The 144,179-nt window shown below is 45.3% G+C and overlaps 4 protein-coding genes and 2 pseudogenes across 4 annotated transcripts; 2 read left to right on the top strand and 4 right to left on the bottom strand.

Moving 5' to 3' along the window:
- Nucleotides 1–13,274: 13,274 nt before the first annotated feature.
- Nucleotides 13,275–14,213, top strand: LOC132245558 (olfactory receptor 5A2-like). Its single transcript, XM_059718147.1, has one exon. The coding sequence runs from the start codon at nucleotides 13,275–13,277 to the stop codon at nucleotides 14,211–14,213; it is 939 nt and encodes a 312-aa protein (XP_059574130.1).
- Nucleotides 14,214–33,665: 19,452 nt separating this feature from the next.
- LOC132245557 (olfactory receptor 4D9-like) lies at nucleotides 33,666–36,072 on the bottom strand (annotated as a pseudogene).
- A 7,207-nt stretch (nucleotides 36,073–43,279) lies between these two features.
- LOC132245556 (olfactory receptor 14A16-like) lies at nucleotides 43,280–76,353 on the bottom strand. The gene is made up of 3 exons (XM_059718146.1): nucleotides 75,440–76,353; nucleotides 45,004–45,188; nucleotides 43,280–43,488 (listed from the first exon to the last, which is right to left on the bottom strand). Exons 1-3 carry the CDS (start codon nucleotides 76,351–76,353, stop codon nucleotides 43,280–43,282), a joined length of 1,308 nt encoding a protein of 435 aa, XP_059574129.1.
- An 18,197-nt stretch (nucleotides 76,354–94,550) lies between these two features.
- On the bottom strand, nucleotides 94,551–95,507 carry LOC106740364 (olfactory receptor 14A16-like). The gene has a single exon (XM_019492733.2). It carries the CDS (start codon nucleotides 95,505–95,507, stop codon nucleotides 94,551–94,553), a length of 957 nt encoding a protein of 318 aa, XP_019348278.2.
- A 30,011-nt stretch (nucleotides 95,508–125,518) lies between these two features.
- LOC132245635 (leucine-rich repeat transmembrane neuronal protein 4-like) lies at nucleotides 125,519–132,832 on the top strand (annotated as a pseudogene).
- Nucleotides 132,833–139,086: 6,254 nt separating this feature from the next.
- LOC132245555 (olfactory receptor 14A16-like) lies at nucleotides 139,087–143,388 on the bottom strand. Its single transcript, XM_059718145.1, has 2 exons — nucleotides 142,479–143,388; nucleotides 139,087–139,319 (listed from the first exon to the last, which is right to left on the bottom strand). The coding sequence occupies exons 1-2, from the start codon at nucleotides 143,386–143,388 to the stop codon at nucleotides 139,087–139,089; spliced, it is 1,143 nt and encodes a 380-aa protein (XP_059574128.1).
- Between the last annotated feature and the right edge of the window lie 791 nt (nucleotides 143,389–144,179).

Here is a 144,179-nt window from a genome sequence, read left to right as displayed (position 1 = left end):
CTCTTGTTGATCCCTGCCAATCCTAACCCAGAGACTTTCAACAGGCCTGGTCTCCAGTTTCATACGGGAGTTGTGACCAATCATATGGCTCTTTACCATACAGCAAAACACCTCTTCCTTTTCTCCCCTGCCTCCCCTTCCTGAACAGTTTGTACCCATCCATGACAGTGCTCCAGTCATGTGAGCTCCCACCAAGTCTGTGTTATTCCAATCAAGTCACGGTGCCATGACTGAGTGAAGACTTCCAGTTGTTCCTGCTTCTTTCCCAGCCTCCATGCATTCATGTAAGGACACCTGAAATATCTATCCAGTTATCCTACTTTCTCAAGAAGAACTACAAGGCTTCCCCTATTGTCCCCTCCTGCTTGTGCTTCCTCCAGTTCACCCTCTTCTACATTTACATCATAGCTTTGGTTCCCAACCCTGGGAATACCTAATTTAAAGCCATCCTGACTAGGTTAGGTAACCTGTCTGCAATCATGCTCTTCCCATGGAGGAAGACTACCATGAGTTGGGGAAGGCAGGTGAAAACTGCTTTATGCCATCCCTGCTCAGAGGGGATTTTCAATACAGTAATGAATATCTGAATATAAGACACAAATATAAACACAATGCAACCAGAACTTAAACATGCACCAAAGATAAAGACCTGAATTTCACTAGTCAACACCTCCGAGCCAGAGATCCTAAGGAGCTGGGGGACTTCACAGAAGAACTGGTTGATGTTGTTGGAGTGGCAGAAGGGCAGCCTAAAGGTGTTCCCCATGTGCAGGGCAGAGTACAGAAGAGCAGTGCTCCAAGCCGTGGTTGCCATTTGCAGACAAGGTCTCCTGTTCATCACTGTCTCATATTGCAGTGGTTTGCAGATGGGCACTGCATGTTGGCTGCATCCTAGGCTAAAGGGTTTTCCCTGTCCACTCAGGGTCATCATGGCACTCACCACATTTGAGAACAGAAGGTATTTTATGGCATAGTTGGATTTGTAGAGACTTGGAGGGACAGAGTGGGACTCTTTCCTCTGGAATAGGGGGCATGGCTACCTTTGCATCTCCTGAATGTGTTCAAAAAAACTTGCAGCAGCAGAACAATGACAGTCTTCAACTCCCTGCTTTTCCTGTGAAAGATTATGGTGGTTTTACTGTCTGTGGGCAATATGCATTGTAGTGGTGGGGTAGGGCGACTGCACAGTTTTAGACACAGGTTCAACAAGGTGTCGTATGAGATAGTTTGGATAGGGATGATCCTGCCTTGAGCAGAGGGCAGTCCAGAAGCAGCTTCCAGTCCTACTTTTCTGTTATTCTGTGATTTATCACACTTGTCTTGTATATGGGACCATCCCCTGGTCATATACCAGGTTTGGACTCCAACCCCACCTTGCTCCCAGGGGAAGTCTTAGTTGATCTTTACAGCTCACTTTGCTCTTTATTCTTAAGTACTGCAATGGAGGAACGCATACAAGCCCAGGTGGATGCATGCATGGAAAGAGAGGGACCAATGACATGGTAGTAAGTGGTAGATGAGCAGATGAGTGTGATACATACTGACCTTAGCTTGGGGGAAAGGTGGTATGATTCCACATACATGTTAACATTGGAGATCTGAAGGAATGGGGGCAAGGGCTGGGGGAAGCAGGACAAGGGGCAGTAGAGAAGGGGAAATGAGAGTGAATCCAAAACACCAGTAAATTAGGTTTAGATTGGGTATCAGGAGAACTTTCTCACTGATGGACCAATGAGGCAGTGGATTAGACTGCTTAGGGAAGTTTTGAAATCTCCATCATTGGAGGTGTTCAGGAAGACTATGGGTAAGCACTGGTAAGGGAAGATCTAGGAATAGCCGTGTCTATGCTCTACTCTGCGTTTTTCCTGTTCCTCTGGTCTTTGCTGTTTGCTGCATGGGATGAGGAAAGATTTTCTTTCCCTTCCTTCTGCTACATGTGTCAGGAGGTTTTCTCTGCCACATTTCGAAGTCCTAAGTGTCAGCTGTAGCCAAGGTGGTGGATTTGGGGTGTGCCAAAGCTCCTGCTCTGACTAAAACCCCCAGATTGCTAGCTAGAGGGTGTCCCCTCCACTCAGGGTCAGAATGATCTGTATATTTGGGAAAGGGAGGAATTTCAACTTCAGGTCAAAAGGGAAGGAGTGTAGTTGGTTTTGCCATCCTCCACAGAAGGGGCGTTGCCTGTGCACTTTTAGTGAAAGGTTAGACAGAGATTTACTTTGGATAATGATACTCCTGCTTCAAGGAGAGGGTTGGAGTAGATGACATCCGGGGGTCCCTTCCAGCTCTATTTTCCTATGATTCTAGGAGAACTCAGGAGGGCTGTCTCCTTCCCCAGCTTCCAACACCTGCGGTTTGGGTGCTTTCTACAACTACTCATTTGGGGCTGCCACCTCTCCATTGAAATACCTGAGGATCCTGTTTCTTTGCACAGCTCTGCACATCAGCCAACTCCGTCAGCACCCTCAGGTGCATTGTTTCTGGCCCCATGGTCCTGTAACAGGTGCAACTTTTCTAAATTGTTTCTAAACTCTTCTTTTTGCCACTATTGCTGCTACTCTTCTCTCCATGTTTTGCAGCCAGTTGCCGTAATGTGGTTTCTGACCTTGCCTGTGAAGACTAAGGTGAAAAAGGCATTGAGTACTTCAGCCATTTCTACATCACTGGTCACTAGGTTGCTTCCACTACTCAGCAAGACACCAATTCTTCTCCTCCTGTTGCTGACATACTTGTAAAAACCCTTTTTGTTAACTTTCTCATCCCTGGCTACCTGCAACTCCAACAGCGCTTTGCCCTTGTTATTTCATCCCTGATGGCCTGAGTAATACTTTTATCCTCATCCCTTGCCATTTGTCCACATTTCCACTTCTTGTAAGCTTCTTTTTGGGTTTCTGTTGACTGGAAAGTTCCCTGCTAAAGCCAGCTGGTTTTCTGTCATACTTGCTATATTCTCCTTCTGCATCAGGAGCAGTTGTTTCTGCACCCCCAGGAAAGTTTCTTTGAAACACAATAGCTCTCCTGGACTCCTTTCCCCCTCTGGCCTTGAGGAATCCTGCTCCTCAGGTTCCTGAGCGAGTCAAAGTTTGTGTTTCTTAAGTCCAGGGTCCTTACTCTGCTGCTCCCCTCCTTCCTTTCTTCAGGATCCTGAACTCAATCATCTTGTGGTCACAGCTGCCCAAGTTGCCAGCCACTACTACATCCCCCACCAATTCTTCCCTCTTTGTGAGCAGCAGATAAAGAAGAGCAGGGCCCCTAGTTGGCTTCTCCAGCACTTGCAGCAGGAAGCTGTCCCCAACACTCTCCAGAAACCTCCTGCATTGCCTGGGCACTGCTATATTGCCCTCCCAGTACATGCCAGGGTGATTGAAGTCCCCCATGAGAACCAGGGCCTGTGATTGGGTAAACTGGCCCAAGGTGTTGGAAGAAAGTCTCATCCAACACTTCCTCCTGGTCTTGTGGTCAATGGGACACACCACCACAACTTCAACCTTGCTAATCCCCACTCTAACCCCAATTCAAATATTGTCAATAGGCCTGTCTGCAGTGTCATACTGGAGCTGTGAGCAATCATACAGCTTTGACATAAAGCACACTTCCTCCTCTACTCCCTTGCCTTTCCTTCCTGAACAGACAGTGCTCCAGTCATGCGAGCTCCCAGCGAGTCTGTGTTATTCTAATCATATCATACTTTTGTGGCTGCAGGAATATTTCTACTTCCTGTTTGTTTCCCAAGCTTGGTGCATTTATTTACAGACACCTGAGATAATGATTCAATTGCCCCACTTTCTCAAGAAGGATAATAAGGCCTCCTCTCTTGCCCCCTGTCCCACTTATGCTTCATGCAGGTCATCCACTTCCCCACTTACTTCAGGGCTTTGCTCTCCATCCCATACAAACCCTAGCTTCAAGCCACCCCCTCTCTAGGTTACTGAGCCTGTCTTTGTTGATGCTCTTCTCCCTCTTTGTCAGGTGGATCCCATCTCTTACTAGCAACCCTTTTTCTTGGAACAACATCCCAGACTTGAAAAGCCAAAGCCCTTTTGGCAACACGATCTGTGCCATCATGCAACAATCTGCAGGATGTAACCAATCCTGCCTGGGACTGGGCCCATCACTTTGACTGCAAGGATTGACAAGAACATCACCTGCGCCCACTTCCCTTTCAACTTTGCACCCAGAGGGCTGTAGTTACCTTTGACTTTGGCAAAACTTTTCATACAGTCCCTGACACTATTTTCACATGCGAGCTCAGGAAGTATAGGTTGGATGAAAGGACTGTGAGGTGGATTGAAAACTGACTGGATGGTTTGGCTCAAAGTAATCAATGGCTCAATGCCTAGCGGGCAGCTGGTGTCAAGAGGAGTGCCCCAGGGTTTGGGCCTGGGAGCAGTTTTCTTCAATGTTTTCATCAACAACCAGGAAGATGGGATGGACTGCACCCTCAGCAAGTTTGCAGATGACACCAAGCTGCATGGACAGGGAGATAGATGCACTGGAGGGTAGGGCTAGGTTTCAGAGAGACCTCAACAAATTGGAGGACTGGACTAAAGGAACATCTCATGAGGTTCAATAGGACACGTGCAAACTCCTGCATGTAGGAAGGAACAATCCTATGCACCCATACAGACTGGGGACTGACTGGCTAAGCAACAGCAGCTCTGCAGAAAAGGACCCAGGGTTACAGTTGATGGGGAGATGAATATGAGCCAACAGCGTGCCCTTGTTGACAAGACAACAAATAGCATAGTATGCTGCATTAGTAGGAACGTAGCCAGCAGGCTGAGGGAAGTGATTACTCCCCTCTGTTCAGAACTGGCAAGGCCACATCTAGAGTACTGTGACCAGTTTTGGGCCTCCCATTACAGACAGGTGAAATACAAGGACAAACCAAAATCTGGCATCACTGCTGTCATGACGTGTACAGGAGCACAAGTGTGTAGACACTGAAATGAAATCATTCCCTTCCCTTCAGCATTGTATGAAGGAAAACGCTCAGCTCTCCTGGAAAACCCATAGGAGGAAAGCATGACTGCAAGAAGCACACAAGTAATCACTGACACCTCCTATCTCAAACCCATAATCACTCCGCTTTCAAACAGTCTCATACACTTGTTCCACATCCCAAATAATCAAACTTCAAGAACACCTTCTATCCCAGAACGGAGAAAGATCCAATAATTTTCTTCAATGGGGATTGTTAGAGATATTGAAGTTATGTACAAGCTGTGGCAACAGTGAAGTAACAAATGACAACATCAGCATCAAAGATAAAATTTAACAGCTACAAAAACATTAGCTAGGACAGAGCGGTATCAGAGACTAACTAATTCAGGGAGATACAAGCTTAAAATTAGAGAAAGAAATAATTTGAAATGGTGTAAACCTAAAGAAACAGAACAGACATTGGTTCTATTAATCTGTTTTCATAACACAAATGATTGTTTCAAAAAAAAGGTTAACTGAAACCACAGTCATTGGAGAATAACCAACATCTTCATCACAATAAACCACTTCCATCTAATCAGTTTCCACAGTACTGCTTTGATGTCCTTGTTTCTCATGCTGTAGATGACTGGATTCATCATTGGTGAATGAATAAAGAACAGACAGCATGAGGTCCAGAGTTGATGGGGACCCAGATGTGGGCTTCACATAGGCAATCACACCAGTGCTACCCAGCAAGGTGACAACAATGAGATGGGGAAGACAGGAGGAAACTGCTTTATGCTGGCCCTGCTCAGAGGGGATTCTCAGTACAGTAGTGAATATCTGAATATAAGACACAAATATAAACACAATGCAACCAGCACTTAAAACATGCACTAAAGATAAGAACCTGAATTTCACTAGTAAACACATCCAAGCCAGAGATCCTAAGGAGCTGGGGGATTTCACAGAAGAACAGCCTAAAGGTGTTCCCCGTGTGAAGGGCAGAGTACAGAAGAGCTGTGCTCCAGCCCGTGACTGCTATTTGCAGACAAGCTCTCCTGTTTATCACTGTCGCATAGTGCAGTGGTTTGAAGATGGCGATGTACCGGTCGTAAGCCATAACGGTGAGGATGAAGAGGTCTGCTGTAATGAAGAAGAAGAAGAAAAAAACTTGGGTGACACATCCAGAATAGGAAATCAGCCTGGTGTTCAGAATGGAATTAGCCATGGATTTGGGGACAATGACAGAGATGGATCCGACGTTGAGGATGGACAGATTGAGGAGGAAGAAGTACATCGGGGTGTGGAGGTGGCTGTCAAAGGCTATGAGCATGATAACAAGGAGATTGCCAATCAGGGCTGCCAGGTATATTATTAGAAAACTGGCCAAGTGCAAGATCTGCAATTCCAGGGCATCAGAGAACCCCAGTAGTAGGAACTCAGTCACAGTGGTGCAATTGGACATCATCATCCACAGTGCCTTTTGGGATGCCTGCGGAGGGAAAGGGAATGGCTGTGTCAGGAGAAGAGGAAGCAAGAGAAAAAGCACCATCTTCCTGGCCACAATTCTCCATGACTTGACTGTTTTAGAGGTCCACCCGATTTTCAGTTGAAAAGTATTTTTCTGATAGAAATCAGGGTTCCCAAAGTGACAATATTTTTAATGATACATTAAAAAAAATTGTATAATTGTGGCATTTCATCAAAGAAGTGGGCAGGAAAAGTATTTTATTAGAGCTTTTGCTGACACCTTGTCACTACCACTCACTAGTGCTCATACATTTCCCACGTCTGTGAAAGTGGAGAAGTTGTCAGTGCACTATCACACTGGCATAAACTGCTCTAGCTCCTTTCTAGTCCAAGGGGCCATGTCAGTTCACATCCAGTGCAGGTCCATTGCAAGTCCTTGTGACGTGGGAAAAGGGAATTCATACAACCTCAGATCCTATCAATTCATGAATGCTGGTTCCCGAATCTTACCCATGGGCAGCTGAGCATGAAATTATGAAGTCAAAAAAGTCATCCCATAGTATTTCCATTTTTCTAGGGACATAGAGCTTAAGATGCTGGCTGTGTCTGGGATCTAATTCATATGGGAAGATTGCAGTCAAATGGCTGGCAGGATGTGCACAAAGCTGTGTGTTCAAACTGGCTCCAAGTCTCAGAATTATATATAAGCATGGGCTCTCATCGTTCCTTAACGCTCCCTACATTCTGAAATTCATCTACTTCAAAGATATTTTACCTTTTCTTTATTTGTTTAGTCTGAAAATCTTCAGTGGCCAGCAAACTAGATAACTTTTGGCACTTGGCACTCTTGGTTATTGATAAAGGAGGAGACATGCTAGCAGGGCAGCTCCAAGCCCAGGGCATGTTGTGATGCACAGGGCAGCTCTGCCTGCCATGCTGCTGACCTGTGGTCATGGCTATTTCCCCCCTCCACAAAGGCAGTGCCTTGGGTTGCCTCCCTGCTTCCCCACTCACTTACATTACTGTAGAAAAGGTAAAAATTTCAGGACAGAAATATGCCATTTTTCATATGAATACCTATATGCATACTTTTTATGACAACTGTCAAAATTGTATTAAATGGAAAATAGAGTTCGGAAATAATTTTAAATTTAATTCATTATAATTTTTATAAAAGATCCTCTCTATTAAAACCCAAACATTATTGAATTGAATATATAACTTATTGTGCTCATTTTAATGGTTTGTCTTCATTTTCCTGTGTTAAATCCTAGGGCAGCTTGATTACTGATCATCTACTCCTGCCTCCAATCTCTTGTCCCCCCCATCACTGTGCTATCTAGATGCCAGGGGTACAGGTTTCTCGGGGGTGTGCACTCCTCACTCTGCAGAAGAACTGAGAGGAGGAGATCCAAAACGATGAGTCCCTGAAGAAGAGCTGGGCGTGCAGCTGACTTGGAGCTTTACCGCAATGAAGGGACTGAAGTCTCAGTCAATGAGTTGTCTATGTATATGGTGGGAGGTCTTGTGGGACTGTTTCCCTAGAGCCCTGCACATCTCAGAAGCAGAGTCCATGGGCAAGCACAGTGGATACACAGATATTGAAGCCAGAAGGACTGTCCAGAATCTCTCATTGGACCTACTGCTGACCACAAGGCAGAGGATCTTGCTGTGGCTTGTAACAGGCTGCATCTATCAGTGGGCCAGTGTGTCTAGGCTTTGCTAGTTGCAACATGGGGATGGGAGGAATTTTTTCCCCTCCTGTTGCTAATGGTGTCAGGGCGCCCCTCTCCCGGCAACCCTGCCTTCCTCAGATGCACGGAGGTCGGCTGCAGCCGAGGCTAAGGGGTTTTCCCTGTCCCCACAGGGACCTGCCAATCACCACATTTGGGAACAGGAAGGAAGTTTACTGTGCAGACACATGGGTAGAGACTTGTGGGGGATGAGGGTCCTTTCTTTGTAATGGGGTGGGGGTGCTGCCTTCTTTGTATATCCTGTGTTGTAGCGGTGTGACAGGGTGACTGCATACTTTTAGAAACAGTTTAAAAAAAGGTTTTGTATGGGGTAGTTTGGATGGGGATAATCATGCCTTGTACAGACCTCCAGACGCTGCTTCCAGCCTAATTTTCTATTACTCTACAATTTATCACATTTTTCTTGTACATGGGGCCATCCCCTGGTCCGTTACCGGGTTTCAATTGCCAAGCCTATCCTGTAGGGGCCCCACGTTACCCGGTGCTGCCTTCTCACTCCCTATGTCCTTGAAAAGGAACGTTTTGTTATCCTTAATTCTGGTCTCCAGCCCTAGCTCCATCTCTGCCTTGGCCTTCCTAGCCACCTCCCTGCAGTCCTGAGCAACGGAGGTGTCATCTTCCTTGATGACAGCCCCTTGTTTTCACTGATTCAGTGCCATCTTTTCTGCCCTTAGGCCTGGAGTAGATGACATCCCGGTGTCCCTGCCAGGTCTACTTCCCCTGATTCTGTGAGAAGTGAGGAGGGCTATCGTCTTCTCCAGCTTCTAACATTTGTGGTCTGGGTGCTTTCTACACCTACAAGTTTGGGACTTCTCCCCCTTGTTCAAATACCTGAGCAAGCCTGTTCTTTTCTGCAACCTCTGGATATCAGCCAGCTCCCCTCCGCACTTCAGGTGCCTTGTGTCCAGCCCCTTGGACTTGTACACATGCAGCTTTTCTAAGTAGCTCTTAAACTGATGTCTTGCCAGTGTTCGCTGCTCACTTGCTCTCCGAACTGTGCTGCCCAGTGCAGTAGTCTGGGAGCTGACCTTCCCTGTGAAGACTGAGGTAAAAAAGGCATTGCGTACTTCAGCCATTTCCACATCATCGGTCACTAGGTTGCCTCCCCGATTCAGCTAGGAACCCATGCTTTCCTTCATCTCCCTCTTGTTGCTGACATACTTGTACAAATCCTTCTTGCTCCCCTCATGTCCATCTGGCCTTGATCTTGAAAAACTTGTGGTGACTGGGGGAGGTCTGAGATGTTTGGAAAAGGGAAAAGATATTGCCCATCTTTAACAAAGGAAAGAAGGGGAAAAGGATGATCTGGGAAATTACAGACTAGTCAGCCTCACCCCAGTCTATGAAAAATCTTGGTGCAGGTCCTCAAGGAATCAATTTCTAAGCACTTGGAGGAGACAAATGTGATTATGAACAGTAAGCATGGGTTGACCAAGGACAAGTCATGCATGACCAAAATGATGAGTGCCTCTCTGCATGGAGGGAGAGCACTGGACATGATATATCATTTCCTTCACAAGGCCTTTGATACAGTCTATGACAGTACTGTATACTACAATATTCTCACAAGCAAGCCAAGGAAGTACGGGTGGGATGAATGGACAATGAGATAGAAGAAAAAAAAAAAAAGGCTTGATAATTCAAGTGAAGAGACGGTAATCAATGGCTCAATGTCTATCTGGCAGCCAGTATCAAATGGAGTGCTGCAGACGTTGGATCCGGAAGAAGTTTTGTTCAGTAATGTTGACTGCTGGGAAGATGGCAAGTCTGCAGATGACACCAAGCTGTGAGAAGTAATAGATATGATTGAGGGCAGGGCTATGATTCAGAGAGACCTGGACAAATTGGAGGATTGGACCAAATAAATCTCATGAGGTTCAGTAATGACAAGGGCAAAATCCTGCAGGTATGATGGAACAATCCTATGCACTGGTACAGACTGGGGACTGACCAGCTAAGCAGCTGGACCTAGGTGTTACAGTGGACAAGAAGGTGAATATGAGTGAAAATGGTGCTCCTGAAGAGCCACAGGGACTAGCTAACAGGAACTATTTTTGACAACACCCACTACCTCTTTCAGTTCTTGGCCTGGGCAAGTCTCTCCTTTTGTTTGGACAGATCATCCTCCAACAAAGCACAGCCCGCTTGTGTCACATTGGGCCATCGAGAAGTGATTTTGTATGATGGAAAGTGGTTGGCTCAACCTAAAAATTATGATCTCATGAACGGCATTGTGGGCAGGAGGAAGGAAGTTTCAATCTCTGGTTATGATGCAAGTTTGAATGAGAAATGATTCTGTGCCTGGCCTCTTGTGGGGTTACACACTTTAACCATCTCTTTTCAGTGTTCTTTGTAACAGTAGCCTAAAAAGTCAAACAAACACGTATGAGGATGTAAGGTATACTCACCATTTAAATGTCTGGTATCCCTGACTTAAGCTACCAAGACACAGAGCCAGGGGAGCAGCCAGCCCAGGGCTGCCTGCTTCCCCATCTCCAGGCAGTGTGCACCAGCTCGTGGGGAGTGGCTGGCTAGGGCACAGGGTGCCTCAGTATGGGTGTGCCACAGCATGCGGAGATGGGAGCAAGCAGCCCAGGGCTCCCTGGTTCCCTGTCTCCATGTTTTGGCATTCTTTGTGCTACTGTTTTCTTTCTGGGTTTGCTTGGTTTTTTTTGTGCTATCCTGGTAGCAAATTTTGCTCCAGCACTGCAAATTAGCAATGCCATGCATGGTTTAACAGCAGCACCACAAACTGCATGTGCTGCCTAAGAGGTCTGCGACACCACAAATGAAACGTGCCTTCACGTCTGGATCTGGCCACATTGTGTTTGTCCCAGACAAACCTGGAAAGGTTCATGGGATAAGAAGTGCCAAAAGTTTGGGACATTGTGAAGTGCATCCAAATGGTTGTCCCAGGATTCAAATCAGTGGCAGAAAAGTAGCAATCCATTCAGCCACTCTCTGAGTGCTGATGTGTGTACATGTTAATCATGGGACACTTTTGTTCCGAGACAAATACAGGCACAGCTGTGCTGGGACAAATGTGATGTCTGTTCCTTGCATTGTTGTCAGAAAGAAATGCTGAAGTTAATTTTCATTAGCCTCCTGCTTGATACAGGCCATGGTATTACACCCAATGATCCCTGCACCAAACTTAATATCTTGTAGGTGATATAAAGACCCACTTAACACAATCTATTTAGTTTCCAAAAGAGACGGTTACTTCATTTCACCTCATCCCATAAGGCGTGTTTTCTAGGCAGCTTCCATATTTTCTACTTATTATCTTACAAAGTTGATTGGCACCAAATGTCCCTTACCATAGACAAACCTTACACTGACTCACTTGTTAAATTGGATAAGCATCAGGGATCATGTCCCAAGTGGGATCAAGGGTTGCATCTATGTTCTCCTCGTGTAGGCGAGTCAACCTTTTAAAAAATAACCTAAGGTACTTTCTTGATCTCATTATTTACCAGGTCTGTCTGCTAGACCCACCTAAACTGATACCCCTTTCTATTTACTGTGATTTGCCTCTTTGGAGTTGGCTTCACTTACTGTCCTTTCCTAACAGTGGCAGGTAGATGTACGTGTACGTGTCCAAAACCCTTCAGGATGTGTTGAAAACCTTGTACAAGATTCTGGTGAGTTTGAGCAATTTGTTGATAATCATTTCTTTCTTATTTTACTGCATCTCCCATTTTCCTACTTTGTACTTTGCTTGTGTCACTTATGCTTGTGCAAAAGGAATGCAGATGGTGAGTAAAGCATTTCCATTCAGTTTTGGCAGGGCTTTATGCACATGTTGTACTCACTTTTGGTTTTATTTTACCAGTGAGAATGATTAACCATATACACAAATGCAATAGAGAAGGGGTTAATTCATCCCATCTGGCTGCCTTGTATAAAGTGATGGTTCATGCCAACAGAAGTCACTGGCTTCACTCTAGATGTTAAAGGGTGAAGTTATCTGGCCAGTGCAATAAAGGAGATTGGTTTTAAGGTCAGAGAGGATGATGAGATTATCTAGTCCAATGAGTGAAATCCATGTGCCAGATTTCCCACTAGTATAAATCAATGCTGTCATTGGAGCTATGCTGAAAAAGTATGGTTTACGAAAAAAAACAACACACCCCTTACTTTGTCAAATCTCTGGATTGTTTGATCTTTCACCAAATATTTTCTCTAACCTTATGATGAAAAACAATAATCTACTCTATGAATAAATGCATTATTTCATACAGGTAGCTTAAAAAAAGAAAAAAAATATGCATCATTCAGATAAAGTATTCAGTGGGCTTTGATAGAAAGCATGCCGGTCTCTGCTGAGATTTGTTTGCTGCATGGGAAGGTGAAGCAGTTTTTTGGGCGTTTTTTATGTTTCATAAAGTAGTAAAATCATATACAGGAGTGGCTCTTGGTCTTTTCCTGTTCCCAGGTGAATTTTCTTTCCTATGACTGACCTAGTGGTAGTGTGTTACAGCTGCAAAGATAAATAAGGACAATCTAGAAGATGGTATTTCGGTACCCTTTGGTCATCTAACTTTTTCTTTTTTTTCATTTGAGTGCATTTCTGGCTCTTACAGCTTGAGATTACATCCCTGAACATAAAATCCTAAATCCTTGACAACTACATATATGCATACCCAAGTCAAGTCCCAAAGACAAAATGTGGAGGGAGGAGGGCTATCCTGTGTTTTAGCTCCAATAGCCGAGTAGTTAGAGCACCTGCCTGGGAAGGTGAAGACAGCCTTTAGGTTTCCCTTCACCCAGAAAGAACTTGAAACCGCAGCACTATGGCTTTCTAGCACAGCACGCAGATCAGGAATTACTCATTAGCCTTTTGAGCACTCCTTCTGAAGCAGAGGTACCGTCCTTTGTGTTTAATTGGCACTGAAGGGAAAAAAGGATGGAAGGCAGCACAGATGGAAAGCTTCAGATTCACTGAGAGGAAGGCATCGAGACTAGAGCCAAGACCTCCAATTTTTGTAGATCAGCATCTAATACACTGAGTCGCACCCTCTCAATATGCATACATGAAAATTCAATTTAGGGTTTTGTTTTGGTTTTTTTTAATTTTACCTTTTATTTTCTCACAGGTCAATGCCAATTGAATGAATTTCAATGAAGAACAAAACCACTGTCAACTACTTTGTTCTCTTGGGGATTTCCAATAATCCATACGCCCAGGTTTTCCTCTTCCTGGTCTTCTTAGTTATCTATCTGCAAACCCTGCTAGGGAATGTGGTGATCATGCTGGCAATAAGGAATGATTCTCACCTTCAAACCCCCATGTACTTTTTCCTGTTCCACTTGTCCTTCCTGGACCTCTGTTATTCCTCAGTCACCGTCCCAAACATGCTGCAAAACATCCTAACAGGAAAGAAAACAATTTCCCTCCCTGGCTGCATTACACAGATGAGCTTCATTCTTCTGATGGGCTGCACCGAAGCTTTCATACTCTCGGCAATGGCTTATGACCGATACGTTGCCGTATGTGCCCCGCTGCATTATGTGAGGATCATGGATAAGCGATTGTGTGGACAATTGGTGGGTGGCGCATGGTTAATTAGTGCATTCTTTTCCCTGGTAAACACCACTCCTGTGTTATTTCTACACTTCTGTGGGACCAACAAAATCAATGGTTTAAGCTGTGAGCTCCCATCCCTTTTAGCACTGTCCTGCACGGAGACCATGGTCAGCCAAATGGTGTTTCTCGTATCAGTTCTACTTCTAGCTTTTCTCTCATTCTCCATCACCTTGGTCTCCTATATCTACATTATCTTCACTATCCTGAAGATACAGTCCACAGCTGGTAGACATAAAGCTTTCTCCACCTGCAGCTCGCACATAACAGTGATGGTTTTGTATTATGGAGCTGTGTTGTTCCGTTATTTGAGGTCCAGCTCAGTTCCTTCGGTGTCTCTAGACAGACTGTTCTCCATCCAGTACAGCGTCTTAACCCCCATGTTAAATCCTATCATCTACAGCCTGAATAACAGAGAAGTGAAAAGAGCTCTGAGGAAAATACTGGGGAAAATGCAAGGCAAGCACATTTCATAAGATTGATTTTAGGACAAGGTTTTAGATTAACCTGGCATAGGCATGTAAGAGTGGCACCTTGATTTCAGTTAATAAGTGATCATGTACTTGGGCTCTAATACAATTTTGGGGGGCTGTGGCTCCCAATGCAACCTTTTTAGAGGGAATGGATGCAAAAAGATGCATGGGCAGACAGTAAAGGAACTCCAAGTATCACTCAATTCATCCGTCAACAGCAGTTGCATAAAATAGGTACCAGTCAAATTGGAAAAAGCCTTAGAGCACTGTACAGGTTCAACAGAAGAGAGGGAGAGCATGTCTACACTGTTTCGTCAGGGCTTCCCAGGGTGTAGCTCTTGAGCACTGTGTGCAAACTTACCCCCGCCCTGCATGCACCAGTTCTGGAAGTGGGATGGTGGAACCTTTCCAGGGCTATTCTCACAACCCTGAGAGAGGATTCACTGTCTTTTTCACGTTTGGTGCATCTAAACTGGAAGAAGGTAGGGAGGCAAGCTTGACTGTAGCCATTCCTGTCATCAAGGGTGCAGACAGACATCTCTTACTCTGACCATGCAAAACAAACATCCTCTTTGTGCCACCATAAAAATGCCTATGCCAGCACAAGCTGCAGATGAACAGGTGTCCTTGCCCTGCTTGCGAACCATTTGTTTGTGTCACCAAACTAGTCACAATTTGCAATGCCTTATGAGGAAGAATGTCTGTTTGCTATTGTGTGCTCTGGGAATCCCCCTGCAAAGGGTTTGTGGGGTACACATTTCACATTGCTGTACTCTGACCTAGGGCACATGTCTGCAGGTCAGGGAACCAACATGGGCATTGCCTCACAGCTAACTCAGGATGCCTCTATGCAACAAAACCAATGTCTATTTGTAGAACAATCATTAGAAAAGTAGTTTGAAAGGTTAGAGATGTAAGTTCAAGTCCCTGCTTCAAAGCAGGCAGTGGAGAAAATGAGTGTTACAATTACCCAGTAGGGGTGTGCGAAGCTGGCCTGTATCTGAATGGAATACGCCCAATTCAAGGGACAGTGGTTCGATTAATTGATTCAGAGCACTGTCCTAATTCAATTTGGCTGAATCTGAAGATTTGATTCTGATTTGGAGAATCATCAATTCCACTGTAGACACAGCTTTAAATCTTTTTTCTACATACCTCGAGGTACCAGGCATGGCTCATGGATGCCGAGATCGTGGGGCGGATGGAGCGTTCCACAGGAGCGTGTGGGGGGCCCACGCATGCTTGGTGGCAGACCCAGAAGTGGACCAGAAACACTTCTGGTCCACTTCTTGGTCTGCTGCTGAGCATGTGGGGGACAGCCCCCACACCCTCCTGGCTTGGCAGTTGGACACAGAGAGACCCCAGGTGCCCCCCCAGACCCAGGAGACACCAGTTGCCAAGCCAGGAGGCAGGGAGAGGTCCCCCATGTGCTCCACAGAGGACCCAGAACTGGACCAGAAGTGCTTCTGGTCCCCACCGCACTCCCATGGGACGCTCCATCTACCCAGCCATTTCCATCTGCCCAGCCAAATCAACTTGGAGGGATTTGATGATCCCTCCATAGACACAATCGAATCCCTCCAAATCATTTTGAAGGGTTCCAATTCAATTCAGAGAGACTAGAGGGGTTCCCGATTCAATTTGGATTCAGAGATTCAGTGACCAAATTGGGCTGAATCTCCGCTGAATCAAATCAACAGCAAAAGATTTCCAAAGCCCGACTACCCAACCTTTTTCTCCAATAGTGTTTAATGATGGCACAACCACAACCATGAGTGGGCTCTTCTCAGTTCTTTGAAAGGACGATTGCAGGTGTCTAACCACAAGAAACATTTCTCGTTCCAGAATGAATAAAAAGGTCCCTTCTTCCAGAATTGTTGTATTATGCAGGAATTATTACTGCAACTTAGTCTTGATGAATAACTTATTGTGAGAGCATTGTGCATTGTGATCCAAACCCTTGGCACAAGCATTCAAGGTGGAGATTCAGAAGTAGGGACTAGAAAGTAGCAACAGGCTATGGGATTGTGTGCAATAGTTCTGGGTTAAGAACATTTGTGCCACAATAACCTTGCATATATAATTGTCCTTGACTATCTTGCTGTAGCAAGATGTGGCCTCTATGGCCAACCATAGCACCCTCTAGTTACTCCACTGGTCTTCCCCCATTGGGAGCTGCAGAGGGGATTGGAGCCCCACTCTCTCAGGTTGGGTCTGCAAATCTAAAACAGACTGTACCAGTCTATTGACCTCAGTCATGGCCCTCCAGGACTTAATTGGCTTAAGGGCTTTCATCATGGTCTCCAGGTGCACACGCACAGTCCAATCCATAAGGCACGGGGCATTCCCATGTTCTTCCCCAGGCTTTCCAGCCCTATCCTGGTCTCAACCCTCCAAGTCCCTGACTGTCTAGGCTGTTACACTCATCTTATGGAGCGCTCAACTCTGGTCCCCACAGCCCACTTGATCCCAGACCCTTGTAGGACTCACAACCTTACATATTCACATACCAGGCCCCTGGACCTGTCACAGCTTAACAGCTTTACCAGGCCTATATGACAGTGGTTATTATGAAAACATAAACTTAGCAGAATTGCTTTTTAAAAATACCAACAGCCAGGCTGTGTATGTGGACTGCGGTACATGAATCAGAGTTGGAAAAAGTCTAAGGGGTCATCAAGGCCAGCCTCCCACACAAACACAGGAATGCTATGCCTAAAGCATCCCAGGCAACTTCTTATCCAACCGCTTAAAGTCAGATTCACAGAGGAGTAGGGCTGAAAGGGACTTTCAGAGGTCATTGTTCAGCACCCTGCCTGAGGTTGGATCATCCCTATCCCAACCACCCCATACAAATCCAGTGTCTAACCTCTTAGCAAAACTACACACCCAGCCCTGACAACTCAGCCCAAGACACAACACCCCAATCTGCCACAGGGAAAGCAGGGGGAACATGGTGGTCAGTGCCCTGGGGCTGCAAATGTTGTTAAAATATGCTCAAAAGATTTCATGAAGAGAGCCATGCACCCCACCACCTTGCTATATAGGAAGGCAACCTCTGCTCCCCCAGAGGCCTCCAATGAAGGAAACTAAACAACTTCCCTGTGCTGTCTACTCCAGTACTTTACTGCTCTAATATTAAGGAACATTTTTTTTTTTTCCTGAGACCTCATCTAAAATCAACTTTTCTGCAATTTAGGACATTGTTGTCATGTCCTGTTTCTTCTGCTATAGCTGCTTTCAGCTTCAACCATCCCCTTCAAACCATAATAGATTTTTTTTTTCTAAATCAGCAGAAGACAAAAGGACACTTGAAAGGACAGTGAATGCTACCATTAGCTAATGAACTACATCCCTTTTTCTCACAGTTCACTAAAACAGAAAGAGCGTGGCACTCCATTAGGAGACCCAGGTTCTAGTCCCTGCTCCAACGAGCATTAAACATTCCACACAAACTGTTTCAACCAGAGAGAAAACTCTACCCCAACCTATGCTACTGTCTGGTAGCAATGCCCCTCCTTTCAACAGCCTGAGTTGCTAATTACCTCCCTATAGCTAAACCAGTAGTGTTTGCCATAGTCTGACTGTGCCATGGTGGCATTAGGCCCCAGCCAGGATGTTCCAGAGCATGCACTGCTCAGCTGCCCCATTTGCACACTCCAAACCCTCAGCAGCCCCTCTTCAAAATCCTGTGTCCCCTGTGCTTGAAAGAATGATCTCAGAGCAGTCTCAAGAGTATGTCTTTAGGTTTGAAGAAGTGTAAATGCAGGTGGGCAGCTCATGCTCAGGAGCATCTCATTTGGGAATGCTGCTGCAGCAGCGCAGATATGCCCAGAGAGTCCTGGGAACTCTGCCAGATGTTGAAGCTGCATCCAGGGGTTCCTAAATGTTGTTCATCACAAAAATCTTCAATATCAAGACAACACATAGTAGCATTTTTTTTTCTTTCACTTGGGGGATAGCATTGAAATAAAAAAAAAAAGGATCTTGATCATTTGGGAAACCCAGATAAATGATTTTTTTTTTAAATAGCAAAGAAAAATGTGAAGTGCTACATGCAGTAAAGAAAAAAAATGCAAATACAAAAGTACAGAATGAGCAATAAGTGCCTTGCTAATGTTAATGGTAGAAAAAGTATTGGGGTTTGGTGGATCACAAACTCAGCATGACTCCGAAAATTATGCTGGAGCCACAATGGGCAACTATTGTGTGGGTTTTAATTAACAGAGGTATGGATAGATGTTCATGTAGAGCTACAAATCCCACTCCAATGTGAAATACTTTAAATGTGAGTGCTTCACTGCTGCCCAGTTGTGCAGGTTCCTCGCAGCTGAAGTGCTGCAAAAGGCACTGGAGCAGGTGCCATAGTGGAGCTGTGTGGCTTAATCAACAAATGGTCTGTGGGTTTTATAGCCAGATCAGGCATCAGGAGGACTTCTCACTACACACTGCCTATTTGCATATCAGAAAAGATTTGGCATGTTAGATTCGGAAGAGGTGAGACTGTATTTATGGAGCACAGAGGGTATAGGAAAGAGTGGCCAAATGCCTTTCAGCGGGGAAAAGCATTAGGTGCATCTCCTAATGGGGACAGCTGTGCTCAGCAGGTCCCAGCTGAGGAGAGAGTTGCATGCAGACTAATGCCTCTGTCCTTTTTGAGTATAATACTAATGGGAAAGACAAGTAATCTGTCATATAGATGTCTTTCTGGGGGGGAAGCAAAACATCTACCAAGATAAATACGTTTTTTGAGAACCTGGATAGAGAACAAACACAGGACTTAAAAGAAGACTTTTGGAGAGAAATTTGAGTAGGAACCCTGGTGTCTAGCACACAATTTTAGTCCATAGCAAGTGAAGCTGGTACTGATTTGGGAAGAGCTGACAGGATTGCTAGCACCTGCAAACACAGACACAGTCACTGTTCAGGGCAAGCTATTTCTGTTTGTTTGGTTTTTTTGCCTTACAGATGGGGACTTTATCATGCATATGAGGCATTAACTGGCATTAGATGGCATTGCTGAGAGGCATTTGAAGCTGCACTTGGCATACGATGGCAGCACCTGCACATGTCAAGCTGTACCTTACATATTATGACTATACCTTATGGGTGGGGGTCCATATTGATACCACAGTATTATTACATAGTAATAAAATGGTGATTTTGAACTGGTGAGTTGTTTTTAACTTCACCTGGCTCTGCCAAACTAGTTTTCCTATGACTAAAATTAATTTGGGCTCTATTGGCCACAGGGCCTACCCTACGCTCAAAAGATGGCGAATCAGCGGAAACGAAACATTGATGCTGAATGTCGAGTTTTCAAAGATAGTTGGACCACTGATTTTTTTGCTCTTGAACAAAACGGGAACATCCTGTGTCTGATTTGCCATGAGAAAGTGGCTGTCTGCAAGGAGTACAACGTGAAGCGACACTGTTCTACAAAACAAGCAAAGACATATGACAGCCTGGTGGGTGAGGTTAGAAGTGACCAGGCGAACTCTCTAACACAGAGCGTGAACGGGCAGCCGTCTTTCTTCAAAGCTGCAAGTCTGAGGCAGCGACCAAAATCAGCTTCTTGATATCCGAGGCAATAGCTAGGAGGGGGAAATCATTGTCTGGTGGAGAATGTGTGAAAGATTGCTTGGGCACATTTACATCTGTGGTGTTCCCTGACAAACAGTCAATGGTGGAGAAAACCAGCCTTTCATATCAGACGGTTGCTAGAAGAGTAGATGACATGGCATCAAACACTGCCAATTCACTGATGAAAAGTCTCAGTGCCCGGCAGTTTTACAGCTCGGGGGTTGATGAAAGCACAGATGGGAGCGATACAGCTCAACTGGCAATCTTTGTGCGAGGAGGAACCAAACAATCCCATGTTGCTGGGGAACTGCTCGACTTGTGTTCAGTGAAAGGTGAAACGAAGGAACAGGACACTTTCAATGAAGTGAGATGTGTCTTGTTGGAATTCAGTCATCCAGAGGACAAGTTCTGTGGTCTAACAATGGATGGCACCCCTGTGAGGACAGGCAAGCGCAACGGATCTGTCCGTTTACTGGTCAAGTCCGTGCCTTGGGATGTCATCACACATCCCTGCATCACTCATCAGGAACAACTGTGTGCAAAGGCCCTGGGGATGAAACGTGTGATGGAAAAGGTTGTTTCTACAGTCACTTTCATAAAGTCAAAGGGGCTTAATCATAGACAGTCCCAAGCAATTCTTGCTGAGATAGGATGAGAGTATGATGACATTATTTACTTCTGCCAAATTCGTTGGCTCAGCAGGACAGCCGCACTAGCCAGACGCTGGTCACTGCTCGACGAAATTAAAACCTTCATGACAAACAAAGGAAATTCGTCAGCTTCATGAATGATGAAGCATGGCTGAATGACTCGGCATTCCTAGTTGACGTCTCCAAGTATCTTACAGATTTGAATATAAAACTACAAGGGAAGGATCAATTTGTCAATAGACTGTATGAACACATCCAATCCTTCATTCATAAGCTGGAATTGTTTCAGAAACAGTTGAATAAAAAGGAAGTCACCCATTTCCCAATACTATTAACAAGTTGTGCTGAGACTGTGAACCATGACAGGTATTCTGCACTGATGGGCTGCCTGCTGGATGAACTAAAACGAAGATTTGCAGATTTGAGGGAACACAGTGATTAGTTGGAGCTGTTTGCAGATCCATTTGTAACGGATGCCACCGATGCTCCTGACATGTTCCAAATGGCACTAAATTGAGATCCAAAATAATGGTGCCTTGAAGGGAGCTTTTGCAGAACAGGACCTACTGACGTTTTAGAGTCAATATGTTACATGGCACTCTTTCCCAAATCTATCGAATCATGCACTTCGGTTCATTGCACTGTTTGGCAGCACGTATTGCTGTGAACAGCTTCTCTCAAGAATTAAGAACATAAAAACAAAATCAAGGTCACTTCTGACTGATGGACATTTATCTGGAATACTCCGTATTGCCACATCAAGTGTACCGGCAGACACAAATAACTTGTGCAAGCAAAATCAATGCCAGGTATCACACTAAAGAAATCAGTGTTCATTGTAGTTTTCAGAAAGTTAATAAGAGTAGATTTGTACACATGGTTGTTTTTACACTGTTTTTGTACACTAACAGTGTGGACTGGAGCATGCTTGTTTTCTTGAGACCTGACAACAGTTGTATTGCCACCTGTCTCTTTTTTTGCCTGGATAGTTCCTGTTGTAACAGAATGTCTTCAGTTACAACATCACTGGATAGCTGTGCTGTATGCTTGCTTAAGACTGAACAATATGCTCAAGAATAGAGCATGAATGATCTGGGCTCCAACGTGTATTTGGAGCAGGTAAAAATATTGTAAAAATACCGTCCAGTGTTTGGATTGTGTTTGCTTCTGTTTCTCTTTGTGGGGGATTGCGGGTTCAACTTGTTAAAGATGTGTTACTAACAAGTTATTAATGCAATAAAAGTAAATCTTCTTAAAGATTATTCTCAAAAATGCCCATATTTGTTGCTTTGATTCATTTCCACTCTGGCTATCTTTGCCACATTTGATCTGTCGACTTGCATTGTGCTTCTTTCATTCACTGAGAAGTGAGTAGAAGCGAAAGTGTTTATTTTAGTCAAGTGTTTGGTATAATTTCGTTGTTTCTTTTACATTGTTTTTATTTTGGATTTTCAAGCACATTTCCAGACCCATTTCATTGTCACTTCCTGCAACTTCATTGGAGTCAAAAGTCACGTGACATCACCTCCTGATGTGATACTGCTTTCTGTGAGGTCTTTGAATATGGCTTGCCGGCCCACTCAGTGATAAAAAGTTCATGATCCGGCCCCACATTCAAAAAGGTTGGACACCCCTGGGCTAGGGAATGTCCAATGGAAAAAATATTTATATTTTCTTGCATAAGTCCATAAAAACAATCATTGGCTGATGAAGGATAAGACAACTAATAAGTAATGTAAAAAATCATGATCTCATTCCCACGCAGGAAACGGTTCGTTAAAAAAGGGAATAAAACCAGGTTGCTGTGGAATCTGACATTGCTGGAGGCTTTTAAGATCAAGTTAGCCAAATGTTTTTTGTGTGGTTGACATATATTTAATTCTCTCGTAAGCCATGGGGATGGAATATATGCTTACTTCAGGTTTCTACTGGTTCTGTCTCCTGTGACTCTAGGGCTGTGTTAGAGCAATGCTGTAGCTGTGATGGTCCAGGAATTATGCAAGAGGCAAGGGTTTCACCCAAAGAATATCACCCTAAGACATTTTCAGGATATCACCCCAAGAAATCCTTGCCCTGCAATTCTATGGAGTTACAACCCCCGGTCCCAACTAAACAGAAAACAGATTTGAACTCGTCTCCCTTTTCTACGTGAGTTGCCAACCAGAAGCCTATCAAGGAAAATGTAATTGTGTTTGTGTGGAGTCCAGCACAGTTGACATACTTGGAGGAAGTTTCTTTTATTGGATTCTCACTGACAAGAGCTGGGAAAATGCCTACTTTGAACATTTCAATGGGGCTAGGATGGGGTTATTTATGCATATGTCCGGAGTCGGGGTTTAAATATCAAGGAGCCTTTTCCTGTAGGGACTTTGGTTGTTGTTACAAGTACTTTAAAACTGTCATAAAGACATTTAAAATGGGAACCTTCCTCAATTAATGGGTGTTAATCCATCCTCAATACCTGTCAGATGTTTTCAAGTTATGCCAGATCAAGTGAGGGTTATCTTTGATTCATTTTGCCCAGGTCATTCCAGGGTATTCTTAGTCTGCTCTGGGGAGAGACAATGCACTCCCTTTGCTCTGCTGCAATGGGGGCAAACTTTCAACCCCCCTGAACTCTACTGCCCAGGATGTGATCCTGGCCGCAAGTCACAATCCCTTTCTGCCCCCAACGGTGCAACCCCTGTGTATCCTGACCACTCTAAGCACCCAAGTGCAGGTCACCAGTTTGCTTCTTGCTCTAGTACCCCTATGCACTTGGTTGACTGGCCATTACAATGGGAGTGGGTTAGGTAACCTCACCATCATCACTATAGTCATTTGCACCTGCCACCTCCATATGCCCATGTACTTTGTGCTCACCAGCTTGTCCTTCCTGGACCTCTTCAAGTCCTCAGCAACTATCCCCATGATGCTGAGGGACCTCCTGTCCCCACACAAAACCATCTCGTTTCACAGGGGCTTGATACAGATATTTTTCTTCCACTTCTCAGAAGGCAACTCAGTCTTCCTCCTCATAGTAATGGCAGATGACTTGTATGTGGCCATCTATAAACCATTACAGTAGTTGACCATCATGAACCGGGGGGGGGGGGGGGGTTGCATAGGGCTAGTGACTGGGGCATGTGGTTGGATGGCTTTGTCCATTCCAGTGTCCAAATTGCACTGATCTTTCAGTCGCCCTTTTCTGGACCAACTCTACTGGATAATTTCTACTGTGATGTCCCACAGGTCATGAAACTTGCTTGCACAGAAACCCATGTGATAGACTTGCCAATCATCTCCAACAATGGGTTTGTAATCTCTGGGGCCTTCTTTGCATTATTAATTTCCTATACTATCATCTTGGGCAAGATAAGAAAGCATGTTATGGAAGGGAAGCACAAAGCCCTTTCCACTTGTACTGCACAGATTACATTGGTGTGCTTGCATTTTGGACCTGGCATGTTCATTTTATGACCAATCCTTCCAGAAATTCACAGAGGGTAAGGCAATCTCCGTGCTCTACATGGTGGCCATCCCCACAGTGAACCCAGTGATCTACACACTGAGGAGTGCCAAAATAAAAAATGCCAGTCAGAGGTTACTGTGGACAGTCCTGTTCTCAGGAAGGAAATCAGAGCCTTCATTTGTTGAATAGTCCCTGTGTTTCCCACTTTGTAAAAACCTTTCAGGTTAAGATATAATAACAATCACAATGATAACATTAATATTGCTAACAGTAATGATAGGAATAACCGTAATACATGAGGTCAGCATCTCAAAGCCTTCTTACATGGTTTGTATACATCTAATATAACGTTTTATTTTTTTTTTCCAGTCATCCAAGTGACTATTTCTTCATCCACTCAGTCACATGCCCTCCACCTTTCTCCTGGCCCCACATATTTCTTACAAACCTTTCACTATTATCTGGAGACCAGCCTCACGAAAGTGCTAGAGAAGCCCCTGGGTGGTTACTGACCTGCGATGTGGTGGGTCAAGTACTTTGCTGGGCCGTCAATGAGACCTAGGTTCAACCAACTCTGGGCAAGGGGGCCTAAAACTTGGATCTTTCTACTTTGCTGGTGACTACTTACTGACTGACGGCAAAACATGGGAGGCTTTCCTCTCCCATTCATCATCCCTTTGTTTCTGTGTACAGGTCCCAATAGTTGTGGTTTCTGGTTGATGTTTTCTGACTTCTAAGGGTACTGTGGATCTATCAGGGGTTCAAGTGCCTGCCCCGGCTTTTTACCCAGCTAATGAATACCCTTTCTGTCTGTGCCGTGTATGCAAATGTAGGCAGTTGGCGATGCAGGTAGGAATGACATTCCTTGCCTACACGTAATTGCAGAAGGTAAAAGTCTCCATTGGCTTCACTAGAGGGAAACGTCCCTCCTAGAGAACTGAAGATCTGCCTCTGAAAGTAATTGAGAGTTGTCCTTTGAAATGAGTGGGGGATCTGGGTGCCCCTATAAGCAGAAGTAGTATGCAAGTCCTTCCTGAAATACTCAATATAATATCTATAACCTGATCTCTCTTTCCTTGCAGCCAGGTCTCTGAAAATCTGTCTCCTTCTCAATATACTAGCATAGCCTCAAGATCGCATTGAATGATTAATGCATCGGTCGTCCCGGCCTTTCCAAGTCTGCTATGTCTGTAATTGTAGAACCAGGTGCCTCCAAAAGTGTTAAAAATATTACAACAAGGTCAAATCTCAGCACTATTTGTTTCCTACCTGACAGGAAAATTAGATCCAGTTCTCAGATTCAGATAGACCCCCAAACTTTCCACTTGTCTATTTTCTAACTCCAGAAGTAGCATAGGTACTAAGATTAAAGTTTCTCTAAAATCCCTTTGAGGTTTTCTTGGCTGGATCAAAAATGTTGCCACTTCAGAGGTTTGAAATTCTGTCTGATGCAACTAAATTAGAAAATTGAAGAACATCTTCCTCCTCCAATCCAAAGAGAACGGGTTTGCCAAATGGGTTTTGGTGAAGAGCTGCCTGACATTACAAGATGGAATATATGAAGCACGGGGAAATAGTCCCCATTTTAATGGTCCCTCTAGAAGACGCACAGAACTCGGGTTGCTACAGACACTGGAGAACAAATCTGTCTGTGGGATAACAGCAGGAGAGAAAAGCAATTAGGATGTTGGGGTTTTGTATGGCAGTTGCTGATGTGGACTAGCATGCCTTGGCTTGGCATGGGGGCAAATGTTAAAACAATTGACCACACACATAGCCAGTCAATTTTTCAACTGTTTAACATTGAAAACGAATAGAAAATGAAACTATATTACATCAGAGTGAGATGTGGGGCACACACCTGATTTGGAGCACATCTCTTCCTAAGGGGGTTGGACTCGATGATCTATTGAGGTCCCTTCCAACCCTAACATCTAACATCTATGAATAAGCTTACCAAAAAGCCCAGAAATAACAGAGTTGGGACCGTACTTAGTGCTTTGAAAGAAATAATGTCCAAGCTTTAATTAATATGGCACTTGTCGGGGGAAAATCTACTTGTACTGTAAAACTAGGTTACATTTGGGTAGAAAAAATGTATAGCTGTCGACTTAGTATGGCTGGTTTCATGCCAATTTATCTACATGGTCTTTGTGTCGGTCTGTCTCTCCATCCCATATCCAAACCTCTTACCAATATAGTTATCTGATCTGGCTGGTCACCAGTAATATAGAAGACGATGGTAGGATTTTTGAAACGGTGTGGATGCTAGGTAATCAAGTCTCACTGACAGCTGAAAGAACCCGTCTTTCTAATTCTCTTAGACACTTCTGACATTTCCATTTGGAGCGACTGCTTTAAAGGTTGTTTGAAAGGCAAGGATTTCTTAGGCTGGTATATTTTATTGGATCAACTATGCAATTGGCATAAAGCTTTCAAATGCAAGGCTTTCAATACTTGGTTGACTAGATGACCTATCACTTAACTCTGAGGCTGTTTTTGAAACCCTGCCTGAACTGAGAGCAGGATAGTTTCTGAGGTCTATGTTAAAATCTTTTAAATGTGATTGATGAAAATACATTGTTAGCCCTTTGTGTTAGTCCAAACCCAGAGAGTGAGTTCAGACTGAGATCCAAGAGAGCTGTGTCTCCTCCTCTTTTTCATCATTGCCAGCAACAAAGTTTCCTGCTTATAGACTCATCAAGTCAGTACTGAGGACAAAGTCTCATCCCCACACAATCTACTTTGTTTTCTACAGGCAAACATCTTGCCTTCCTTCTCTGCAGTGGTGATTCCAGGGCAGGAATATACATGGCCATCTCTGCTCTCAGTGACCCCTTTGCAGATTTACCTATTTCCCACTGTAGCCCCCAGTGACCCTCACGCAAACTATTTAGACTAATCTGAGTGACTGGAAATGAATGAACAATTATTTTCATTGCATATATGCATACATGTCAAATGGAGTAATGCCAGCTCCTACTCTTGCATGCTTAAAAAATGAGGAAAAAAAATCATTCAGTGTAGAAAAAAAAAATCACACTCTGAATACAGCATGGAGAGTGGGTGAACTGAGCAAGAAGCTATCTTTTTAAGCAGAGAGGTTGGAATCAATTAAAATGCTTAGCTGTATTTGCAAGTAGAAAAATGTTATTAAAGGTAGATCAGATTTTAAAAACTTCTAAAGTGTGTGCAAGTGTTAGCTGTTTGCAGGGGTAGTGAAAAATTAGAGAGTGCATAGAAAAATAGGTATAAAAATTATCTGGAAATTTGCATTTGAGAGAGAAATCACTTTCATTCATAAGAAGACTGAGAAGAGGCTCGATACCAGAATTTGAACACCATCAGCGGGAGGCAATGTTAACATAGTGAGAAAAACCCAACTAGAAGAACTATGGCTGAAAAGTGAATTTAAATTCAGACAAATGCAAACTAAAAATAAGGCATACATGTTTTAAGAGTCACTGAAATACACTATCAAGGTAAATGGTAGGTTCCCAGCAACTGATGTCTTTGGTGTAAGGCTGGATTTTCTTCAGGAAAGGCTGCTAGATTTTTTAGTCTTACATCTACACATCAAAGGCCATTACATTTCAGAGTTTTTCCTTAAACAAACCCTTCCTAAATAAATGTTCTAGTGAGCTTTTATGATGTCTGGATTGATTGATATTCTTCATATGATTAGCTAAGGGGTATGCATTCAGACAGACAAAGGTTGTGCAAGCAGATAGACATGGGGTGTGCAAGTAGAAAGATATAAACCTAAGTGGGATCCTCTGGTCTTAGAAAGCAGTCCCAGTGTTATTTCTAGCTCGGAAAGAGCTAGACATTAAAAGGTGTCACGTAATCAGGGCAATTACAGCTGCTTTGGGTTAACCTTTCCTTCCTTGTCCAACCATTGCAAACTTAGGTAGTTTTGCAAGCCTTAGTCCTTAGAGAGTTATGGGCTAGCTTGGATAGCAGAGTGCAAGTTTGGATTCTTGTGGCATTCAAAGTGTTCATAGATGAGTTTTCTCAGCTCATAAAATCCTAAATCATCTCTGCACTTTGACATACTTTTGAATTTTAAACTGAGATCAATCCAACACTGTGTGTCTGTAGCTCCTTCAGAGACCTGGGAAGCAAGCCAAGCTTTCTTCACTAGAAGCAATGATTAAAATCAGTCAGGTGTTGGAGTATAGAGGTGGCCAATTAGGGTTTTGAAACAACCTAAATGACTTGGAGAACAGGCTTGCACTGACTTACAATGGAGGTGGGCAGCTAACAGCTCCAAGCTCCTCTAAAAACCACAGCCAATATCTGGAAAGTCTTTTAGAAAGGGATGCTTAGTGTTACAAACCATTTAATCTACCTAACCAAATTTCTCCTGCATCATCAAGAGGATCCCACAGTATCTTCCTCCACACTTATGACTCAATACTGCACAATTTACGCTTTAAGACTCATTACTTCATATCACCAGCCTGGGCTGTAACTGTAAAAGTAGGTGCCTCTGACTGTTAAAAATATATCCTTAGCCAGTCCCATCTCAGACCTGTTCATGGTTTTTTTTGTAAGAGATAAGGACAGTGGGTCAAATTTCAAGGAGAAAAGTCTCTGACACCTTTCCCTACTTTTTCTCTCATTTAGTACCCTCCCAGTAACTCCGATGCTGAAAATCCTCCCAAGGTTAACTAGATAAGATCAATAAAGCTACTACTTCTGAACGGCAGATCATTCACGTAAAGATCCTGCCCTGCAACCTGAGTCACCTCTGTAAAGCTTACAGAGCCTCCTCCCCTGCAGCCCTTTCACAGTGCAGTTGACCCAGTTACTACTAATCACGGTCAGCTGACCCCCTCTGACTGGTTATGGGGCTGCTTTTAAGAAACCCCTCCAGCACCTGAGCCTCAATACTCATTGCTCTAGTCTTCAGTTTCTGAACAGCTTTTGTTCTAGCAACATCCATGCCTGTCTTGGCTCCTTATCCTGCTTTTGACTTGTTCCTAGGTTTTCCCTTTGATTTTTCCATGCAGGCCTGACCCTGGCTTGGCTTACTCTTGGTGTATACCTGTGAATTATTCTTCTAGCATAGCTAGATTTATAATTCCTGAATCCTTTCCCCAGCTTGGCATTTGGTTTCTGACTTGTAACTTCTGACTTTTACCCCTGTAATCGCTAGGCTAGTAGACCATGATAATTCAGTCTCAAGAAGTTGTTTAACAGTTGGTGGCATGCCTTCAGTTATAAGTCTTCCTTACTATTATTATTTAGGTAGCAAGTTTCAAACACACACAGAAACAACACATCTTGGAAAAGTCCTCAGGCTGGAAATTAATACCTGTGGGCTATTTGCAGCCTTTGGCCAGCCTTAGAGGAGGCCGGAGAAGCAAACTCCTGTTTTATGGTTCTGATGAGGAGTTGGAACAAGATCCCCGAGTAGGAGACTGCTATTCTGGTATCCATACTGAGCTTGTGGAAAGGAGTACACTCCACCCCTTAGAAAAGGGGGCATTCTCTACCAGGAGTCCTGGCTTCCACAGGGACCTATGGTAGAGGGTTGAGTTTTAAGGCCTAAAGTAGGTCTCAGATTGAAAGTTAGGGATGTCTGTGCTGAGGTTCCCCCTTTAAAAATGCGACTAGTGCCCAGTTGTTAAATCAGAAGTGATGAGAGCTGCAAGCCAGGACTCTTCATCTTGGGTATAAGTAGAGGAGTGCGCTACACAGCAGGCCTCCTAAACTTATTGCAGATTTTAGAAGTGAATATGCTGTTATAGTGAAAGCTAAGATTTTTCTGAGATACCTGTGAGAGTTGGAAGCCCAAGTACCATGACAGCTAATGAGAGCTTATTGTCCACATCCCTTAAACAGCTTGGCAGATGTTAGCCTAAGCAGGAGAAAAGGAATCTGGCCACGTGCTGTAGGCCTCACTGGATTATAGATTAATACAACTATTGCTCAGTGCATGTCCAAATTATACAAAGGTTCTGCTACAGCATTGACCAAAACAGGCCACACTGGGGCATGGCTACAGTCATTAATGCACAGTGGTTACTGCACATTTAATTTAGTACTTTTATAATAGATTTGTGCATTCTGGGTAAGAGGCCAGGCACCTAGAAGGTAGGCAAAAGAAGGCTTATGGCTAAATGTATATGTCTCGTTACTCACTTAGATGGCATATCAACGGCTGTGTAATTACAGCTTCTGGCACTTACAGTTGAAGATTTTATTTCTCCCTGATGTAAAACGGAATAATCTTGCACAAGTATCTACTGGTGTAATGGTTTTGAATCTCCTCCCCATGTTTTAACCCTATTAGGACAACTGCCAAGGAAGTAAGAAACTCAAGTCCTAGGCAGCAGAAGGGTTGGGGCCTGTGGCTTAGGAGTAAGAGGCAGAGGTGGGGCATAGGCATATCACTGACCCCTGCCACGCATCCTTCCTGCCCCCCAACCATGTCCTCTTTTTTTGATACTGGAAATAGGGTTCAGGCTCTTGCACATGCTAAGCAGGAATGAGTGAGCAAGGTTTTATTCTCAGTGTTGCTTCAGGCTTGCTCTGGGGACCGTGCAGACCTGCCCAGAGCAACTTTTCACTCTGCCTCCTCGGAAGGAATCCCTGTCTCAAGACTCCTCACTTCTAGAATATGGATACTAAAATTACCTCCCATCTTTGGCATGCACGTGGATTCACTGACTCACGTCTGCCTCTGACTTCAAAGGTGTAATATGCCAAGGACCTTTCCTATGAATTTTCTTTCCTTTTGATATTTCTCCATTGCAGATTGCATGGTAGTGCAAAAATAGTCAAAAAAGTTGTATGAGAGAACCTCATCTGCTTCAGGTAACCCTGAGTTGTAACCTGCGCTAGATACATGCCAGAGGGAGGGGGGACTGTTCCCTTTGTCTCAAGTTTCCCTGCCACTGCGGGTTGTGTGACTAGCTTCCTCACCTGGAAAGGTGATGTTATTTGAAAGCACTAGGCATTAGCCAGAGGGGCTGCTCCTGGTGGGACCTTAGTGATGAGGTCACGATAGGGGATAAATGGGGTCCCTGTAAATAAGGAGGGCAGAGCTATCTTGAGCTGAAACACCTTTGGCAGATCCATGCTGGAGCCCTAGGGCTCATGGGGAGAGAGGAGGAGCAGCTGAGTGCTGCAGCCCTCTCCCTCTGTCCCTTGAACCTGGACATACAAGCAACTGCCTGCCTCCAGAGGAAAGCAACCAGCCTCTGGATGATATTTGGGAGTAATCTACTGGAACCTATCTAGATGTATAGTTTGCAGTAACACAGGGTTGTGTAATCGAAGACTATCTAGCCACACTGTTTGCTCTAAGGGTATTCTTTGACCTTTGACTATCCTGTATCTTACCCGAGGACTTCTTTCCGTACCAATAAAATTCTCCTCCAAGCATGGCGTGGGAGACCTATTGGGAGATGGACTGGGTTATGCCTTGGTGCTCCCTTGTTCCGGCTGACTAAGGGAGGCTATGATTTGGACTTGTGGCTAAAAGAAGCACCCCAAGTTCTTGCAGTGGGTCAAGCACCCTTCAGGTCATAAAGCCTGTGTACCTCAAGAGGCACAGAGCCACTCACAGACCGAGACTCTTGAGTGGTGGCAGCATTACCCCCAGGCTTGCGGCTGTGCTCCAGGAAGGGGGTCAGCCCAGACCTGAGGTGCCCCCAGGGAGGCACTCATAGCTTGGTAGGTGGTTGGGCACAGTCAGGTGTGTGGCTCAGTGCAGAAGCACCTCCTACTGGCCCACCACACACAAGGTAGTTAGCATATTAGTCTGAAACTTAGGCAGAAGGCAGGTTAGTGTGGCAACTCATAGACTAACTCATTCAGAGGCATGAGCTTTTGTAGGCTACAGCCTACTTCATTATATACTACAAATATGAATAGCATCTGATGACATGGGCTGTAGCCTACAAAAGCCTGTGCTTCTCTGCCTGAGTCTGTAAGTCTGCCTGAGTCTGCACGTATCTCCTTGGCAAATGGCAGGCTTCATGGCTGCAGCAGGGGCTGGCAGGCCTGCAGCTCTCACCCTGCTGCACCTTAACACACGCAGTGTCACCCATGTCACGAGTTTTGCTTGTCCACAGTTTGAGGTTCAGTTCCCCCAAACCCCTGAACCTATCTCCTTGAAACTTGGCAGGATTTGTGGCCTCCACAGGGGCTAGCAGGCCTGCAGTTTTGACCCTGCTGTGGTGTGACACACGTACAATGACGCAAGTTTGGCTCTCAAGACATTGAGGTACTGTTTCTCTGAAGCCCCTGCACCTATCTTCTTGAAACTTGGCAGGCTTTGCTGCCTCAGCAAGGGCTCCCATTTCTACAAGTTTCATCCATATCTGGCTAGAAATGATGAATTTGTAGGCTGTTTCAACTTTCCCCATTATAGCCTATGGGCGAAACATCAAAACAGCGTTGAAACGATGAAGAGTTTTGACTCGCCTCATTTTGTTTCGAGGCCATTTTGACCGTAGCTGTTCCATTTGAATTTTCCTGTTTCTACCTCAAAACAGGTCGAAACAGCATCGAAACAAAACTGGTGGTGGAATTTTGCACAGCCCTACTAAATGTGCTCCGCTATTACTTATAGCAACATGACTCTTCAAGAAATGAGTGAATGCCTTGTGCATTTCAGTAGCTGTACTGTTTCTGTTACTAGCAGTCATGTTGTTACTGGGCCAAGTCATTACCAGCAATGTAAAAAACAAAGTTTACATTACCGTCAATTATTTATTTTAGCATTGACAGAAGCAGCACAGCTGTGTATATAAGTAGCAATATTTTTAAGATACAAGAATTCGGTTTACAAATTACAGTAGAAATAATGGCAATTTTAGAAATGAACCATTTGGATGTATAGGTAGAAAGGGTACAGCTTGACTTAAAGGCAGGCCTGGTAGCACGCCACCTACTTCTAAAGGTTGCCAGACATTTCCTATTATAAGGCTTTCCTTTCAGTTGCTCATAAGGGCTAAACTTTAACAAATCAAAGTAATATATTATGTGTTGCATATTTTCCTTTGGCTGAAAGATTTTGGAAGAATTCAGCCAAAATAGCTTGGCTGCTTTTGGGAAGAGAGCTAGGGGCAAAAAAAAAAACATTTCACTGCTTAAAAAAACAAAAAACACCCTTCCCTCCTCCCATCCCCGCCTTTTTATTTGGAAGCTTCAGAGCAGGGACCTGACATTTGACATAAAGGAAGTCTTTGTTAATCCCATGAAAAACTGTCCCATGTTGACTCTGGAACTGGCCAGGGAGCTTGTCTCTTTTGAGCTGTCCTTGACACCCCCCTCCCCTGCCGCATCCTTCTGACACTGAGACAATGAAGCCATATGATTCAATACCGAGGGCCAAAGTGCAATGTGGGGTTGGAGTGGGCAGTAGATTAGGAAAAGGAGAGAGCAGACGGCCAAAACCTAGAGACCTCCTAGCCTGGCTGGCTGGGGCCACCTGCCTGCTAGGGCTGAGAACCAGCACACTCACTTCACATGTGAGCAACCTGAGAGAGGTTCCAGCCACGCTACAGGCTGTCCTTTGGTGGGGATGGGAGGGGTTAAGTAGCGTGGCCTATTGAACTTCAAGCAAGGTGCTTTGTATCTTTTTTTATAAGGTAGTACTTAACTAAAAATCATTATTCACAAAAGTTTTACCAGGTCTCATGTCTTTTATTCAGCCCATAGATGGAATCCAATTGCTCTCAGAGTTGGTCCACATTTTGAAAGCTGAGATGTACACCGTGCTCCTCCATTATTCCAGTTAAAGCTTCAATTTCATTACTTTCTCCTGGAGAACAAAATTCTGTTCATTAACCTCCAGATAGCATTTTTCATCTCGGCATTTCTTAGAGTGTAAATGATTGGGTTCAACACTGGAGTGATGAGAGAGTAGGTGACAGAAACTATCTTATCTCCTAGTAACTTCTTGAAGGGTCGGTCATAGATGAAGATTCCTGGGATAAATATTAAGCTCATGACTGTGATCCAGGCAGCACAGGTAGACAGAGCTTTGTGCTGTCCATCTGTGACGTGTTTGCTGAATTTGACTAAGATGATACTATAAGATATGAGCAAGATCAAAAAGATGCATGAAAGGAGCAGTCCACTGTTGGAGACCATCAACAGCTCAACTAGGTAGGTATTAGCACAGGCCAGTTTGATGACCTGTGGGACATCACAGTAGAAATAGTCCAGGATATTGGGTCCGCAGAACGGAAGCTGGATGATCAGTGCAGTTTGAACAATAGAGTAAGTAAATCCTCCCATCCATGACCCTATCGCCAGTCCTGTGCACACATCCTGATTCATGATTGTCAAGTAATGCTGTGGCTTATGAATGGCCACATACGGGTCAACTGCCATCGCCACCAGGAAGATGCTAGCACCTTCACTAAAATGAAATAAGAATATCTGGATGATGCACCAGTTGAAGGATATGGTTCTGGTGTGAGAAACAAGGTCCTACAACAACTTGACTGCTGTGACTGAAGAATCACTGATGTCTGCGAAGGCCAAGTTGGCCAGAAAGAAGTACAGTGGAATGTGGAGATGGCTGTTGGTGACCACCACAATGATGATGGTCAGGTTGCTGAGCCAGGTCATGAGGTAGACTAAGAAGAAGACCAGGAAAAGAAGATACTTTAGCTCTGGACTCCTGGGTGAGACCCAAGAGGACAAATTCTGTCACTGGTCGTGAGGTTCTCCATTTCCATTGGATATCCTTAATGTATATTAACAAAGGAAACACTAATGATGAAAACAGTAGACAGGAGTTTTAGAACAGTTTCCATGGGATTGAATATGTTTTGGTCCACTTACATAAGGATCTAATGGCCATGAATGGTCACAATGACCAGCTGGAAATGTGTAATAGTAGGGCTAGTAATAAGGTGTTCTTTCTCCAGAAATCATAGTTTCTAGTCTTTCTGTTAACACGAAAGTTAGGTTATATATTTCACTATGCAGCAGTAACCCAGCTTCATAAGTGCCTTTTTGGTATTAGCGCAGAGTTTGTAATTCTATTTCAGCCTATGCATGTTCATGCATGAAACAATGAGGTGCTAGAAGTTGGATTTCCTACTTCTTGAGTGCATACCCTAGGCACCAGGCTATTGGGCAAAATGACATGGGGGCTGTCGTCCTTAATGCTTCCTTCTAACACATGCTAGTGATCGGTTCCTTTCCAGATTCAATTTTGGGCAGGTAAAAGAACACGTGAATGTGCCTGCATCACTGCCTGGTCAGAGTTCAGACTACTGACCATGCTCAGTCCCCACATGGAGATTTGTGTATCTACATTGCACTGCAAATAGAATTGCAAGCTTCATGGCTCTTACTTAAATGGCAGTGGCCTAGCTAGGTGTGTAAACTGAGTAATCTAGCCTTGAAAGTCCAGTTTTGTGTTAACACTATATGTGCCATCCATATTTCGCCCCCACATACTCTTTCTCTCACAGCCACACCAAGAGATAAAAGGAAACTGTGTTAAGATGGAATTAAGTTTGAAACTGGTATGGTCAAGGGCCTGCAGACCAAGCCCTATGAGGAGAGACTAGAGAAACTGGACCTCTTCAGCCTCCGCAAGAGAAGGTTGAGAGGCGACCTTGTGGCTGCCTATAAGTTCATCACAGGGGCACAGAAGGGAGTTGGTGAGGATTTATTCACCCAGGCGCTCCCGGGGGTTACAAGAAACAATGGCCACAAGCTAGCAGACAGCAGATTTAGACTGGACATTAGGAAGAACTTCTTCACGGTTCGAGTGGCCAAGGTCTGGAACGGGCTCCCAAGGGAGGTGGTGCTCTCCCCTACCCTGGGGGTCTTCAAGAGGAGGTTAGACGAGTATCTAGCTGGGGTCATCTAGACCCAGCACTCTTTCCTGCTTGTGCAGGGGGTTGGACTTGATGATCTATTGAGGTCCCTTCCGACCCTAACATCTATGAATCTATGAAAATGCCTAAATAAGTGTGAGAATAGAAGAGCATGCAGTATTCTGTCTAGTGAATTTTAGTAAATAAATCCAGTGTCTATATTTAGTCCATGATTTTTTTGTAGCCTGTTGAATCATGGACTAAATATAGACAATTGGATTTATGACACGTTATAACCTGCCTGACATCTGACTCCCCAGGTAAACCCCCCACTTTTTACCAGCTATACTCATTCCCTCCCTTACCTTGTCTCTCATCGTTTGACTACAGCCACTTTCATTCCCCCTCCCCCAACCTGTCTCTCACCTACTGTCCTCCCTAATTTACATTTTAACTGATTGGCTTTCTTGCATTTGTACTGGCCTCTGTCTGCTTTACCACGCCAGCCAGTAAGAGCACAGACCATCTGCAGATGCTTCTTTAGCCTGATGAAGGGTGTTTGTGCCCAAAAGCTTGTAAAGAAGAATTTCTCCACGTATTTCAGTTGGTCTAATAAGAGATAACAGATTTACCCAAAGAATCTTGTCTGCCTAAATGGTAACGAGAAATTAAGAACTAAAATGAAACTGGTACATAGTAGTAGTATATAGGGTACACATCTTGTCAAACTGTAAAAACTGATAAGCCCCACCCACTGACAGGTGCCCCGCCCCCTTTACTCTGCCCACTGACAGGTGCCCCACCCCTTGACCCCACCCCTAGACACCCCCCCGTCCGCCATCTTGCAAGCGGAAGTCCTGCCCCTAACCCCTGACCTTTGCCACTGGAAACTCCACCCCGAATCCTCCTGGCAGCCATCTTGGTAGCCATATTTGCTGCCATGTTGCATCCGAGAACACCCTGTTCCTAACACATGGCCTGTGACCTCACCAGGCCCAAACCCCTAGGCAGCCATGGTGGTGGCCATCTTGGCCGCCATGTTATGTCCCAGAACACCCTGTCCCCATCACATGCCTGCTGACATCAGAACAGTTGCTCCTTAACTGGGAAAAGCCTCCACCCGAGAATGCCGCTGAGCCAATAGGGGGGCAAGTTTAGGCGGGGGGTGGGGTGGGGTGGGACCTAGGCTGGCTGTCCCTGACCTGCCTCTTCACTAATAAATCTTGTTTTGCCACTATTTATTTTTTTTTGTCTGGCATTTAAGTCCTCCAGAAGTGTGTTGGTGAGGTGGGTACCACGGCTACCGGTCACGTCCCCAGGGGGGTCTTTGTTAAAGAAAATGTATTACACACCAAGGGCGGCGGGTAGTTTTGGTGGGGTGAACTCGCTTTTTGAAGCAGCCAAAAGTCAGAATAAGAATCTGAATAGAAGACAGGTAACCGCCCGGCTTTCAGATCAGGATCCTTACAGCCTACACAAGCCAACAAGAAGACATTTTAAAAGAATCAAGACTGTTGTTTCAGATGTGGATGCACAATGGCAGGCAGATCTGGTGGAAATGCAACAGTTCTCCAAACACATCAGTAGTTTTAAGTACATCTTAACAGTGATAGACATATTATCCAAACATGCCTGGGCTTTGAGTCTGAAAGACAAATCGGCGGGTGAAATATCCAAGGCCTTTAAAAGCATTTTCTCAATGGGTTGCATACCTGAAAAACTACAGACTGACCGGGGCAAAGAATTTTTAAATAAGCCTTTAAGCAAACTGCTAAAAGTATAATGTCTACCATTTTTTTTACAAATAATGAAGTGAAAGCAGCAGCTGTAGAAAGGTTTGCTAGAACATTAAAATCAAAGATGTGGAGGTATTTTACAGCCCACAACACCTTTTGCTATATTGATGTGTTACCAGAGTTTCTGAAGAGCTATAACCACAGCTCTCACAGAACTATCCGGGTCAGACCTGTTGATGTGAACTCATCAAACTCTTCCTGCGTGTGGAAAACAGTGTACGGAGACTACTTTAAAACAAAAACAGCAACACCCCTGTTCAGAAAAGGAGACCACGTGAGGGTGTCTAGAACCAAGGCGAGATTTGAAAAAGGTTATGAACAAACATTCACCGATGAAATTTTCATAGTGGATGAAGTCATTAAGCAAGCGTAGACCCCCCTCTACCGCCTAAAAGATTACAAAGATGAGTCAATTGAGGGTTCTTTTTATCCTGAAGAATTACAGAATGTGAACCCAAAACAGGACAAAGTTTACAGGATTGAAAAAGTCTGAGCAGAGAAAGGGAAGGGGAGAAAGAAACAGTTACTTGTGAAATGGTTAGGGTGGCCAGCTAAATTTTAATAGCTGGGTAGAAGCCTCCCAAACCTGTAACATTTAGAATAAAAGATAAGGCATTACTGCTGCTGAAAGAGCAAGATGAGCTACGGTGGTTTTTACATCACTTTACCTTTTCTGAAGCTAAAAAATGGGGGTATGTCCTGCACCATGGGTATTATTCATCCATCACAGAGTTGTTGGATCTTATGAATGATATCATTGCCAGTCACCCTACCCCGCCTGAATTAGTTGTTCTATGATCAGGTGAGCAGAAAAATTAGACTGAAAGCCAGAGATAACTCTTATGCTTTTTCTACTGGTGGTGAACTAGCCTATATTTTGGGGTTACTACCTGGATCCACTGTTAAAAGAACCCCTTTTACAGTTGATATTACCGGAGGATTCAATTCATTGTATCTCTACACAGACACTGTTGAACACCAGCTTGTTGGGGACTTTTCGGTTCCCTTGCTACGCTGCGTACCTACCCGTGGAAAAAACAATGAGTTAGTGGGGCTTGTCATATGCGATAGTGACAATGTCTCCATGAGTCAGCACCACATTGACACAATCAGCATCGAAATAAAGACGGATCAGAATAGACATGTCTCATATTTTGTTTTGGCAAGGTGATCGTTAAGCTCCACCTGCATCCCTGAAGGACTTTGGTGCTTTGAAATTAGAAAAAACACAATGATGGTGGTAAAAAATTATGGGGATCCATCCTTGTACAGAAATTATTACAAAACTCAAGCTGGGTATGGTCTCCCCGGTTATCAGGGGATGCCCGTGATGTATGGGGCTGGTGTGGGGGGCATATTCCACAGTCTGTTTAGAAAAGCCATCCCTCTTTTGAAAAGGGGCCTGGAGATTATTAAACCGTGGGCCGGTCAACAAATCTGGGCGGGTCTGGCCTTGTGTATATTAAAAAAAGGAGCCTTAAAAGAAAGCGAGCTGCGTCACATCCCCGGTGTACAGGCCCACCCCAACCCCTTTAAAGAAAGAAGCTAAGGCGCCAGGTCAGACAGAAATGAAAGACCAAGAAGCAACTGTCTGGGAGGAACAAGGGGCACTCTCCTGGAAGAAAAAGAAACATATTTTAATGGGCATGGCTTTTGTTCATGTCAGATCTGAAGAGTGTACCAAATCTGAGCTGGATTTGTTTCAGATAGCCCCCACACAGACTGACATTGAGAAAAGTCTGTACATTGAGACCCCCCCACTCTCAGCTATTACAGAGTCTGCCCCCCTTGACTCTTTCATTGCTGGGAATGGCGAAGTATTATGGATTTGAACAACACGTTGCTGTACCTTTGTTGCAAGATTGTAAAAGGTGATGGGACCGATCTTGATGATGGGGCTGCAGTAGGGTTGGTGAATTACCCCTTAGCCTCTGTTTTCAGCCAGCTGGATGTCACTCTGGGAGAGCGTCTCGTAAGCCAGAGCAACAACTGTTACCCTTACAGAGCCTTCACTGAATCGGTGCTCAACTACAGTGAGGACACACTTGCCACTCTGTTTTCGGCTGGTCTGTTTTACAAAGACACCCCCGGACAACATGAAGCGGTCGCCCTGGATGGTAATAACCATGGGTTTAGGAGGGGGGCAAGCCTGACTGCTGGGAGCAGAAAGATAGAGCTGCTAGGCCATCTCCACAGTGATTTGTTTTTTCAAGAAAAACTTTTGTTGAATGGCATGGATGTGAAAATTAAACTGACTCGCAGTAAGGATGCCTTCTGTTTGATGGGTGCCCTGGCGGTTGGACAGTGTAAACTACAAATCACATCTGCCTCACTTTTTGTGAAGAAAGCGAAGGTGGCTCCGGGTGTCCGGTTGGGTCACGCAGAGGCCTTGCTTACAGCCAATGCTAAATACCCCATAGACCGTGCAGGTCTGAAAGTGTTTAGCATCCCTGCTGACAGTCGGGTCAGTAATCAGGAGAATCTGTTTCTGGGACAGTTGCCCAAGCTCGTTGTTATAGGATTTGTGGATAACGACGCCTTTAGCGGGAACTATTCTAAGAAGCCCTTCAACACTAATTTTGTTGCCCTGTATGTTGATAGAGAACAAATCCCAGCAAAACTGCTACAGCCTGATTTTTGAGAATGGTAACTGTGTGAGAGAATACAAGCAGCTGGTACAGACTGCTGGTAAGCATATGAAAGACCATTCCCTATTGATCAACCGTGAGGAGTTTGCCCAGGGATACACCTTGTTTGCCTTTGACCGGTCTCCTGACCAGGAATGTGCTGATCATTATTCCTTGATTAAAACCGGGAACCTGAGAGCAGAAATACGCTTTGCAGGGGCTTTGCCCATCACTGTCAGTATGATCGTGTACAGGGTCTTTGACAATGTCATAGAGATAAACCAGAGGAGCAACGTGCTGTTTGACTACATGTGAAGATGGACAGTGAACAGCTCTCCAGAGTTTTATCTGCAGACCCTTACACCAAAAAGACTGTTTTAGATGTGTTCCCCTGTGACTGGCTCCCTAAGGCTCGGCTGTCTCAAAGACCCCTGAGCCTGGTGGTCAATACGCACCCGCATAACCAACCTGGAGAACACTGGCTGACTGTTTACCTGGTGGGTAGGAACCACGGAGAGTTTTTTGATTCGTAAGGTCACCCCCCAAGCAGCGCTCCGTTTCCTCAGAGTATTATGTTCTTTTTAAATAAAAATGCTGCCAGCAAAGCTTTTGAGATGAAACAATTACAAGACCCCACCTCTTTTGCCTGTGGATACCCGTGTGTGTTTTTCCTTCAGCATCGGAACAAGGGGTTGTCATTTGAACACGTTTTAAATTTGTATTCTGATGATTTAGTACAAAATGACCGCATGGCGATGCAGTTTGTAAATAGTAAATACAAGTCTTTCCACGTGTCCGGACCTGCCCAAAACCTGTTTCAACATGCCCAGACATGTCTCTTGCAGTGACTTCCACAAAAATGTTATTTAAATAAAGAACCCCACCCTCTAGTGGGTTTAAAAAAAACAAAAGAAAAAATGTGTATGTCCTTTTCTTGATATCACATTAAAAAGCACATTGTAGACAAAATTTTGAAGCAGTGTAGAATAGTTTATTGCAAGTGTAAAACTTTACACGCTAATCCACTTGCTTTGAGAGAGAACCTTTTGCTTATTTGGTGATGGTGTTTCTTGGCCTGCAGCAGAGGTTTTCAGGTGTTCCAAATGAGCCCAGTTTGCAGTATTGCCCACAAGAGAAGATGGTACATTGAGCCCTGCCAAGGTTTTCATAAAGATGTCCCAGCCTTTAGTTGGCTGTTTACTAGAACCGGCGTGAGTCTGGAGGGCCCCCCGGACTAAGTCAAACATGTTAGACCCCCTGATGAGCGTTCCTTTGTACACAAACGCCCCTTGCTCATCCCAAGAAGAAATATGTTTGTGCTGACTCAGTTTGTTGAGCAGCAGTTTAGCATTTTTCCTGTATCGGATGGGCACGTTATCCAACACTTCCTGAACAGTGGGGTCAGGATTTGTTGGTGTATCCAGGGGTTTTGCCATTTCTAAGGGGTTCTGTTCTGGCATAAACAGGGTTAACTTCCCTTTATCCAGATCACCTTGCTTCACGTGCACCAGGTGTTTTTGAAACACAGCAGCATACAGTTCAGCTTTATCATATTCAGTTAAATCCGGCCTTTGGAGAATGTCTGTCATTTCAGCATCCAATAAATGGGTTGCCTCAGTTCTGATATTTTCCTGAGGTAGTGGAGGAGTCCTTAATTGCTCCAGCTGATGGCTGGGCACCAGGTACATTTTTTCCACATACTCTATCACCGATTAGTCAAAAGTCCCGTGATCAGAAGTATGGCAAAACTTAACAAGAGGCCGATAAATCCCCCAGACTGTTTCACCTGCTGGGTTTTTTTTTTTATTTTTATTTTTTTTTATTTTTGAGAGAGAGAGTCTTTTGTTAATTAATTTTTTATGATTCTGTGTCTCTTTCAGTACATGGATTCGGTGGGGTGTCAAAGGGATGTTTCCTTTTAGGGTGTTCAGAGCAATTTCTGAAATTGCGGCTACTAAATCCTCAGAGGCCAAGCAGAGTATAGCTTTCCTCTGCTGGGGGGAGGATTGAACAAGCAGTTTTAAGATAGCCAAATTTCTCTTCACGCAGTTAGACATGTTCCCTTCTGCAGGTTCAGGAGCTAAAAAAGACCCTGCAGCTACATCATCTCTTTTTATTTTCACCCGCCGCTTTTTTCAAAGTGTAAACCGCCAGGTAGTCAGGAGGGAAAAGCCCTGTTCGTAATCTAAAAGCCTTGGGGGTAGAAGTGTTTAAGTCTATCACCAGATACCTGGTAAGGTTTTTTAGTGGCATCCTCAAAAGCTTCTAGAAGGAATTGGGTCTTGCCTAGGTACATCCGTCTTGCCAGAGATACCACCTGCAGCTTATCCCTGGGGATTTTAAACAGAACTATGTACTTTGTGTTGAATGTGATGGTGCGACTCCTTTTCCCTTGGCAGAATACGTTCTGAACTATATACGTGATGCTAAGGTTCTTGTGATGTACATACTTGGTAAAGGCTTTATTTCACCACTGTCACAAGCAGAGTCCATCTAGTCATCCACCACAGCCATATTTACTTTATGCAGGGGAAACAAGCGGTCAATATTAAGACTCTGCAGCACCCCCTCCACAAATCTGATAAAAGGGTATTTACAAAGTAATTCTTTATACAAAGGTTGCCAACAGCTATAACACCACGTGATATTCGTAGGCATAGGAGACAGCCAAGCCATCAGCATTATCCAACAGGTTTTTTTATAAAGTAACTTTTTCCACAGTTGCTAGGCCCCACAAGAATCACAGAAAAGGGATGCTTCCAATGCATATCCATATTAAAAAAATGGGGGGTAGGACTTTAAGTTTCCTGCAAGGACCCTTTTATCGTAAACGACTTTCTGTGTTTTCTTAATAGTCTTGGATTCGATCGTCCAGAGTTGTTTATTCCTGACAATCAAGTTCAGTTTTACTGAAATGGTTTTAGGGATGTCCCTGTAATCAAGAACCAGGTCTTTCAAGCTCTCAGAACTGACTTTTTCACAGTTGGCCACATTCAGGGTAATCCCCTTGACTTTTAAGCAGACTTTTCCTCCTGACAGCTTATACCCATAGGTTTTGGGACCTGCTGACACAAACTCTGTGATATGCTCATCTGGTGGGATCTCACTTGTGAGGTCACCTAAATAGTCGCCGAGCGGGTGGTTCTAGTCTCCCTCACGGCTCACGAAAAATCAGAGTCTGTATCGTGGTATGGACAGCGGTCTTGCAGGCTGTCTAACAACTCATATAGCTCTAAACATGCACATGCTGTAGCGAAGCACATTATGAGGATGTTAGTGTTGCCTGATAAAGTGTAACGCTCTTTGGAGTGCTTCCAAGACACGCAGGCCGTCTCATCATCGGTAAAGTCACAGGAGGAGATGTCGTAGGCTGGGGAAAAGAGATAACCAAAGAGAACTTCAGGGTCTCTCACAATACTGGTTTGGGAGTGTGACAGGTTGTCACTCGCGGCCGCTCTCAACATGGCCTGCACACCTGTCTCTGGGGCAACCACCCGCCTACTCTCCTGTCATGCCTTGTTCTTAATTAATTAGTGGGAGGCTGCCCTTATATTGCCCCACTGCTAGGGGGCGCTATCTGTGGCTCCGTTTCCTCCCCTACACCGCACTCCACAGCTCACCAATGGAATCATCGTGGTCTCACTTCTCTCACTATTTTGGCCCCTTCTTGTTCACCCTGGGCCTTCCTTCCTTTAGTGCACGCTCCCTCTGGTGCTAGGGATCTCTCCGGCCCTATCTCACTCTGTGCCCTCTTTTCCGGGGGCCTTATCTACAATGCTGCCCCCTCCTGGGACTTTCCAGTGCCCAGCTTGGGCTTCCCAATGATGCGGCCCCCTTTCTGGGGCTCTCAGTACCCACCTGGGGCTTCCCAATAATTGCTGCCCCTGTCTGGGGCTCATAGTGCCCAACTTGGGGCTTCCCAATAATGCAGCCCCCTATCAGGGGCTCCCAGTGCCCACACTTGGGCTCCTTCAAAAGGCTGCCCCCTATCTGAGCCTCACAGTGCCCAACTTGGGCTTCCCAATAATGTTGCCCCTTTCTGGGGCTTGCCGTGCCCAACTTGGGCTTTCCAATAATATTGCCCCCTTTCTGGGGCTCTCTGTGCCCACACTTGGGCTTCTCAATAAGGTGCTCCCCTCTCTGCTCGCCGCATCCACCCTGGGGCTTCTCGAATGCCCCACTCTGGGGCTGGGGTCTATGCACCCCGTAAACTGCGCCCTTACTGGCACCGGGATCCCCATGCCACTGTGGGTCTCCTATGAGGTCTCCTCCAACCCCTTATAGCCTCACCCAAACCACCGGTGATAGACAACAAAGCAGAACACAAACTCAAGCCCCTTGGCTACAACTTAAATATACGCCGTCTGGCTATAACAACGTTGCTCAACTCAAGTCAAGCTGTACCTGCGGTTCTCGCTGCTTCTAGCATCATGGCTTAAGGAGCTCCTGCCTCTCTGGCTGCTGGCAGGGAGCTGCCTCTGGTCTCGGCTCCTGGGCTTTATAAGAGCCAGGCCCGGCCCCTTCCGGTCACCTGGCCTTCATTGGTTGCCCCGGCAGCCCCCAGCTGGGCTCCTTAGTCACTGCAAGGGCTCCTTCCATAGCAGCTTTTCCCCTCTTCAGGCACAGGGCACCTCAGTGCTCTGTGACAGGAAGATTTGTTCACTGGCCGAATTTACCCAAAAAGAATTTAGAAATAATTTTGCTATTTGCCATTTTGAGGGGTTTGGTTTAATATGCTCAGGTTGCAAAGACACGCCTTCTTTTTGCAAGAAATTGGCCATGTATTGTTCTTGCTTTTCTTTGCTGGTACACCAGGTGAGATACCTTGAGGCTTCCTGTTTCTATTGGAGGTGAAGGGCTATGTAATTTTCAAAATGTTTGTTACTCATCTCCGGAAAATGCCAGACCTCATAGATTTTAGCTACTTTGTAACCCTTGGTGATACCTTTGTTCAATTCAGGTGTGCACCAAGTGCCCAGGAGGACCCTTTCCTCATCCGTGTGAGTACATTTTGGCTGGTTTTTTTCTGCACAAGTTCGGCACAGTGGGAACATGAGTTTCCCATTCACCCTGACAGGTAACACAGGGGAAAAGAGCCCATGTGGTGGGTACAATTTCACCTTGGCCAACCCAAAATAGCTTGACAGGGGTCTGAAATTGTCATGAATGATTTTGGGGTGCCCTACAGGATATTGCTTTGTTTTGTTGATGAAGGGGTAGAGACTGGTAAAATCATAATAGTGAATTTGCTCACCTGGGTTAGCTTTGTAATATAACCAGACAGCATTAGTCCTTCCCCCAAAAAGAGCATCCCTAGGTGTCAGAGGAGACGGCAACTGGGTTCTAAGAAATCAGAGAGCTTCTCATCTGATTGTAACAAAATCCTCCACTCGTGCTCCCAAATGGTCCTGACGGTAAACCCCACTCTCTTAAGGCAATCGGCCTTGTGCTGCGTCTGATAATTCAGAAACCCGTAAGTTGTCCCTGTCAAAGGGTTCCACTCATTTTCATTGTAGCAGGTGACATAGCCATGGAAAAAACAACCATTAAATTCAAAGCCTGTGGGTTTTCCATCAATGATGGCATAACCATCTAAAAAATAGTCCCCCACCTGAAATTCCCCACCCTGTAAGGCGTGCTGAATTTGAGTATTTTCTTTTCAGAGAGATACATGAGCCACTGGATAGCGGGGGCTGAAAATCTCTTTGTCTGTCTGTGGTAGTTGTCTGGGGGAAGTAGTGCAATGGTCTGGTCTTTCAAAAACATAAATCTGTACATGGCCATGCACACAGAACCCAGCCTGATATATTGGAAGGGGTCTATGCAGAGATTTACACATTCCAGTTTACCCTTCTTTTTCACCATCTCTACCCGCCAAGTCATTTTCATGATATCATTCCTATAGAGGCGACAGGCCTCCTTCAACATTTTTACATCCCCCTGACAATAATAGGCCAGCTCTTTTTGTATATCAAAGGTCTTATCCCGGTACCAATCTAAAAATTGCTCTCTCTCGCTAGGCATCATGTTTTCAACCCCATAGTACCCTGCTTCAGGGAGAGGCCCCACATAATTTTGATTTTCCTGTGTGTTAAAAAAAAATGTGGGAAATGACCTTTGCATTCTTCAAAACCCATGGACTGGGGGAGTTTGAGTTTCATAGGCAGAAAGTTTAAAGAATCTATGAAACGGATATCCAGGCTGGTGACTTCTATGCACATGAGTTTACCTCCCTGGGTGATGAGATTCATAGCCATTTTTTCTTTTAATAGTTGGCTAACTATGAAGTAGCCATCATAGCCTTTGGCATTGTGAGCTACGAATGTGTAGCCCTGGTACTTTTTATCGATGAAGACCTTGATAAAGTCTGAGAGGCATTCTTCACCCTTAAATTCCCATGTCTGCTCTTTATCTTGGGTCTTACCCTCCCAGGGGGTTTCTAGAGCTAACCCCATTGCAAAAATGAAATTCGGTATGTGCATACCTGTCTCCTGCATACATTCAAAATCATAAAAAATGTAACCCTCCCCTATTTCAGGTTTAGTAATCCAGGGCATACAGCACTGGTGCTTGTCTACATCCTTGATCTGCCCATAGCACTGCTTGCATTGCCTCCCCTTACATTCGTGGTTTTTGTCCACATACGATTTACATTCATAGCACAAAGTTTTAGACAAGCAGTGAACCCTTTTCTCAGAAGCCAGAACTCTGTGTCTCTTTAAGCACCCTGAGGACCAACAGACCAGTTTACAGTTAGGACACCTCTGTGCCTCACCCACATTATCTGCGCAGTCTCAGGTCAGACAGAGGTGGCACCAGAATCTGCACGCGTGGTTATGACTGTACAATGCCGACAAAGATCGCAATAATTTCTTGCCCCAAAAACCTTTTTCACATCCAGAACCCCACAATAATGCTGATCATGCAACATAAGGAAACAGGTATTTGGGTACTGGGGTGCCTTGTGTGTTTTAAAGAAACTCCACCCCATTTTCTCCTTATGCATCATTATATGGATGTTAACCTTTATGAGATCTTTGAACAATGCTACGTCCTTCAGCATAACCTGCTTTTGTGCTGACCACCCCAACTTCTCGTGCAGTTGGCTTGCACCATGTAGCAACTCTGCATCTGTGGCTCCTCTAAGAGTGGTCAGAGCAAGCAGACTACCAGCAAAACAGAGCTTACTATCAAAGGTGTTAAGATCTACCATCTCTCTTTGGCAATAATTTGGGAATAGGGGATAGAACTTATCACTCTCTGAGCACCACCACCCACACCTCTTACAACTACCACGATCAACCAAAATGTTGAATCAAAGAGTATTTCTCTCTAACTTTGATGTGCAAGCCACTTGTTCTCAGGTTTATCAGGGCCTCCCCTCCTATGATGCATACCATGTCTAGTGCCACGACCATACAGACCACCTCCCCTCCGTACAACATGTGCTCTTTTGGTTGCACAATAATCATGATCTTTCAAGGCTCTATGAGTGTCAACATCCCCCCAAAGTCTCCTCTTTTCCCCTGAAAAATAATCATGATCCTTCAAGGCATTATATGTATCAACAGTCCCCGAAAGTGTCCTCTTTTCACTTGAGAAATAATCATCATCTTTCAAACACATGGGGAGAACCTCCTCAGGTTTCTCTAAAGTGTGTGAGGAATCAGTCTTGTGTTTTTTATTCACAGACCCCAAAACAGCAGCTTTGGAACTGTGAATGTTTGTGTTTTCACACATGGCTCTCTCAGGGCTTGGTGGTGCATTTTCCTCTGAGGAACCATGTGGTCTTTTCTTTTTTTACCGTGTCCTTCTGCTTTGGTTTGAGTGGGGTCTAGTCCATGGCGTTTCTAATCCTCAGGGTGGGGGTTTCTGCAGTTTGCAAAGAGTGCTGCTAGAGGCCTTCGAACTGGCACTTGTTCCTCTGGTGTTTCTGGAACATTGTCTCTCCTTTGAACGGTCTTGCTTGAGATCACTTGGGAAATACAACATAGATATCTAAGCATCAACAATCCACTTCCAAGATGAACACACAATCTGTCCCTAACCCTTAGCCTATCTCCTAACCCTAAAACACACACATGTTGACTCTCAGCCCTATACCCAAAATGCATACTGTTTTTAAAAAGGTACAAGGCTGAAACACCCATGCTTTAAAAGATCCATGGCAAAATTAACCCCACCAATGGAGGGAAAAAAAAATAAAAAAACACTTAAAGAGTTTCAAAAGCTTAATTTCAGAAAAATGTACTTTTCACTACAGGATAAAGACATGAGGGGACATGCTTGCTTTGGTTTTCCATTCTTCAAGAAGGGTTTTCTGCTTGGGGTAAAGAGTTACAAAATGATGTTCTGACATAAGCTTTATATTAACACACCCCAAATATCTCTAGGTATAGAAAGTTAAAAATGGTTACATACATACCACCCCTGTCTTGTTCTGCCCCCCCCCGCCCCCCCCCCCTGAGTTTTTCTGGTGTAAAGTTGGTCTGTTTCTGCTGTAATGAAGACCCCTAAAGAACCAGTAAGTAAAAGATACTATAACGAAACAGAGAAGATATCTATACAGAAAGAAGTAAATGAAACATTAACAAAAACATATGAGTACATACCTAGATCCTGTCTGGGAACAGTTTCAGAATCCTGAGAAAAGGGATGTTTTCTGCCCCTCTCAGGGTTATATCCTGATGACTTCTATTTTTAATATGTATGAGGCTTCTCTCAGGGATTGGTAGGTCATCGTCAAGGACTGCCCAGGTTATTGCATACTGGTCTCTAATTCACCCCGTAGACACTCCTTGAGGTGGAGGACGGCCATGATTTTTGCATGCTGCCCCTTGATTCGTTCCTGTGGGCCCATTGTGATGGATCCAAAACCTATTCAATTGTGGGTGGGACACACCCTGCCAGTCCCCATTGTATGTTTCTTAGGTGTGAAAGCAGCAGCTGATAAAATCAAAACCCTTGAATTTTGGGCACATCCAGCCAGCCTTTTTTTGTAAGTTTCTTAGGTTTGAAGACAAAACCTTGTTGCACCCATCAAGTTACAGATCTCCTGTATGGCTCCATAGATTTTTCTTTAGGCTCGTTCCAACAAGTCCTGAGCTGTGACCCCTTATAACCTTATGAGTTGTGTCTGGACTTCATCACAGCAGTTGACAATCTAGAGCCCATGATGCCATTGTATCCACCCTGTGGAGGAAGGTCTTTTCCTAACAGGGGCCTTCTCTTACTCTGTGCTGTGCTTTACTGCAGCTGGGCAGCAAAAAGAAGCAGCACTGAGGAAAAGTGGTAGTAGTCCAGTATACAACACCAGATCGATGTTGTATGCTGGATGTGTCGTCCAATCTTGAACAGGAGAGCTTGCATCTAAATGGCAGCCAGTGCATGGATCTTTGGTTCTCTATATGTTGCCTTGCACAGTGGTAACACCTTTAGTGTATCTTTCCGCCAAGCTAATATCATCAACCAGTTCTTCTGTGGAATCCCTCAGCTAATCAAGCTCACTTGCTCTGACTTGTTCCTTACACAGCTTGAGATAATTGCTGTTGGTGTTTGCATAACTTTAGACCTGTTTTCTTTTCATAATTGTATCATACATTCAGATCTTCAACACAGTGCCCATCTGAGCAATGACAGTACAAAGCCTTCTCCACCTTCCTTCCTCACCTCATCCTGGTCTCCTTGCTTATTAGCATGAGTACCTTTCCCTATATGAAACCTATCTCTAGCTCCCCATCAGCTCTTAATCTCATAGAAACCATAATCTGTTCCATGCTGGATCCAATAATCAGTCCAGTTAGGTAAAGCAGTGGGGAGGGGAGAGGTGGGAGGGTTGTCGGGGGGCGGGCAGGGTGACAGTGGGAGCAGTTGAGTGCAGGGCTGTTCCTGCCCATCTACCCTACTTTGACCCCTGCAGCAGTCAGAGGGAGATCTTAATCTCATAGAAACCATTATCTATTCTATGCTGGATCCAATAATCAATCCAGTTATGTACAGCTTTGGTCTCCAATCTTTTAAGGTCAGAAATCACTTTTGGAATTTAAGAGGAATTGATGACCCCCCTCCCCCCCCGCAACCACCACCACCGCTCCGCCCAGCAGGTAAGTCTGTGGGGGGGGGGGGTGCAGATTGAGGCCCCAGCCTTATCCCTATCTCCACTCCTTTCCTCACCACTGAGGCTCCGATCACACCCCACAATGGTGGTGAGGAAGGGGCAAGCCCTGCACAGCCTGGGTGGGGAGGGGACAGAGCCATGAGCGGCTCATTGGTGGCACGTGGGGAGGTGGGGAACGCAGCCTGGTAGGGCAGGTGGGGCATGTGCCCCCAGATTAGTATTCAGGGGTTGCATCCATGACTCACAATTGCCCCCATAATCTGAAGGGTGGGGTGCTGCATACCACTTTAGGAAATCCTGCATCCACCCATGGATGTTACAATTTTTATCATGACTTCCGTATTATGCTGTGTCTTTACTGATATTATCAACTTGTAGCATAATTGTCTCCATGATAACCAGATATATCCATGCCATCCTTTTATGAAAGCTGAGGTCATTTACAAAGGTAGAAATCTAGAGTACCTCTACCAAATCTAGTTCTCATTCTCGCTCTTTCACCTCCAAGCCCTGGCTTCCAATGTCCTTGCACAGGATTCTGTGCAGTCTATTGAAGGTTCCTCAGCCAGGTCAAATGCATGTTGTTCCATGGAAATTAAAGGTTTGGGACTATGCACTGCCAGTCAGAGTGTGAATAAAGCCTTATGAACAGACTAAGGCTTTTACAATGTTAGTTGTTTAACCTACATTTAATCTTACCAAGTTAGGTAAAAAATTTGTTAGGGACATTTTTAATCTTCAGTTCTTACTCATGCTGTATTTACATTAGACCCGTGAGTCTATTGCACAAGCAATAATCCTGAACATTATCATACAATCAGCATTGAAAATGACCCTAAGGATTATCTAGCCCTAACTAACCTTGCTCAGTTCTGACAAGATTTCATTATACAGCTCACCTTTCAAAGACTTTATGATTACATTTGTCGCCCACCGACCTTCTCCTTTACCTTCTTAAAAAGTGAAGCCCAGACCAGCACTAAGAAGTATCACTTTCACCTCAACTGTCTTACACCTCTTAATACAGCTCAAAAAATGCATTTTCTTTCTTTACAATTGCACCATATTGCCAATTTATTTTAAGTCTCTGATCCCCTAAAACTCCTTGATCCTTCACATAAATGCTGGTTCCCTGGCACTTATCTCCCATTCTGTATTTGTGCTTTTCGTTACTTTTTCCTGGATGTAGCATCTTACATTTATCCATACTGTCTTTCACCCTGTTACCTCTCACCCAGTTATCTGATCTATTAAAACCATTCATATTCCACTCTTGTCCTCCAGGGTGTTTGCAAGCCTTCCCTGTTTTGTGTCAGCTGCAGATTTTCTCAGGCAGCTCTCTATTCTGGCATTCAAATCATTCATCATATCATTTAGAAAACCACATCCACAAGTCATCATCATCTTGGAATTAAAGGATTTATTTGAGGTGGCACAAGGAACACCAGACTTTTTCACTTGCACTTCAACAATGTTAACACAAAATGACTTCAGTTGAATAACAGACTTTATAGCACTGCTGAATGTAGCTGAGAACTGTCATGTTTCATAAGCAGAATGCACACGACATTATGAAAACTTAACTTAATTTTATGATTTAATCATAGAGCTAAAGAAACAAAGTAGGAAACCAAATGCATGAACTAAAAAGGGATATCCTGTTCTAGGAGACTATCTGCCTTTGGAGCAGTTTTCTCAAAGCACATTTGACCTCCTTGTTCCTCATGGTATAGTTGAATGGATTTACCATTTGAGGAACCACAGAATACAGAACAGCTGTCAGAAGATCTAGAGAGGATGGGAAGGTGGAGGTGAGTTTCATGTAGGTGAAGGTACCAGTGGAGATAAACAGGGAGACCACAGTGAGGTGAGGAATGCAGGCGGAGAAGGCTTTCTGCCGGCCCTGCTCGGAGGGGATTCTCCACACTGAGGTAAAGACCTGAACATATGACACAACGATGAAAACAAAGCAGCCTAAAGCTAAAAACATATATACCCATCTTTCTGTCTGCCCTACAGAAGACAAATGAGAAAAAAAATGAGATTATGTAATAAGACATCCAGTACTTCTACTGTCTCACTGTCTGTTCACTTAAAGCCATTATTTAACTCACCTACCTATTAGTGATGCAGTTACTAGTAATAGAACCACAATTTTATCATTTGAATAATTCTACTAATAATTAAAATCACAATTAATAACAATAGAATAGAAAGGGCCTCAAAAATCAAATGCACAAATGCAAGAACGTTACTCCAAAATTATCCCTGGCCAATGTCCATCCAATCTCTTCTGGAGAATCTCCAAAGAAGGGGACTCCACAACTTCCCTGGGCAATCTGTTAAATGTCCTCACTACTCTGAAAACAAGGGTGCTTTTTTCCTCAAATCTAATCTAAAATTTACTTTAATTGTAAGCGTGACATCCTTCCCAATGCAGCAATGGGGAACTGCTGCTCTTCACCCACTACCGCATCGCAGTTTTTCAGATATTTCAAGACTGCTGTGATGTGCCCACTTACTTGCTTTTTCTGCAAACTAAATTTGCCTAGTTCCCTCAACCTCTCCTTGCATGGCTTGCATTCCAACCCATTATCATTTATGTCACCTATCTCTGAACTTCCCTAACTTTTCAGTATTTTATTTAAAATATGGACCCCAGAACTTCACATAATAGTCTAGATGAAGCCTAACCAGCAACAGGTCGATTGACACTATAAAGTCATGGAACCAGAAGGGACCTGTGCAGTCATCAAGTTCAGTCCCCTGCCATGGGCAGGAAATTATTGGGCTCAGATGTGCTCCTGTCCAGCCTCATCTTGAACATCTTCAAGGAGGGCGACTGCACCACCTCTGCTGGGAGTGTTCCAGATTCTGGTGAGCCCCACAGAGAAGTTTTTCCTCATGTCCACCCTGAATTTACCCTCTATTAGTTTATGCCCATGGATCCTCATCCTCCCTTGCGGTGCCCTCCTGAATAGTTGCTCTCCTACTTCTTGATGCTACCCACAATGTGCTTGTAGGCAGCTATCAAGTCACCTCTCAGCCTTTTCTTACTCAGCCTGAACAGGCCCAGTTCCCAGAGTCTCTTCTCATAGGACCTACCCTCCATGCCCTTACCCATACAGGTAGCCCTTCTTTGTACCCTCTCGACCTTATCCACATTCTTCTTAAAGTGTGGTGCCCAGAACCGGGCACAGTACTCCACCTGAGGCCTCACCAATGCTGAATAGAAAGGGACGAGTATGTCCCTGGATCGATTGACCACACATCGGCTGATGCATGCCAGAGTTTTGTTTTCCCTTCTGGCAGCCTCGACACACTACTAGCTCATACTCATGCTCTAGGTGATAGTGACCCCCAGGTCTGATTCAGATGCTGTGCTAGCCAGTGGACCACCACCCACTGTATAGTTGTGGTGAGGGTTCTTCTTCCCCAGGTGAAGAACCTTGCACTTCTCCCTCCCTGTTAAACCTCATCTGACTTTATTCGGCCCAAAAATCTGGTGTGTCAAGGTCATCCTGATCTTTGCCCTATCCTCCCGTGTATCTGTACAGCTTGGTATTGTCTGCTGACATAATTTTTTAACTTTCCACCCCCTCGTCTACATTATTAATGAATATATTGAATAGCACAGGTTCAAGCACCGATCCCTATCACCTTCCATGCTTTCTAACTAATACTTCTGTTGGTGCAGCCCAAAACTGCATTCACGTTTTGTAGCTACACCAAATTGATGACCCATGTTGAGTCTGTGATGCACCAGGTTCCCAAGATCCTTTTCAACAATGCTGCCACACAGTCATTTATAACCCAGCTTGTATATGTGCTTTTAATTATTCTTCCCTAGGTGGAGCAACTTGCATTTCTTTCCTTGGGCTTCATCCTTTTGTTTTTAGCCCAGCTTCCCAGTCTGTCCAGATACATCTGAATTCTGTGCCTGTCCCCTAAAGCGTCAGCAGTTCATCCCAGCTTCACAGAATCTGGATATTTGCCTATATCCAAATAATTGATGACACCAAATGGTAAAGAAAAGTTTTCCATTCTTCCTCTTGCAATTGATGGCATTTATTTCAGGTGGCACAGATGGTAAACTTCATACATGAAACACTGTTAACACAAAATGACCCAAGTCAAGTGTCATTCTACGTACAAAGCTACAAAATTAACCTACCACCTTCATTTTTTGTAAACAGGTTGCATACTATAGCATGAAAACAATAATTTAATGAATTAATTATTATTTATGGAGTATTTTCCACAAAACCTTTGGAGCAGTTTCCGCAGGGCAGCTTAGATCTCCCTGTTCCTCATGCTGTAGATGACCGGATTCATCAATGGAGGCACCACACAATACAGAACAGCTGCCAGCAGATCCAGAGGGGACGGGGAGTCATGGATGGGCTCTTGTGGTGAAGATCTGAACATAAGACACAATGATGAAAACAAAACAACCTAAAGCTAGAACAACACTGAAGGCAAGAGCTAGGAAGAGGAGGAAGTGTAAGATCTGCAGCTCCCGAGTGTCATAAAACCCCAGGAGGAGGAATCCTGTCCCTGTGGTTTTGTTGGACATTTTTCTCCTCGGTGCCTTGTGCAAGGCTGGTGAAGGGAGAACAAAGGCAGCGATCAGGGTCAGAGAAACAAATGTTCGAGGGAAGCTCACATCAGCAGTAACATCTCAACCAAAATGTCAAAGGTGCCCATGTGGCACTGCTGGGAACAGTTTAGTGGAAAGCAGGTTTTCTGGTTATTTTCTTGTTGCACATATTATGTTGTCTGTAACAGCCATTGCTTGTGGCCATACCTATATAAAAAGCAAGCCATACTATTTCAGGGGAAAAAGAAAACATTTTATAATTACTTTAATTGATCCTGTAATGCTTCATGGAGTGTGTTCTTTCTTTGCCTTATTTCCCCTTCTCCTCCAAGGACTCTCTGTGAATAAAACCATCTCCCCTCAGCAAACTGGCACAATGACGGGATATAGCCAGACCTGGGAACCAGCTGGGGAAGAAGAACAGTGGCCTGAGGTGTTGAAAAAGTCACCTATGAACCATCAGAAACAGCATTTCCAAAACAATCATCCATATGCTGTTTTTAGCAGGCAGTAATTCGGCATTTGATATTTTCCTAACAGAAGCAAAAGCAAGAACTACAGCAACAGTCAGTGGCCCAGGAACAGCAATCTCTCATTACACTGACTAGGGGGTTAATTTTGTAAGATGTCTCCCCTGGGTTGGACTGGACTGGATTCGATCAACTGCACCCCACTTGCCCACATGCTAACTGATGTTGCCAGAGATCTCCAGCAGATGGTTGGGATAGAATTTCCCTTCACAAAAATGATTCTGGCACTTCCCTTAAACATTAACTATATCCATGTTACCTCTAATTTGATTCCTACTATATCTTCTATCAAATTCCAGGGCTGAAAAACCTTGGGCTGTAGTTCCCAAGATGACTTCTGAAGCCCTTTTTTGAAGTTGGGTGTTGTGTTGTCAACCTGAAAAGCTTCTGGTACGGAGGCCCTTGCTAGGTGACATGCTATGAACAGCAACCCTGCACTTTCACATTTAAATTGCTACACAACTCTATAAGGGAATATGATCTGGTCCCAATCACTTGCTTACAGTTTTAATGTATGTATTTGCTTTTGAACCTCCTCCCTTGTCACTTCATTTTGATCTCTCTGCATTTATTCAGTGTGGATCTAGCATGGGCATCTCCCCAGTATTTTCTACTGCCCAGTTTGCTGCCCAGCTTCTGATATACTTTTAAAGAATTCTTCCTTCGTTAACAAAACATGTTTCAAATTCTCTTTTGGCCTGCCTTACTATGCTTTACAATTAACCTGCTAGAATTGGCATGCTTTCCTCCTTGGGCCACAGCCCTACTCAAACCTCTCTTGGGTCAGAATAGCTGCTGCTTAATATGTGTTTTATCAATATAGTGTTTTAAAGCATTTGCATTTGGCTGATAGTGCTGTGCTCCACAAAATGCTAACTCAGTTTCCTTTCCTCTTCCCAGGTACATACAGCCAAGCTACAAGTAGCATCTAAGTGTCGCCTTGTCCTTGCCACACATTGTCTCCCCTCGTCTCTGATACTCACCATCAAGCATTTACATATTCACAGACCTGCATTTTACACACTGGTTTCTGTTCCATCCAGGGGAACAGAAAACACACTCTCCCTATGAGTGAAGAAGGGTGTTTGTGAGCAAAAGCTTACAAAAAAAACATTTTTTTCCAACTATTTAGTTGGTCTAGTAAAGGTATTACAAAGGATCTTGTCCAGAATGATTTTATATTGAGCTCCATGTGCAGACCGCCTGCCACCTGGTTCTAACCCTTTTACATGATCCCAGCCCCAACTGGAGTGCTAGCTGTGTGCCATCACTGCCTAGTACCATCCCTCTGGCCACCTAGACTCTGTCCCATTTATCTTTGCCATTTCTATACAAGGATGCTAAACTGTTTTGGGAAGGGAGTGCATCTTACTATGTGTTTGCTCAGCGTGCTTCTTAGATGTCCCCTGACACAGATTTCAGAGGCACTACGAGATGTAAAATAAAACTTGCTGGATATCTACTGTGCTGGTTCCTCCTTCGTTCTTCCTTCAAACATTATTCCGGGGAATGAGAGATATTGCATGGAGGGGGTTGGAATTGGGCTATTTCTGAGCATTGCTGAGGGTCTTGAATCAGGCTTTGAATATAGAGCTGGAGGTCTGTTTCCATTAAAGTTTCCTGATTAAAAAAAAAGTATTTTTTTCTAAACCTAGCGTTTATCACAGTATTTCAATTTCTTCAAAACTGTTAACTTTCATAGAAACAGTATTATTAAAACATAAAAAGGTTCAAAGAAAGAAAGAAGAAAATTTGATTTAAAAGGTGTTATTTCTGGCAGTTTTGCTTGAAAATATACAGTTGTCAAAAACTGAAATTAATAAATGGGTTCTGGGTGACAAATTGAAATTTTCTGGGGGGAGGTTTTCTCTGATTGTTTTGTTTAATTTTAATTATTTTTTCCCCCCTGCCCAGCTAGAGCACTTTTAATACATTTACATTGTCCTCTACATTTCCAGGCTTCTCTCATTTTCATCTTCCCAAATGACGTGGACACACACAAACTCAACTTTTAACCACCCAAATACATTTCATTGCAATGACAAACTGGCTGCAATTTACTTACTCAGGTTTTTCCTGGTTTGTGATCTGATTCTCTAGTCCCAGGAGTCTTTACTTACTTTTGTTCTATCAACCTATATAATTTCCCTTTTCCCTAAAACAGTCTTATCTCGGTGTTAAATGCTCAGATATCTTACCTTCACTCCATGACTGACACAACTAGACCCAAACCAGTTTGTCACTAGAGAGAACTGAAGACCTGAAGCTGCAGGAAGGGGAGTTAACCACCTCTCTTTTGGGCCATGTGGGGATGTTCCCTAGAATCCAGCTTAGCTCTGAAGCAGAGAACCAGAGGGAAGCATTCCCAAATTGATATATTTAAAAGTTTTAATTTTAATCTTTTGGTTAGACTACAATGTAATTGTTTGTCCTGCTTTGGAGCCAAGATCTGTATCATAGGGAGGCCAGACTATCAAAGATATTTCAGCACCTAACAATTCAGAGGCACTCAGACGCTTTCAGGAAATGCGTATTGTAGGCACATCATCACCTCTGGTATACGTGGCCTGGCATCTTCCCTCTTGCCTTTTATGCTATGTACTTCTTGATGTATTAAATAAAAATGTCGCCGTGTCCACCCTGTTCTGCCTCAAACTCTGTGGTCTTCTTGACTTTCAGATGAATGAATTGTGGGATTAGCAAAGGATAAATGAGGTTGATAAATGCAAATCTTCAGTGCTCTGTTCCTTTGGACTCCATAAATAGCCTATCCAAAAATGGCAACAAGGAGACAGAGACAGTAGGGGATAGGGGGGACAGATTAAGATGGCTGGGACTCCTCAAAACTGCCCATAACTCTTCAGCTACCACTTCTGAGGTCAATAATTCAATTTTGATAACTATCTTTAGGAATTTCTTAACTGTATGTAAACATAGCTGTCACCTTTAATTCATTGCCCTGTGTCTCTGATAGAGGCCAGAATCAGAAAATGGACCTCTTACAAAGTGGACCATGGGCCATGGAAGGGAGTGGGCCACCTGGGCCATGGCCTGACCAGCTTTTAGCACGTTAATTTAGCTAGCTATGCAGTTAGAAGGTAGCTATAAAGTGTTAACCAGCAAGACAATCATGCATTTGGGGGGTATATAAATGAAGAAGTTGGTCAGACCATGGCCCGAGTGACTCACTCCATTCTGCAGCCTATGAACTGGACCAGTTCCTGTAGTGATGCCTTGAATACAATTGCTACAGTGATGCATACCTGAGTCTACAGAGAGCCTGAGACAATTGCCCTGGGACAAAGTGTCTCTAATATCCCCATGGGGTTTAATTTTCAGCCCCACTGACCACTGGTACCCTTCCAGCTGCATACAACTTGAGGGGGTTGGGAGAGGAGAGCAGTAGTTGGCCTTCCTTCCCAAACTAGACCTGCCATGGCTTGAGGGGTAAGGACAAGGAGACTGAACTACATCATGCGTGTCAGGGGGAACCTGATCTCAAGGGGGTTCATAGATTCATAGATGTTAGGGTCAGAAGGGACCTCAATAGTTCATCGAGTCCGACCCCCTGCATAAGCAGGAAACAGTGCTGGGTCTAGTTGACCCCAACTAGATGCTCATCTAACCTCCTCTTGAAGACCCCCAGGGTAGGGGAGAGCACCACCTCCCTTGGGAGCCCGTTCCAGACCTTGGCCACTCGAACTGTGAAGAAGTTCTTCCTAATGTCCAATCTAAATCTGCTCTCTGCTAGCTTGTGGCCATTGTTTCTTGTAACCCCCGGGGGCGCCTTAGTGAATAAATACTCACCAATTCCCTTCTGTGCCCCCATGATGAACTTATAGGCAGCCACAAGGTCGCCTCTCAACCTTCTCTTGCGCAGGCTGAAAAGGTCCAGTTTCTCTAGTCTCTCCTCGTAGGGCTTGGTCTGCAGGCCCTTGACCATATGAGTTGCCCTTCTCTGGACCCTCTCCAGGTTATCCGGATCCTTCTTGAAGTGTGGCGCCCAGAATTGCACGCAGTACTCCAACTGCGGTCTGACCAGCGCCTGATAGAGGGGAAGTATCACCTCCTTGGACCTATTCGTCATGCATCTGCTGATGCACGATAAAGTGCCATTGGCTTTTTTGATGGCTTCGTCACACTGCCAGCTCATGTTCATCTTGGAGTCCACTAGGACTCCAAGATCCCTTTCCACTTCTGTGCCACCCAGCAGGTCATTCCCTAGGCTGTAGGCGTGCTGGACATTTTTCCTCCCTAGGTGCAGCACTTTGCATTTCTCCTTGTTGAACTGATCCTGTTGTTTTCTGCCCACTTGTCCAACCTATCCAGGTCTGCCTGCAGCTGTTCCCTGCCCTCTGGCGTGTCCACTTCTCCCCATAGCTTTGTGTCATCTGCAAACTTGGACAGAGTACATTTCACTCCCTCGTCCAAGTCAATGATGAAGACATTAAAGAGTATCGGTCCAAGGACCAAGCCCTGTGGGACCCCACTGCCCACACCCTTCCAGGTCGAGACTGACCCATCCACCACGACTCTCTGGGTGCGACCCTCCAGCCAGTTCGCCACCCACTGGACTGTGCAGTCATCCACGTCACAGCCTCTTAACTTGTTTACCAGTATGGGGTGGGATACCATATCGAAACCCTTCCTGAAGTCTAAGTATACGACATCCACCCCTCCTCCTGTGTCCAGGCGTTTTGTAACCTGGTCATAGAAAGAGACTAGATTGGTCAGGCACGATCTGCCCGCCACAAACCTGTGCTGGTTTCCCCTCAGCATAATTTGCCCTGCTGGGCTCTCACAAATGTGAGCCTTGATAATTTTTTCAAAGACTTAACCAAGGATGGAGGTGAGACTGACTGGCCTATAGTTGCCCGGATCCTCCTTCCTCCCCTTTTTGAAAATGGGGACCACATTAGCCCTTTTCCAGTCCTCCAGGACTTGGCCCATGCGCCACAAGTGTTCGAATATTCCCACCAGTGGCTCTGCAATGATGTCGGCCAGTGCCTTCAGCACCCTCGGATGGAGCCCATCCGGGCCTGCCAACTTAAAGGCATCCAGTTCTTCCAAGTGACTCTGCACCACCTCAGGATCTACGCATGGAAGTCTGGCACCTTGCAGCTGCCTCTCTACAACCCCAGTGAGAGACTTGTCGTGCCCCTCGCTTAGGAACACTGAGGCAAAGAACTCGTTGAGGAGTTCAGCCTTGTCCCCCCTGTCTGTCACCAATTGTTTCTGCCCATTTAGCAGGGGTCCTGTTCCTCCCTGGGCCTTCCTTTTACTCCCTATATATCTAAAAAACAATTTCTTGTTGTCTTTTACTTGGGTTGCCATCCTCAGCTCCATGGTAGCTTTGGCCCATCTAACTGCCTCCCTACAAGCACGAGCAGAGGAGGTATATTCATCTTTAGTGATCTCACTTTGTTTCCACTTTTTATGTGCTCCCCTTTTGGCCTGTAGGCTGCCGTGGATTTCTCTGGTCAGCCATGGAAGCCTCCTGGCCCCTTTTCCTCTTTTGCCTCGCACGGGGATCGTCTTGCTTTGTGCCCAAAGGATTGTTTCCTTAAGGCACAGCCACCCTTCTTGGGCTCCCATCCCTTCAAAACTCCTACTCTGCAGTGCATCCTTGACTAATCGCCTGAGTTCATTGAAATCAGCTTTCCTAAACTCTAGCACTTTCACCCTACTAGTTACCTTACCCACTCGTCGTCTTATGTTGAATTCTATTATAAGGTGATCACTGTCTCCCAAATGGCTACCGATCTGGAGGTCCCCTACCATGTCATCCCCTGTTGCCAATACCAGATCCAGTATGGCATTCCCCCTAGTGGGATCATGTACCTCCTGTGTCAGGTGGAGGTCCTGTACACAGGTTAGAAACCTGCGTGAGCGGTGGGACTTTACTGTCTGCGTCTCCCAGCAGATGTCCGGGTAGTTTAGGTCCCCCATGACTACCGCCTCTTTAGCTTTTATGGTCTCCGAGAGTTGCCTCAGGAGCCCTGCATCTATTTCTTCCCCTTGGTGTGGGGGTCTGTAGCAGACCCCTACCACCAAATCCCTTTCTCCTTGCCCCCCATGTATCCTAACCCACAATCCTTCTACTTCCTCAACCTTGGATTCTGTCTTGATGAGGGTTGATGTATATTGCTCACTGACATAAAGTGCAACCCCCCCCCCCCGCTTTCTTCCCCGACCTGTCCTTTCTGTACAATCTATAGCCCTCAATATGTACCGCCCAGTCAGGGGATGAATCCCACCAGGTCTCTGCTAGCCCCACTAAGTCATAGGTGTTTAGTGCAAGCAGGAGCGCTAATTCATCCCACTTGTTCCCCATGCTCCTAGCATTAGTATATAGGCACTTGAGCCCTGCGACTGGTGCCTTTGCTGCCCCCCCGCTCCGAGTCCCAAGGGGCCCATTGTTTCTTACCTTCTTGTTTCTTACGTGTTCTGTAGTGCTGGTCTCCCCATGGCTTTCAGGTTTCCAATGCTCTCTTTCTTCAGGCTGGGTTGTTACTGCCTGTCCTTCAGAGGAGGACAAATGGGTAACATATCCCTCTCAAGGCCTGTCATGGCCATTTCACAGGCAATTGGGAAAGCCCTGTGCATGTCTTGGACTTGTCCATGCTGTAGTTTAATAAAACACAATGCTCCTGTTTCCAAAATCATCCTGGGAGCTACAGTGCTGAGGGCAAGGACTTGTGAGAGCAGCTGCAGATGCTGCTCTTCAGGAATGAGCAGGGATGTTCATAATGACCAGTTATGCCCTAGCTTCCAGGTCAAGAAGTTTACACCATTGAGGCAGTGTCTGATTGGAGACCTGTCGTCAGAGGTTTTGTGTCTTCCAGAGTTGTGTCCCTATGATGTAGCTGGAGAGGACACCATAGCATGAACTGGACTTGCCATCACACAGGGTCTTCTGAGTTTCCAGCATTTTTCCCAAAGACCGACAAAATTCACACCCTTTTACTCGCACCCAAAAATTGTGAACTTATTTCTGGCTGACTTTGTATGTCCAATATTACTTTGAGAACTGCCTCTGCAAAGGGTCACTGAACACACAGTTAACCTGGGGATTTGGTACACAGAGGCAAAGGAAGGAATTGGGCGACTGTGGCATTGATGCCTACACAGTCAGACAGGTCACCAATTGGCTGGAGGGCCGCACCCAGAGAATGGTGGTGGATGGGACATTTTCAACCTGGAGGGATGTGGGCAGTGGGGTCCCCCAGGGCTCAGTCCTCGAGCCTGCACTGTTCAACACCTTCATCAGCGACTTGGATGAGGGGGTGAAAAGCACCTTGTTCAAATTTGCAGACAACACTAAGATGTGGGGAGAAGTGAGCATGCTGGAAGAAAAGGGCAGGCTACAACTAGATCTGCACAGGTTTCAGAGGTGGGTGGGTGAGAACAGGATTTGTTTCAATACTGACAAGTGCAAGGTGCTGCACCTCAGGAGGAAAAACCAGCAGCAGACCTACAGGCTGGGGAACTCCCTTCTCGTCAGTGCAGAGGCAGAAAAGGATCTTGGAGTCATTATAGACTCCAAAATTAACATGGGGTGACAGCGTGAGGACGCAGTCAGGAAGGCTAATTGCACCTTGGACCTGATCGTTATGCATCTGTGGATGCATGACAAGGAGGTGATCCTCCTCCTCTATGGTCAGACTGCAGGTGGAGTATTGTGTCTAGTTCTGGGCTCCGCACTTCAGGAGGGATGTGGCCAGCATCGAGAGGGTCCAGAGGAGGGCCACTCGCATGATCGGGGGCAGCAAGGTAGGCCCTATGAGCAGAGGCTGAGGGACCTGAACTTGTTCAGCTTCCACAAGAGAAGGCTGAGAGGGGATCTGGTGGCCATCTACAAACTGGCCAAGGGGTACCAGCAGGCTATGGGAGAGTCCCTGTTCCCCTGAACACTACCGGGAGTAAGAAGGAATAACAGCCATAAGTTGACTGAGGGTAGATTCGGGCTAGATATCGGGAAGCGCTACTTCACAGTCAGGATGGCTAGGATCTGGAACCAACTTCCAAGGGAGGTAGTTCTCGCTCCTACCCTGGAGTTTGACCCCAGCTTTCTTCCCTGCCCATGGCAGTGGGTCGGACTTGATGATCTACTTCCAACCCTACCAACTATGAAACTATGAAGGAAGATGGAGAAGAACTAGGAAGTAATGGAACAGTGTCCAGGGCCAAAGTTGTGGTGGAGGAGAAGGGAGGGGGTGATGTTTGGGTAGAAGGATGCAAGGAACTAAGGGATGGGAAAGAGACTTGTGGGTAGGCACTATGCAGTGGGAGTGGGAGTTTCAAAAAGGAGAGAAATTGGGGGCAGAAAGAATTAGCCAGGAGTCTTTGGAGTATCTGAAGCTGGAACCCTATATGGAGGAAATGGATCTTGGGACATGGAAAGTGGAATCTCATTTTTGGGCCTCCCACTACACAAATGGTGTGGACAAATTAGAGACAGTCCATTGGGGGGCAACAAAAATATTAAGGGAGCTGGGGCACACGGCTTATCAGAAGAGGCTGATGGAACCAGACCTATTTAGCCTGGAGAAGAGGAGACTGAGAGGTGATTTAATAGCAGCGTTCAATTACCTGCTGAAGGGTGGGTCCAAAGAGAATGGAGCTGCACCAGGGGTGGGCAAAGTCCAGCCTGTGGGCTGGATTCAGTGCATGGTGGACTCCATTTTGCAGCAGCCCCTCTATGCATCAGTGTTGGGGGTTGTGCAAGCACAGGATTGTGGCTCTGCCCTGGCACTGGACCATGCTGCCACTGCCACAAGATCCTGGCCTCAGCACTGGAGCAGCTTCCCGCCCAGCCAACGCTGTTTTGGCTGGTCTCGAAAGAAGTCCTTTCCCCTCACTATCACAGCCCCACCCCTTCTGGTGTCTCCATGGAAGGCAGCTACAGTGACGTGGGCAGGGCCTGCTGGGAAATGGAGTCTGGCCATTGGCTGGATCCGCCCACCCCTGACAGAGACTGTTCTCAGTGGTGGCAGATGACCAGGGATCTTGGTGGGTTTGGGGTACTTTCAGAAAATTTGACATTTTTTTTTTTATCAGAGAAAACAAGGCTCCCTCAGATGACGGAGAAAGGAGCAATGGTCTCAAATTGCAGCAAAGGACATTTAAGTTGGTTATGAGGAAAAAACTTTCTCACTAGAAAGGTAGGAAAACACCAGACCAGGTTACACCTGCAAGAGAGTGGGGTGGAGATAGTGGCATGTCAACCAGAGGCAGGCCCTGCCTTCACTCTCCTGCTCCCTGCCCAGCTCCCCAGTGTCCCCTACCCACCTGGGGCCTCCAGCCATACCTCACCTTGTCCCCGCATAGTTTGAGGGATGGGGTGCTGCACACAGCTGTAGGAAATCCTGGATGCACCCTTGGATGTGCCCATTTCTCTCGTGACTTCTGTACTACGCTCTGTGTCTTTACTGATATAACCAACTTGTAGCACCATAGTCTCCATGATAACATGATTAATCCATGCTGCCGAGGTCATTATGAAAGCCGAGGTCATTTTTCCACTGTAAAAATCTAGGAATTTTATACACAAGAAGTATTCAATTATTCCTTGCATAGCCCCAGCTATAAATTAGCAACTATTTTGGCCAACAGTTCCTATCCAACTCCTTCCATCACCATTCAAACCAGCTCCCACACCTGCACCTTCAATACCCCTTTAGCCCCGCCCCAGTGATAGCCTTACCCCAAGCTCACAGCACCATATAGTTGGGTAGCCCCACCATTGCCAATTCAACTCTCAGCATGTAACACCCCTCCAGCCCATCTAGATTCAACCCAATCCCACTTGTCAGAACCCCAGTCGGGCACTTGCCCCCTACACTAGACACCTGCAGAGCTCTAGTCACCAGCATTGTGCTCTGGAATAAAAAGCAAATATTCTGTACAGAAGTGCCAGATAGAAAAATGATAGCAAGATATTGTAGAGAGGTCTCTGTACACATCACAGGGTTTAATCTTCATTGAATTAAATAGGTTTATAAAATTTAAATTGGTTTATATTGGAGCATCACATTAGTGTTTGCAAGCACTGGGGTTTTGAAAAAATTAAACCAGGTCCCTGGATGCTGCCCTAGGAGAGTGAGATGGTCCTGTGCTGCCCACGCCGCCACCCAGGGCCCCCAGCCCATTCCCTACCATGGAGCTGTGGGAGCAGGGATCTGGCCTATGGAACAAAAAACAAACAAAAAAGCAGAAACAATTCAAAAGCTGCAGTAATTCAAAGGGGTGAACTACAAAAAAGTCACAGCACCATCTGGTGGACAAAAAAAAGCTTATTTCATGTCTCTGAGTGCCTTTCTGTTTGCAGTCCACTGTTTTGATCCACGACTTATTAGTGATTCATTTTAAATAATAACTAGCAAATTGTCCACCAAGAGTGATGGGGCAAGGGGGGCCAGTGGGAATGGATCCCCCATCCAGCCCTGTCCCCCTCCCCCCCCCCTGCATCCTCACTCTCCACACTTTGGGTCCGAGCCCACTCACCCACTTTGGGTCTGGCCCCGCCCCACCCTTCCCATTTGGGTCTGATCCCACCCCGTCTCCCCACCTCACCCCATTAGGGTCCAACCCTGCCCTACTCCCCTCATCTTGGTTTGGGTCCAACCTAGTTTCCCCCCTCCTCCCTGGATTGAGTTAGACCCCCCCGTGTTCCACCTCCAGTTTGTATCTGACCCAGCCCTACCCTCCTCCACCCCACTTGGGTCCAAACTTGCCCCCCGCCCCACCATTCAGGTCTGACACTGTTTCCCCTCCCCCAATTTGGGTCCAACCCTGTAACCCACCCCTCCCCTTCCCCCCTTCTTCAGGTCTGACCCCACACTATCCCCTCCCTCCCACCCCCTTTGGGTCTAACCTTGCCCCACCTCTCCCCTAGTTTGGGTCCAACCCCATCCTGCCCCCTCCCTACCGCCCCCTTCAAGTCTGACCCTGCTACCCCTCTCCCCAAGTTTGAGTCTGACCCTGCTCCCCGCCTCCCCTGCCTGGTTCAGGTCCAACACCACTATGACAGAGGGACTTCCACTTTTCCTCAGCTGGCCCCACCATTTCTAAAGGGCTCATGTCAATTGATTATTTTTTTTTGCCTCTGTGGAGGTGGGGTGGGGGGAGCCACCACACCAGGGGCTGCAGGAGAAGGTAGCACAGCAAAGGGGCTCTTATTTTAACTCAGCTGGCCCTGCCCCCAGCCGCCCAGCCCTCCCAGCCAATCAGCACATGCGCAGTAGGCCAAAAGCTTTTCAGACAGACAGAAAGACTAAGCCTTTTATTATATTAGAATTATAAAGTCAAAGGGTTAGAAGGTGCCTCCAGGGTCATGTGGTCTAACCCCCTGTACAAATGCAGGAATGTCACTCCTGAACCATCCCTGATGAGTGCCTATCCAGCCTTTTTTTGAAAACCTCCAATGGTGGAGACTGCACAACTTCCCCTGGAAGTCTATTCCACTTCCACGCTATTCTAAAAGCAAGGATGCTTTCCCCCCAAATTCTAATCTATATCTACTTGGCTGTAATCTGAAGCTAGATATCCTTCCCTATGTAGCAAGGGAGAATAGTTGTTCACCCTCTTCTTCATGGCACATTTTCAGATATATGAAAACTGTTATGATCTGCCCCTTAATTGACTTTTCTGCAAGCTAAATATGCCTAGTTCTCTTAACCTCTCCCTGCATGACTCACCTTCCAGCCCTTTAGCATTTTTTCACCAGTCTCTGAACTTCTCTAACTTCTCCATATTCCTCCTTAAAATGCAGAGCCCAGACCTACACAAAATAGTTTAGATGAAGCCTAACCAGCACCATGTAGAGTGGAAACCATTGTGGCAGCTCCAAACTGCATTCAGTTTTTTGTAGCTACATCACATTGCTGCCTCATGTTGAGTCTGTGATCCACCAGAGTCCCTGGATCCTGTTCAACACTACTGCTACCCAGGCATTTATAACCCGACCTGTATTTTGGCTTTTGATTATTCTTTGCTAGGTGCAGCACCTTGTATTTATTTCTTTACAATTCACCCTCTTATTTTCAGCCCATTTTCCCAATCTATCCATATCTATTCTTATCCTATAAAGTGTTTGTGGTTCATCCCGCTTTCATCTCATCAGGATATTTACGTATATATTCTGTCTCCAAATAATTGAGTAAAATCAATTCTACAATTCTTCATAATTTGGGGACTTGGATCAGGGGTTCTCAATCCCGGGGTTGTGGCTGCCAGTCTACAGCATGGTCGGCTGCCGGACCAGAGGTAGCCGCAGACCAGCAAACCATGGTCCCCCCCAGAGGTCCCTTCCAATGATAATTACTATGACTTTCTTTCATTTGATGACCTTGCAATTGGTGGGATTTATTTTAGGTGGGACAAAGAAACATGAAATGATGTATAAAATAATACTTTTCCACTTCAACATTTAGACCACCACCCTCCTTTTTATAAGAAAGAATGATGGACCTATTATTTCTGGAGTAGTTTCCTCAAAACCTATGCAGTACTTTCCCAAAAGAAGCTTGAATCTCCTTGTTCCTCATGCTGTGGATGACCGGATTCATTAGTGGAGGCACCACAGAATATAGAACAGATGCCAGGAGATCCAGAGGGGATGGGAAGTCATGGATGGGCTTTGTGTAGGCAATGACAGCAGTTGAAAAAAGCAGGGAGACCACAGTAAGGTGAGGAATGCAGGTGGAGAAGGCTTTCTGTTGACCCTGCTCAGAGGGGATTCTCCACACTGCGGTGAAGATCTGAACATACGACACAACGATGAAAAAAAAAATAGCTTAAAACTAAAAAAACACTAAAGGCAAAAGCTACCAGCTCTCTGTGGTATGTGCCAGAACAGGAGAGCTTGAGCAGCTGGGGCACTTCACAGAAGAACTGGTTGATGGTATTTGAGAAGCAGAAGGGTATGGTAAAAGTGTTCCCAGTGTGCAGTGCACAGTTGATAACACTAGCAGCCCAAGCACAGGCAGCCATCTGGATGCAAGCTCTCCTGTTCATTATTATCCCATAATGCAGTGGTTTGCAGATGGCAACATATCGGTCATATGCCATAACCGTGAGAAGGCATACATTTGCTCCCAAGAACCAGAAGAGACAAAACACTTGGGCAATACATCCAGAATAGGAGATCACCCTGGTGTTCAATAGGGAATTAGACATAGATTTGGGCACGGTCACTGAGATGGAGCCAAGGTCCACAATGGACAAATTATCAAGAAAAAGAACATGGGGGAATGAAGTTCATAGTTAAGAGTCACAGTTGTGATGATGAGGAGGTCCCTACCAGGGTTGCCAAGTATGCTGCTAGAAAGATAACGAAGTGTAAAATCTGGAGCTCCCAAATATCAGAAAAGCCCAGGAGGAGGAACTCAGTCACAGTGGTTTGGTTGGACATTTTCTGTACAGTGTGCAAGGTCTGTGAAGGAAGGACAAGGGTAATGGCCAGAATCAGAGTTACAAATAAACAGAAGGGAATCTCACATCAGACACAGCTCGTGAACAAACTGCCAGTACTGTCTGTCTTTAAGTGCTGTAAAATTGTCAGTGGAAAGCATTCTTGCTGAGAATATGGTTTTTTGAGTATAAAGGAATTCCAGAAAAGTCCTTATCTGTGGGCATGCATATATATATATATATATATATATATATATGGATGCAATCAATGAGGCGGGATTGTAATTCTGGTGTTTCTGGGCAGGACTGAATCTCTGCCATGGGGCTTAGAATTTAAGCCTGGAAAAGAGTTTCTTATAAAAATGTCTTCTGCTAAACACATACTTTTCCACAATACGTGTCTTTTCTTCAAAACCATAATTTTATGGAGAAGAACTATCAATACTGTGGTGGAGGGATAATTTGGTGTAAAAGTGCAGCCTCCAGGAGCTTTTGATTGAAAAATCTCAAGTTGCCGAAACACTACAAATCTGAACTTTCTACCAAGAACCCATACATTTCAAAGGGAGCTGTTTTCTTTCCTTTCTTCCCTTTTTTCCTTTGACCAGCTAAGGAATTTTGAATACCTCACTATTATGATGCTGAGAGCTTTCCAGCTGAATGTCATTTTCAGGTTCTTCAATACCCCACACACCACCCTTCTTACCAACCACCTGTATTTCATTGTAATTAAAAGCTTACTGCAGCATTCTTTGAGAAGTTTTTCTCAGCTTACAATAGATCCTCCAGATTCTTTGCTTATTCTCCCTCTACTGATCTATCTAATTTCTGCACACATCCCTCTTCTTACCAACCACTCACAGTTAATTTGAATAATAAACTTACAGCAATGTGAAATTTTTCTCAGCTTGTGATCTCATCCTCCAGTGCCAGGTGTCTTTGCTTATTTTCCCTCTACTGATCTATCCAATTTCCCTGTTCCCTGCCACTACCAAATCTTCACAAGTCAAAATATCTTAGCAGGAGCTATCTCCACTCCAAGATTGAACTGACAGAAGTAGATCCAAACCAGTTTCTCTCTGCAGATGACAATGAACTTTACTGGTTTGGAAGAATTGATGCTGCGGGAAGGTGATTTATCCACATTTCTCTTCTTAGGACTTCTGGGACTTACTACCTAGAACCCAGCTTACCTCTGAAGCACAGAATCAGAAACAAGCCTTCCTGGATTCATGTATTTTAAAGCAAAAAAGTTATGTTTTGATTCTTTAGTTTGATCATCTTTTATCTATTGTTTCCCACTTCTGGGCCAGGATATCGATCATCTGCGGTAAGCCTGTGTGAAGTGGCTAGGATTTGCTTTGGATTCGGATTCAGACAATTCTGGGGACAATGATTCTATTCAGTGAATCAAATCACTGTCCTGAATCAAATTGAACAGGCCCGATCCCCAGCCTGCTCTCCCAGCCTCGTCAGTGGCCGCCCCACCTGTCCCATGGTCCTGGCACCTTAAAAAATAAAAATAAAAAATCAAAACGCCACATACTCATGGGCTCCTGCCAGGCAGGGAGTGATCCCCACTACCCCCCACTACCCTACACTGGGGGGGGGCGGGGTAGCTCTGCCATGAGCCCCAAGAGGCTACTGCAGCTGCTGCAGCATCCAGTAAGTGCAGGGCTTTTTTTTTTTTTTTTTAAGTGTAGGTTAACCTCAAGGCTACTGTGCATTAAAAAAAAAAAAGGGCTCAGTGGATGCATTTACACAAGACACTACTGCACAGTGGTTACTGCATGTTTATTTAGTACTTGTATAAGTTAAGTATTAAATAAATGTGCAGAAACCACAGTTACTACTCAGTAGCACCAGCAAACTCCTTTATGTGGTGTTACTTTGCAGTAGCCTGATACTACTGTAACCTTTGCCAGTGAACTAGGCCAGGTGATATGCCAGATTTGAGATCCTTAAAGTGCTAGTAGCCCTGGGACCTCCCTCAGGCAGATCTGCTGATCAGGGTGTCCCTGGGAGGGGAGTGGCCCTCACACTCACCGCCCACGCATTTACTCCAAGCCCAATCACGCATTTACTCCAAGCCCAATGAACAGATGCCTTTCTTTATTATATGTATCACTATATACAGGAAGAGAAAGAGATTAATAAAAAAAAGCATAAATACATATATATATTATCAATAGAGAATAATAAAACCAATCATTTGAATACAATCTAGCAATGTAGTCATAACTGAATCATTCTAACACAGGGGTTTGTTCCCTTAAAGTAGACTCCCACACTGATTACACTCACCTGGTCATATCCTTTTGGTAAAAAAAACACCAACAGTTTCCTTTTAGAATTAAACCTCCCCTCTCATTGTAATAAATATCAACACAGTTATTGCTAGGATCCGCCACTAGATGGTGTGAACACAGTGCCTGTCATTCTTGAGGCTCTGAACCCTCTCCATCAGGCTGGCCGGGGCACCAAACCTCTGGGCAGATGGTACAGGTGAAAGGTTTCCTCTTATCTCTTCTGTAAATAAAATGCCTGCAAATGCTACAGGGTTAAATGTCTCCTCACTGTGCTCACAGTCTGGCACAGGGGTTCCCCTCCCCTGGCAGGTCCTTTGTTCCTGCAGCCCTGAGCCCTTCTGGCTCAGACTGGCCTCCCTCCTGCAGGCAGTGGCGATGCGTAGGGGTGCAACCCCTGACAGGGCGTGCTCCCCGCTTAGATGACGGGCAGGCAGGAGCGCCAGTGCATGCCCTGTGAGTGCCAGCCAGGGAGTGGGAGCACTGAATGAAGCACCGTGGCTACTTCTGGGAGCACTGTGGCCACTTCCAGGAGCTGCTTCCCAGTCAATGCCATTGGCTGTGGGGGAACACCCACCCAGTTAGCAATATTGGCTGCGAGGGGACCCCCACCCCATGCAATGACTGACAGGTCACTGGGGGGGGAATGTTCCTCCCCTGACTAAGGTGGCACCAGTCACCGATGCCTGTGGGGGACTGACCTGGCAGCTCCCAAACAGCCTACCAGCTGAGACTGGCCATTCCCTTTCCCTCTTCTCCTGGGGACACCTGTGTCTAGAAGCTGCACAGCTCCATGCTTGGTGAGGAGATTAGCTCCTGTTGGTCCTATACAGGCTCTTCCTTGTCCTGATGTCAGATCCCAGAGCAAGTCTCAGTGCCCGTTCCAGTGGGGGGCTGGGGGGCTGCAGCTCTGCCCCTCTCTCTCTTAAAGCTGGAATTCGATCCTCTTCTCCTCCTTTCCCACATTATGGGTGCTTTAAAGCACAAGCACAGCCAATCAGAGCCCTCAGTTTGCAGTGAGGGCTCTGATTAGATGGTAAATGGTCCAATAAAAAGCATGCACAGTTCATAGTGTATTTTCCTGATTGGAAAAGCCATGGCACCCAGTGCAGTATTTTGCAGACTTTCTGTAGAAGGTACCAAACACGGCACGTCAACTGAGCTTGCAGCCCAGTGAGCTGTGCAGCTGTTACACACCTGGGCAGGTGCAGTTCAGAAAAAAATATGGCAAAATATTTTTGCATGGTAAAAACTATCAGGCCACTAACCTGCACCTGGGTATGTGTATACATGTGCACCTGCAACAGGAGCAAATCTGCTCCCAGAGTGCAGGGCTGTTCCAACCTACCTGCCCTGCTTTGCCCTGCTGCAGCAGCCAGAGGAAGCTGCAGGCTTCCCCAGTGCCAGCCCTGGGATGGCAGGGGGTATAGGGGTCAGGCCTGCGTTTTGGAGAGATGCAGGAACTGTCCTGAAGTGGGGGACAGCTCCCAGCTGCATGGATCTTGGGATCCTAGGCCCTCTGACACCTTATGCCCAAGAGTGAGGCTAGCAGCAGCGGAACTGCAGGGAGAAGATGCGAGGGGGTAAGAAGCTGGACAACACATACACCTTGTACTGCATGGCACTTGAACAAGGCAGGGAATGGCTGGCGGCTACACACTGTGTACTTATACCCAGTGGGGGGGGGGTAAGAAGCTAAACAACATATACACCCTCATGTCTCCCCTCTCCCTGGTCCAGACAGTGCTTAACATCCTCCCAGCCCCCCTTCTTCCCACCCTCCCACCCCCGGCACAAGACATCACCCCAAGCCAGCACCATCGAGCTGGACTGTAACCCTGGTCTCCACACAGGAATCATGGACAGGTCCCCCACACCTCACCCCCTGTTGTCTGTGGCCCCCCACTGCCTAGGATGACTGCAAGCAAATCGCTAATCTAATGCCATCTACTCTAATTCTGCACCCAGGAACAAGAAACTCCAGCAAGAACTGTGATGGAGTTCATTCGGCTGTGCTAATTTCATGAACAGATGCACCCAAGGAACAGTGTTGTTGTATTAGGATGAAAGCATTGGAGGAAGCAATACTCTCCCTTCCAGTCCTAGGATCCTATGAATATTTTGAAACAGGCAAGTGAGTTTGAGACCTTCAAGCTCATTTAAAGTAAGCACCTAACTTACTTTCGGGTTATTATTTTTTTTTTTTTTAAAGCATCAACTTGTTTAAGCAGTGGTGACCAGATAACTATGGCCCTCAATTTTTTGTCCCAGTGATATGGTAACCCTCCTTTACTGTAATCAAAACACAGTATCCAGGCTGGGAGTTAATGAGATGGCTGTTTCCAAACCAGTCAAATGTAGTTAGGCACCCGACAATGCTAGAGTACTTTTCAACATCCTAGCCTCTGAACACCGGACCTCAAGGCTTTGGTGGAAAATGATGTGCTCTAACATACAGATCAATGAGAATCTGCTCTTCAATGGTATGCTGTCCTCAGCCTTGAACCATTCCTTTTGCCATTTGAAAACAAAAACAAAAAAACCCTGTTTCTGTATCAGAAATAAGAATGTTGACATAACCAAATCTACATGAATGTTCTCCTTGGGTATCCTCTTCCTTCTAGTGCAAAAAAGGCTTGTTTCATGCTTACTGTGGGCCCAAACTGACTGAGCTTCCTAATGTGTGTAGTTCTCATCCTTGCCCTGAAATCTTGCAGTCAGAGCCTGAAGGAAAAAAAGATGACTTGGGAGATATGGGCAAGGAAGCATGTTGTCATATGGAAAGAGGAAGCACTTTGCCGTACCGAGGTTTAGATAGAATATAGCTGTGTTCAAAACTTAATGACGGTAGTTAATATATGGGCTAATTCCCCAAGTTTAATGTGATGAGTAGCAAAGCTGATCAGGAAATTTCCCTTAAAACACTTTTTCTTTGGAAAGTGCTGTGTTAGTATAACCGGAGAAGTTCACAAAACCTTAGTCACGTCAACTTGAGTTCCAGCTGTTCACACATGCATGAATGACTAGGAGGACCAGTACCATCTGTCTGTCTACCCTCCAAAAGGAAAAAGAAAATAAAAGAGATTGTGTAATAAGACATGGAGTAATCCGACTGTCTCATTGTCCATTCACGTGCAGTTGACTGTTTTAATCTACTATATAGTCATGATGCTATTACAATGATAATCTTAATAAATTCTTAGGGTTACAAGGGGCCTCAAGGATCATGTGGTCCATCCCCTACACAAATGCAAGACTGTTATTCCTAAATCATCCATGACCGATGACTATGCTCATCTTGAAAACCTGAAATGAAGGAAACTCCACAATGTCCCTGGGCAGTGTACTCCCCATCCTCACTGATCTAGAAACAAGGGTGCTTTTCCCCCTGAAATCTAATCTAAATCTACTTCACTGTCATATGAAGCCTGAAGTCCTTCCCTATTCAACAAGGGAGAACAATTGTTCACCCTCTTCTTCATGGCAGTTTTTCAGCTTTTTCAAGACTGCTATGATCTGCCTTTTAATTACCTTTTCTGCAAGTTAAATATGCCTAGTTCTCTCCATCTCTCCTTAACATGGCTTGTCTTCCAATCATTTATCATTTTTGTCACCTATCTCTGAACTTTTTTAACTTCTTCATATTCCTTCTTAAAGTGTGAAGCCCAGAAATTCACACAGTAGTCTAGGTGAAGCCAAACTAGCACCATGTGGAGTGGTACTATCACCTCCTATGTTTTACATCTTAGTAAGCTTGCTGGTTCATGTTGAGTCTGGGATCCACCTTTTCAACAATGATACCACCCAGGCATTTATACTCAAGCTGTATTTGTGCTTTTGATTATGCTCCCCTATGTGCAGCAACTTGCATTTGTTTCTTGGCCTTCGTCTTATTGTTTCAAGCCCAGCTTCCCAATCTATCCGCATCCAACTGAACTCTATCCCTGTCCCCTAAAGTGCTTGCACTTCATTCCAGTTTCACATCATCTGGAGATTTGCCTATATATTCTGTCATCCGAATAATTGATTACACCAATTAGTAAACAAAAGACTTTAATTCTTCATTATCTTGCAATTGGGGGATATATTTTAGATGGTGCAAAGACAGTAAAATTGATGCATGAAACATTACTTTCCCACTTCAAAAGTGTCAACCAAAATGATAAAAGCCAAGTCTTTGACCTTACAAAGTTAAAGAATTAACCCACCACCTTCATTTTTAATATGTAAGATTCACACAATACTATGAAAAAAACAATCAAACCCTAATTTCATGTGTAAATTAGAAAAGAAAAATATACAAAAAGGAAAGTCATGAAAGAAAGATGGACATATTGTTCCTGGAGATGATCAGCCTGTGGAGCAGTTTCCTCAGGGCAGCTTGGATCTCCTTGTTCCTCATGCTGTAGATGACTGGATTCATCAATGGAGGCACCACAGAATACAGAACAGCTGCCAGGAGATCCACAGGGGACGGGGAGTCAGAGATGGGCTTCAAGTAGGCAATGCCACCAGTGGAAAGAAACAGGGAGACCACGATAAGGTGAGGAATGCAGGTGGAGAAGGCTTTCTGCCGGCCCTGCTCCGAGGGGATTCTCCAAACTGCGGTGAAGATCTGAACATACGACACAATGATGAAAACAAAACAGCCTAAAGCTAAACACACACTGAAGGCAAGAGCTGCCAGCTCTCTACAGTATGCATCAGAGCAGGAAAGCTTGAGCAGCTGGGGTATTTCACAGAAGAACTGGTTGATGGTATTAGAGTGGCAGAAGGGTAGACTAAAGGTGTTCCCCGTGTGCAGTGCAGAGTAGATGACACCAGCAGCCCAAGCACAGGCAGCCATCCAGATACAGGCTGTCCTGTTTATTATTATCTCATAATGCAGTGGCTTGCAGATGGCAATGTACCGGTCATATGCCATGATGGTAAGGAAGGCAACATCAGCTGCACAGTAAAGTGAGAAGAGAAAGACCTGGGACACACATCCAGCATAGGATATCTGCCTGGTGTTCAATAAAGAGTTAAAAATGGATTTGGGCATGGTCACTGAGATGGAGCCAAGGTCAAGGATGGAGAAATTTACCAAAAAACAGTACATGGGGCTCTGGAGGTGATGGTCCATAGTTACAACAGTGATAACAAGGAGGTTCCCCACCAGCGCTGCCAGGTATGCTGCAAGAAAGATGACAAAGTGTAAGATCTGCAGCTCCCGAGTGTCAGAGAAGCCCAGGAGGAGGAACTCGGTTACAGTGGTGCAGTTGGGCATCTTCCTTCCCAGGGCACTGTGCAAGTCCTGGGTATAATAAAACAAGGGCCATGGTAAGGAGGAGAGTAACAAACTCAGTGGCTTTGATATTCCCATTAATAATGTCTCCAAATTTCATGCTAAGAATGGAAATATTCCATTTTTTGCCCCATGGAAAATTCGATTTTAATAAATTATTTTTCCCTGGCAAGATCCTACATAAAATACATTATTTTGATATTTCATTTGGAAAATGAAGGAAATGCTAGCTTAGTCACAACTGAGGATTTTTTTTCTTTGCTTTAAATCTGAAAGTCTATTGTTTTCAATAGATCTCACCTAGAAAATGTATACTGGAAACAAATATATGTGAAATAAAAGATATTATATAAAAAAGATTAATTTCTTAGAGGTCCCAATCTCACCCCTCCCCTCTTCCCACCCCACTCCCAATATGTTTTATAACATTATCTGAATTAATAGCAAAAACCTTGAAAATGTCTTAATTCACTCTTGTAGGTTTGAGTCTATCATACATAAAATACAGTATGATTTGTGTAGCCAGGTTTTCCAACTTTTAATGTTTTAAAATCTCCTCTTCATCTTACTAAGAGAGAACACATTACCAATGCAGCAAACTCACTGAAATTGTTTTTGTGGATGTTTCCTTATCTCTTGTGTCATTCAGGCTTCCCCTGCCGAGATCCTTTGCTCTTGTCCTGTTGATCTCTCAGATCTCCTCTGCACCAACCACTAGTCTAGATCCCCAAAAGCACAGATAACTCAGAGGTCTTTCTCTGCTCCCTCTGTCACTGAACGACTGGAGTAGATCCAACCAGGTTTCTGGGTGCGCAGCTGACCTCAACCCCATCTTGTAGAAAAGGAGTGAAGCAAGACGGCAATTTTTCAGTAGTTTTCTTCCAAAGGCTCATGGGACTCATTCCCTGGAGTCCTGCACAGCTCAGAAGGAAAGCCCAGATGTAAACAGTCTGAGCTGTACAGATGTTAGCAGAACAACAGAGCTGTGCTCTGGTTTAATCTCCCTCGCAACACAAGTCATGGGATCTCCGAGAAGGCCCTGAGCTTCTCTATCTGGCTCTCTTGTCCCAGTTAGCCATCCCGGGCACCTTAGCATGCAGGGAGGCACCAAGTTGCATTTGGGTTAGTTCCTATGTAGTTTTGCATGAGAAAATAACCTGAGAATAAAAGTCAGGTTGTAAGGTGCAAAAAAAATTACTTTAAATATAATTAATATATTCCATAACTCAGACAAACAAGCTCCGTAGCAAGACATCACATTGACAAAATATTAGCTCAGCAATCATTAGTAGGGTCCTGGATCTGTATCTACTGTCATGAATATGACAGCCCCTCTGACCATTTTCCCTTGAGTCGTATACATCCCAGGTCCCAGCTCCCCTCATTTCTTACACCATCAGCTTCCCTTAAGCCCAGGGATGTCATACACAGAAGGACCCCATCTGCCAGATTAACCCCACAGGGGTGGTCTAGTGGAGGCAGTGCATGCAACGTGATTTGTGGACTGGCTACATCTGGTGCTTGCACCACGTGTACAGCTCTTGCCCTGCACACCGCACACAACACAACCTGGCCCCAGCACTGTGCACAACATAAGATGTGAGGGGCCAGCCTGCGGCACATGTTATTCACAGCAGGTCACTGGGGGTGTGTACTGCTTGTGGCATCGGTGATACGTAGTGGGTGTACGTGGGTGCATGTGCACTCCCTGAGACTGGTGGTGCACCCCCGGAAAAAAGCAGCACTGGCATGTGTGAACATTTGCCACTTCCCAGTGCACCCCCCCCCCCGACATGCTGCCAACACTGCCGATGGCATCTGTGGATGGTTGCTGATCGCTGTTGGCCACTGCCAACACAGCTGGTGGTGTCTGTGGGTGGTTGTTGACTGCCTGTTGATGCTCACCACTCCCTCCCACCCCTCCCTCCACTGCTGACATTACCATGCCTACCTGCGGGAGAACCCCAACTGCTGCTGTTGCCGTGCCCTGCCAGCTTCCAGGGGCATGCATCATTCATGGCATGTGACATTTGCAGCAGGCTAGGTGTGTCTATATGAGATGCTAGGTCACTGTAGCAATGAGCTATGGTGATGTTGTTCATCGCTGTGGCAACATAGCATTGGCGGGCACTAACCATGATGCCGACGCTACTGTGCAGTACCAATGAGCTACTGAGCATTACCTCATTGCTACTGTGTAGTAGGGTTTGAAATGACCCATGCGCATTCGGGACTGCGCAGTCCTGGAAGGTACATTCATAGATTATAGAGTCAAAAGGGACCCAATGGATCATCGTGTCCAACCCCTTGCCCCTGGCAGGGAATAGGACCAAGGTCAGATGACCCCAGCCAAGTGATTGTCAAGCCTCTTCTTGAAGACCTCCAAGGTATGTGATAGGACCACCTCTCTTGGAAGCCCATTCCAGACTCTGGCCACCCTTAGTGTAAAAAATGTCTTCCTAATGTGTAACCTAAATCTACTCTCCACTAGTTTGTACCCATTATTCCTAGTTACTCCCTGGGGCACTGTGGTACACAGCGCATCCCCAATACCCTTCTGTTCTCCCCTGATAAATTTATAGTTGGCTACAAGGTCACCCCTAAACTTTCTTTTGTATAGACTGAAAAGATCCAGATCTCTCATCCTCTCCTCGTAGGGTCTTTCACGGAGACCACTAATCATGTGAGTGGCCTCCTCTGAACCCTCTCCAGATTCTCCATGTCCCTCTTGAAGTGCGGCGCCCAAAACTGGACACAGTACTCCAACTGTGGCCTGACCAGTGCTGCATAGAGGGGGAGCATCACCTCCCTCGATCTGTTGGTCATGCATCTGCTAATAAGTCACAAGGTGTGATTGGCTTTGTTGATGGCCTCATTGCACTGCCGGCTCATGTTCATCTTGGAGCCAGCTATGACTCCAAGATTTCTCTCAGCCTCTGAGCTGCTGAGGAGGACATCCCCCAATCTGTAGGTGTGCTGAGGAGTCCTTCTTCCTAGGTGGAGTACCTTACATGTATCTTTGTTGAATTGCATCCTATTTAATTCCGCCCATTGATCCAACCTGTCCAGGTCTGCCTGTAACTGCTCCCTGCCCTCTGATGTATTCACTTTGCCCCATAATTTAGTATCATCCGTGAACTTGGAGACGGTGCTCACCACACCCTCATCCAAATCACTGATGAAGATATTAAATAACACCGTCCAAGGACCAAACCCTGTGGGACACCACTGCCCACCTCCTTAAAGGCCGAGAATGACCCGTCAACCACCGCTCTTTGGGTCTGGCCCCTAAGCCAGTTGGCCACCCACCTGACCATGTAAGCATCCACTCCACAGCCCATTAGCTTCCCTATGAGAATAGGATGTGAAAATGTGTTGAAGGCCTTCCTAAAATCCAGGTAGATAACATCAACGTGATCATAAAAGGCTATAAGGTTTGTCAGGCAGGATCTACCTGTGACGAACCTATGCTGGTTTCCTTTCAGCATCGTTTCCCCTGATGGGCCTCCACAAATACGCTCTTTGATTATTTTTTCTAGTATTTTCCCAGGGATAGAGGTAAGACTGACTGGCCTAAAGTTATCCGGCTCATCCCTTCTCCCCTTCTTAGAAATGGGAACCATGTTGGCTTTTTTCCAGTCCTCAGGGACCTGGCCAGAGCACCCTCAGAGCTCAAACAGCCATACCAGCGGCTCAGCTATGACACTGGCCAATTCCTTCAGCACCCGTGGATGGAGGTCATCTGGGCCGGCTGACTTGTACCCATCCAGCCCTTCCAAGTGCTCTTTAACAAAGTCAGTGCTAACCTTTGGTGGTCTGGTGCCTTTTGGATATCTGTTTATGCTCCAAGTGGGGAGATTGTCTTGGTCAGTATTAAGGAATACTGAAGTGAAGAAATCATTGAAGAGCTCTGCCTTTTTGTCTGCGTCAACCACCAACTGACCTGATTTGTCCTGCAGGGGTCCTATGCTACTCTGCACCTTCCTTTTGCTCACTATGTATCTGTAGAAGGACTTTTTATTGTCCTTGATTGTTGTAGCCAGCCTAAGCTCCAGTCCTGCCTTGGCCTGCCTGACTCCCTGCAATAGTGCTCCAGGGTGCTGTATGCCTCCTTGGTGCCTGCCCCCTGCTTCCACTGCCTATATATCTTTCTTTGCCCCCAGTCTTTCCTTAAGCTCCCTGTTAAGCCAAGGGGGCTTTTTTATCCCCTTAGGCCCTTTCCTGTATAAGGGGATAGACTCCTTTTGTACCCCAAGGATCGCTCCCTTGAGAAACTTCCAACCCTCTTGGACCCCGTTTAGCCCGATGCTCTTGAGTTCGGCCACCTCACTAACTAGGTTCCTAAGTTTACTAAATTTGGCCCTTCTGAAGTCTAAAACTTTAGCATCACTGGTTATTTTATTCACCCTTCACTGGATAGTGAACTCTACCAAGTGGTGGTCACTATCACCCAGGTTATTGTGTATCCGCAGGTCCCCCATGAGATCATCCCATGTTGCTAAAACCAGGTCTAGCAAGGAGCTACCCCTGGTGGGAGTGGACACCATCTGGGTTAGGTGGAGGTCCTGCACACAGTGTAAGAACTTCCTTGAGAGGCTTGTTTTGGCCGCCTGTTCTTCCCAGCAGATGTCCTGGTAATTTAGGTCCCCTGTGACCACTGCCTCCCTCGCCTGTATGGCATCTGAAAGCTGCTTGGGGAATACCTCATCTAGCTCATTATCCTGTGAGGAGGTCTGTAGTAGACCCCCACTACCAAGTCCTTTTCCCCTGGCCCTGCCTGGATCCTGACCCACAATGCCTCAGTATTCCCCTCCTCCACTCCTGCCTTGATGACGGCAGATGTGAACTGCTCCTTAACATAGAGAGCTATACCCCCGCCTTTTTCCCCGCTCTGTCTCATCTATACAACCTGTAGCCCTCAATGCCTACCACCCAGTCATTTGTAGAATCCCACCATGCTTCAGTTGAGTCAACTACGTCATACTGTGTGCTGGCAAGCAGGAGCGCGAGTTCCTCTTGCTTGTTCCTCATACTTCTGTCATTTGTGTAAAGATATTTTAGTTCCCCAGTGGATGCTGTTGGTGTCCCTTTGCCTTGATGGTGTGTGTTCCCCTTAGTGCTGACCTGGTTAGGTCCAGTGCCTTGTTTGTGGCTTTCCAACCCTGGGTTCTCATCAACCACCAGTTCCCCATCCCCCGTTGAACCTACTTTAAAGCTCTTTGGAGGAAATCAGCCAACCTGTGGGAGAACAGATGCTTACCTCTAGGAGAGAGATTAAAATTGTCCCATCCTAGGAAGCCTTCTCCCTGGAAGTGCTGGTCGTGGATGCAGAATCTGAATCCCTCCTGAAGACACCATCTCTGGAGCCGCCAGTTGACTTCCCTGATGCAGGCATCCTGGCGCTTTCGGCTGCTGCCAACTGGAAGGATGGAGGAGAATAGCACCTGTGCCCCTGACTTCCTGAGCCTGACCCCCAGCTCACGGAAGTCCTTCATAATGCAGTCAGGACTCCTCCCAGCCACATCATTAGTGCCCACATGGACAAGAACCATGGGGTAGTAGTCGGAGGGCTTGATGAGTTAAGGAACCCTTGCAGTGATGTCACTAATCTTAACTTCAGGCATGCAGGAGACCTCTCTCATCATGAGATCTGTTTGGCAGATCGGCCCTTCCGTGCCCCTCAGAATTGAGTCACCCACTAAAATAACTCGGCGTTTCTTCTGCCTGGGCAGTGGTCCCCCAGTCTTCCTGGCGGTGGTTGCAGGAATCACCTCCTCTGTATCCTTCTCTGCTGGAGAACGTTCCTCCGCTGCCTCCTCTATTGGAGAATGTTCCTCCTCTGTCTCCTCTACCTAGGCTGCCAGGGCCCCGTACCTGTTCCCCAGATGCATTGGGGAAGCAGACGCCAGGTCCTGTTGCCCGGGTCCAGAGGTGACAGTCGTCCACTCCCCTGCTGTATATTCCTCTCGTGGGGTTTCACCCGTAGGTATCTGGAGAAGTAAGGAATGGATGTACCCATCAATCACAGCCTCATCCTCCCTGATCCCCCTTAGCTTGGTCACCACCTCCTGGAGTTCCCTCATCTGCTCCTCCAGGGCCTGAAGGTGGACACAGGTGGTACTGCGCATTCATTTAGTTCTTGCTAAAGCTAGGACTAAATGTGTACACAGTAAAAACTGCCCAGTGGGGCGCACGTAAAGCTGACTGTGCACACTGGATTCTGTGTGTAGCATGGGTCAATGAGCCCAATCCAGGCAAACCCCAACTCTAGCACACAGGGCTAGCGTGGCATAGGTGCCACATGAAGCATATATCCCCATGCAGCCTCATCCCATGTACAGCCTATGTCAGGCAGGCTCCACAAGGAGCATCAAGGGATCAGAGACTCATTCATGGACCTTATCTCTCTTGACCTGAATCTGAGATGCCAGAGCCTGATGTGACAATATGTGTCTCTGTGCTTCAGCTTCCATGCTAACTTACTGTATTGGCAGCTCCCACTTGGAACAGGGGTTGGTTGGAGTCCAGCAGCTAGAAGATTTATGGTGTTTGAAATTTGCTCTCTTCATTGGATGTTCCCATGCCCAGAAACTATGATCCCATCATGGGAGAAATTTAAAAATAACCTTTCCCAATCCCCAGATTGGGATTTTTTTTTTCTTTCACGAACCAAACAGTACCAAAATATTTCATTTTGACCTTATCAGTTTGTGTGCACTTCATGACAGAAATTAACAATCTAGAGCCCATGATGCCATTGTATCCAACCTGTTGAGAAAGGACTTTTGCTAACAGGGGACTTCTCTTACTCTGTGCTGTGCTGTACTGCAGCTGGGCAGCAAAAAGAAGCAGCACTGACAAAAAGTGCTAGTAGTCACCTGGTTTTGATATCAACCTAGTTTTCACCAGAGCTGGATTGTTCTGGCCTAAAAGTGGTGATTTCCTTCCTTATCATATTAATTTACCCATTACACAGACATCCCAATAGCTCTCCTTGAAACCTTCAAGAAAAAAAAAAGTGGTTTTGTCTTTCCAATGTGGAAGCCACCACTCTCTGATGGCATCTCTGATTGGGAAGCTCCTTGATATCACAGTTATAATTCTTGACCACCATCTTCACAGCCCCATGCACTTCTTCCAGATGAATCCTAGACCTTGGAACTATCTCTGTCACCACCTCAAAATCCTTAGCCAATTCTCTGCTGAACACCAGGTCCATGTTATATGCTGGATGTGTCATCCAAGTCCTTTTCTTCTTGTTCTTCTTTGCAGCTGACTTCCCTTTCCTCGCTATTGTGGCATATGATTGATACACTGTCATCTGCAAAACCCTGCACTATGAGACAATCTTGAACAAGACAGCTTGCATCTAAATGGCAGCCAGTATATGGATCTGTGGCTTTCTATATGCTGCCCTGCACACTGGTAACACCTTTAGTGAATCTTTCCACCAAGATAATACCATCAACCAGTTCTTCTGTGAAATCCCTCAGCTAATCAAGCTCACTTGCTCTGACTTGTACCTTACACAGCTTGAAATAATTTCTGTTGGTGTTTGCATAACTTTAGACCCATTTTGTTTTCCTAATTGTACCATACATTCAGATCTTCCACAGAGTGCCCATCTGAGCAAGGACAGCACAAAAACTTCTCACCTTCCTTCCTCACCTCATTCTGGTCTCCTTGCTTATTAGTATGGGTACCTGTCCCTCTTTGAAACTTAGTTGCAGCTTCCCATCAGCTCTTGTCCTCATAGAAGCCATTCTCTAGTCTGTGCTGGATCCACTAATCAATCCACTTATGTACAGCTTTGGTCTCCAATCTTTTTAGGTCAGAGATCACTTTTGGACTTTAAGAGAAATCAATGATTCCCACCCCCACTCCCACCCCCAACTCCCTTCCCAGCAGGTAAGTCTGTGGGGATGGGAGTGGTGGGAGGCTTGTGTGTGTGGGGGGGGGGGTGCAGATTGAGGCCCCAGCAATTGACCTATCCCCACTCGCTCCCTTACCACTGGGGCTTCGATCACACCTCCAACATTGGTGAGGGAGGGGCAAGCCCTGCACAGCCTGGGTGAGGAGACGACAGAGCCATGAGTGGCTCATGTGGGGTACATGGGGAGGTGGGACACACAGCCCGGGAGGGCAGAGGGGTCATGTGCCCCCAGATTTGTATTCAAGGGCTACATCCATGCCTCACCCTATCCACCCCCATAGTCTGAAGGCTGGTATGCTGCACACCACTTTAGGAAATCCTGCATCTACCCATGGATGTTCCCATTTTTATCATAACTTATGCAGTATGCTCTGTCCTTACTAATATTATCAACTTGTAGCATAATTGTCTCCATGATAACCAGATATATCCATGCCATCCTTTTATGAAAGCTGAGGTCATTTACAAAGGTAGAAATCTAGAGTACCTCTACCAAATCTAGTTCTCATTCTCACTCTTTCACCTCCAAGCCCTGGCTTCCAATGTCCTTGCACAGGTTTCTGTGCAGTCTATTGAAGGTTCCTCAACCAGGTCAAAGGCATGTTGTTGCATGGAAATTAATGCTTTGGACTATGCACTGCCAGTCAGAGCATGAATAAAGCCTAATGGACAGACAGACTAAGGCTTTTATAATAGAATTTTTACCTAACTTGGTAAGATTAAGTGTAGGTTAAACAACTGTTAGGGGCATACTTAATCTTCAGTCCTTACTCATGTTGTATTTACATTAGACCTGTGAGTCTACTGCAGAAGCAATAATCCTGAACACTATCATACAATCAGCACTGAAAATGACCCTAAGGTTTATCTGGCCCTAAATAACTTTGCCCAGTTCTGTCAAACTTTTCTTATACAGGTTACCTTTCAAAGACTTTATTATTACATTTCTTGCCCATCTGGATACCTGCTCCAACTGCGTCCTTTCCTTCTTAAAAGGTGAAACCCAGACCAGCGCTAAGAAATATCACTGTCATCTCAAGTGTCTTACACCTCTTAATACAGCTCAAACATTGCCAATTTATGTTTAGTCTGTGATCCCCAAAAACTCCTGGAGTCTTCACATAAGTTCTGGCTCCCTGGCACTTATCTCCCATTCTGTATTTGTGTTTTTCATTACTTTTTCCTGGATTTAGCATCTTAAATTTATCCATACTAGCTTTGACCCTGTTACCTCTCACTCAGTTATCTGTTCTATTAAAACCGTTCATATTCCACTCTTGTCCTCCAGAGTGTTTGCAAGTCTTCCCAGGTTGTGTCAGCTGCAAATTTTCTCAGGCAACAATCTGTTCTGGCATGCAAATCATTCATCATACCACTTGAAAAACTACATCCCACAAGTCATCATCTTCTTGAAATTAAAAGGATTTATTTGAGGTGGCACAAGCAACCCCAGACTTTTTCGCTTGCACTTCAACAACGTTAACACAAAATGACTCCAGTTGAGAACCACAGATTTTATCGCACTGCTGAATGTAGCTGAGAACTGTCATGTTTCATAAGTAGAATGTACACTACATTATGAAAATTTAATTTCATGATTTAATCATAGGTCTAAAGAAACAAAGTAGTAAACCAAATGCATGAACTAAAAAGGGACATTGTGTTGTTGGAGAGCATCTGCCTTTGGAGCAGTTTTCTCAGAGCATATTTGATCTCTTTTTTCCTCATGCTATAGATGAATGGATTTACCATTGGAGTAACCACAGAATACAGAACAGCTGTCAGGAAATCTAGAGAGGATGGGAAGATGGAGGTTGGTTTCACATAGACCAAGGTGCAAGTGGAGATAAACAGGGAGACCACGATAAGGTGAGGCATACAGGTGGAGAAGGCTTTTTGCCAGCCCTGCTCAGAAGGGGTTCTCCACACTGCAGTGAAGATCTGAACACACGACACAACGATGGAAACAAAACAGCCTAAACTTAGAAACACACTAAAGGCAACAACTGCCAGCTCTCTACGGTATGTGTCGGAGCAGGAGAGCTTGAGTAGCTGGGGCACTTCACAGAAGAACTGGTTGATGATATTTGAGTGGCAGAAGGGTAGACTAAAGGTGTTCCCAGTGTGCAGTGCAGAGTATATGACGCCAGCAGCCCAAGCACAGGCAGCCATCCAGATGCAAGCTCTCCTGTTCATTGCTACCCCATAATGCAGTGGCTTGCAGATGGCAATGTACCGGTCATATGCCATAACTGTGAGAAGGGATAAATTTGCTCCCATGAAGGCGATGAGACAAAAACACTTGGGCAACACATCCAGAGTAGGTAATTGACTTGGTATTTAATACAGAATTAGACATGGATTTGGGCACAGTCCTGAGATGGAGCCACGGTCCAGGAGAGACATATTAATCAAGAAAAAGAACATGGGGGAATGAAGCTTGTGGTTGTGAGTTACAACGGTGATAACGAGGAGATTTCCTATCAGAGCTGCCAGGTATGCTGTCAGAAACGTGGTGAAGTGTAACATCTGCAGCTCCTGGATGTCAGAGAACCGCAGGAGGAGGAACTCGGTCACGGTGGTTTGGTTGGACATTTCCCTCTTCAATGCATTGTGCAAGGCCTGTGAAGGAAAGACAAGGGTACTGGTCAGGATCAAAGTAACAAATATAACAGGAGTGCATCTCGTGTCAGAAACAACTCATGAACAAACTGTCAACAGGGTCTAGGTTAAAGGGCTGAAATTTTTTTTTCGTAGAAAGTAATATCGTTCAGATTTGTTTTTTATTTTTTTATTTTTTTTTGCTTTTTAAAAAAGATGCGCAAAAGTCCTTATCTGTGGGCATATGTATAGAAACACAAACCAATGAAAAGAAAATAAATATTACAGACAAAAACAAGTTTTATAATTATTTGATTGGGACTGCCATAATATAGAGGGTTTGCCTTTTAATTGCTTCATGCCCTCATTCTCCTCTTCCCCCTCCCTCCATTTCAAATCTCAGTGTAAAACTACCTCCCTTCATCAAGTTGGCCGACCAGAGGCGCATAGTCAAACCGAAAGGCCCAGTATGGAGGGCAGAATAATGTTCAGAGGCCTTAAGACAGTAGCCTATGAACCATCGTAGAAAACCCACATGGTAGTTTTGGCTGGCTGCATTATATATTCAATTTTTAATAGCAACAACAGGAAAAACAAGATTCACAGGGGGAAAAAACAACGCCACAGCAAGAGCATGCTCAGTGAACACAGCACTTATGATGGCAATAAAATGCTGGTCAATAAAGTGCTAGCACATCCTCCTTTCCTCTTCCCTGCTATCTACAAAATAAACATGGGCAGCATCCCAAGTGTCACCTTGTCTGGAATGAATCTACACTGAGATCTACCTGGCACGATAATTTCTTTATATGGTCTGCTCCCGCCAGGTGGATGGTGATTTCTGGTCCACGATAGGCCAATCCCATCATCCTGTTACCTTCACTTTGTGTCATTGATCTTTGCCATTTGGGTGCAAGAACTTTAAGCTCTTTGGGCAAGGGATGCTTCTCACTATTTATTTGCTCATCACACTTTGTTGGGTCCCCTGACCCTAATTCGAGAGGCAGTCGGATGTTTAAAATGCATTTTGGGGAGGTATCAGCAGCAGGGTTTACTGAGTTATCCCTCCTCCAGGTGTTTTTTTTCTGGAAAACAGCAAAGTCTGGATGCAATGAATAGGTGGGATTGGCATCCTGGTGTTGCCGGGCAATACTGAATCTCTGCTTTGGGGCTTAGAATTTAAGCCTAGAAAGAGATTTCTTATAAAAATGTCTTCACTTGAAGACACAATGTTTTGCAATGTGTACATTTCTTCAAAAGCATACATTCTGTAGAAGAACTAAAAATAAAATGGAGGGGTGGGAGAATTATTTGGTTTAAATCTGCATTCTCCAGGAGCTTTTGATCGAAAATGTCTAGTTCCAAAGACACTGAAACATGTGGATTCTTGGGAGCAAGTTCAGATTTGCTAAAGGGGACTGTTTCTTTTCTTTCTTTTTTCTTTCCTTTGACCACCTAAGACATTTTGAATACCTTGCTATCAAAATGTTGATAGATGTCCAGGTGTGTGTCTTTTTTGGGTGCTTCAATAAACCACACACCCCCTGTTACCAACCAACCACAGCTAATTGCAATAACAGACTTACAGCGATGTTCTTTGTGATGTTTTTCTCAGCTTGTGACAGATCCTCCAGTGCCAGGACTCCTCGCTTCTTTTCCCGCTACTGATCTATCTAATCTCCCTTTACGTGCCACTGCCAAATCTTTCAAAGTCAAAATATCTTAGTAGGAGCTTTCTCTTCACTCCAAGACTGAACTGACAGAAGTAGATATAAACCAGTTTGTCTCTGCAGATCACAATAAACTTCACTGGTTTGGAAGGACTGATGCTGCAGGAAGGTGACTTATCCACATCTCTCTTCTTAGGGCTTCTGGGACTTGTTCCCTAGAGCCCAGTTTAGCTATGAAGCACTCAATCAGAAATAAGCCATCCTGGATTCATGTATTTTCCAGCCAGAAAGTTTTATTTTGATTGTTTAGTTTGATCAGCTTTTATCTGCTTCTGGACCAGGATATGTAGCACCTGGGAGCCAGATTAAAATATTCAGGCATCTCACAAATCAGTGAGAGATGTAGTCACATTTAAGAAAACAGTTACACAGGTGTGCTGGCTCAGTTTTATAGCTTAGGTGGTGTTGTGAGTCCCTTTAAGATCTACCTGCATTTTACACATAACAGTGCCTCTGATATAGGTGATCCAGTATCTTTTCTCTTAACTTTTATGCCCTGCAATTCTCCATGCTTGGGTATATGTGTCATTATATCCATCCTGTTATTTTTCCATTGCTTTGGTTCTCTTTAATTGCAGAACAATAAATCCTGGGATTGGCAAAGCAGTAGAAGAGACTGAGGAATAAGGTCTTCAGTGCTCTGTTCCTTTAGGGTGCGTCTACATGTCATCGTACAACGGTGTTGCTCCAGTGCCATGCTTTAGCTCTTCCTTTTCAAAGTACTAAAGCACAGTGCAGCAGCTGCCTCTACAGCACCATGCACATGGCGCACGGCTTCATTTTCCCGCTATGTCACCGTAGTGACACACTATACCAGGAGAGAATGCCACTACACTGACATAACTGCTGATCTTGTGTAGACCCACATGATTGTTATGTCCCTGTAGCACACCGTATGGTGACGTAGTGCATTGCTACATCACTGTAGGGTGACACGTAGACATGTCCTCAGAGTCTCCAGAAAATCAAAGCCTAAAATGGAAACAAGCAGACAGGATACGGGGGCTAGTGAAGGCAGGTCAGGATGGCTGGGACTCATAAAATCCGCACTGATCTCTGCAAATAGATCACTTCACATGTCTCTGGGCACAATGTTCCACTCTGGGACCTGTAGGGTCAAAATCAGAGGCTGGAGGAAATATAAACATTTATTCTGTACTTAGACTTGGGTCCGTCGTTCCATCTACATCAAGCCCTTCAGGAAATTTGTAACTCTTTACTGACTTGTTATCTTGCTTTCTGTCAGGAAAAAAACTCATGTCTGGATCCCCAACCTGTGCATCCCAACCTACAACCTCTCTGACTGACGATTCAGGCTGGGGAATCCTGTGCAGAAACCTCCAGGAGCGCCTACCCTTCTGCCCATTCCCTACCAGCAGAGCGATTGCTCACTCCCCCACTTCACTGCACTGCTTGACAGACAGACAGACAGACTAAACCTTTTATTATATTAGAATAATAAAGTCAAAGGGTTAGAAGGGGCCTCAGCAGGCACATGGTCTACCCCCTGTACAGGTTGGCAGACCAGAGTGTGGCATTTTGTATTTGATTCTTAATAGCAACAACAGGAAAAGCAAGAAGCTGAGGAAACATCAAGATGAGGCACACTGAACACAGCACTTGTGAATACACTAAGACGCTGATCAATAAACTGCTAAAACACCCCTCTTTCCCCTTCCCTGGTATATACTGCATAAGCATAGACACCATCCTAAGTGTCACCTTGTTTGAAATGAATCTGAGTAGTGCCTGCCATGTGGCAATTAGCCGATATATATGGTCCCTGTCCCCATCTGGACGGTCATCTCTATGCCATGATACAGCAATACCATCCTTCTGTTATCTCCACATTGTGCCTTTGATCTTTGTCATTTTGGTACAAGAACTTGAAGCTCTTTTGGGCAAGAGATGCTTCTTGATATGCATTTGCTCATCACACTTTGTTGGGTCCCCCGACCCTAATTTGAGGGGCACTCGGATATGTAAAAGACATTGCAGGGGGATCAACTGTGGGGCTTACTGAGTTCTCCCTCCTCCAAGCATTTTTTTTTTTTCTGGAAAAAGCAACAAAATCATGATACAGTGACTGAGGTGGGATTGTAATACTGGTGTTGCTGGGCAATACTGAATCTCTGCCATGGGGATTACAATTTAACCCTAGAAAGATGTTTCTTATAAAAATGTCTTTTGCTAAACATATACTTTCTCACAATACATATATTTTCTTCAAAACCATCAATTTATGAGGAAGAACTATCAATATGGGAGTGGAGGGATAATTTGGTTTAAGATGTGCAGCCTCCAGGAGCTTTAGATTAAAAAAACCTCAAGTTGCCGAAACACTGAAATGTGTGGGGTCTTGGTAGCAAGTTCAGATTTCTAAAGGGAGCTGTTTTCTTTTCTTTCTTTTCTTTTTTCCTTTGACCAGCTGAAGAATTTTGAATACCTTGCTATTAAAATGCTAAGAGCTTTCCACTTCAATGTCATTTTCAGGTTCTTAAATACCCCACACCGCCCTTCTTGCCAACTAACCGTATTTAATTGCTATTAAAAACTTACTGCAACAGTCTTTGTGGAGTTTTTCTCAGGTTACGATAGATCCTCCAGATTCTTTGCTTATTTTCCCACTACTGATCTATTCAATTTCCCTGTTCCCTGCCACTATCACACCTTCACAAGTCAAAATATCTTAGTAGGAGCTCTCTCCACCCCAAGACTGACCTGACAGAAGTAGATCCAAACCAGTTTCTCTCTGCAGATCACAGTGAACTTCACTGCTTTGGAGGGACTGCTGCTGCAGGAAGGCGATTTATCCACATTTCTCTTCTTAGGGCTCCTGGGACTTATTCCCTAGAGCCCAGCTTACCTCTGAAGCACAGAATCAGAAACAAGCCTTGCTGGATTCACGTCTTTTAGAGCAAAAAAGTTATGTTTTGATTCTTTAGTTTAATCATCATTTATCTATTGTTTCCTACTTCTGGGCCAGGATATGTATCATCTGCGGTAAGCCTGTGTGAAGCGGCTAGTATTCACTTCGGATTAGGATTCGTCTGGTTCTGGGGACAGTGCTTCTATTCAGTGATTCAAATCACTGTCCCGAATTGATTCAGCCAAATCTGATTTGGAGATTCGACCACTGTCAAATTGGCCGAATCTTCAAATTGAACAGACACAATCGCCCGCCTGCTCTCTCAGTCCCATCAATGGCTGCCCTGCCCAGCCCCAGCATCCCGACACCTTAAAAAAAAAGAAGCAAAAAGCCCCTCACTCACTGGCTCCTGCCAGGAAGGGGGGCAATCCCCCACTGCCTCCCACTACCCAAGGCTGTGTGTATGTGTGTGTGTGGGGGGGCTCTGCAGTGAGCCCCCAGAGGCTACGACAGTTGTTGCAGCACCCAGTGAGTGCAGGGCTTTTTTTTTTTTTTAAGTGTTGGGTTAACCTCAAGGTTACTGTTCATTAAAAAGGGGTCCAGTGGGTGCATCTACACAAGACACTACTGCACTCTGGTTACTGCATATCTACTTAGTACGTGTATAAGTTATGTATTAAATAAGTGCACAGTAACCAGAGTTACTACACAGTAGCACCAGCAAACACCTGTTATGTGATGCTACTGTGCAGTAGCCTAATACTACAGTAAACTTCACCGGTGCACTAGGGCAGGTGATATGCCAGATTTGAGATCCTTAAGGTGCCAGTAGCCCTGGGACCTCCCTCAGGCAGATCTGCTGACTGGGGTGTGGCCCTCACCCTCACCGCCCAAACATTTACTCCAAACCCAATGAACAGATGGGTTTCTTTATTATATATATAACTATATACAGGAAGAGAGATGGATTAATGAAAAAGAAGGAATATATCCATATATATATAATGAATAGAGAATAATAAAACAAATCATTTGAATACAATCTAGCTATGTAACTGTAAATGAATAATTCTGACCTAGGGGGTTATTCCCTTACACCAGCCTCCTGCACTGATTAGTCACCTGGTCATATCCTTTTGATTGAAAAAAAAAACAAAAACAGTTTCCTTTTAGAATTAAACCTCTCCTCTCATTGTAATAAATAGTCACAGTTATTGCTAGGATCTGCTACTAGATGGTGTGGACACAGCTCCTGTCATTTCTGAGGCTCTGAACCCACTTCTCCAGCACCGCAGCCACTTCTGGGAGCACTGTGCCCATTTCCAGGAGTGCCATGGCTGCTTCCCAGTTGACACGATTGGCTGTGCAGGGCCCACCGACCTCGATCGGTGAGACTGGCCATGAGGGGACCTCCAGCCCCCACAGTCACAGACTGGTTATTGAGGGGGCACATGCCCCACCTGACTAAAGTGGCACCAGTCACCCATGCCTGCAGGGTTCTGACCTGGCAGCTCCCAAACAGCCTACCAGCTGAGGCTAGCCATTCCCTTTCCCTCTTCTCCTGGGGACACCTGTGTCCAGAAGCTGCACAGCTCCACGCCTGGTGAGGAAATTAGCTTCTGATGGTGCTATACAGGCTCTTGCTTGTCCTGATGTGGACTTCCAGAGCAAGTCTCAATTCACATTCCAGTGAGGGAGTGGGGGGCTGTGCCTCTTCCCCTCTCTCTCAAAGTTGGAATTGGATCCTCCTCTACTCCTTTCCCACATTATGGATACTTTAATGCTCAAGCACAACCAATCAGAGCCCTCAGCTTGCAGCGGGAGCTCTGATTACATTGCAAATGGTCCAATAAAAAGCATGCATGGTGCAGAGTGTATTTTCCTGCTTGGAAAAGCCATAGGACCTGGTGCAAGCATTTTCTGGCTTTTATGCAAAGGGTACCAAACATGGCGCGCCCACCGAGCTAGCAGCTCAGGAAGCTGTGCCTCTGTTACAGTACTGTGCAGTAGCATCTCAGCACAATATGGCAAAACAGTTTTTACCATGAACCACTCTCAGCCCACTAAAGTGCACCTGGGCACATGTATACATGTGCACCTGCATCAGGAACAAATCTGTTCCCAGTGGGAGCAGTTGTGTGCAGGACTGTTCCTACCCTGCAGCAGCCAAGGGATGCTCCAGGTTTCCTCAGTGCCAGCTCTGGGCTGGCAGGGGGCACAAGGGTCAGGCCTGAGTTTCAGAAACAGGGGGGAATTGTCCTGAAGTGGGAGACAGTACCCAACTGCACAGCTCTTGGGATCCCAGGCCTTGTGATGCCCTGTGCCTGAGAGAGGGGCTAAGCAGCACCGGGACTGCAAGGAGAAGATGTGAGGGGGTAAGAAGCATCATGTCAAGTGGTACTATCACCTCCCATGTTTAACCTCTAATACTCCTGGTGCTGCAGCACAAAACTGCATTTATGTTTCTGTAGCTACATCAAATTTCTGATTCATATTGAGTCTGTGATCCACCCGACCCCACAGATCCTTCAGATCCTTTTCAACAATCATACTACCCAGCCATTTATAACCCTATTTGTATCTGTGCTTTTGATGATTCTCCCCTAGGTGCAGCATCTGCTTTTGTTTCCTTGGACTTTGTCTTGTTGTTTCTAACCCAGCTTCCCAGTCTATCCACATCCATTTGAACCTTCATTCTGTACCTATCCTCTAAAGTGTCTGCAGTTCATCCCACCTTCACAGAATCTGAATATTTGCCTATATCCAAATAATGGATTACACCAACTGGTAAACAAAAGTCTTCCATTCATCATCTTGCAATTGGTGGCATTTATTTGAGGTGGAACAGACGGTAAAATTGATGCATGACACATTATTTTACTACTTCAACAGTGTTTACATAAAATGACCCAAGTCAAGTGTCATTGCCTTTACAAAGCTACAGAATTAACCCACCACCTTCATTTTTTGTAAATAGGTTGTACACTATAGTATGAAAACAAGGATTTCATGAGATAATTATAAATGAAACACAAATAAAGCAAAGTCATGAAACAAAGATGGGCAGATTGGTTTTGGGGAGGATCAGCCTGTGGAGAAGTTGCTTGAGGGCAGCTTGGATCTGCTTGTTCCTCATGCTGTAGATGACCGGATTCATCAATGGAGGCACCACAGAATACAGAACAGCTGCCAGGAGATCCAGAAGGGACGGGGAGTCCGAGATGGGCTTAAAGTAGGTAATGCCAGCAGTGGAAAGAAACAGGGAGACCACAGTAAGGTGAGGAATGCAGGTGGAGAAGGCTTTCTGCCGGCCCTGCTCAGAGGGGATTCTCCACACTGCGGTGAAGATCTGAACATATGACATAATGGTGAAAACAAAACAGCCTAGAAATAAAAACACACTGAAGCCAAGAGCTGCCAGCTCTCTGCGGTATGTGTCGGAGCAGGAGAGCTTGAGTAGCTGGGGCACTTCACAGAAGAACTGGTTGATGATATTTGAGTGGCAGAAGGGTAGACTAAAGATGTTCCCAGTGTGCAGTGCTGAGTTGATGGCACCAACAACCCAGGCACTGGCAGCCATCTGGATGCAAGCTCTCCTGTTTATTATTATCTCATAATGCAGTGGCTTGCAAATGGCAATGTACCGGTCATATGCCATGATAGTTAGGAGTGCAAAACCAGCTGTACAAAAAAGGAACAAGTAAAAGACCTGGGACACACACCCAGCATAGGAAATTGTCCTGGTGTTTAAGAGAGAATTGGCCATGGACTTGGGGACAATGACGGAGATGGATCCAAGGTCAAGGATGGACAAATTTGCCAAAAAATAGTACATGGGGCTGTGGAGGTGGTGGTCCGTAGTTACAACAGTGATAACAAGGAGGTTCCCCACCAGAGCTGCCAGGTATGCTGCGAGAAAGATGACAAAGTGTAAGATCTGCAGCTCCCGAGTGTCAGAGAAGCCCAGGAGGAGGAACTCGGTTACAGTGGTGCAGTTGGGCATCTTCCTTCCCAGGGCACTGTGCAAGTCCTGGCTATAATAGAACAAGGGCAGTGGTAAGGAGGAGAGTAACAAACTCAGCAGCTTTAATATTCCTATCAATAACATCCCCGGATTTCATGCTAACAATGTAGATCTTCCATTTTTTGCCCTATGCATAATTTGATTTTAATAGATCACTTTTCCCTAACAAGACCTTACATAAAAGAAAATATTATGATATTCCTTTTAAAAAGTGAAGAAAACATTAACCCAGCCTCAACTCAGGATTTTTGTTTTTTATTTTTTTCCCTGTAAATATGAAATTTATTCATCTCACCTAGGAAATGTATGCTGGAAAGAAATGCATGAGAAATAAAACATATTATGCAAAATTTGATTTCCTTTGAGGTCCTATTCCCACCCCATCCTCCACACCACTCCCTGTGAGCTGTATAACTTTATCTGAATTAATAACAAAAACATTTGGAAATGTCTTAATTCACTCTTGTAGCTTTGAATCTATTATAAATAAAATGCAGTGTGATTTCTGTAGCCAGGTTTTCCAACTTTTATCTTCTTATATCTCTTCTGCATCTTATTAAAACAAGACACTTCACTTCATTGATCCTCTAAAGACTCATGGAGCATCTTGTTTCATTGCCTTCTTACCCCTTCTCCTCCAAGGACTCATTATGAATAAAACCATCTCCCCTCAGCGAACTGGCACACTGATGGGATATAGCCAGACCTGGGAACCAGCTGGAGAAGAAGAACAGCAGCCTGAGGTGATGACACAGTCACCTATGAATCATCAGAAACAGCATTTGAATAACATCATCCATATGCTCTTTTTAGAAGGAAGTAATTCTGCATTGATATTTTCCTAACAGAAGCAAGGCAAGAACTACTGAACCATCAGTGGCCCAGGAACAGCAGTCTCTCATTACATAGAGTAGGGGATTAATTTTGTGAAATCTCTCAACAGCTCCTCACCATCAGCTTTGGCTTTCACCACCTGGGATAGCTAGTATCTTGTGGGAACACTGAGAATTCACTGTGCACCCCCTCGCTCAGATCATTGGTGAACATGTTGGACAAAACTGTCCCGAGCACAGAGCCCCAGGGGACTCCACTCTTGTCCTTCCTCCAACCTGAAAAATGCCCATTTACCCCGACCCTTTGTTTTGTGTCTTTTAACCATGTCTTGATCCATTAAAGGACCTTCTGTTCACTCCCATAGTCCCTTGCCAAAAGGTCAATTTTAAGAACTTTCAGTGAGGGACCTTGTCAAAAGCTCCTGATATTGGGTTGGGTTGGACTCGACTGGGTTGGACTGCATTGGACTGGATTCGATCAACTGCACCCCGCTTGCCCACATGTTAACTGATGTTGCCAGAGATCTCCAGCAGATGGTTGGGATAGAATTTCCCTTTACAAAAATGATGCTGACAATTCCCCTAAACATCATCTATATCCATGTGACTGCTACTTCTATTCCCACTATATCTTCTATCAAATTCCAGGGATAGAAGTGAAAAACTTTGGGCTGTATTTCCCAAGATGAAGTTGGACGTTGTGTTGTCAACCCAAAAATCTTATGGTACGGAGGCCCTTGCTAGGTGACATGCTATGAGCTGCAGCAGCCCTGCAGTTTCACATTGAAATTCCTACACAACTCTCTAAGGGAATATGATCAGATCCCAGTCACTTGCTTACGGTTTTAATTTATGGATTTGCTTTTAAACCTCCTCCCTTGTCACTTCATTTTGATCTCTCTGCATTTATTTAGTGCGGATTTAGCATGGGCATCTCCCCAGTATTTTCTACTGCTCAGCTTACTACCCAGCTTCTGATATACTTTTAAAGAATTCTTCTTCCTTCTTTCACAAACACGTTTCAAATTCCTTTTTGGCCTGCCTTGCTATGCTTTACAGTTGACCTGCTATAATTGGCATGCTTTCCTGTTTTCCTCCCTGGGCCACATCCCTACTCTCACCTCCCTTGGGTTGGAGTAGCTGCTGCTTTATATGTGTTTTCTCAACACAGTGTTTTAAAGCATTTGCATTTAGCTGGTAGTGCTGTGCTCAACAAAATGCTAACTCAGCTTCCTTTCCTCTTCCCAGGTGCAAACAGTTGAGCTACGAGTAGCATCTAAGTGTCACCTTGTCCTTGCCACCCATTGTCTCATCTCACCTCTGATCCTCACTGTCAAGCATTTGCATTTTCACAGACCTGCATTTTACACACTGGTTTCTATTCCATCCAGGGAAATGGATCCATTTCAATTTGTCCATCCATCCATTTCAGTTTGTTACCCAGAACCCATCACACTCCCCTATGCCTGAAGAAGGGTGTTTGTGTCCAAAAGTTTCTAAAAAAGACATTGATCCAACTATTTAGTTGGTCTAATAAAATATATCATATTTACCCAAATAACCCTGTCTGACCTTGTCCACAATGATTTTATACTGAACTCCACTATATTGAGGGGGCTGGAATTGGGCTATTTCTGAGCATTGCTGAGGCTCTCGAATCAGGCTTTGAATTTAGAGCTGGAGGTCTGTTTCCATTAAAGTTTCCTTATAAAAAGAAGTTTGTTTTTTTTCTAAAAATAGTCTTTGTCACAGTATTTCTATTTCTTCAAAACTGTCAACTTATGTAGACTGTCAACAGGAAAATTAAAACATAAAAAGTTTCAGAGGGAAAGAAGAAAATTTGATTTATTTTTCTCTCAGCTTTGCTTGAAAATATCCAGTTGTTAAAAATTGAAATAATAAATGGGTTCTGGGTGACAAATTGAAATTTTCTGGGGGGACATTTTTTCTGGTTGTTTTCTTTCATTTTGATTACCCCCCCCCCCCCCCAGCTTGAGCACATTTAATACATTTACATTGTCTTCTACATTTCCAGGTTTATCTCATTTTCAAGTTCTTTATCACACACACACACACACACACACACACACACACACACACACACACACACAGATCTTTTAACCACCCAAATACATTCATCGCAACAAAAAATTGGATGCAGTTTACTTACTCAGGTTTTCCCAGGCTTGTGATGTGATCCTCTAGTCACAGGAGTCTTTCTTTATTTACATTTCTTCTATTAATGCATATCATTTCCCTTTTCCCTAACACAGTCTTATCTCGGTGCTAAATGCTCAGATCTCTTACCTTCACTCCATGACTGATAGAACGAGACCCAAACCAGTTTGCCTCTAGAGAGAACTGAAGACTAGAAGCTACAGGAAGAGGATTTAATCACCTCTCTCTTTTCCCACATGGGACCCATTCCCAGGTATCAAGCTTAGCTTTGAAGCAGAGAACCAGAGGGAAGCATTCCCAAATTGATATATTTAAAAGTTTTAATTTTAATCTTTAAGTTAGACTATTATGTAGTTGTTTGTCCTGCTTTGGGGCCAAGATCTGTATCATAGGGAGGCCAGACTACAAAGATATTTAGGCACCTAACAATTCAGAGGCACTCAGATGCTTTCAGGAACTGTGTATTTTAGGCCCATCATCACCTCTGGCATACGTGGCCTGGCATCTTCCCCTTGCCTTTTATGCTATGTACTTCTTGGTGTTTTGATAAACATGTCACAGTGTCCACCTTGTTCTGTCTCAAACTCTGTGGTCTTCTTGACTTTCAGATGAATGAATTGTGGGATTTGCAAAAGATAGATGAGGTTGAGAAATGCAGATCTTCAGTACTCTGTTCCTTTAAACTCCATAAATAGCCTATCCAAAAATGGCAACAAGCAGAGAGAGGCAATAGGAAATAGGGGAGACAGATTAAGATGGCTGGGACTCCTCAAAACTGCTCATAACTTTGATAACTTTTTGGAGGAATGTTTTACCTGCATGTTAACATTGCTGTCACCTTTAATGCCCTGTGTCTCTGATAAAGGCCAGAATCAGAAAATGGACCTCTTACAAACTGGACCATGGGCCACCTGGGACATGGCCTGACCAGGTTTTAGCATGTTAATTTAGCTAGGTGTGCAGTTAAAAAATAGCTATACAGTTTTAACCAGAATGACAATTGTGCATTTGTGGGTTGTATAAATTAACGTGCTAAAAGTTGGTCGGGCCAAAGCCCAGGTGGCCTACCCCATTCTGCTGCCTATGAACTGGACCAGCTCCTGTAGAGATGCCTTCAATGCAATTGATACAGTCATCCCTACCTGAGTCTACAGAGAGCCTGAGACAATTGCTATGGGACAGAAAAAGTGCCCCTAGTATCTCCATTGGGTTTATTTTTGGCCCCACTGATCGCTGGTCCCCTTCCAGCTGCCAACACCTTGAGGGGGTCGGGAGGGGAGAGCAATAGTTGGCCTTCCCAAACTAGACTTGCTGTGGTTTCAGGGGTAAGGATGAGGAGACTGAACTACCTCCCGCATGTCGTGGGGGAACCTGATCTCAAGGGGGTTGTTGCTGCCTGTCCTTCTTAGAAGGACAAGGGGGTAACATGTCCCTCTCAAGGCCTGTCATGGCCATTTCACAGGCAAGTGGGAAAGCCCTGTGCATGTCTTGGACTTGTCAATGCTGAAGTTTAACAAAACACAATGGGCCTGTTTTTCCAAATCACCCTGGGAGCTACAGTACTGAGGGCAAGGACTCCTGAGAGCAGCCACAGATGCTGCTCTTCAGGAATGAGCAAAATAGAAATAGGGATATTGATACTGAGGAACCTTGAGATAAAAAAAAAAAAAAGGATTTAATAATTCAGTATGGTCAGTGTTGAAGTTGGACATCCTCTTGAAGGAAGGAATTGACTTTTTATTTTTGTTGACAACTATTAAAAGTGGCCCAAACAAGATGTGACTCTTCAGTTGACCAGTGTTACGTCTCAGCTCAGTGTTCTTGGGCAACCCTGGCACAGGACACAGCCTGTCTGACTCACAAAGGACTCGCCCCGCCCTCCCTCCCCTCCTCTACATAAATGAAACTAATTCAGATGCAGTGAGAGACACACCTAAGACCCTCCAGATAAGGGTGACAAGAGTGAAACAACTGCCCTAGGTCTCATTTGCATCCAAGATGGAACCAGATGACCATTCATTTACATGAGAGATGAAGAACAGAAAGCCTGAAGCAGAGACTGCAGTGAATTCTGGGACCAGAGAAGCAGGGCAGCACTGCATGATGGGAAATCTGTGCTCCAAATGCTAATCAACCCATGTTCTCACACACCCAGCTCAGCATTTATCAGACCAGTTCTAATCTGGATTTACAAAGGACTCCCTCCCCCCCCCCCCCAGACACACACACACCTCTAAGTTTAATAGGCATCTCGGGCCGTACATTCCCCGGTCCCACTATGGGAGCCCTATTTAAACTTGATTGACTAAAACTTGGTTGCCAGGTCAGGGAATGCTGAGGCAAGAGACGGAGTCAGAGGGGGCATGGGCAACATTTGAAAAATGGTTAAGGGTTCATCACAGCATCCAGCCCATTGGAGCCCTAACCACTGGTGTTGTCATGTTTTTCCCAGGATGACTGGTGGAAGTCCTTCTGCCCAAAGGTTATGAACACTCCAATAATTGCCTTAAGTCTGTTAAAAAACTATAGTAAGATCTGGAAAAGTCATGCTAAGCTGAGGCTTGTTCACAACAAGTGAAAATCCAAAATCCTGATGCTGCAAGCTATCTATTGTTTCTGAAGAAACCATGAGATATCCCATGAGTATATTTGCTCTCCATAGGAATTTCAAGCTGGCTCCCAAGTGTCTGGGTACTCCCTAACCTTATGTGTTTCCTGATTATCAGTCACTTTCTTGAGATGTTCTAAACCAGATAACTCCTTGTCAAGAGAAAAGACAATGATTTACACCATTGAGAATGCTTCGAAGCAGCTGAAATGAGGGTATAAAAATCTGTAAAAAAGCAGCAGTGTGTGTGCTTCAAGAAGAAAAATCATGTGCTAACAACATCCCCTGTTGTTCTTAGGATGCTGGAAGAACAGATAGTCTTCCTTCAAGGATTGTGTTACCGACTTTGCCTGTCAGCTTTGTAGCCCAAGTGCCTTGGACTGGTGAGATCCCACCGTGCTCTCTCTCTTTTCTCTCTAGGCATAGATTTCTTAACCTGAACTGTATTGGTTGAGCTTGAGCTAAGTTTCCCCAAATACTTAGTGAAACCAGGGTAGTATTGTAATTGTGTTTGTTTTTCCTTTGCATGGCTATTACTACTAGTACTATTATATATTTTATACACTTAGCAATAAATAACTTTTATAGTCAAACTGGTAGTAATTGGGTATATTTTTACTTCTCTGCTTCTCTTTCCTCCTGTGCTCTGCAGCAACGCTTCTTTTACCTAAGCTAAAGATCCCTGTGAAGCCCAAAAATACTGTGGGGTCTGCTCATCAAGAGGCCAAAGATTGGGATGTGCTGAGTTTAAAACACATAAGGGGATCAGCTTGCACAGGCTGATTGACCCAGTTTGACTCAGACGTGCCCTAATGACCTGAATGCTGGCCCACGAGGGTGTCAGCTGGACACCCAGCTGGATGCAAAGGGTGTCTGTTCACCTGTGTGCTTGTGTCTGACTGCAGTTTGTTGTTGCTCTGATGAACTGATTCTTGGCATATGAGGGTGTCCTGTGCATGCTGATCAACCCAGCTGGGTCAGGTGTGTCATATTAATCTCTGTGTGTTTGTGTGTATGACTGATTTGGTGACTGGAGGAACCCAGCCCCATTGAGAATGAGTCCTGCAAGATAGCTCCATTGGGGGTGAGGACTTGCAGAAGGGAGAGATACAGCTCCGTATAGAAACACCAGTAACACAAGCAGCACTTTGACAGAATTACCAAGACCCTAGAACTGTATCCCTAATAAATGAGAACTCTCCAAAGTATTGGGCAAATCTGGTTACACCAGAACCAACTTTTTTCTATGTACAGGATGGGATAGTTTTATACTGGCAAAAAGAGAGGCAGAAACAAAAGTATCAATGTCAGTAGACTGAAGTGGTAGCCAAGGAAGTATACAGCAAACTAGGAAAAAAAACAGGGATGCTTTTCCTCTTTGTGCTTAAATATCAGTGCATTTTTTCATGCATGTCTCTAGACTTCTGGAGAAAATTCTGCACTGGCTTTAAGACAGGTTCAGTTTAACGCGGCTTTCACATTTGAGTTTCTGTTCTATGATTTTTTAAATCTTGCCAGCAGTTCCCAACGGTAATGCATCCCGTCTTGCAGTTTTGTAGCTTCCCAGTTCAATCTGTTGTGAGACTGAATATATTGGAAATTCATTTGTAGTGATGCTGAGTTTTAGGATTCTGTAGCAACAGTTTCCTGGAAAATCAGCCAAGCATTTCTAAACTTTTAGCGTTGGGTTAAAATCCTTATATTGAAACCAAAATGCCAATTACCTGTTCCATCCCTTGCATGGGCTGGCTCTAATCATCTCAGTAGAGACTAATTTTGGACATAACCTGCTATCCAAACAGTCCAATTGTATCATTTGCATCACCTCTGTGTGTATTGCATTTCAAATATTTTTCTTGGAAACCAGCCACTAGAGGGTGATGTTGCACAGACCAGTATGCAAACCAATGCAATAAGTTAAAAAATTTAGTGGTTTAGTGGAATGTACTCTAGACCTCTCTAAGATGCATCTTTGTATGTCATTGCCCTTACCTATACTGCAATGGTGATCTTACAGAAAATCTCATTACAATAACTTAGTTGCACCCTTCAGGCCACAGCCGGCTGCTGTGAAATCTTCCTTGGGTAACGGGGAAGACTTTTGCAGCCCTGGGTCTGGGAAACATTAGGAAGCATTTCAGTGGCACACCTAATGAAAGCAAGGACATCTGATTTCAGGCTACTGGCACTGATACTTTTGTATTGCATTTGATTTCTATCATTACAAAAGCTAAGATGTGAATTAAAAAAAATAACTAATGATGTTCTTTGGTTTTCTAAGGTTAACATTTGAAATGGGAAGGAGGCTTCTTTTTTTTTGTGTGGTTGAAAAACAGATGTTTCTCATCCTCTCCCAGGGCTAGTTTCTAGCCCCAGTTCACAAATTTGAAAGGTTTTCTTTTTTTGTGTCCATTCCATTAAACTTATTTGATCCCTTTCCCTGACACACAGGTACTGCATTCTGTGAATCCTACGATTACCACTGCACCATAGGATGCAAAGTATACTTTGTCATAACCATATAAAGAAAATCCAGTGATTACATTAAATTAAAAAGAAAAAAAAAATCCAAACAAACAGAGGCCAGCTGTGGAATACCCCAAATGGCCATATTAGAGAATTTTAAAGATAGCAATGATGGAATAATAACACTTCCAGGCAACCATGAAATCTCCCCAAAGCACTTTACAGGCTGTAAAGATAAAATCATTCTTGTCCTTTCCTTCTCAGAGTGAAGTTCACCCCTGTGCAGAGGCACAAGGGACCAGATGACCTTAAGAGTTCCCTTCCAGCCTTACTTTCCTAAGACCCTATGTAGGCCCAGATCCTCAAAGGTATTTAGGTGCCCAACCTGCAAGGACTACACCAGGATCACGCTCTCTTTAGAGGCCGTGCTGCACAGGGGCAAATTTCACTCTTGAACACCCTATTCCACCAAGGATTTTGAAGCCCTTGGCAAATGCTAAGTAATTAAGCCTTGCAGTGTGCCTGTGAATGATCCCAATTTGCACCTTCTGCTCACCCAGCAGTTGCAGCTTCTGTGTCCTGTTCACTAAATTCTCCCTCTAGCTATCTCTTCTACTGCAGTTTGAGCTGTGTACTGCCACAACAGTGAAGAATCTGGCATTTTTCCCCTTCTGAGGTTGATACTTTGCTTAGGTAGCGAGGTTTTGGTAGGCTGCTCCAGCGTATTTGCATTGCAAGCATCATTTATGGTGTCTCAAGTGAGAAAGTTTTGCAACATTTCCTGAAGATTGTGGGAGTCTGGATTCACTTGATCTCCTCTGGGAGTTCATCCCACACTCCAGCATGCTTTGTCCTGTGTTACCTCTGTCTCTTCGTAGACTGCACCACCCCTTGGCCCTCCAAACTCTTTGTCTGGCAGTTGCAAAAGCCCTGTGATGTGAAGAGAAAGTTTTCCGTGGGCTTTGATAAGGTGTTGATCTCCTATTCTCCCTTTATTTAGGCCCAGCTTGTTATGGTGCCCACAAAGCTGGCATTAGAACTGGCTTCCCAAATCTAGAGCAAAAACCACCTTCGGTACAGAGGCTTATTGACCCACAGGTGTGCAAAAAAGAGCCCAAATGGTGGGTAGCCTTTACATTGACATGCGGTGCAGGAGAAAGTTTTGTGCTGTGTCTTAAAGAAGAAAAGTTTTAATATAACAATGTTTATTTTTTACTTAAGTAACTCAAATACAAGCTAACTGGTAAAACAGCCATCTCTTTCTGCACTTATTAGGCCAATATTCCTCTCATGTTTGTGCTGCATATTGCACAATTCACGGCTGCAATAAATAGGGTTCAGTTTTTGAGTTGGGATCGGTGCTTTTTGTTACCTGTCCAAATGTATGCTAATGCAGTATTGAGTCTGAAAAGGAGTCTTGAAGTGGCGGGTTAAGTTTCTACTCGCCATCCTAGCTGTGACTACAGTCCAGCAAAGCACTCAGACATTTGCTGAAGCCTCGTCCTGTTCCATAAACCATTTGGGCATGAGTTCAATTCCTTTGGTAACAGTCGTGGATAGCTGAATTTCGCTCTGTTCTGCAAATTTTGGGTCTTTTGTTGCATTCTAACATAAAACGCAGTGTTACTTAATTTTGCAGTTTGAAAGAATAAATCTAGCGGGTGATTGTTGAGCTATTTATGTACGTCTGTTTTTGTCCTCATCACCATACCCTGTCACCGAAGGGACCCTGTGTCATGCATGCCATTGTGACAGGCCTACAGCCTGGCAAAACCCAAAGGGTCTGTGGAGCTTTTGTGGGTCAGCAGCCACGAAAGCAAGTGTTGGCTAGATTGAGCTCTTGCTATCATTCATATGCAAAGGGAGTTTATTTTGGAGACCAGCAATAAAAGAGGTCTCCTCTTCTCTGTGCATTTGATTTTCCCTGTCTGTTGTTCAGCTTCCCAGAAAACTCTCCTGTATTAATTCAAAGAGGCAGGGCCCAGTTTCCAGGATGTTCTGGCTGGCCAGGACTGCTTGGCAGGTGTAGTCATGTACGAAGGGTAAATGTCTTAATGATCTCAAAATGACGCCTCCAATTATTGTTGGTGCCTGTGATATCGGAGGTCTTAGGGCTAGTGCCACCTGTCGGTTAGGTAGCCCCTCCCCTCGTCCTGCCTGCCACGACTTTGCTGGTATATTATTGTGAGAGGGTTCCAGTGGAGTTCTTATCAGAGGGGTTCTCTGACACGGGTGTACTCACAGCTGTTGCCTACAGTGTTCCGCAGGGCTCCACCACCCCTACACCCCATCCACTCACCAATCAATCATGTGCTGATGAGATGGTGACCTTCAGTTCTCTGTGGGCTAGCCCGCTGTTGGTTTCAGCAATGCAGGGACTCGAACTCAGCTGTACAACTCAGCCAGCCTGTCCTCCTGTCTCTCTGGCTCTTCCGCTATCTCTTTGCATCATTCACTCTTAACTTCCCTAGAAATAATATTCTCCTTGGGTAGGGAGCCTCCCAGAGCTGCCTTCCCTTATCCAGTGGATTCCAAGGGATTCTGCCACTGTCTTCGACACTATTCTCCTAGGGGCAGTGCTGGCAAACGCAGGGTACCTCGTCGTTCCCCTTGCCTCCCTCCTCTCAAGGGGAGTACTGGCCTCTCCCTGCTCACTCCCTCTTGCAAGGCAGGACGTTTCCCCTTGCCTTCCTCTGCTAGTGGTTTAGAAGCTTCTCCTGCCTCTTGTGCTGGTATGGCACAGCCTAGCTGGTGCCTTTCCCCAGCAGGAGCCCCAGCACGCCAGACATGCTGCCTGCACTCTCTCTCCCTCTCTCTAGCTTCCCCTCCCCGCGGGTGCTGTTGGGGGTTTGAAATTTTCTTGCAGTGGCCATATCAGCCGCTGCAATTGGCCGAGCTGTCTCCTTTACTTGGAACAGCTGCTTAAATAGCCAGCGTAATGCTGGCTCTCACGGCTGTAGCTGCAGCTGCTGCCGCGGTCTCGTCTCCGGCACCAGAGGGTCTCCCAGAGGTAAGTTACCCCCTCCGGGGTTCTGTTCTGGGGTTTCGTCTGCCCCACAGCCTTTCCTCGCCCCTCCTTGCCCGTGTTGGCAGCGCACTGCCCTTTAGTCGTCTTGTGGTGTCTGGCCACTGTGTACAGCAACTTGTTCGGTTTAGTGTTCTTCGCCATGGCTGTGATCCAGTTCTTCCTCTGGCTGGTCAGGATCCTCCCATCTGGATAAAACATCGGCCACAAAATTATCCTTGCCTGGACGATGTACCACTGTGAATTTGAAAGGTTGTAATGCCAGTGCCCAGTGAGTGATTCTGACATTTGTGCTTTGCTTCTTTGTTAACCACTGCAAGGGAGCGTGATCTGTCACCACTAGGAACTCTCTCCCCATAAGGTAGTATTTGAAGTGCTCTATGGCCCATTGTATGGCCAGGCATTCCCTTTCAACCGTAGCATACCTTGTCTCCACCTGGCTGAGCTTCCGGCTAGCAAAGGCAATTGGGCGTTCGTCATCTTTCCCCTTCTGTAATAACACCGCCCCCAGTGCCCATCCCGACGCATCCATCTGCAAGATAAAAGGAGCATTAAAATTAGGTGTGTGCATCATAATGTCTTGATGCATTGCCTCCTTCAAGCTATGGAAGCTTCTTCTCATCCCTGGGCTCCACTTCAGGTTTGTTGTGGCAGCTCCAGCCAGCGCATCCATGAGAGGTGCCAAAATCCTTGCAAAATGTGGTATAAACTAGCGGTATAAATTTATGAGCCCCAAAAAGGAACGTAGTTGCCTGCGCGTCCATGGTTCCGAGAATTGTTTTATGGCTTTGATCTTATTGGACAGGGGTCATATCATCCCTTGCCCTACCTGAAACCCCAAGTAGACCGTCTCCTTTTCTGCCAGTTTGCACTTCCTGGGATTGGCAGTCAGTCCTGCTGCTTGGAGCTCCTCCAGAACAGCCCTCAGTGCTCTGAGGTGTTGTTCCCAACCAGGGATGAATATGATGATATCATCTATATAGGCTGCTGCATATGCTGCATGCAGCGCCAGCAAGGTATCCATTAGCCTCTGGAAGGTGGCAGCTGCTCCATTGAGGCCGAAGGGCATTCTTATGAATTTAAATAGGCCCCAAGGGGTCCCAAATGTGGTCTTGCCACAATCTGTCAGACGTAAAGGAATTTGCCAACATCCTTTTGCCAGGTCGAGGGTTGATATATATCGTGCTTCAACGATCCTTTCATTGAGGTGGGTCACATATGGCATCGGGAAGGCATCGAAAGTTGTTAAGGCATTTAGTTTTCTAAAATCTATGCATAAGCGAAGTGATCCATCTGATTTTGCCACCGGTACAATTGGGCTACATCACGGGCTACATGAGGATTGAATAATCCCCTGTTCCTGCATTCTTGATATCTCTTGTTGTATTTCCTGTTGCCACCGCTGGGGTATCGGTTGCCACCTCTCTCTGACCAATGCACCTGGGGGCGTTCTTATCTCGTGCTGAATGTTTGTCACCCACCCTGAGGTTTCTTGGAACACCTCTCGGAAGTTTTCTATTAAAGCTAACAACTCTTGTCGTTGTTGTCCATTCAGTTCTTTACTTATTTGCACGGCTTCTTCCTGTGTGGCCTGTCTTAATTCAGGATAGAGGGGTCCTAGATCCTCCTCTGCTGTATTCTCTTGTGCCATCCACCCTTGTGGGGTCTTCCACTCCTTCAGCAAGTTTATGTGGTAGACTTGTTGCTCTTGGTGATGGCCCAGTTTGAGTACTTCATAATCAACCGGCCGTACTTGCCATACTACCATACATGGCCCTTCCCATATCGCGAGTTGCTTGCTCGGGGTAGTAGGTATTGATACCAGAACCTTATCCCCGGATTGGAAGGTGCGTGCTTTCATCCTTTTATTAAACTGTGTCTCCTGTCACTCTTGTGCATTCCTCACATTTTTTCCTGAGATCTGCTGGGCCTTCCGGATACGAGCCTGCAGCTCCTGGCAGTACTTTTCTGCAGAGACTTCTAGTCCCATTGGCCATTCCCATTCCTCGCTGACAACCTGTAACAAACCCCTGGGACTGTGGCTGTACACTAACTGGAACGGTGAGTATCATGTTGATTCTTGAGGGGCATCTTGTAGAGCGAATAACAAGGGTGTCAGAGGGGTATCCCACTGTTGGGGATCCTCCTGCGAACAGCGCCTGAGCAATCGTTTCATGGTGCCATTCAGCCTCTGCACCAGGCCGTTTGTTTGGGGATGATAAATCGAGGTTTTCAGCTGTATGATGCCCAGGGTTTTACAAAGGGCCTTCATCATGCCAGACATAAAATTTGTCTCTTGATCTGTAAGTATTTCTTGTGGTATGCTCACCCACGATATCTACCTGAGTAGCTCTTCAGCTACTCTTGTGGCTGTAATGGACCTCAGTGGACCTGCTCCTGGGAACCGGGTGGCATAGTCCACTAAAACCAAGATGTATTGATACCCGTTATGTGATTTTGGGAGAGGACCTACTATATCCAGTGCGATTCTGGAAAATGGAGTTTCAATTATCGGCATAGGTCTTAAGGGTGCTCTAGGTGGCCTCCACTCTTGGGCTCTCTGGCACTCCGGGCACACTGCCCCCCATCTTTCCACATCCTTGTGCAAGCGTGGCCAGAAGAACTCATGGGTCAGCCTAACCTGGGTCTTGGTGCGTCCCAAATGACCACCCATCAGGGAAGCATGGGCCAATCTCCATATTAGTTGTCATAGTGGAGTCAGGACTATGAACTGCCTCCCCTCCAAAGAGCCTCCCTCACCCCGTTGCACCCAATACAGTAAACCGCCCATTACCTCAAAGCCGTCATGCCTTCGGGACTTTCCCTTTTTGGTATCGTTGATCCTCAGCTGCTGGAGTTCACAGTCCTCCTGTTAAGCCTGACAAAACTGGGCTGCACTCACTAGTGACTCCAGATTAATGTTGCCCTCAAATTACTGGCTGGAAGGTTGAGTGCTCTCGCCCACCCAGCCTTCTCCCTTTCTAATCCGCTTCCTCTCTTCTTCGCTGGCTCGCACTTTTTCCAATATGGTGTAGAACGGCTCCCATTCTCTCCCTAAAATCATCTTGCATGCCAAAGATGGGGCCAGTCCCACCCACAGCTCACCACAGAATTCCATTACCCTGATCGGCACATAACAGCAGCGAAACCTCATCTCCCAACCTAATATACAGGTCATATTGATGGTACCAGCTTCTGCCCTCCTCATCGGCAGGGCGGGATCTGCCCGAAGTAAGGATTGAGAACATCCTGTATCTAACGTTGCTCGAACAGCCTTTCCTCCTATCCAGGCTCTGACCACAGGGCGATTCCACCCTCCTTCCTGGTTCGCGAACCCAAAACTGCAGTCCATGGGTTTGCCCTTTTCTATTTCCTTGCCCTTCTCTCGAATCGGTGAATATCCCACCGGACCGCAGCTCAGCTCACTTAGCCCCACCCCACAGTCTCGGGAGATGTGGCCCGTTCTTCTGCACTGATAACATACCACCCCCTTCGGGGATCCTTTTTTCGGAGCTGCCTGGTGTTCCCCTTCACTCATAAGATTCTCCTTTGAGACCCTTAGGCCCTGTCTGCTTCCTCTTTCCTTTCCCGAGTTAGAGGAGGCCTCTGCCAAGCATAAGGCCTCCTCGCTGGTTTGTGGTTGGTGCCTCTGCACCCACCTCTGAGTGTCCTCTAAAACCCAGAGGAACTGCTCCAGTAATATCTGGTCTAACGCTCCCTCCCAGTTAAATTTGCCTGCCGGCAAGCATTTCCGGAGGGAATCTCATAAGGATTGCAGCAAGCCCCGGGGTGCCTAGCTTCTCTCGGCTTTCGAGCCCAGAATGCTTGCTAGTAGCTCTTGGTTGAGATGTCTAGCCGGTAAAGAATTGCAGCTTTGATGGCCTCGTAATCTCGGGCCTCCTCCCGTGACAAGGCCCGGTAAGCGGCTTGGGCTTGATCAATCACCAGTGCCCCTAACTGGTGACCCCAATGGGTCTGATCCAGCCCTGTCTGGATGGCCGTCCTTTCAAAGGTCTCTATGTGGGCTTCTGGATCGTCATCCTTCGTCATGCAGGACATCTTGAATAGTGCAGCGTTGCGCTGCATCCGTTCTTGTTGATGAGCACCCTGCAATTGTTGTACCTCCAGCAGCTGCCTGATAGCTTGGATGGCTTGAGTAAGTAACTCGGCATGGGCTATCACCGATGGTTGCATCTTGCATCACTCCCAGGTGGGGACTTCTGCCCCACTAGTGCCGAAGCATGAAATTTTCGGCCAATACACCACTGTGATGTCGGAGGTCTTAGGGCTAGTTGATTAGGTACTCCTCATCCCCCCTGCCACGACTTTGCTGGTATATTATTGTGAGAGAGTTCCAGTGGAGTTCTTATCAGAGGGGGTGTTCCACGGGGCTGCGCCATCCCTACACCCTGTCCACTCGCCAACCGATCACGTGCTGATGGGATGGTAACCTGCGGTCCTCTGCGGGCTTGTCCACTGTCGGTTTCACCAATGCAGGGACTCGGACTCAGCTGTACAACTCGGCCAGCCTGTCCTCTTGTCTCTCTGGCTCTTCCGCTATCTCTTTGTTTCCTTCACTCTTAACTTTTCTAGAAATAATATTCTTCTTGGGTAGGGAGGCTCCCAGAGCTGCTTTCCCTTATTCAGTGGATTCCAGGGGATTCTGCCCCTGTCCCTGACTCTATTTCTCCTAGGGGCAGTACTGGCAAATGCAGGGCACCTCATTGTTCCCCTTGCCTCCCTCCTCTCAAAGGGAGTACTGGCCTCTCCCTGCTCGCTCCCTGTTGCAAGGCAGGAAGTTTCCCCTTGCTTTCCTCTGCTAGTGGTTTAGAGGCTTCTCCTGCCTCTTGTGCTGGTATGGCACAGCCTAGCTGGTGCCTTTCCCCAGCAGGGGCCCGAACACACCAGACATGTTGCCTGCTCTCTCTCCCTCTCTGTGGCTTCCCCTCCCCGCGGGTGCTGTTGGGGGTTTTAAATTGTCCCGCAGCGGCCATATCCGCCGCTGCAATTGGCCCAGCTGTCTCCCTTACTGGGAACAGCTGCTTAAATAGCCGGCATAATACTGGCTCATGCGGCTGTAGCTGCAGCTGCAGCTGCTGCCACAGTCTCATCTCCGGCACCGCTGGGTCTCCCGGAGGTAAGTTACCCCCTCCGGGGTTCTGTTCTGGGGTTTCGTCTGCCCCGCAGCCCTTCCTTACCCCTCCTTGTGCCCGTGATGGCAGCGTGTCGCTGTCACAGTGCCTGATCATAGCAGCTGCTTTGAGTGAAGTCACATTCTATAAGTCTGGCTGATGAGTTCTGCATAGACTTGTGCAGTCCAGCATTGTGCTAGGTGCACTCCAGGGCAGAGCATGATTCATATCTACAGTGTGTGTATTTATATTCAGAATAAATAACTAGGTATCTGTACATAGATAGTGTGTGTATATGTGATTTGTCTGTATGTGCATATGTACGTATTCACAGAATTATTCTGTGTATATATTATTGTATGAAGTTGTGTTGAATGTGTAATAGGGATCACTTAAGAAAAGGCCCATGGTTGCATTGTGTTTCCCCAGCGTAAAACACCAATGTGCTGGAATTCACACCATTTCAGCTGCCTTTGCTTAACGGAATGCACGCTTCTGCAGATCTGCCCCCCAAACTTAAATCCAACAAGTTAAACCATTGAAAGGTACAATTCCCAGCATTACAGGAGTGACTTGTGTTTCTAAAGCAGTCTCTTAATGAACTGCAACTGCATATCCCTTGGTTGGAATCGTGCCTGACTTCCTCATTATTTTAATTAAATATCTGCCTGACCAGGTAAAACAATGGAAATGCATTGACCGAGCTTGTCACCCGAGGTCATTGGTTTGAATCCAGTTTGTTCTGAAGCCAGCCCAAGTTGGCTAGTGGCAGTCTGATGCCTTGTGTAACAATTAGCTGGTGATGCTAGTCCAGGCTCTCCTGGGCAGATGTACACATCACAAACCCCCATCACTCTCGGCACTACAAAATAGCCTCTTTGACCTTTTTCAGCAGCTGAGCCAAAGGTTTGCTTTGTGCCTTGTAGACTGAACAGCCTTCCCACGTGTATACACTCCAGCTCAGGAATAAAAGCACAATAGTGTGACAGCATGGGAAAAGCCTGAACTGCTGCTGGCCGTGCTGTAGCTACTACGTGGATAGATAGCGTTATTCTCCAGGTTGATCAGTTTGGCGCCTTTTGTTAACACTCGGTAGTGGAGACGCACAATGCACATGGCACTGCACGGTGAGTTTTCAGGAGCCAATAGGACCCCAAAGCAGGTTTTCAATAATGTTCACTGTCATTAAGGCAAAAAAATAAAGGGCCAGATTTTCAAAATCATTGGGAAAGTTTCTAGAAGTAAGTCCCACACTAATGAAAACCTGCCTCCAGTGGTTCAACCAGTGGCATACTGACAGGAGGGTGCCAGCTAGGCCCTCCAGAGGGTACTCAGTCCCCTGGCAGCACTTCCATTTTTGCCACTGGTTCCACCATTGACATTTCTGGACTCAGCAATTGGCTGCTGGGGGACCCCCGCCCCACTCAGCAATTAGTCATGGATGTGGGAGAGGTGTTATGAATACTTATAAGCTATTGTAATCCACATATAAAACTCATTAGCAATCAATAACCATGATTAAAGCATCTACCAGCCCTTTATAAATGATCAAAATGTGCCCTCTGTGCAAACGGAGACTGTAGAGTTAGACTGAAAAAACATATGTGGGAAGATGAGTCTTTTCCTAGGGTGTGGAGAGTGCGAGCATTTTAACATTTATACCATGGCAACCTTCAGTTGAGGATGAGAATATAACCACACTAAACTCCACGTTTGGAGGGTGTTAAGTAGCTTGCAGGCCTCGCAGTAATTGTCTACACAGAAGTGAGTATTACTTGCTTCCAAAATAACCCTTTTTGTGGATGTCACTCCCCATGGTAGGGTAAGTTTGCCGAGGACCTGACCAGTTTGAGTGGCTTTGGTTGTAAATACTAGGCCACCTTCTTGATCTGGTAGTTAAATAAGGCTTTGGTTAATATCCTTAGAGAAATCATCCAGAGAAAGTTATGGAAACATTCCCTCTGTGGCTTGTAAAATGGGCTGTGTTACAATGCTATCGACATGTTTAGTGAATCTTGTCTTGCTTTAAAAATGGACCTGGCTGGCACTCCACGAATGCCAGGACTCTCATTTTCCACTTTGAAACATAAATGACCATACATTAATGCTATAATCTGATACTGCAAGGCTTAAATATTTCCCTCTTTAATAACATTAGGAGTAAAGACAGGTGATTTTTTTAGCCTTTTGAATTGTTCCAAGGATGAAACATTTACATTTATTAACAATTGCCCAGTTTGAATGATTTTTATAGATCTTCAGGCCCAATTAACTAACTCTAGGATGATCTTCAATATAAATGATAGCCTCAGACACAATTACTGTGCAGGAGAGGAATGGAAAGTAGGTACATGGCATATTATATGCCTCAGCATTGTTTTGAATTTAAAGAGCAAATTTTAATTTAAAGTGGAGTGGGGAAAGGAGATGTTTCATTAGCAATTTTTTTTTTCTTAATATCTTTTCCAATTGAATTGGATGTTTCCCTTTCTTTCTGAAAATTAGACTGATAATACCAGGTTTGGTGGCTGTTACAATAAGTTGAACCCAAACTGAGTTTTAAAAAAGTCTGGTGATTATTAGGGGTTCAGATCCTCTGCTGGTAAAACGTGGCGCTGTTCTGAAGCTGAACTGAGATTTGCCTTGCCGCGGCAGTGCTGCTGTTACTCAGAGGTATTCTGCCCTCATTCAGCCTGTCACACCTGGCAACAGGCAGCAATTTACACCTGTCAGCAAGCTCCTCATTAGTACCACCGCAGTATCTACTGCTGTAAGCCTCTTGGGCAAGTATTTACAGCTCCCCTTTTGTGCTGATCTGCATTTGCAAGAGCCCTCAGCCCCAGAGCCTTATCTCCTTGTTCAGATTATATTAGCTCATGCATTTAGGTTTGGAAATCCCTGGCTCCATGTCTCTGCCAAGAAGTTGCAGTGCATCTGAAGTGGAGAACTTGGAAGAGTGAGGACGGACTTCCTCACCAGAGTTCAAATTTGTAACGACCCTCTACTTTGCCCAATGGAAAGTGAGTATAAAATGCCACCTTATTGCTCAGTGAATGTTTCACACCCCCCCCCCCCCCCGGCTGCAAGCAGAGGGGCAGGTTATATGAGAAGAAATGCAAGATAAAATTAGGTGTAGAAAGATGACTAGCCTGTGCCATACAAGGCTAGTCTCTAATCCCAAGCCCTGCAGCAGACATTTGCTCAACTCATGTTTCGTTTAGAAAGATTATGGGGAAATTGGTTAATAGTCTTCAAATATTTGAATGGGACTATAGAGGCAATATGGGGATGGGCTTTTCTCCGTGGTTGTAGGAGACAGCACTAGAAGCAATGGCCTCAAACTGCAGCAGAAGAAATGGAGTTTGGAGATAGTTAGGAACTTAATGACTGTGAGGTTGGGCATTGAAACGGGCTGTGTTGAGAAGCTGTTCAGTCTCCATCCCTGGGCGTTTCCAAGACAGACACTTGCTGGGATGGTTTAGTCAGGGGTGGTCCTGCCTCGAGTGGAGGGGACCAGATGACCTTACGAGTTCCCTCCCAGCCTTACTTTCCTGTGATCCTATGTAGGCCCAGATCCTCAAAAGTATTTAGATGCCCAACCTGCACAGAAATTTGTTGCAGTTCCTCATGTATAAATTGTCACTTCCTTACCCCACAGGAGGATAGAAATATTTAATATTCAATATTCAATATTTTTAGTTGTTAGTTAAGAAAAACAAATCCCCCAAACTGAAACGTGTTCATTTTTTTGGGCAACTAGCAGTATCCTTTATTAAAAAAAAAAAAAAAAAAGTGCTTAAACAGTTTGGTACAAAGTGACAATATATGTCAAAAGCAGGGCTGCTGCTGAAAAACCAGCAAGCACAACATTTTAAAATTAAGATGCCTTTTCTTTTGAACAATATTTTGGCCATTTCCAATGCTGATTCATTCTGAATTAAAGCACACAAGAAGATATAGTCCTGATGGATGCCTGTAGACCTTCCTTTCTAAGTGATGAATATGTACTTCTGCTGCACCAAAGCAGCTGAGATAAAAAACCTCCATCCCAAAGGGCAGATAAGCTGATTCACGCTGTGTGAACTGGGTTTGTCTAGTTATTGCTCAGTTTTGACTCAGCGTGTTCGGTGTCACAAAGTAAATGTTGCACGTGAAACCAATGCTTGGAGAACCTGGAGCTCGATGTACTTAAGAGAGAAATAATGAATAATTTGAGGGCTTTTAGCAATATTCCCGGCAGCTCTGACAAATGCTGTCGAAAACGGAGGCTTTGTTTCTTGGGTGTCTATTCAGATTCATTCTTTCAAGCAATATGGTATTTTTAGAAGCTGTAGGCGTATTCAAAGAAGGCTGCGTTGGGTCATAATCAACTTGGTAGAGGTGTGGGGGGAAGAGGAGGGGTGTTTTGGTTCTTTTAATCTCTCCAAATTCACTGAAGTAGACAGAGCCTCGTCATCAGCCAGTAGGCAGTTGCCAGTCATTGAGGGAAGGCACCAGAAGGTTTTAAGGGCCACATTTTTAAAATTCCCACATCAGAATTCCTCATCAGCGCCTTCCATGGAGGCACCGATAGAAAGATCAGATTCTGGACACCGCCCAGATCTTTTGAAAATCTAGCTGGTTACTTGGATATCTAAATTGCTGTCGAAACCTTCTTAAAATCTGTCCATCAGGGTGTATTTATTTAAGTGGTATATAGCATACCTAGGGCTTCCATACCGCTTGGAAATCAGGCTCATTCTGCATGCAATCAGGGCTTCAGGAGCTGGACTCTCTATTTCTGCTTGTTTCTAGGCAATATTTTCCACTGTTGTTCTAAACGAATGTATTGAAATACTCATAAAAGGAAAAGACCTTGCCCAGCTTCCGGGAGCTCAGATACCCAAGATGGCAATATCAAATCCTTGCATACCACAAATCCAGAAGTGGAAAGAGACAGAGGAAGATGGAGGCTGAAAAACCCTTGATAAATGAAAAATGCTAATTCTAGGATGATTCTGTAGCATCATCATGTAGACATAGGATAGATCCTAAATCGCAAAAGTCCCAGATTCTTTTCCACTGAAGAGAGTATGAAATTAGGACATGAGCTAGACAGTACGTTTCATGTTTTATTTGACACGATATTCAAAGGGAATGCTCATAGTTATGTCCCCACTATAAAGGTGCCCTGGCCTCTAGCCCATGTGTTGCCTTTCTCTTTTACAGTGAATGACCTAACTTGGGTTTGAAGGTAGTAACAATTGCAAAATATGCTTGGACTAGGCTTCCACTTCAGCATGGGCCGGAAATCTGCCTACCCGGTAGTGAGACGCCTTTGTCCTACAGTGCTACAGCTCCACCTGGCGTGTAGTTTCTTGTCAAACTCCTCCTTGCTTCTGCAATAGAAATAACCTGGGTCAGCCTTTTTCATCCCACCTTTGCCTGCATCATTTGAGCTTCATTTTACTGCATCTAAACCGAGATGCAGTCTAAGAAATCATCCTCCCAAAATGCTGCCAGCTGGTCAGATGCTGATGCCAGCCTTCTTGTAAATCTGTGGTGTGATATCAGTAAGACCCATCATTGGAGAAATGTACCCACCGTCTTCTGTTTGATAACAATCTCTCTGAGATACTAGAAGCAAAAGGGATTGAACAGATGGGATCTCAGTGCAGAGGGGATAAAAACAATAAATCTCTGAAGGTCATGTCCTAGAAGGCCAGTGGACTCGGAGCAAACCTCCACTTCATCTCTGTGGTACATGCACACTGCTTTCCACAGCACCTGCAAATTAGTGCTGACCTAAGGACTTTTCCCAGAACCCAAGATGAACTGGAAGCAGCAGAAGAAACTATATCCCTGAAGGAGGGTGAGTACTGTGCAGTCACATTTGGTTTTGTTAGGAGGGATATAGCAACATTCCTAACTGTATCATTTTATATGCTTTTGGTTTCCACAGTAGTATTGCTCATAATGCATAATATAATTTAATATTATATATAATATCTAATAGTATATAACAGTAGTTTATATAATGTGTATAATGATATAATATCATGCATGAGAAGTCTGGATGATTTTTTATTTTTATTAAAATATTGGGTAGATGTAACAATGACCCATTTCATTGCTTTTTCAGGGACATTTATCCACTTGTGAAAAGATGCTCCATAATATTGACTTTTGATAAGATGTACATAGACAGTAGGGAAAATATGGGAAACAAGGCCAGTATTGGCTTGCTGTAAGAGATGAACAGAGAGATTTTCAGCAAGGCAGACTGATTCCTAGAGCATAAAAGGCAAGTGATAAAGGAGGAGGTGAACAGGGCCAGGCAGGAGATGAGTGCTGCTCATGATCGCAGCACGGGGCAGGGGAGATTGGCAGTGAGAAGAGTGAAATCCATAGAGGGAGACGATGGAGTGGCTGCTTAGCACGGTCATCAACCTGTAGAAAATGCCCGCTGGAATACCATTCCCAGCTTGTATCAGCTGGCTATTCCTTGTACATCCATATCCTGCAGTCAGTGGACAGATATGGGCATAAATTCAGAGGTACATGGAAAGAGGTGTACTTGGAGCATAAGGCCTAGTGTCCTCGCAGCTGAATTCAGTGAAGGGGAAGGAAAACAAGTTTAAGCTGAGCCTTTCATGTGACGTGAAATCACTTGTTCCGATTCTTTATTGGAGGAACTGGGTTTCTATTCCTTTTGGAAGTTGTATTTTATTTTATTGTTTGCATTGTTGGAATGATAACTTATGTTGCATCTGTGTTGCTAACTACTTTTTGCTGCTCAGTCAGTACTGCTATGTTAACATTTGGAAGTAAGAAAGAGTGACATGAATTTGAAGTCTCAGAATAAGCATAACTTCTAAGTGACTATGCTGCCAAAAAAATGCAATATATTTATCTCACACCTGCATTGATACAGCGCTGGAGTGCTGTGACTTATTATCCATTATTACTATTCTTCCAGCCCACATTTTGCAGTATTTGAAGTCATGATGATTGTTCCCCCTGTAAAGTGGGGATGAGCGCCTATGCAGCATTCGCTGCTTTCCATGGAGTCAGACTCTCTTATCAGAGGTTGACTTGCAGCTTCCTGCTCCTGTGAGAGCCCCTGATCCACTCCTGGGAATGGTTGTGTGCCTTTCTCTTCCAAATGTTCTGCAGTGAACAGTACACCCAGATAACATGGATGGCATTACACTTTCAAGCTGTTTGGTAGGCAGAACCATTTTGCCTTAAATCATCCAGATAAACATTGAATCACCATCCTCAAAGTTGCTTAGCATGTAATTAAACCTTCTTCTGCCAGGTGCTCTTGAGTCCATCCCGTGTTTCATGAGCCAGGGCAGTAGAAAGTAGGCTGATCCTGCCACAATAACAATGTACAAGGTTAACCATTGTAACGAAGCCGGACTAACGGTTGAAATAAAGCCTCGCCTTGTCCTGATTTGATAACTCTGGATCTCTGGTAGCACAACCATGTCAGTATTCATGAGCCACCTTTTCTGGTTATCTTCATGTGGGCATTATGGACCCATTGCTGGCTATCCCAGGCCTGCCTAGCCATGTGGTTTGAACGCTCTTTGCTTGTGAATCTGGTGCAGCCACACTGTTCTTCCCAGGAGGAGTTCTGGCGATATTATCATCTGCACCTGAGGTTTACCCTGCTGCATGTCTGCACGCAGCCTGTATGGTCTGCTGAGCAAGTCAGGCTACAGCCTTCTCTGGGTGGAGAGCAGATGCTGAGTTGTCCTCAAATATTTCTTATCCTGGCACCTGTGCTTCTCATTAAGTGTGAAGTGCACTTAAAGCAGTTTGAATGTTTTCCAGGGTAGGGCCAATGCCTTAGTTAGCCATGACCAGCCAGTATGTTTTTTTCATGTGATCCATCTCTGTGCTAGGAGGTAAGCTTTGTTAGTTAACTTTCCATTGAAGATGTATCCTTTAAGGCATTGCCTAAATGACATGTTCTTCCCAGTAAAGTGACAAGACTAGGCTGTAAGAGCAACTGTCTATTATCCAATGGTTCATAATGGTATGAATTGACAGACAGGTATGATGTGTTTTAGGGCTGTGCAAAACAGCGCAGTTTCGTTTTGACTTCTGTTTCACTGTTCTGATGGGACAGTGTTTCATTTTGCATTTTGTTTCATTAAAAAGCATTGTTCTGTTTTGTTTTGTTGGGGCTGTTTCACTGTTCCAATGTTTTGCCCATAGGCTATAATGGGGAAGCACAAAACTGCCTATAACTGGCATTTCTTGCCTGATTTGGATGAAACTTGCAGGGATGGGAGCCCCTTCTTGGTGGGCAATTCAGTAGTAGAATCATAGAAAGTTAGGATTGGCAGAGGCCTCAGGATGTCGACTAGTCCAACCCCCTGCTCAAAACAGGACCATCCCCAGCTACATCATCCCAGCCAAAGAACACAGACATAAGGGAAGTCAGACATTGATTATTATTCAGTCATTTATGAATGAAAATGACATAACTATTTTAGAAAATTCGATGTAAAAGCTGAACCAAAATTAAAATAAATGAGAAAATGAGCTGTGATACCTGGTTTGAAATAGATTTGAAGGCAGCTAATGTTATGATGGAGTGTAGAGTATTCAGGTGTTAAAGAGTTAGGAGTGATTGATCCCTCTCCTGCACCCCATCCCTTATTTAAAGATATCTCCCTCTTTACCTTGCCGGGCTGTACAGTGTGATGACCACCCTCTTGGCTACATTGAGGATTGAAACAAGGACTATGAGAGCAAAAAGCAGAAGTTACTGCTACTTGAGACAAAGAACCTACCAAAGCTATCTCATTGAAGCTGAAGAGTTAAGGCTATGTAGCCGGGGTCGGTAGCATACTCCTGTACTCTGTGGACTCGTACAGCGTGGGATCTCAACATGTGATCACTGGTGGGTTATGCTCGCACCAGACTATAAAGAAGAAGTAAATCTGAGGGTCCTACAGACATGCCTGTGCACAAGCAGTCATTTCTGAGCTATGTGCCTAAAAGATGCTGAGTCTCCATTACGGAGGTCTGCCTGAATACTGCCTGTGTCAAATATAAATAACAGTGTTCATTGGGGGAGTAGTGAGCAAAAGGGTTAGGTTGGCATACAAAGGAGGCAAGCACGTTACATCCATGCACTTGGAAAATATGTGAAACGGCTGTTTGCTGGATCACTATGGCATGAAGCAATAAACTGCAGCTCTCTATGCCCGTGTGGCCAGAGCTCTCATCCTCAAGCTGTTCAACAGAAGATGAATTAGCCAGGGGGACAGGATGTGGTAGATTCTCCATCCTTTTCTGTCTTTCAGAAACATATGAGGCAGAAGCTGTGGACTTCATGCAGAAATGTTGGGGTAAAGTTCTTTGGCAGATGTTACACAGGCCTGGCTTTCGAAATGGTTCCCCCTGGCCTTTTTTTTTTTTTTTATCAGTTAAATAAATAAGACAATGACTTGGCTGAGGCAGTCATAATTAGAGCTCTACATGCACCTTAAAAGTTTTTGTGAATGGGAGGACATTGGTAAGCAGCCAGTGGATCTAGATAATGGATTAGATGTGGTGGACAGTATTTTTAAAAATTAAATTAGCAAAATGAGAAAACATTCATAAAGCTTTTATGAAGAAGTCCTCCGTTTGTGAACCAGTTAGTGGCTGGGGCTTTTCAAAATGTGGAAGAGCATGAAAAGTCCAACTCCTGTGGCAGTCAATGGAAATGTAGGGCTTTTGAAAAGCTGATCATATGAAACAGTTTGACATAATTTATTGGGGGGGGGGTTGTTCTTTTTTTTAAATGGGGAGAACACCCTCGTCCTTCCAAATTGCGCAGATAAAGGATTCAGCATGTGTAAGTTTGTGACTCCTGCAGTTCTCCAAAAAAGACCTTACAACAGGACTCAAACACATCTTAAATGCACAAAAACAAGAAGACAAACATAAAGAATTTGCAACACAGTCTTATTTTTTAGAATCCCGTGATTTAGAAATCATGACGTTCAAAATGACCCCCCACCACCCCACTCCCCAAATTTGCTATTATATTGATCGGGCGCTGAATTAAATAAATGCAGTCATCAATCAAGATGATAAAGAATGGATTGCAGTGTAAGCAAGGTTAGTGGTTATTAGTATTGCTAATTTTTGCAAGTTAGTGATGATCGCGGGCAGGACACCTTGTCATTTGGAGCATCCAAACCTCTATACGCCTTCCTAAACTTCTTCATGTAAGATGTCTGTGATTCCTGTGCCTAGATAGACCTGGACTAGAAATCTCAAATGACATTTTCATTCCTGTCTTGTACACTTTCCTGACTATTGAACTAGTTTTCTCACTATGGTTTGTGAGAAAACCAAGGAAAAACCCAGACTGCTGTTGTTGACTGAAACCTTTTGGGGAGCGGGCATTGGTGGAACCGCCAAAGATTTCAGTTTTGGGGGTTACGGTTTTCCAATTAAAAATCAAAAGTTTAGGAGAGAAAGATCATGACATTTTACAGCAGCAAATAAAGCTATTTTCTTGCTTCCCTGAGAGCATCTAGAATGAGGACAGTTCTGGCACTTTGTCTCATAGAAAAGGAAGTGATACAGAAGCCCAGGAAAGAAAACCACATGGAAATGTTTTCAGTCTTTTTAGATCTTCCTTGATCTGGGGGTGGGGGGGGAGCAAAACCTGATTCAATTCAGCTTTGGTTATTCCACATACTTCTTAGCAATCTGTCTATTCCAAGTCCCAGGATCCCAGACTCTGGCACTGTTTACATTAGGAAATATTATTGGGCTTAAATATGAATGAGAACAAAAATGATGCTGATCACAATGACATGTTGCCATTACAATTAAACCTTGAACCCAGCTGGTTGCCTCTGGCATGGGACTAGCTTGATAGCTTGATCTTGATAACTGTCAATCACCATCATAGTTAGTCATGCAAATACATCCAAATTCAAAACCTTGCACCATTATATGCAAATGGCCCCAAATCATTATAAGAGGATAAAAGGAAAACCTGGATCAAGGCATATCCCAATAGTGAGATGTTGAGATTGTGGAACAGGATGAAAAATGTTGACTTGAGCCTATTTCTGTGTTTTATTGGCAGTGAGGAATTTTGCTTGGCCCTAGGCAATGAAAGCCAAATACTGAACTCTTTTGGCAGGTGTGACTCCTGAAGTTGACTGAGACTGGTTGAGAGAGAGAAAGCAGAGACTGTTTGGTGACCTTGATTTCATTTAAAGCTGATTGCAATATTAAACCCTCACTTTTTATGTAAGGAAACACTCATACTGGAGGCAGTAATCTTTTTGCTTGATAAAGGAATAAGAAATCTAGAAAAAAACAGGCGTGGAATCAGGCCCTGAAGAATGATGGGATTTTATTTTTGTTAATACAGGTAGAATGAATAGTGGTAGCATACAGAGACCTCACATAAGATCAAGGTTTATTGTGCTAAGTGCTTTCTAGACACATAGGCTATTACTTTCAGACTTTCCACAGCACGTACAAATGAGGACAAATTTTTCTAAAGAGCTTGGGTCCATCTTAGGCATGTCAGTAAGTGGCCAGATTTTCTGAAAATATTTACATGTTGAGGGCTGAACCATCTGGAAAATCGGGTCCATGCATCAAGAATCGTATGCCCCTGATTCAAAGCCCAGTGACATCTTTCCAAAGAATTTAGCAGGAGTTGGATCAGGCCCTCAAATAAGCAAGGTAGATCAAGGTTGGGAGATGAAACGCTACAGAAGTGATGGTTGCAAAGAAAATTGAAGTAGAAACCATGTGTCCTGAGTCCCAGGCCAGTGCTCTGTCGGTGAGACCTGACTGCTTCTGAATTTGGAAAAAGGTGTCTGTAAGTATGCCTTTCCAGCCTTGCATTATGTAATCCGGGTACCAGCCCAGTAGTTGCCACCCTGCCCAATATCAGGGATGGTGTGGTGAGAGTGGGGCAGGGCTTCTGGCCAGCACCAATTTATTTCCCAGCCAGCCCCTGCTCCCCCCAGAGCACCCTGTGTTCCCAAGAAGGCCTAACACTTAACTGATTTAACAATTTACACTTTATTTACAAAACAAGAATAATAGGAAAGGTGACTTACACGTGAACTTCAGTGGCATAACCAGAACCACAAAACAAACCCGAATGCATTAGTCAACCCTTGACTCAAGACCCCCAGGTAGGGGAACTGGCAGCTTTCAGCCGCTGCTGAAGTACTGCCACAAGGAAGCAGGGTGCTCACTCCCAGCAGCTCCAACAGGCTTCCCAATAAGTGACAGACTGCAATAGGTTCAGCTCCTCTGGTCTGCAGCAATCAAACTGTATCAAACCCAAACCCACAAAGAGGCTGAAGGGTGACCCTCCGTGGCTACCAAAAAAGCAAGCAACAGAGTAGGCTCCTGCAGCAATCAGCATGACCCCAGCACAAAGCTCAGGGTCTCCATGCAATGACCATCAGCTGCAGAATAAGTGACAGGACTGAGTCCCCTCAGGGCAGTCAGTGGCAGAGGGCCAGCAGCACAGGCAGCTCCCAGGGGTCGTTGCTCCAAACCCCTGCTCCAGATGACTTGCCGGGCACCCAACATGCCTCGCGGCTCACCAATCCCACTCCGAGTGCCAGCCTGCGCCCCAAGCTCCCAGGGACCCTCGTGCTGGCACTCTGCTGCTCCTAAGGATCCCAGTGCCTTGCCTGCTGCTGTCCCGCTTCCCCAGGGAATGTGAGGGATTTCCTCAACTCAGTGGCCCAGCTCCCTGCTCCAGAAAAGGGTGCCACGTGCACTCCTGGCCGCGGCTCCCTGTCTGCTGCAGGGCTGGAGGCACGGCTGACTGCTGCTGCCTTCTCCCAGGGCCATCGAGGCTCTTCAGAGGGGTTTCTGCTCTCTTGGCTGGGTCAGCTCACCCCAGCTCTTCTTAGGTCTCCTGTGCCATTCCCCAGAGTCACTGCCAGGAGCCCCCACGCCAGTTCGGCTGCTGCTTTTATCCACTCTGGCAGTCCCCCCTGGCTTGCAAACTGGCCAGCCAGGGCTCGGGGGGGGGGGCAGCCCCAGCCATCTCCCTTCCCTGCGAATGAGGGGATTGAAAACCCCTTCTTTCCACTGGCTTCCCCTGCTCCACAGGGTAGGGCTCCCCAGCTCCACCCTTGGGCTTGCTCTGAGTTCACCGGCACTGTTTCTAGCCCAGGGTAAGTATTTCAAGCTGATCTGATGAGCCCACATTGGCAGTCTGTTACAATTATATGTTGAACTTTATATTTTTTGCCTGACAAAAAGCACTTAGTGGAGTTTTAAAAAAATGCCATTTTCAGTCTGTTTACATTTCAACATAGCACTTTTAATTAAATACCGTTTATGCAGATGATAGATTTGTATATTTTACAACCCCCACCTAGTAACTTTAACAGCATTTTTATTATTCGTCTATAAGCATCCCCCCTCCACACCAAGCCCCCTGCAACGAATAAAGGGATTAAAAAGAGCCTATAATTCACACAAGAAAAAGATGGTGGTTTAGGCATGCAGCTTTGTAAATATGCAAGGATGAGGTGGTTTTTTTGGTCAGTTATAGTAATTGCAGGAAAATCCATGGTATAAACGTTTAATAATCTGGGAAGGAAAATGGGGTGCGGGAGGGAGGAAGCAATACTGTGTCTTTAATTTTCTTTTCTGAAAGAGGAATGTGCATAAGCAATGGCAGGATCACTTGTCCGTGCCTTTAATGTGTGATCCGTTCTCTCCAGTGGAGGGCACTCGGTGCACCACAAACACCCACACGCTCCGGAGCATCCTCGCTCTCTGGAAAGCCTGCCCAATTTGACAAGAGTTGCCTCTCAGCACAGCTACAAGACACTTTCAACCTGACCGGCTAAATGGATAAACCTGTCCGGCATAGCTCTTAAACAGCACAGGAGACCTGCTGGCTTCAAGAGTTGGAGGATGGATTGCTGTGCCTGAGAACGGCAAAGGGCAGCAGAATAAGGGGTGCTAGGTACAGGAAGATTTAATTTTTATTCCTCCCAGAGAAGTTGGTTTACCTGCTGTGCTATAGCTCTTAAATGCAGGTTTCCAATTAATGGTGATGGTTCTCTGATGACTTGCACAATGGCTCTCTGAGCTTAGTATCCCCCCCCACCCCACCCTGCCTCTGCTGTACCCTCCCCATCCCTGGTCCTGTCTTCCCCGCCCCCCTCTACTCCCTTCCCCTGTCCCTTCCTTTCCTCATCCACCAAATTCTTTCTTGTCCTCTCTAGGAAACTTTGTGTGTGTTACTGGCATGCCCATCGGATGGTGGTGATGCGAGTGGCAGCTGTGCTGTGGCATGAAGGTTGCGATAGTTTAAAGAAAGGAGCCCTATGTAAAAAAAAAACAAAAAGAGCAAGAGAAAGAGAGAGGGAGAAGAAAACAGCCGGAGGAAGAAAAAAGGGAATACATTTGTGGATGACAAAAGGATGGGTAAGTGACCTTTTGTTGCTGCCTCCTTAGCACAGCTGCAAGTGTACAGTATATTTTTTCAGCTGGATTATTAGCTGATGGAGAGCAGGGACCAGTCTGAACAGCAGCAGTGCAGTCCTTTGCCAGGCGTTCTTGCTAGTATATTTTTTGATTGCGTATCCCCCCCTCTTCACAAGCACACGCACCTTTCCCCCCCCCCCTTCCCCCCAGTTGTTTTATGTGTAATTAATCTCTAAATGCATGCACGGAGCTGACCACCACAGTGAGTCCTTTCATGATCTAACTCACCCATACACCTCTAAATAGGTGTCTGTATCCGTCTGAGGTGCACACGTATGGGATTTCCTTTGGGTTTGTGTGCACGTTAGATAAACCTGTATTGAGATTATGCAGGTTGTCAGGAAGGATTGTGACAGTTTGCAGCATGTGCGAAGTAAGCAAAAGGGGGGTGATTTTGTTGGTTTTGGGAAGGCTGACTTGGTTTGTCAATAAATACCCCTAGTATAGCTGGTGGATCTCCAGCAGTCATTTGTCTTATTTTTCCAAGTGTGACAGTTTTAATTTCCATCCCCCCCAACTCTGCAACAGCTGGAACATATTTCTAGCTGGCTGCTGCTGGCACACAGGCAATAGCATAAAGATCAGGATTTAAATTAGAGAGCTAACCATTGAAGTGAGAGAGAGAGACACAAAGGGTTTTTAAATTAAAAATGATTTCACTTACTGCCTCTTGGTTTAACACTGGAATTAATAACTGCAGCATAGGGTATGTCTGTGTGTGTGACAAATAATAAAATGACTATTTACAGAGAAGATAACAGGCCTTTAATGAATTCTGTTGATGGAAGAATGCAGCCAAATGCTGGGTGGGAATACAGCTCTGGACTGAGCCAGGGGGTCTCAAAATTATGATTTGCTCTGAGAAAGTGTGTGTGTGTGTGTGTGTGTGCAGGTTGAAATTTCTGAGACTTGCCACAATTATTCAGAGACTGTGCAAAATCTGACTGCTCTCCCAAAGCAGCATAGACAATGAGGAAGGATCAGCCTGACATCTGAAGTGCAAAGTATTCAAATCAGCGGTAGTGAGGAACAGCAAAGGGGGTCCAGATGAAAATATGACTCTTTAAGTGTAACTCTTTTTGCTGATCTTAATGCAACTGTAAACATGCTGAAGGGTTTCCTTGGAGCGTGCAAGTTCAGTCAGGGCATTTGCACCCTTGAGACAAGGCTCTGCGGCAGGCTGTGCACACAGGATGCATGCATGAGATTCAACAGCTGGAAATCTAGGGCAGGAAGCCTGGGGAAAAAAAAGGGAAACCAGCTGGGGAGTGGGGAGCTGAAGGTGTGCGGAGAAGGGCTGCTACTGCGGGCAGAGGAGCCACCAGCTTCTAGGCACCCAAGATTGCCTTTACTGAAGGAGCAGCGGTTGTGCAAATGGGTTCCCCTCCCCACCCTTAAGTTCCCCGGGTGCAGGAAGTCCCTGGAGGGAAACCAGGACAGGGGTTGCTAGAGGAGGTTTTCTGGGAGAGCTGCAGAAAGCAGCTGTGTGGGAGCTCCAGCAGACAGCTCAATAACGCACAGCTGAGAAAGGTGCTCCAGGTGCTAACCATGGGAGATCTGCCTTGGGAAGTGTTTGCGGAGCAGTGTGAGTGATTGTAGGTGCCCAGGAAAGACTGGACAAGGCAAGAAACCTGGGTCTCTGGAGCAGACACGCTCCTGACAGGCCCCCGCAACTTCCGTCCAGATGATGGCATCGCCACCCCTCTTGTGAGGGAGAGTGAGCACCGCTCCCCGGGGCTCCACTGCAGCCACTGCACAGTGGGGTACTTTGCTGCAGGCAGAGGGATTTTGTGGAGACCTGGCTGACTAAGTGTATATATCTATTATAAGTTGCCTGAGTGGTAAGGTTGATAACATAACTGCTTTTGTTAGATGATGAGTATTTGCTTTATCTGCTGGTATAGATCATTATTGAGCTTATTGAAAACAGCTCAGTAATGAGCTATCATTAATAGCCCAATAGCTCAAACAAGTTTAATAGCTCCGTAGTTTGCACAAGTAATATAGCTATAATGGCTCAAGAATGAACAATAGTTTGTTATTTATGGGATGTCTAATTTGTCAGTCTCTGTTATTATTTGTCAATCTCTGAATTGATATTGTAAATAATAAATTATTATAAATAGTTACTTAGTGTGTGGTCTGGTGTGGGGAGCACCAAGGAAGAGTGCTCCAGTGAGTGGTGCTCCCAGCCTGTAGACAGAGTGGGAGTAGACCAAGACCTATTGGCACCCCAGGATCCCAAAAACTTGGACATGGCTCCGGGTAATGCCGCTGCCAGGGTCGCACAATACTGGTATAAAAGTGTGTGTGCATACATATACACACATACTCATACTTCTATATAGGTGTATGTGTGTGTACATGTGTATATATATACACACATATATGTAGGTATGCACATGCAGTACATAAAAATAGCACACATACAAAATAATAGATATTCAAATATCAGTAGATGTGTTTACATCCATATAATGCACTTATAATGCAACCTTGAAAACTAAATTGTGAGCTGTGTATATTAATGAAGGCATCCTCATGATATCGGGGTCCCGTACATCTGCTACACAATATAGATACCCATGTATGCTTTATGATAGTGTTTGTGTGTGGGTGTTTACAGTCCATGCTTTTTCTTCCACATGAAAAAGATCCCTCGATGCTGGTTAGTAAGATTTTCATCTAGTCTTTCATTTTGCAATAAAGGTATGTTTTAAATGCAGGTCAAACTTTATTATGTGTCAGCTGTTCACTGTAGCTCCTTTTTATACTCAGTTTGCAGGGGAGGGGTGCAGGCTGGAAAAGATTTACAAGCAGCTGGGTTTATTAAGAAATATTTTACTTCTTGTTGAACTACCAAAGCAGGGGCTGAGTTTTCTATTGAAACCTGCAGTGAGTTCAGAACGGTGACTTGACAGATACGTTTATTGTTAAAAACTCAGCATCCAGTGATAAGGATATATCCGCTACACAGTGTGCGTATGTACATGAGATCAAGGGAAGAGCAGACAGGCTCTCGGCCCATCTTTGGGATCATAAATCACACACAAGTAATTGAATAACCACAGTGGTGGTGGTGGTGTGGGTGCGGGGGGAGGGGGAGGCAGGCTAGGAAGTGAAACGATAACAGGCATTTACATAGCAAACAATGCAGGAAGGGACAAACAGGTTGTCTCCAAATCCACTGGACCTCCAATGCCTCGGTAGAAGCCCCGCTGACATAAGTAATCTCCTGGTGATTTATTTTAATAGTTTTACAATGCACATTTGTCTTCTTTTTAATATTGCAGATTTCCATTTAACGAAGCAGCTGAGAGGCATGAGTGTGGTGTTAGTGCTACTTCCTACGGTGCTGTCTGGTACGCTCACTGAGGCTCAGCGCACTTGCCCCAAGAACTGCAGGTGTGATGGCAAAATTGTGTACTGTGAATCTCACGCATTCAGAGATATCCCTTGGAATATTTCTGGAGGATCTCGGGGCTTATTGCTGCACTACAACAGCATCCAGAAGCTTAAATCAAATCAGTTCGGGTGCCTGAATCAGCTCATCTGGCTTTATCTTAGCCATTATTACACCAGGTCCGTGGATGAGGATGCATTTCAGGGGATCCAAAGGCTGAAGGAACTAATTCTGAGCTCCAACAAAATTATTCATCTGCACAACAAAACATTTCACCTGGTCCCCAATCTCTGCAACCTGGACCTTTCTTACAACAAGCTGCAGGTGTTACGGTCGGAGCAGTTTAAGGGCCTTCGCAAACTCTTGTTCTTGCACTTGTGATCCAACTCGCTGAAAATGGGACCAGTCTGAGTTTTTCAAGATTGCTGGAACTTTGATTTTCTGGATTTGGGCTACAACCATGTGCGGAGTCTGTCCCGCAATGCTTTTGCTGGCCTCCTGCAGTTAACAGAGCTCCATCTAGAGCACAACCAGTTTTCTAAGATCAGCTTGGCCCACTTTCCATGCCTCTCCAACCTTTGATCCATTTATTTGCAGTGGAATACGATCCGGTCTGTTAGCCCAGGGTTAACGTGGACTTGGAACTCCTTGCACAACTTGGATTTATCGGGGAACGACATGACGGGAATAGAGCCCAGGACGTTCCAACGCCTGCACAACCTGCACAAGCTGAACCTGGATGCCAACAAACTCACCACCGTCTCTCAGGAGACCATCAATACATGGCTTTCACTAATATCAATCTCTCTGTCCGGAAATCTGTGGGAATGTACTCAAACCATTTGCCCTCTGTTTACTTGGCTTAAGGATTTCAAGGGGAATAAAGAAAGCACTATGATATGTGCAGGCCCTAAGCACATGCAGGGTGAGAAGGTGAACGATGCTGTGGAAACACATAATATCTGCACTGAAATCCAGGTGGCGGTTACTGAAAGATCATACCAGGCACCTAAAATGCCCCTGAGGCCACTTTTTATTCCCAAACCTACCCTTTCTAAACTGGAAGGTAATTAGCCAACCTCCGTTATGCCAAGTCCTTCTCCAGATCTGCCGGCTCCTGGAGTGGAACCAGAGTACGAGCGTGTTTCCTTTCACAAAATCGTTGCTGGGAGCGTGGCCCTCTTTCTTTCAGTGGCTATGATTTTGCTGGTTATCTACGTGTCGTGGAAGTGCTACCCAGCCAGCGTGAAACAACTCCAGCAGCACTCTGTTATGAATCTCTGAATCAGAATTGAATCAGGAGACCAGTTAAAAGATCGGAATCAATTTGAAGCTCTCTGAATCAATTCAGAAAAGATTTGGAGAGATCGGTGATTTGGGCAATCCCTGCTTGCTGCTGCAGGGAGCTGGAGTTGGACTCCCTGCTGGTAAGTAGGGGATGGGCAAGGTGGGGGAGGGGCTGGAGGAGGAGGGAGGGGACCATGGGGTACCCCTGCCAGCACCCTCTGACCACTCCCCGTTCTCCCAGCCTCCCCCCCCCACCCCCACACCCATGGCTGCCCTACCCACCCCAGCTCCCGGCTCTTTAAAAAAAAAGCCCCCACTCTCCGGCTGCTGCCAGGTGCAGGGGTGATCCCAGCTGCCCCCCACTGTCCCACGCACTGTGTGGGGCTTTGCCATGGGCTCCCCAACCCCCTCCTGCTCTTCCTCCCCTTGGCTGCCCTGCCCACCCCAGCTCCCAGCCCTTAAAAAAAAAAAAAAAAAAAAAAGCCCCCACTCACCAGCTGCTGCAATGGCCTCAGGGCTTCTGGGGGCTTGTAGCAGAGCCCCCCATGCAGCACAGGGCAGCAGGGATTGGCTCCTGCCTGGCAGCAGCCAGCGAGTCAGGGCTTTTATCCATTTTTTTTAAAGGGCTGGGAGCTGAGGCAGGGCAGCCATGCAGGGTGGGGCTGGGAGAGCGGGTGGGGATCAGGGGGCCGTGGCAGAGACCCCCTATGCAGCGTGGGATGGTGGGGAGCAGCGGGGATCGCCCCCCTGCCGGGCAGCACCCAGGGAGTGGGGCTTTTTTTTTAAAGAGCCAGGAGCTGGGAAAGTGGGTGGGGGATGGGGCTGATTCAGCTGTGGCCAAAGCTCTGAATCGGATTCGGATGAATCTCTTCAGGGCAGCGAGTCAAATCACCGAGTCAAATCACCGTCCCCCGAATTGGCCAACTTCAAATTGGAAGCGAACGCTAGCCGTTTTGCACAGGCCTAATAGCCATAGACATGGATGGTAGTCTCTCGAGAGCAAAATCAGTGGTATTATTAACGCAGCAGATGCTCACCAGGTTTTCCCATGGATGTAGGCCCCCATTTCTGAAAATACTAAATGTGTTCAACTCATCTGTATTAAACCATAAAACCAGAACTTAGGAATATGCTGACGTCCCGGTTGCTTTCAGGGACTTAAAAAGTTAAGCCACTTTGACATGAGGTACAGGCATATGTGCTTTACTGAAGAACATCCCCAGGGCTATTGACCTTCACCTTTCAACAGCACCAAATCCCCTGTCATTGTTTGTATCAACTGTATCTGGCTGATGTTTCTGATCAGTCCATCTTTTGGGTGAGTCTGGGTGCTCCTTAATCCTAGAAGTATGGCAGTGTGGCCTGTGTCTACTTTTACTCAACTAGACAGGCAGTTTTAAATCCACGTCCAATTAAATCTACCAGTGGCCTTCAGAGACATTCTGCTACAAAGCCATGGGTGACAAAGACTAAATATTAGCACTGGTGAGAAAATGCTGCCTCTGTATTTCACATCTGTGAGTTTTCAGGACATATGGACCATTTGGAGAAGGAAATTTGACTGAACTGGCCAAACCATTTTGTCTTTGCAGATCACAATAAAGTTCACTGGTTTGGAAGGACTGGTGCAGCAGGAAGGTGACTTATCCACATCTCTGTTCTTAGGGCTTCTGGGACTTGTTCCCTAGAGCCCAGCTTAGCTTTGAAGCACAGAATCAGAAATAAGCCATCCTGGATTCATGTATTTTCAAGCCAGAAATTTTTATTTGGATTGTTTAGTTTAATCACCTTTCCTCTACTGTATCCTGCTTCTTGTCCAGGATATGTAGCATCTGGGAGCACAACGATATCTATATATGTGTGTGTAAATATATATATATATATATATATGTGTGTGTATTCACTAATTCTCACACATACCACCCACCTACACATACACACAGGTGAGTTCCTAAGTTGGATGTTGTGATGTGTATGTATTCATGTGCTTGATGTACTCGGGATACCTGGGGAAAGGTTAAGGTAAGAAGTGGAAGTGTAGGGAGTTAAAGTTACTGGAAATGAAAATCAGTGGGACTGGGATTAGAACCGGTAGACTAGAGGGGCCTGGGCTGAAGAACTGAGGCTCGGGGGTAACTTTAGATTAATTGATCTTAATTGATTAAAAGACAATGCCCAAAGCCTGCAGAACAGGGAAGCATGCCGGCACAGAGTCTGGGACTGGAGCCAGAGCTACAGAGGAGCTGAAAAGGTAGATGGGTACAGGGAAAATGGGACTAAGGGAAAGTGTGGGCATTAAAGAGGGGCTCTGGGTGTGGGGAGCCAGAGGATGGCTCCGGGGCAGCTAGAGAAGTTCCAGGGAGCAGCAGTAGGTGCTGGAAGCTGGAGACAGCTAATAGGAGCTGGGAAGCTGCGGTGAGGGGGGGTGGAAGATTACAGGAGTTGTGGGGGAAGCCTGAAAACAGAGAGATGGACAGCAGAAAATCACAGGAAAAGCAGCAGGGACAGCAGGAAAGCAAGGAGAGGCTGAGAGGTGGCAGAAAAGGGGAGATGGAATTGGGAGGAGACCGGGAAACTAGCAGAGAGTGTGGGAACTGGAGCTGAGAGAGAGAGAATGAGGCTGGAATTTCAGATAGGGAAGGGACTGGGACTCAGTAAAACACGACCCAACTCAGGGTTGCAAATGACAGTGGTTTTACTGAACAGGGGAGAAGGTGACACAATGCCAAATTTGTTCCCTTGCACGCACGCACGCACGGACACGCGTGCGTGCACACACACACACACACACACACACACACACACACACACACACACAATGGCAGCAGGGGTTAAAGAGGCTTGGTGCAGGGGCTGAAGTCCACTGAAGTCCAGGAGGAGAGAGGGAGACACAGAGAGAGAGAGAGAGAGAGAGAGTCCAAATTGTAGGAGGAGGTGTGCAGGTAATATCTACCTATCCAGGCTGGAAGGGGTCCTTGTCCAGTAGGTGTTGTCCAGAGGGGGATCGCCAGCAGGGCCTCTGGGTGGATAGGCAGCGTGGCATGGTGCTGGTCCAGATGGAAATGGCGTTCCCACTGGGTATGTCTTCACTGGCCCTTTCTATAGGGGCAGATCTTGTGTGACCCTAGTGACAGGAGGCATGGCCAGGCAAGGGTCAGCCCCTGGTGTACTGAGCATGTGTGCTCCATGCAGGGATGTGTGGTTTCTGGTGTCTGTAATGGTGAGAGTTGCTGGTTTTGCAGGTTCCTTTGTCTTTCAAATGCTGGTCTTGTCTCTGTTCCTGGGTGAGGTCTGTGGTTCCTGGGTGAATCAATGCAAGGTGATGGCCCAGTCATTACAGGCCATTCAGTAGAGGCCTGCTACCATTGTATTTCAATGACTTCCACTCACACTTATCCATCGGGGAACCAATTTACATGGGAGGGGTATGTGACTCTCACAGCTGCGACATGGGATGTCCAGACAGAGGACAGAAGATGGAGGCTTGACATAAAAAAAAAAAAAAAAAAAATGGAAAATTGACATGACTTGGGTTCACTTACAAACACAGGCCTAAACCATACAATATCCAGCTGAAACAATAAAAATGAATACAAAAATGATGATAATACAATATACAACAGTAAAAATTAATACAAACCTAATAATTATACAATATAAAACAGTGGATATCCAAGAACTTGCTACCGAAATAGAAATGTTTAAAGCATATCCTAAGTTTGAGCTCACTTATACTTATCCATAGGGAATAGAGAAGGAGAGAAAAAGTCAGAAATGGTTGCGGAAAGGGGAGGGAATGCATTTTAACATATATTAAAAAAAAAACAAACAGAAAAACTGGGGGTTTTGCTACAGTAGTGCATTGCTACATCACAGTAGGGTGACATGTAGACATGTCCTTATAGCCTCCAGAAAATCAGAGCCTAAAATGGCAACAAGCAGACAGGAAACAGGGGCTAGTGAAGGCAGGTCAGGATGGCTGAGACTCAAAATCTGCACTCATCTCTGCAAATAGATCACTTCACATGTCTCTGGGCACAATGTTCCACGCTGGGCCCTGTAGGGGAAAAAACAGAGGCTGGAGGAAATATAACCATTTATTGTGTATTTAGATTTGGGTCCGTCATTCCATCTAGATCAAACCTTTCAGGGAATTTATAACTCTTTACTGACTTATTGTTATCTTGTTTTCTGTCAGGCCAAAACCTCAAATCTGCATCCCCAACCTGTGTATCCCAACCTACAACCTCTCTGGCTGACCATTCAGGCTGGGGAAGCCTGTGCAGAAACCTCCAGGAGCGCCTACCCTTCTGCCCACTCCCAACCAGCAGAGTGACTGGTCACTCCCCCACTTCACTGCACTGCCATTGCAACACCTGACCTGGAGCAGGAAGTGTCTGGGCAACAGGGTTCAACATGAACTCAGACAGCCTTCCTGTTCATTATAGCTTGTGCCTCTTCCTGCTCTCTGTGTGCTTTCCTGGCTTCATGATTTGGCTTGCCCTCTTACTCCAATCTCTGCCTGATCCTCTGGCTTCCTGACTCAGCTTCCCCCACAGACCCATTCTCAGATTGATCTCCTGGCTCCTCATCTGGCTCCTTCCTGCAATCTGCTCCCTCTGCCTGCCCCCTTCAACTCCAAGTGACGCCCAGATCTGGGAGCCTGGGAGCCTATGTGACACTCTGAGGCCATGTCTGCATGAAATGTTGATTGCACAGTAGCCGAAGACTACTGCACAGTACTGTCGCATGGCAGAAAACATGATGTGATGTGACTGCTGAGTGGTGTCAGGCTACTGTGCAATCAGTGTCGAGAAAAAGCTGTTAGCTGGTGGAACTCAGCAGTAATGCCATTTCCTATGCAGTCATTTAGTAATTGTTCATGCAAGTACTAAATGACTGGTGACTAACTACTCCTCAGTCAGAGTCTCATGTAGACATGGTCAGAAAGCAGCCAGAGCCCAATGCCCTAGCTCTGACAACACCAGAATCAGAAACTGCAGCTGTCACGAAGTGCAATGGCTCCGTTGGCATTGTCTTAAGTGTAGCTGCCTTCCTGACAAAAGTATGGTCTGGGTATGGCCACCATTTTGCAAGAGATATGTACATTGCAATCTTCATCCAACTGAAAGAGATTTGGGATTTCAAAACATATCATCACAGTAATGAAAGGGTCTGTGACTCTTAGATGCATGTCAGGTTTCCTAAAATTAGGCAAAATGGAGGAGGAAGAACCCACCTCTTTTCCTCAAACCTAGTACTCAGAGCACTTTCTCATTACTAAAAGTTATTGTGCTTCAATTTACCAATCAGTGGACAAATACATTGCTCAAAATCAGAACTGTTCAAAGAAAATGGTCACTCCCAACAACATCAACAGGATCAACGCGTGATATTATTATTCAGTCATAGGTGGTCTTAGGAAATACTGTAAGTCCTCATCTTCTAAAATGCCTTTCCATCATGCCAATATTGACCCAGTATGCATGTATCTAGCCACTTGGGTTGAACATGAAAAAGGACACACATGTAAGATTGTAGGTTCATATTAACAGATGGCTAAACATGCACTAGGGTCCAACCAGCATTAATATAGTCTTTTAACTGGGGATGTGACCATCCAGAAATCTGCAGAAACTCCTTTCCTGCTATTTAATATTGGAAGGAAATACTGATGATGCCATTCTTTAAACCAAGGATGCCATGATATTTAAACCAGGATCGCCAGGGCATGGGTGGACAATCACTTGTGCAAGCCCTGGAAGATTCAGGGCAACCACAGCACCAGGAGGTCAGGTAACACAAAGGATCTCACTCCTACCCCAGCCCAAGGATGAGACTCTTCTAAGAGCACTGGGAATCCCAGAGCTTACGATGGCAGGCTTAGCTTCCTGTACACAAATGCCAGGAACATGATGTCAATCAGGAGAAACTGGCTCTTTTGGTAGCCAAAAATGAATATGATCTCATAGGGATAACGGAGACCTGGTGGGACTCCACCTATGACTGGACCACAGGTATTGATGCCTATACCTTGTACCGGAAGGATTGAGTTGCAAGGAAGAGCAGGGGTGTAGCTCTGTATGTGAAGCAGTATTACACTTCACTACAAGCAGAGATTGGCATCCAAAGAGGGCGACTCGAGACCCTCTAGGTTACAATACGGGGAGAACATGGTGGAGGTGATATAACTGTAGGAGTCTATTACAGACCTCTTAACTGGGAAGAAGAGCTTGGCCATGAATTTGCTAGGGAACTGCCACCAGCAGCACACTTTGACTGCATGGTCATTATGAGAGACTTCAAGCATGCTGATATCTCATAGGAAGAGCATTCAAAGAAAAAAAGGAGTTTATGTAATAAGACATCCTACTATCTCACTGTTTATTCACTTGCAGACCATTGTTTAAATCCCCTACATATTAGTATTGCAAATAATAATAATACACCAACTGGTAAACAAAAGTCTTCCATTCATCATCTTGCAATTGATGGGATTTATTTTAGGTGGTGCAGATGGAAAAATTGAAGTAAGAAACATTACTTCCCTGCTTCAACAGTGTTAACACAAAATTACCCAAGTCAAGTGTCATTGTACTTACCAAGTTATAGAATAACCCACCACCTATATTGTTTGTAAATAGGTTGCACACGATAGTATGAAAACAATAATTTCATGAGTTAATTATAATAAAAAAATTAGCAAAGCAAAGTCATGAAACAAAGATTGGACATATTTTTCTTGCAGAGGATCAGCCTGTGGAGCTGTTGCTTGAGGGCAGCTTGGATCTCCCTGTTCCTCATGCTGTAGATAACCTGATTCATCAATGGAGGCACCACACAATACAGAACAGCTGCCAGGAGATCCACAGGGGACAGGGAGTCATGGATGGGCTTTGTGTAGGCAATGACAGCAGTTGAAAAAAGCAGGGAGACCACAGTAAGGTGAGGAATGCAGGTGGAGAAGGCTTTCTGCCAGCCCTGCTCAGAGGGGATTCTCCACACCATTGTGAAGATCTGAACATACGACACAACAATGAAAACAAAGCAGCCTAGAGCCAAAACCATACTAACTCTTCCACAAAATGCATTTTTGTTCAAAGGGGCTGTTCTAGTTAAACTAGACAATTTTGCAAAACTTTCTATCAACTCAAATTCCCACATTTCAGACATGCATTAGCTATCATGAAGACTAGCACCCATCTGTCTGTCCGCGTTGCAAAAGGAAAAAAAAAAAGAGGTTGTGAGATAAGACACGATAATCCAATCTCTCTGCTTGGCTTTTCACGTGCAGTGCACTGCTTTGATCCACTACTTGTTAGTAATTCATTTTAAATAAGAACTATCAAATCTTCCATCAACAATGAGGAGATTCATTCAACCCCCATCCAGCCCCATGCCCCAGCCTCACTCTCCTCACTTCGGGTCTGACCTCGCCCTGTCCCCGCTGCCCCCATTCACTTCCAACCCTGCACCACCTCCCTGCCTCATCCTGTTGTTTGGGTCCAACCCAACCCCATTCTCCTCCTTCCCCCCCCTCCCACCCATTTGGGTCTGACCCTTCCCCACTCCCCTCACCCTGGTTGGGTCCAAACTTCTTCCCCCCATCCTCCCTGGGTCAGGCCAGTCCCTGCCCCCATGCAACTCCACTCTGTGTCTGCAACAGTCCTCTTCCCCCACCATTCAGGTCCCACAGGGTTCCCAGCTTCAGGTCCGAACCTGCCCCCTTCCTTCCAGCCCCTTTGGGTCTGCCCCAACCCCCCTCTCGCAGAGTTAGGGCCCGATCCCAGTCCCCCCTTTCAGGTCGAACCCCACTATGACAGAGGGGATTCTGGTTTTCCTCAGCTGGCCCCACCATTTCTAAAGTGCTCATGTCAATTTATTATTTTTTCTTGCCTTTGTGGAGGTGGGGTGGGGAGAGCCACTGCACCAGGGGCTGCAGGAGAAGGTGGCACAGGAAAGGGGCTCCTGTTTTAACTCAGCTGCCCCTGGCCCTGGCCACCCAGCCCGCCCAGCCAGTCGGCACATGCACAGTAATACAAAAGCTTGACAGACAGACAGACAGACTAAACCTTTTATTATATTAGAATAATAAAGTCAAAGGGTTAGAAGGGGCCTCAGCAGGCACATGGTCTACCCCCTGTACAGGTTGGCAGACCAGAGTGTGGCATTTTGTATTTGATTCTTAATAGCAACAACAGGAAAAGCAAGAAGCTGAGGAAACATCAAGATGAGGCACACTGAACACAGCACTTGTGAAAACACTAAGACGCTGGTCAATAAACTGCTAAAACACCCCTCTTTCCCCTTCCCTGGTATATACTGCATAAGCATAGACACCATCCTAAGTGTCACCTTGTTTGAAATGAATCTGAGTAGTGCCTGCCATGTTGCAATTAGCCGATATATATGGTCCCTGTCCCCATCTGGACGGTCATCTCTATGCCATGATACGGCAATACCATCCTTCTGTTATCTCCACATTGTGCCTTTCATCTTTGTCATTTTGGTACAAGAACTTGAAGCTCTTTTGGGCAAGAGATGCTTCTTGATATGCACTTGCTCATCACACTTTGTTGGGTCCCCCGACCCTAATTTGAGGGGCACTCGGATATGTAAAAGACATTGCAGGGGGATCAGCTGTGGGGCTTACTGAGTTCTCCCTCCTCCAAGCATTTTTTTTTTTTCTGGAAAAAGCAACAAAATCATGATACAGTGACTGAGGTGGGATTGTAATACTGGTGTTGCTGGGCAATACTGAATCTCTGCCATGGGGATTACAATTTAACCCTAGAAAGATGTTTCTTATAAAAATGTCTTTTGCTAAACATATACTTTCTCACAATACATATATTTTCTTCAAAACCATCAATTTATGAGGAAGAACTATCAATATGGGAGTGGAGGGATAATTTGGTTTAAGATGTGCAGCCTCCAGGAGCTTTAGATTAAAAAAACCTCAAGTTGCCGAAACACTGAAATGTGTGGGGTCTTGGTAGCAAGTTCAGATTTCTAAAGGGAGCTGTTTTCTTTTCTTTCTTTTCTTTTTTCCTTTGACCAGCTGAAGAATTTTGAATACCTTGCTATTAAAATGCTGAAAGTTTTCCAGTTGAATGTCATTTTCAGGTTCTTAAATATCCCACACCGCCCTTCTTGCCAACTAACCGTATTTAATTGCTATTAAAAACTTACTGCAACAGTCTTTGTGGAGTTTTTCTCAGGTTACGATAGATCCTCCAGATTCTTTGCTTATTTTCCCACTACTGATCTATTCAATTTCCCTGTTCCCTGCCACTATCACACCTTCACAAGTCAAAATATCTTAGTAGGAGCTCTCTCCACCCCAAGACTGACCTGACAGAAGTAGATCCAAACCAGTTTCTCTCTGCAGATCACAGTGAACTTCACTGGTTTGGAGGGACTGCTGCTGCAGGAAGGCGATTTATCCACATTTCTCTTCTTAGGGCTCCTGGGACTTATTCCCTAGAGCCCAGCTTACCTCTGAAGCACAGAATCAGAAACAAGCCTTGCTGGATTCACGTCTTTTAGAGCAAAAAAGTTATGTTTTGATTCTTTAGTTTAATCATCATTTATCTATTGTTTCCTACTTCTGGGCCAGGATATGTATCATCTGCGGTAAGCCTGTGTGAAGCGGCTAGTATTCACTTCAGATTAGGATTCGTCTGGTTCTGGGGACAGTGCTTCTATTCAGTGATTCAAATCACTGTCCCGAATTGATTCAGCCAAATCTGATTTGGAGATTCGACCGCTGTCAAATTGGCCGAATCTTCAAATTGAACAGACACAATCGCCCGCCTACTCTCTCAGTCCCATCAATGGCTGCCCTGCCCAGCCCCAGCATCCCGACACCTTAAAAAAAATAAACAAAAAGCCCCTCACTCACTGGCTCCTGCCAGAAAGGGGGGCAATCCCCCACTGCCTCCCACTACCTAAGGCTGTGTGTATGTGTGTGGGGGGGGGGGGGGAGGGGGCTCTGCAATGAGCCCCCAGAGGCTTCGACAGTTGTTGCAGCACCCAGTGAGTGCAGGGCTTTTTTTTTTTTAAGTGTCAGGTTAATAATAATAAATAGTCACACAGTTATTGCTAGTATCTGCTACTAGATGGTGTGGACACAGCTCCTGTCATTTCTGAGACTCTGAACCCACTTCTCCAGCACCGCAGCCACTTCTGGGAGCACTGTGCCCATTTCCAGGAGTGCCGCGGCTGCTTCCCAGTTGACACGATTGGCTGTGCAGGGCCCACCAACCTCGATCGGTGAGACTGGCCATGAGGGGACCTACACCCTCCACAGTCACAGACTGGTTGCTGAGGGGGCACATGCCCCACCTGACTAAAGTGGCACCAGTCACCCATGCCTGCAGGGTTCTGACCTGGCAGCTCCCAAACAGCCTACAGCTGAGGCTAGCCATTCCCTTTCCCTCTTCTCCTGGGGACACCTGTGTCCAGAAGCTGCACAGCTCCACGCCTGGTGAGGAAATTAGCTTCTGATGGTGCTATACAGGCTCTTGCTTGTCCTGATGTGGACTTCCAGAGCAAGTCTCAATTCACATTCCAGTGAGGGAGTGGGGGGCTGTGCCTCTTCCCCTCTCTCTCAAAGTTGGAATTGGATCCTCCTCTACTCCTTTCCCACATTATGGATGCTTTAATGCACAAGCACAACCAATCAGAGCCCTCAGCTTGCAGCGGGAGCTCTGATTACATTGCAAATGGTCCAATAAAAAGCATGCATGGTGCAGAGTGTATTTTCCTGCTTGGAAAAGCCATAGGACCTGGTGCAAGCATTTTCTGGCTTTTATGCAAAGGGTACCAAACATGGCGTGCCCACCGAGCTAGCAGCTCAGGAAGCTGTGCCTCTGTTACAGTACTGTGCAGTAGCATCTCAGCACAATATGGCAAAACAGTTTTTACCATGAACCACTCTCAGCCCGCTAAAGTGCACCTGGGCACATGTATACATGTGCACCTGCATCAGGAACAAATCTGTTCCCAGTGGGAGCAGTTGTGTGCAGGACTGTTCCTACCCTGCAGCAGCCAAGGGATGCTCCAGGTTTCCTCAGTGCCAGCTCTGGGCTGGCAGGGGACACAAGGGTCAGGCCTGAGTTTCAGAGACAGGAGGGAATTGTCCTGAAGTGGGAGACAGTGCCCAACTGCATAGCTCTTGGGATCCCAGGCCTTGTGATGCCCTGTGCCTGAGAGAGAGGCTAAGCAGCACTGGGACTGCAAGGAGAAGATGTGAGGGGGTAAGAAGCATCATGTCAAGTGGTACTAAACATTAATAAAACATTATTTTACTGCTTCAAAAGTGTTTACATAAAATGACCCAAGTCAAGTGTCATTGCCTTTACAAAGCTACAGAATTAACCCACCACCTTCATTTTTTGTAAATAGGTTGTACACTATAGTATGAAAACAATGATTTCATGAGATAATTATAAATGAAACACAAATAAAGCAAAGTCATGAAACAAAGATGGGCATATTGGTTTTGGGGAGGATCAGCCTGTGGAGAAGTTGCTTGAGGGCAGCTTGGATCTCCTTGTTCCTTATGCTGTAGATGACCGGATTCATCAGTGGAGGTATCACAGAATACAGTACAGCTGCCAGGAGATCCAGAGGGGACGGGGAGTCCGAGATGGGCTTCAAGTAGGTAATGCCACCAGTGGAAAGAAACAGGGAGACCACAATCAGGTGAGGAATGCAGGTGGAGAAGGCTTTCTGCCGGCCCTGCTCCGAGGGGATTCTCCACACCGCAGTGAAGATCTGAACATATGACACAATGATGAAAACAAAACAGCCTAGAAATAAAAACACACTGAAGCCAAGAGCAGCCAGCTCTCTGCGGTATGTGTCAGAGCAGGAGAGCTTGAGTAGCTGGGGCACTTCACAGAAGAACTGGTTGATGATATTTGAGTGGCAGAAGGGTAGACTAAAGATGTTCCCAGTGTGCATTGCAGAGTAGATGGCACCAACAACCCAGGCACTGGCAGCCATCTGGATGCAAGCTCTCCTGTTTATTATTATGTCATAATGCAGTGGCTTGCAGATGGCAATGTACCGGTCATATGCCATGATAGTTAGGAGTGCAAAACCAGCTGTACAAAAAAGGAACAAGTAAAAGACCTGGGACACACACCCAGCATAGGAAATTGTCCTGGTGTTTGAGAGTGAATTGGCCATGGACTTGGGGACAATGACAGAGATGGATCCGAGGTCAAGGATGGACAAATTTGCCAAAAAATAGTACATGGGGCTGTGGAGGTGGTGGTCCGTAGTTACAACAGTGATAACAAGGAGGTTCCCCACCAGCGCTGCCAGGTATGCTGTGAGAAAGATGACAAAGTGTAAGATCTGCAGCTCCCGAGTGTCAGAGAAGCCCAGGAGGAGGAACTCGGTTACAGTGGTGCAGTTGGGCATCTTCCTTCCCAGGGCACTGTGCAAGTCCTGGGTATAATAGAACAAGGGCAGTGGTAAGGAGGAGAGTAACAAACTGAGCAGCTTTGATATTTATTCCTATCAGTAACATCCCCAGATTTCATGCTAACAATGTAGATCTTCCATTTTTTGCCCTATGCATAATTTGATTTTAATAGATTACTTTTCCCTAACAAGACCTTACATAAAAGAAAATATTATGATATTCCTTTTAAAAAGTGAAGAAAACATTAACCCAGCCTCAACTCAGGATTTTTGTTTTTTATTTTTTTCCCTGTAAATTTGAAATGTAAATCTCACCTAGGAAATGTATGCTGGAAAGAAATACATGAGAAATAAAATATATTATGCAAAATTTGATTTCCTTTGAGGTCCTATTCCCACCCCATCCTCCACACCACTCCCTGTAAGCTGTATAACTTTATCTGAATTAATAACAAAAACATTTGGAAATGTCTTAATTCACTCTTGTAGCTTTTAATCTATTATACATAAAATGCAGTGTGATTTCTGTAGCCAGGTTTTCCAACTTTTATATTCTTATATCTCTTCTGCATCTTACTAAGACAAGACTTCAAGACAAGTCTTCAAGACAAGCCTTCAAGAGGAGGTTAGATAAGCATCTAGCTGGGGTCATCTAGACCCAGCACTCTTTCCTGCCTATGTAGGGGGTCTATTGATCTATTGAGGTCCCTTCCGACCCTAACATCTATGAATCTATGACACTTCACTTCATTGATCCTCTAAAGACTCATGGAGCATCTTGTTTCATT

Source organism: Alligator mississippiensis, chromosome 15 (assembly GCF_030867095.1).
Source record: "Alligator mississippiensis isolate rAllMis1 chromosome 15, rAllMis1, whole genome shotgun sequence".
Taxonomy (NCBI): domain Eukaryota; kingdom Metazoa; phylum Chordata; order Crocodylia; family Alligatoridae; genus Alligator; species Alligator mississippiensis.
This window is presented reverse-complemented; position numbering and strand designations above follow the sequence as displayed.

What these genes read in the sequence shown, in the direction of transcription:
- LOC132245555 (XM_059718145.1), bottom strand. Translation starts at nt 143,388, where the DNA reads ATGCCCAACTGCACCACTGTAACCGAGTTCCTCCTCCTGGGCTTCTCT. An exon ending in TGCCCTCAAGCAACTTCTCC is followed by an intron (nt 139,320 to 142,478) that starts ACAGGCTGATCC and finishes TACTCAGATTCA; the next exon opens with TTTCAAACAAGGTGACACTT.
- LOC132245558 (XM_059718147.1), top strand. Translation starts at nt 13,275, where the DNA reads ATGAAGAACAAAACCACTGTCAACTACTTTGTTCTCTTGGGGATTTCC.
- LOC132245556 (XM_059718146.1), bottom strand. Translation starts at nt 76,353, where the DNA reads ATGCCCAACTGCACCACTGTAACCGAGTTCCTCCTCCTGGGCTTCTCT. An exon ending in CTGAGGAAACTGCTCCACAG is followed by an intron (nt 45,189 to 75,439) that starts GCTGATCATCTC and finishes GTTACCTGTCAG; the next exon opens with GGTGAATGGGAAACTCATGT. An exon ending in CTGGCATTTTCCGGAGATGA is followed by an intron (nt 43,489 to 45,003) that starts GTAACAAACATT and finishes TCTTTTCCCCAG; the next exon opens with CCTACGACATCTCCTCCTGT.
- LOC106740364 (XM_019492733.2), bottom strand. Translation starts at nt 95,507, where the DNA reads ATGCCCAACTGCACCACTGTAACCGAGTTCCTCCTCCTGGGCTTCTCT.